This window comes from Camelina sativa, chromosome 12 (assembly GCF_030686135.1).
Source record: "Camelina sativa cultivar CO46 ecotype springtype chromosome 12, ASM3068613v1".
Taxonomy (NCBI): Eukaryota; Viridiplantae; Streptophyta; class Magnoliopsida; order Brassicales; family Brassicaceae; genus Camelina; species Camelina sativa.
In genome coordinates, this window is record NC_141891.1 from 35,168,730 (window position 1) to 35,311,351 (window position 142,622).

Genomic DNA, 142,622 nt, shown 5'->3' on the forward strand with positions numbered 1-142,622 from the left:
ATCGGTAATATAGAACAGGAACAAGAATAGAACCAAGAACAGGAAATAACCGAAAGTGATACATTAATAAGTGATTATGAGCAAGAAGAAGTTGAGAATGACTTAGGCAAGGAGAACAATGTACAAGTCCAGCAAGAAGAAATTGGATATCCACAGCTTCGTCGATCAGTTCGTCAAATAAACCGACCAAGCTATCTTAATGACTACCTTCTTCTTGCTAATACAGAGTGTGAGAAGCTGCTTCTCTTACTCAATGACTAGCCTGTTAACTATCAAGAGGCGAAGGAGTTAACAGTGTGGACAGACGCTTGTGTGGAAGAAATAAAATCGATTAACAAGAACAAGACCTGGTTCTTAGTGGAAAAAACACACGGTGCCAAGATCATTGGTCTTAAATGGATTTTTAAGATCAAAAGGAACACAATTTTGATACACGGGCTAATTAGAGAGATTGAGTATGGTAAAGCTCGGTCGAAGCAATGAAGGATCGGAAGGTCTTGGAGACTAAGGAGAGAGTTGGGTAATACAATTTTGATACACGAGCTAAGATGCTCACTATTAAATCATCTGGAAGTGAAGATTCCGACTTTGACATTGCATATTCGTCACCAGAGCTACCTCAACGATTTGTTTTCTTCTTTTTCTTTTAGGTTCTATGTTGTTTGCCATTTCGTAGAGCGACAAAATCAAACCAAAAGATTGATTAGGCCATTTCCCCTAATGAACCTAACTAATTTTGTTTCCTTTTAAAGTGTGACCGAGGTAAAAAGAGAAAACAAAGTGAAATTCCACCAGAAAATATATAATACTAGCAATTGACCCGCGCTACGCACGGTAGTTAGATTAAGGTGTATTCTAGGTTTTGTTGTATATTATTTTTTTTTGGTTACGTAAAGCCATATTTACTTTTGTTGTATTTGATTTTGGTTGCTATATTTAAGAGTATTTACGTCAAGCCATATTTACGTCGTTCTATATATTGTCTTCGTTTATGTTGTTTATATTTTGGTCTTCTATTTTGTATATTAATGTTTGTTCATAGGAAGTTTTGTGTAGGTTTTAAAATAATGTGTGTTTAATAGCAGTCACCTTAATCGATGTTTCATACTCTGCAGTAGATATTGCAGGAGTAGTACGATGCCAAATTCTTGTTATAGACAAACGGATAAATAACAATAGCAAATACCTATTTTTCTACCGCAAGTGTTCCACATGCAGGAATTGCAACAACAACAACTACTACTACTACTACTAAATCAACTAAATCAACAACTTGTATAGTAAATGTATTTGATATAAATGCGATATTAGTTATAGAATAATAATTAGTTAAAGCAATTGTATTGTGAATTTGGTTCAGAATAATCTTTGGGAAACTTTTGAAGAAACTAATAAGACAATTGAGATAAATACTATTTAACTTTTCTAACATCATTTATTTATTTGTTTTTTCCATAATATTTTTTATTTGGTAAAGTGAGACTGTAATTACTTAATCTAACCACATTTTTTATTTTAACTATTCTATTTTGTTTGCTAAGAAAATCTAAATTATTTACCCAAGTTAAGAAGTATGTAAATGGAAGTAAATAAAACTGTAAGTTATATAATTTAATTGAATTATCTATATTAACATTTTTAAGTACATTTTTTGTTATAACCATTGAGTTATACTTATTGACAAATTTAATCCGTGGTATACCATCTTATGAATTTTATGGATATAATTTTTTCACGGGTTATATCTAAAAAACACTTAATTTACGGGATAAATTTAACCTCAGTGTAAATTTTTAAAAATAATATTATGATTATAATTTTCTCATAGGTTATTTGTTAAAAGCCCTACAATTTTAATTTATTCTAATCATTAAAAATTTAGTTCTGTATAAATGTAATGTTATTATAGATAAATTTAATTATCGATCCATGGTGGCTGCGGTATACTATTGGTCAATTTTTTAATATGACAATGAAAAAATTATTATATATTTTTAAATAATGAACATCAAAAACAATACTAACTAACAAATGCAATTGAAAATTTTTAGGTATTTAATATCGTTTCGCTGTGTATGGCAAAGTTAAAATTCTTTTTAAAAATTATATTTACACTTCTTTTGATATTTCCCTAAATACCTACAGCTATTAACCTAGGTGAATATCCATGCTACGCACAGGCTTATGTATAAAAGAAATTACGGGGGGTGTATTGAACTTGGTATTTTAAGAGATTTTGGAGTATTTTTAAATCTTCTGTTATTTAATTGGTTATTTTTAAAAATCACCTTAAATCCTATATTATTGGATATGAAATTGATAAAAATTATTTATAATCTTCTGTTATTCAATCAATAATTTAGAAATCTCACCTCAAATCTACTGTTATTCAAAAAATCACAATTTTTTTATAAAAAAAACTATTGAATGGGATTCTATGAGACTTTTCTAACATTTTTAGTTAAAAAATATGACTTACAAAATCACACCTTTGAAGGTGAGATTTTGGAAAAAAAAAATTTCTTTTAACAAAATCACACCTCTCTTCACTCTTTCTCTCTCAATTACGAGAGCTCATCTCTTTCTCTCTAAATTACGAGAGGTCGTCTCTTCTCTCTTTCTCTCTTTCAGTTACGTAAGAGCTCATCTCTTCTCTCTTTCCCTTTTTTGTGTGTTTTGATCCGCTGGGTAACACAAAAAAAAAAAAACTCTTTCTTGGATTATCTATAAAACCCAGTAACTAAAGGTACTTTTGATTTTGCAATCAAGGAAACGATTACAATCATGAAAACGCAAAACAAAAAGAACTGCAGATTTTAACATCATGAATTTACTTATGACTGAAATTGAAGTTTGGTTTGAGGTGATGAGAATGCAAATTGCTATTGTGTGGATGTAGATTACATTGGAAGCAACTCATTATGGACCAGTAACTAACAAGCCAACGATATTCTTAGAGATTGGTGAGAGCTCTCTGCTTTGTTCCTTTTGTCTGAATTGAAAAGCTCTATGCTTTCTTGAAAAGCTCTGATTAGTCATTGCTTATTGTTTATATGTAGGTAGTACAGAGGAATACTGGAAGAGAGAAGACGCAGCACAAGTCATGGCTCTTGTAAGTGTAAAAAGTTTGTTACGATAAAGTCGTGGTTCTTGTTACTTTTTGGTTCATGTGGATTATAATACCTCTTTGGGGGTTTAAAGCTTATAGTCAGCATGATGTTTAAGAATAGTGATTAGCAACAATTTTGGTAAATAGTAATCGTGTTTGGTGATTCAGTTAATGTGGGAAGGACTTGGGCTAGGAGGTGGTGAAATTGTTTTTTAACATTAACCAGGTACCCATTTTCACCATGAACCATCTTTACAAACTTCTCTTGATATGATTCAAGAAACCACGGCTTCTTCTGTTGATAACTTCATCTACATATCAAATTTACTTAAACGAAGCTACAAGTAAACAAACCACACCGTTTGAAACACTTCAGTCTTCACCGTCACGGCTTCTCTTACTCAATGACTAGCCTGTTAACTATCAAGAGGCGAAGGAGTTAACAGTGTGGACAGACGCTTGTGTGGAAGAAATAAAATCGATTAACAAGAACAAGACCTGGTTCTTAGTGGAAAAAACACACGGTGCCAAGATCATTGGTCTTAAATGGATTTTTAAGATCAAAAGGAACACAATTTTGATACACGGGCTAATTAGAGAGATTGAGTATGGTAAAGCTCGGTCGAAGCAATGAAGGATCGGAAGGTCTTGGAGACTAAGGAGAGAGTTGGGTAATACAATTTTGATACACGAGCTAAGATGCTCACTATTAAATCATCTGGAAGTGAAGATTCCGACTTTGACATTGCATATTCGTCACCAGAGCTACCTCAACGATTTGTTTTCTTCTTTTTCTTTTAGGTTCTATGTTGTTTGCCATTTCGTAGAGCGACAAAATCAAACCAAAAGATTGATTAGGCCATTTCCCCTAATGAACCTAACTAATTTTGTTTCCTTTTAAAGTGTGACCGAGGTAAAAAGAGAAAACAAAGTGAAATTCCACCAGAAAATATATAATACTAGCAATTGACCCGCGCTACGCACGGTAGTTAGATTAAGGTGTATTCTAGGTTTTGTTGTATATTATTTTTTTTTGGTTACGTAAAGCCATATTTACTTTTGTTGTATTTGATTTTGGTTGCTATATTTAAGAGTATTTACGTCAAGCCATATTTACGTCGTTCTATATATTGTCTTCGTTTATGTTGTTTATATTTTGGTCTTCTATTTTGTATATTAATGTTTGTTCATAGGAAGTTTTGTGTAGGTTTTAAAATAATGTGTGTTTAATAGCAGTCACCTTAATCGATGTTTCATACTCTGCAGTAGATATTGCAGGAGTAGTACGATGCCAAATTCTTGTTATAGACAAACGGATAAATAACAATAGCAAATACCTATTTTTCTACCGCAAGTGTTCCACATGCAGGAATTGCAACAACAACAACTACTACTACTACTACTAAATCAACTAAATCAACAACTTGTATAGTAAATGTATTTGATATAAATGCGATATTAGTTATAGAATAATAATTAGTTAAAGCAATTGTATTGTGAATTTGGTTCAGAATAATCTTTGGGAAACTTTTGAAGAAACTAATAAGACAATTGAGATAAATACTATTTAACTTTTCTAACATCATTTATTTATTTGTTTTTTCCATAATATTTTTTATTTGGTAAAGTGAGACTGTAATTACTTAATCTAACCACATTTTTTATTTTAACTATTCTATTTTGTTTGCTAAGAAAATCTAAATTATTTACCCAAGTTAAGAAGTATGTAAATGGAAGTAAATAAAACTGTAAGTTATATAATTTAATTGAATTATCTATATTAACATTTTTAAGTACATTTTTTGTTATAACCATTGAGTTATACTTATTGACAAATTTAATCCGTGGTATACCATCTTATGAATTTTATGGATATAATTTTTTCACGGGTTATATCTAAAAAACACTTAATTTACGGGATAAATTTAACCTCAGTGTAAATTTTTAAAAATAATATTATGATTATAATTTTCTCATAGGTTATTTGTTAAAAGCCCTACAATTTTAATTTATTCTAATCATTAAAAATTTAGTTCTGTATAAATGTAATGTTATTATAGATAAATTTAATTATCGATCCATGGTGGCTGCGGTATACTATTGGTCAATTTTTTAATATGACAATGAAAAAATTATTATATATTTTTAAATAATGAACATCAAAAACAATACTAACTAACAAATGCAATTGAAAATTTTTAGGTATTTAATATCGTTTCGCTGTGTATGGCAAAGTTAAAATTCTTTTTAAAAATTATATTTACACTTCTTTTGATATTTCCCTAAATACCTACAGCTATTAACCTAGGTGAATATCCATGCTACGCACAGGCTTATGTATAAAAGAAATTACGGGGGGTGTATTGAACTTGGTATTTTAAGAGATTTTGGAGTATTTTTAAATCTTCTGTTATTTAATTGGTTATTTTTAAAAATCACCTTAAATCCTATATTATTGGATATGAAATTGATAAAAATTATTTATAATCTTCTGTTATTCAATCAATAATTTAGAAATCTCACCTCAAATCTACTGTTATTCAAAAAATCACAATTTTTTTATAAAAAAAACTATTGAATGGGATTCTATGAGACTTTTCTAACATTTTTAGTTAAAAAATATGACTTACAAAATCACACCTTTGAAGGTGAGATTTTGGAAAAAAAAAATTTCTTTTAACAAAATCACACCTCTCTTCACTCTTTCTCTCTCAATTACGAGAGCTCATCTCTTTCTCTCTAAATTACGAGAGGTCGTCTCTTCTCTCTTTCTCTCTTTCAGTTACGTAAGAGCTCATCTCTTCTCTCTTTCCCTTTTTTGTGTGTTTTGATCCGCTGGGTAACACAAAAAAAAAAAAACTCTTTCTTGGATTATCTATAAAACCCAGTAACTAAAGGTACTTTTGATTTTGCAATCAAGGAAACGATTACAATCATGAAAACGCAAAACAAAAAGAACTGCAGATTTTAACATCATGAATTTACTTATGACTGAAATTGAAGTTTGGTTTGAGGTGATGAGAATGCAAATTGCTATTGTGTGGATGTAGATTACATTGGAAGCAACTCATTATGGACCAGTAACTAACAAGCCAACGATATTCTTAGAGATTGGTGAGAGCTCTCTGCTTTGTTCCTTTTGTCTGAATTGAAAAGCTCTATGCTTTCTTGAAAAGCTCTGATTAGTCATTGCTTATTGTTTATATGTAGGTAGTACAGAGGAATACTGGAAGAGAGAAGACGCAGCACAAGTCATGGCTCTTGTAAGTGTAAAAAGTTTGTTACGATAAAGTCGTGGTTCTTGTTACTTTTTGGTTCATGTGGATTATAATACCTCTTTGGGGGTTTAAAGCTTATAGTCAGCATGATGTTTAAGAATAGTGATTAGCAACAATTTTGGTAAATAGTAATCGTGTTTGGTGATTCAGTTAATGTGGGAAGGACTTGGGCTAGGAGGTGGTGAAATTGTTTTTTAACATTAACCAGGTACCCATTTTCACCATGAACCATCTTTACAAACTTCTCTTGATATGATTCAAGAAACCACGGCTTCTTCTGTTGATAACTTCATCTACATATCAAATTTACTTAAACGAAGCTACAAGTAAACAAACCACACCGTTTGAAACACTTCAGTCTTCACCGTCACGGCTTGAAGATGATGAAGACGACGATATAACCGAAGAAGATTCAACACCAACATTGTGTCCAATGAAGGATCTGTCTGAAAAGGCATGCTCTGCTCTGGACTCATTCTACTGCTGCTGCTGCATTATATATCGTCAACAATCCTATATGAGAGCTGCAGTTCTTTATATGAGATTAATCTTTTAACGAACCATTAATCAACGACATTCCAAGTTGCTCTTTTTATTTTAAAAAATATCAAAATCACCTAAAATTCAATAATCAAATCTCAACAAATCTCAAAATCCAAATTTCACCAAATCCTAAAATCCCAAATTTAATAACCAAATCTCCTAAAATTACACTCAAATCTCTCAAAATTCAAAAATATTAAAATCCCAGTAAATCTCCTAAAATATCAAGTTCAATACACCCCTACATAATTATTTGTTAAACCTAATTACTAGTAAAAACTGATTATATTGTTACGGGATATTGTTACCAAAAAAATTTGTAGCAACAATTATCCACAAAGAGTAACCAATAGAGACAAAATTTTAGATTATTTATTTTGTATCAAATTAGTGAATATTCGTCGCAAAATAAATACGGAAAGCTACAAACCAACGGTGTAGCTATTTTATTACTAATTTTGTTAGGAACTTTATATGTAGGAAACGGGCTGGCGACGAATATGTCGTATCAGAACTTATCTAGAAGAACTTGTATACAAGTGGGGAATACTGTCTAAGTAAAAAAATTATTTTCTGTGTCTAAGTGTAAAAAAAGGGTGGAAACAAAAAAAGGTATTTTCTCTCCTAGCGGCGGCGAACATTTGATGAGATCCCAAACCCTAAAATTTGTAGAGCTTCTTCTTCCTCCTTACAGGGTTGGACCTGTAACTTTTTGTTCTTTTTCGTCTTCTTCAAGGTTGATCCGTATTTTTCTGTTCTCTTCCTTTCTCAGTATCAACTCTTTACTTTTTTTTAGCTTTCCTTTGTGACCTTTTTCTTAAATTTTATGTCACAGAAGACAATGAGTGAAGGAAAACTGGAATTTTCTCCATAGATCTACGTTTCCCATTGACGTATTGCTCTGTGAGCTTCTTGTTGAAGACGACGAAAAGTAGCGGAAGTGGGACTTTGATGGCTGTGAGAGTTAAAGCTTATGGTTCTTCTTCCGATTCGTCTGCAGATTCATCCACGCCTCTTAATGGCACTCGGGTAAATGGCAATTGAACTTGGAAATCAAAATTGGTTCAGCATTTGATTGATTTGATGTTTACACTGATTTGAATAGATCAATTGGTTTTGAGCAGCAGCACAAAAGCAGGAGAGATATATTATTGGAGTATGTTGAGAATGTGAAGCCTGAGTTCTTGGAGATGTTTGTTAAACTTGCCCCTAAACATGTAACTCTCTCTGGTTCATTCTCTCAACAGACCTAATTTTTTTTTTTTAAGTTATGAGCTTTTTGTTTCTTCTGCGTCTCTTGTCTATGACTATATTTCTCTGTTTTATCTTTTGTTTGTTTCAGAACTATTGTCTCAACTCTCAACATTGAACAAATAGTAATTTATTCCTGTTCTTCTTCCTCACTTGTAATCTTTTCTTTGACCTATATCAATTTCAGATTTTGAAATAGAACAAAGATAAGAAGGACGCTGAGTTTAATGAACGATTCAAGCATAGTGAGTCTCACTATTACCTTTGCACATTTGTATCAGTATTGATTCCATTGTTTCAAGCTGTGATCAGATCTTATGTCAAGAATACCTTTGTAGCGTAGCTTATGAGATATTTAGATTAGTCTTCCTCTATGAATCTACAAAATTTGATTTGGTTTCATCATCCAGCGTTTTGCTGCTGTAGTTATTTAACTGTGTCCTTACAAATGTTTTTGGGTGCAAGAAAGATAACTTACTTCTCTCAAGTCTCAATGCGGTCTGATGTTCTTGATGTTTACTTTATTATGTTTAGTTGTTGGTCAAAGCTGATGGCTTTTATGTGGATGATAGGGCAAGGTCGATTGAAGAGGAGATTCAAAGAGAGATTGATGCAGTCTCTCAACCCTCAGATGGCGCCTCACAAGGAGGTTCCTCAGCCACAGGGTTGACTCAGCTTCAAGAGGATGAGCTGTTCTATAAGGTAACATGATCTCCTATAATATCTGTTTGGATCAGTTTCGAACTTATTCTAAGATTTTAATTTATATTTCTCTTACATATGTATATTGTTCTACAAGTATGAACTGCCATGATTTACTACTTTTGTTTTCTACACTACTTGATAACCTATACATATTTGCTTGTTTGCTCGAGTTACAAGTGGGTGTTTATGAGACACATATTGATGTTTATGAGATCAGATATTAACAACACTTTTTTCATTAGGTGGTACCATCTCAGAATGGGAGGATCTTCGGTCTCGGGGGCAGAAACTACATCCGTGAGCGTGGAGAAAGCTCAGCTTGGAAAGGATCTCTCTTGAACGTCAACTCACATCTCTTCAAGAGCAGCTGGCTAATGTTGTGGAATTTATGAAGCAATATATGCCTAAAGGTGGCTCACACTCTTTCCCATCGGCTCAACCAACTAATGGTATGGGTGCATCACTGACCAGCCCAACTCAAGCCAACAACAGGGACAACCGAGATGCCAACCCTGAAGATGCTGACATCCATCTCAGTCATCCCACTAATGTGCCGGATGAGACTCATGAACCAGAAGACAATGACGGTGACGCATATCACGGTAGTGCCACCATCTGATAAACACTCAATATCACCTTTCTTTAACCCCTCATCGTTTGTTTTAATACTCTGAGCAGAGTATGTATTTTGGTTTATATATCTGCTCTTTAATGTGGTCTAAAACTCTGCTTCCTATTTCGGTTTAAAGCTCTGATCTGTAGTCTTTTGCTTAAAACTCTGCTCTGTAGTCTAATGTATGCTGGTAAAACGCTGTATCACTTCCTGTTACTACTTTTGTATCTTATTTGCACATTTGTTTTCCGTTTATAGTGTAATCAATCAAAACTAATTGTTACAGGAACTGTTTATAGTGTAATCAATCAATCGAAACTCATTGTTACAAACTTCTTGTCCCCATTAGTAACAAGTTAATGACAACCACCATTGAAGCTTGTTGTGAGTATGTAGCCACAACAATTTTTTTCACGTTTTGCAACAAATTGCTACTAATACGTTTGACGGTTTTGTCTCAAACCGGCGTAGATAACTGTATCAGTTAGTAACTGTCTCAAATCTGTAGCAAGTTGATACAATTTGCGATGAATGGGTCAGTTTGTGACGAGTAAATAATTACTAATTTCTTTTGTAGCAAAACTGTAACAAACTATTTTTGGCTACGGAAAACATATTATTGCTACACAATTTTTTGTAACTATACAACAAATTTTTATTAGTGTAAATGTTCTGGTTAAATCATCAATCTTAAGGAATTTATTAGGAATGATTTTTTCTTAACTTCACTTACTCTTTAATTTACTTAAGATAAGCATCTTTCATATCTCTGTAGCTGTTTATTTTCTTGAGTAGAACTCTAGAGTTTGGCGTTGTTTTATATAACAAAATCATATGAAGACTCCTTTCGTCTTTACCACTACGTTTTCTTGAACCAACATTTTACAGTTGTGAATTTTTTTAACTAATCTTTTAATCAATAGTGAAAACTCCCCCTCTCTTCTGAATATATACAGTTCTTTCTCCACCATCGTTCTTTGGCTCCTCTTCTTTTCCTACACACTTGTTTACATACAAACGTTTGAAATAAAATACGTGCATTACCATTTCATATATAATTCCCAGAAGGCCAGAAGGCAACTATAATATCACATCATTCAACATGAGGCCATTCATCAATGTTAAAACATGTTTTTCACCTTGGACCTGCAATAACAAAGAAAAATAAATATCTAGAGCCAGTAGATAAAACAATTATGCACATTACTTCACCTGACCAAGTAGTTTCATAAAGTTTCTTTCACAAGACGATTCAAATATTAGTATGTATATACATTACATATATACTTCTTCTTTTTTTTGACAATCATTACATATATACTTTTTTAGATGAACTTTGATTCCCGTAGAAAGAGAACAAAGGCTCGAAAGTCGAGTTAAATCTCCAAAAGATACTTGTAGGAATATCGTCACATGAATAATGTTCCATAAAGATTTGGCCTCGTTAGCTCTTTCGTTCATATCAAATGCCAATAAGAGGGTATCGTATGTTCCCATTGTAGCGCCTTGCCATATGCTTAACATCCACTTAGCCACCCATATTTTTCACTAAAACAATCAACTCATGACGTCATATTTAGCGAAACTTACACTTGGATATAAGAAGTCGTACTACTATACTTGAATCACACGATGAAATTGGCTTCTCTTAAGAGTTGCAAAGACTTAGCTGCAACAATAATGGGAAAAATATGCCTCCCAATCTACCCCTTTTTTAAGAGTCTCCATACACAGCCTCTTTTTCATTTGGGAGTCCAAAGAGCTGCCAGTTGAGAGTTATACATACAGTTGGTAGTTCACCCTACTGTCCAGACCGAGCAGAGTAGAATCATTCTTCTTCCACACCTTTTATTTCCTTACTGATATATCACAATCAATCGGAACAAACAAAGTCAAAGATTACTCAAGTAAGAGATGGAACCAAACATAATTTAGAACATATCACTTGTAATGATTAGGTGGAGTGTTTTTGTGTGAGCAAATGATTATGTATTTATAGGTATAAGGTACTAAGGAGGATGACAATTACTTTTTAATGGCTATGGTGAAGACGAGAGAGTATGGGTAGCCTATGGTGAGTAGCCCGTTTTCGAAGAACAGTAAATGCCACAATTTAGGTTAAATTAAAGGTCGCAACATAGATCTTTCGACAGCTACAATTTTCTTTTCGCAAACGTTTGGAAGAGAAAGAGTGAGCAGAAACAAAAAAAGTCTTAGTAAAACCATCTGGGCTGAGACTGGTATTACTGTGAAGGGCTGCAGTTTTGTAAGGCCCTATAATGTTTTGTTTTGAAAGGCGAAGTTTTTTTCAAATTATTGACCAGAAAGGCAGTGTCAAATAACGATTCAATTTTTTGAAAAACATCAGCTAAACCAAACAAAACACAGCAATTACAGGACAACTCAAAGGGCAAATTACTTTCTAGAGTTTTTAGGATTCATATGAGGAAATATATTAAAGAGGGGGAATACCTTGACATAAACAATTTTGTGAATTTAGCAGTTGTTGAAGTAGCTGAGTTGGGTGGCTTAATGAGCTCATCATCCTCGTTGCCTAAACTGGCTGGAGAAGGGTCTCTCTTTTTTTTGTTTCCTCATCTCTCCAATCTTAGTTAAATCCAGAGAGTAGTCAGGCAATGTTCCTCCTCTTTTTTGGTCCCAATCACCAAACTGTGGCACTGATAGCGACGGAGTGTTCTTCTGCAAAAACACTAATCCGAAACAAACATATCAAGTAACTATAAAAAGGTTTCATATTTGATTCGTAGACTTAACAAAATGAAATACGTTAAAAAAAACATAGCTATTTACAAAGCGATGCATCATGAGGCATAAAGATGAATACTCAAAGAAACAAAAGCCAAAGTTCTTAACTTGGATAAAATCACAAGATTTGATTAAATCAAACTAATTGAAGCCTTGTCAAGATAGATGAAATTGAAGCCAAACTACATGCATCATCAAACCCAATCAAACAGTTTTTTTTTTGTTTACCAGAAAATAAAAGATGGTGTGTCGGGTCCCCAGTATGTGCTGCTGCTTTGTCGCTGTCATATGCTCCTGCAATTAAAAGTAATGCAGTTGAGGTTCTTCCTCTGACCAAATCCACCCTCTCTTATCAGAAAGTGTTGACAGAACCGATAGAATCATAGAAGACAGAGAGGCTGAGGAGCTACAGCGCCGCTTCATGTATCGGCATCGCTTTAGTCACCGTTGCCACTTCTCTCTCCGCCACTATCTTCACCGTCGCTAAACGGAGCTGCTTCTTCTACCGGTAGCCCTTTCATCTCCGTTCAACGCTTCCCTCTAAGCCGCAGGACAAGGAAACAGTTGCAGGTGGTGTCCATGGCTCCTGAGGAAGAGAAGCTCACTCGTCGCAACCCTCTCAATTTCCATATCGTAATTAGATTTCCTTTTCAAAATTGGCTCTACAGATTCTTAGGGAAAGTCAAAGTTGGCTATTTTTTAATTTAATTCATAGCAGCTGGGCTGATACTGGTTTGCAGTAATGGGCTGCATTAGAATTAAGCCTAAATTTGGTTTTGTTTGTTTTAAAAAGAAATGAGCGTTATTCGTATGGAGAGTACATGTGGGGGTGCTGACGTGGCTGCACCAGAAAAGAGAAAAATGTAACTTTATATATATAGATTCTAGATATATTCTAAACTCTAAATTCTAAACACAAGTTTGCATTATTTGTGTATAATGAATTATCACAATCAGATTTTATGAAAATGTTTATTTTTCTTTGTTAATGATATTTGGTGACTTAAAAAAATCGTCAACAGAATTTGATGTTTTTGTGGATAAGAGATTAGTTAGCGACATAGTAAACATATGTTAGTTGCTCTGTTTCAGATTTTACGACATATTTTAGTTTCATCAAAAACATTTGATGTTTTAAAAGGAGAATGAACAAATTTTGATGTTTTAAATAGTGGGAAAATTAGAAATAAAGGATATTTTTAAAAACCTTTGTCCATCTACACTTTATTTTTGTAAGTTTGGTCATATAGGTTTTAATATGCTTTTTAACCCAGTTTTACCCTCATTTAAAAAAAACCAAAATAAGGAAAATATAAATATATTTCGAAAGTCTAATTATTTCCAAATATAAGAAAAACAAAATAAGAAACCTAAACCTCTAATTGATTGAGAGACTTCTACTATCATCAAAAACCTTTTGTTATCTCTCCACTGTTACCAAGTCGTAAAAAAAAAAACATCGTTGACATCGACGGCCGCGGCGACCAGTGTCCATACACCACAAATAACGTAGATTTGCATCATAAACAGGTAAGTGAAATTTTCATAGAAGGTGGGATAAATGGTAAACAACCGATCACGTTAGGTCATGTAGAATGTCGATTTTTCTGTATTTGTCTACCTTCTAAATAATTTAAGAATACACATTCTAAAATATATTAGAACATATCTAAACAATAAATACAAAATCGTAACCATAAATTAAGATTATTCAAAAAATATTCACTTTCGTTATTTAATTTATTTTCTTTCTATTTTTATTGTATTCTAAGTTTTACAGATTATAAATTCTAAAAAGTCTACAATATATCTTCTACTTCTTTTAGTATACAGGGTAAAACATGGAAAATATATTATGAATTGATGTCGAATGAAGAAAAATGTAGAATATATATTTTAAATTATGTAGAACATACAAAATTCAGGTTATGAAGTTTTTAGAACAAATTTTCCATCTAAACTTCGTAGAACATGTACAAACTGTAGAATGAATAATCTAAATGTTTCAGAACTTGAAAAATCGTAGAAAATCTTTTCTGAACAATTTAGACCAGAAATAATCAATTTACAAACTGACTTTTGAGACCCAAAACATTTTTTTCAAATTTTTTTTTTACAGAGTTGTAGCATCCGCGAACCGAAATCTCGGTTTAGGGATTGCATCGGTCGATGCACAATGTGCATCGGTCGATGCAAGGTTGGTTTTCTGCGGACGAGTTAAGTTAAATGCTGCGTTTTGGGTTAGGAAAACCCTTAACATGAGTTTTGTCTCATTCCACTTGTTTTGGCTGTTTTTGAGAAATAGAAAGAGAGAAAGAGCATTGTGAGAGTTCTTGAGCGTTTTGGGAGATTCTTGGAGGTTTGTGGCGTTTTCTGGTCCTGGTTTGTTATTGTTGATTGTTGATTGTTGGTTGATGGTTAGAGATGTCTCTATTGCTTGTGTGTATAACCCAGTAGATGGGAGGATTGCCTTACTGAGTGTTTATAAAATACTCATGCATTGCAATTTTTGTTTGTGGTGCAAGTAAAGGCAAAGTGTGATCGATGAATCAAGACAATGAAGAGAAGGATGTTCTAGTGGTTCGCTTGGTTGTCTGGCTTCTGTTAGGTTGCTAGAGTGGAGTCCTAGAATGTTGTTTAGGATTGCTGGTTCTCTGGTTTATTTTGTTTGGATCATTAGTTTATGATTGGAATTAATACTGGTTATTACTTTATTGGTTATTGGATTATTGGATATTTATTGGTATTGTTATTTCCGCTGTTGTTTGTGATTGTGGTTAGGTGGCTAGTGGGTATGGGACCACTAGTTGTAGTTTTATTATTATTATTATTATTATTTATTATTATTATTATTTTAAAAGTTGGGTCTTTTCAACAGTTGTATACTAACATGAGTTATCGTTTGTTTTTATGTTTAAACTACTAAAAACTTCACTATATCTATTAGTAGGGGTATTTTTGTCACAATTGATAATCTTCAAAAAAAAGTGTATATGGACAAAGGTTTGGAAAAACCTCCTTTATTTCTAATTTTCTCTTAAATAGTTTTAGGTGTTCGACAAAAAAAACATATAGTTTAAAAAAAAAACTTTGGTTTAGATAACGTTAATAGAAAATTTTATAATTTCAACTCCATTGTAAGCTAGCTCAATAATGAAAAAATTGAAAAAAAAAAGGATCACTAAAAATTTTTTTGTCCATATACACCTTTTTTGAAAATGGTTATTTTTACTTAAAATACCCATACATAAATTTAACAAGTTATAAGAAGTGAAATATAGGAAAATAAGTATATATACAATTATAGAGGTAATATAATTTTTTATAAAAAAAAATTGTATAAGTTATTTATTTGATAGATAAAATTTGATATAATATATTTAGAAAACGTTTTCTATTGTTCTGAAAAAATGGATTTTGTATTCTAACATTTTATACATGTTATACTAATTTCAGAAAAGATGTTTGTTCTAAATAGTTTAGTAGTCCAAAATTCAAAATTCTACAATATTCAGAATATGTATTCTACGGTTTACTCTATGTTCCAAACTTTTTAGTATAAACCTTCTACGATTTACTACAAAAATGTAGAATACAAAATCCGTTTTTTGAATAAGGAAATTAAATATTTAAGATTATGCATACTCTGAAAATTTAAGAGATTAGTAAGTGAATCTTTGAATAAGGAAACTAAATATTTATATAAAATCATAATTGTTTGTTAAGATTATGTTCTACGTTCAGAGATGATGAGTCAACTTTTTTGAATAAGGAGAGATGATGTTCTACTTTTTGAATAAGCTTTTTCTAGATTTCTTTAGCAACTCTATTATTTGGTCAACTTTTGTAATTGTAAGCTAACTCTTTTACCGATTGTATACGCAACATTATAAACTAACATTTTTTCCGCCACTCCCAGCGGATGATAATTAAATTATCTATTAACTACTGACCTGTTCCAACCTGGTTTATTGAAATAAATAAATTAAGCAATTTACTATCGCCTCTTTGTTTATAAATTATTGAAACTAAGACTGCCAACATTTTAAGAGATTCAACCTTGAGAACATCACCACAAACACAGAGTCATGTCAACATCCTCTCAATCGTATCCGATGAGCGGCGGTGACGATCAACACAGTTACATCCATAATTCTTCATACCAAGTATGCGATATAATCTTCATTTGTTACATAGAAAGATATACATATTGTATTATGTTGATTTTGTTATTCCTAGAATGTAACCGTGTCATGTAGTTTTTCTGAGATATATCTTGTGTATATATGCGCACGTGATAATTAACATACATTTGTTATACAGAAAGCAGTTATAGATGGGGTTGAAGAAAAGGCAAGGCAATACATTTTAGAAAAAATCGATCTTCTGTATCTGATGAAACCCGACCATAGTACTTTTACGATTGCAGATTATGGTTGTTCAATCGGTCCTAACACGTTTCATGCTGTTCAAAGTATCATTGATACTGTGAAACTTAAACACATGAAAGAAAGCCAAGAAATTAGTCTTGTTCCTCTCAAGTTCCAAGTTTGCTTCAACGACCAAGCCAACAATGACTTCAACACACTCTTTAGAACTCTACCTCCTTCCTTTGACCAAGAATATTTCTCGGTCGGTGTTCCGGGCTCTTTCTATGGCCGAGTGTTACCGAGGAATAGCATCCACATAGGACACACTTCCTACACGACTCACTGGCTTTCCAAAGTTCCCGAACACGTATGTGACAAGAAATCTCTAGCTTGGAACAAAACTTTCATTCATTGTAACAATTTGATAGAAGAAGTTACCCAGGCTTACAAGGTCCAGTTCACAAAAGATATGAGCGTATTTCTTAAAGCTAGAGCCGAAGAACTTGTGCCTGGAGGATTGATGATCGCCTTAGGAGAATGTTTTCCCGATGATGTGGCCATGTATGAGACATGGTCAGGTATTGTGGTAGACACCATCGGTGATTGTCTCCTTGATATGGCTACATCGGTAAGATAAAAATTTATAAAAGCTTTTTTTTTGTTTTCTTTTTAAAATCCAAAAGCATCATAGATAAATTTTGAAGCCTGGATCATATATTTGGTTTGATGCTTTGCCATATGAGAAACTAGTAATTGACACAGTATTCATCTGTTTTATTTTTATTTTCTCTATTTGCAGGGAGTAACCACCCTGGAAAAGATCGAACTGTTCAGCATGCCCGTATATTTTCCTCAATATAGTGAATTGAAAAGAGCGATTGAGCAAAATGGAAGCTTTACAATTGAGATGATGGAGACTACACGCCATCCATTGGAGGCTATGCAACTAACCAATGACTTCATCACTTCAATGTTTCGAGCCTTTCTCTCAACAATGATAGAAAAACATTTTGGAGATGCTGTGGTCGATGAACTATTCGATCAACTTGCTAAGAAACTCTTGAAGCACCCTATTGATTTTGAAAAGTGTAAGAAAAAAATGGTTTATTATATCATTCTTAAACGAAAATAAACATTGAGATATTCATGCCTTTAATTTGTTATGTTTTCTTCTTTGTAAATTATTATGTATGTTCTTTGTTATATTGTAATAGCATTTATCATACTAGCAATATAAGGAATATGCATAAGTAAACGATTTAGACACCAAATATATATATATATATATATATATTTGTTTGAAACGCTTAATATTATATCTTTGTCCACACCAAATATCCCTTATACTAGGTTTTACCCGTGGTACACCACGGATCTATTATTTTGTTGATTTGATACTGTAACGGTTTAGAGGTGCTTGTAGTCGATGGTGAATTGCATATATATATACTGTTACGGTTGTAGGTAGGGTTTTGTAGAAACTGTTGATTCGCAAGTTGAGAATATACATTTTACGATTTGGTTAGTTATGATTTAAAAATGAATGATATGACATATTCTTATTATGATTCTCAATTGATATTGTTGGATTAATAGTGTAAGTTTAAAGCTAATAAGATCTTACCAAATATGTAATCGTTTATTAAACGCAAATTAGATATTTCCTAAGATGTATTCATCTTGAATTAGTTGCTATATTATAGGGATGTGATTAAGAGGATTTTGATTACATAATTTGTGTTATCAATTTTTTTTGTCAAACTCGGCCCTAAAAATTCGGTATGCAAATTAGATCTTTCCTAAGATACAATGGGCATTAATTGGCATAATTAAGTGCGCTATGGATTAAAAACCGGCCCAAATATTCGGCAATCTTACGGAGGATCCGGATAATTGAATCGGTTATAATTTTAGTTAAAACCCCGACTCGAAGTTGGCAAAAAGTGATGACACCCTATTGTACTCCAAAAATGTATTCCGAGTTCTATATATGGATATACTTGTTTGGTTACAAATATCCTAAGACAATTTTTAAAATATATATCCGTTTATAATAATTCAAATCACATCATATGTTGAAAAAATCTAAAATTTTATTAACTTTATGTATTAAATAGTAATTAAAATAATTAAATATAAGATTAAATAAAAGTGAAAGAAGAATTATATTTTAATATAACATATTGATTTATATTAGATAGATTGATTTTAGGAAATTAATATTATCAAGTAAGGAAATGATTATGTTTGTTTGTAAGGATTGTAGAGAATTTAGTTGGGACTTATTTGGATACAAAGATAAGAGAGGATGACACAAAAATGTACTCCAAAAATGTTAAGATAGATAATTTAAATATAAATTCAAATAAAAATGAAAGGGAATCATATATTTATGTTTGAATAAGGTAGGAAGATTTCCTTATTTTTTTAAATCTTACCTATAATTTTACTAATATTAAAGTCAATGCATTAAATGTAAAAACTTTTCAAAAAATATTTTTGAGCAAAAACTGCTGCAAAAAAACTAGTATAGATATTAACTAGATAAGGACCCGCCCGATGTGCAGGTTTAAAGTTTTATAAATTAAATTAAATTTAACAAAAATATATTAAATTTTTTTTTACGTTATTTATAAATTTTATTTTTGTTATAATACACTGAATTATATCCATTTACAAATTTTTATGGATGTTACCATTAAAAGTGTATTTTTTACACCTAAATATACTCTATGTTACAAATATATCTTTTTGTCACCACCTAGAAAATATCTATATGAACACATTAAGCCAACTATTTTTACTTTCACTTCTGCTTAGTTTTTTAATTACTAAAATTGTTGGCTCAAAAAACATTTTGAATAAAGAATATATTATATAATCTACTAATCAATGATGTATAATCACAATAATGTAACCACCATGGAGAAAACCTCGGCTCCACCCTCATCTCTTATGGACAGAACCTTGCGTCCAACCTCCTCCACCATGGAGAGAACCTTGGCTCCGCCTTTCTCTCTTGGGGAGATAACCTTCCGTCCAACCTCATCCACCTTCCTCCCTTAGGTAGATAATCTTTTGTCCAACCTTCTTCACAATAGAGAGAACCTCGGCTATGCTCTCCTCCTTTGTGGAGAGAACATGTTCACATCTTTTTGCTATCTCAAAATGACTTGTTTCAACAACCAATGAAAGTATAAACATTTTTCTAACGTCCCAAAATCTTTTTGATATGTTAAATTTCTCAATGTATTCGTGGAAATGTCTTTCACACACCATGATGTAGCCACTGTGATGTGACCGAGAGTCGTGAATGCGGAACGAACGGCGCAAACGTCTTCGGACAGAACTCGGCATGCGAGAGTTTCCTCGGACAAGGATGGAGGGTTTGAATCTAGGGAAGATTCAAACAAGGGAAACGAGAATTGGCGAGATTCCAACGAGCCGTTTATGTATACGGTCGTGTAGCCTCTATCTGATCGATCGGATGGAACAGATGCGGTACGGATGCGGAACGACTAAGTATGGTTTTGGTAAGATGCAAAGAATGATGGAAGCAATGAGAGATGGAACGATGGAAAGAGGGTGGATTGAATGACGACACAAGAGGTTTGGCTCTCCTCTTGATACGATCGCTGACAAACGTTGAACCCGGTTCTAGATTTGCTAGGGTTCTTTCCTTTAGGAAATCCCGGATTGACTAATGAAAGGATGGAGACAGTTCAAGAATCTCTCTTGAGAAAAGTTTTATTTACATTCAAGTTTAAGGAGAAACAAAGAGCTAAGAGGAGTTTAAATAGCTAGGGTAAGGAAGGGGCTTAAGGACACACAGACTCATCTTGGTCCGCACATCGTCCCTTTGACGTGCTCTCTTGTAAATAGAACACGTCGCCACCTTTGACTAACAAGCTTAGCCACAAAACACTCTCAACGTTCAAAAGCAAAAGGAATATTCCCAAAGTTCAAATTTAAACCAAAAGATAAGAGAAAGAAGGATAACCGCCTTGGCCTTGACGCGGGAAGCAACTTAGCCTTAGGCGTTGTGAACCAAGCTCCATGCCTCGTTAAAACCTTCTCCGGTAAACCCAATGGGAATAACCCGGAGTAAGGAAAAAGAGTACACTTCCTTGCTTTGGCGACTTTGGTGTCTTCACTCTTGGGTAAGAGTGAAGACCTTTCGGACCGATCCTTCGAGATCTTCATGGGTCGTTGGTCGTGGGACGAGTGATCGGATGAGGAGCTTGTTCCGTTGCTTGGCCGTCTTTGTTGAGTTCCTTGACCGTGTGGTGGCTCCCGGGGGGGTTGCAGGTGCTTTGGCCGCATCGTTGGCTTGCGTCCTGGCTGCCTCTAATGCATCTTGGTCTCGAGCCTTGGTCAGGGTTGGCGTCTCTAGGTCGTCTTGGCCGTCTTGTTTGGGGCTCCTTGAGCTTGCTATGACTCCGGGGAAAGCTATCAATGCCTTGGCCGTGTGCGAAGTAGGCGTTTTGTCCATGTCCGGTGCTTCTTGGTCTGGCGTCTCGGGGTCGCCTTGTGTATCTCAGTTGTCTTGGCCAGGCTCCGTTCCCGCGATCACATCACTTTGTTTCTATAACGCCTCAACCGTTACCTTGCTTAGTGAGGCCATGTCTACTCTCAGTCCATGGGCCCACCTTCCTAAGTGGGTCCAACATCTATTTCCAGCCCGTGGACCCATCTATATTTGATTGCTTTAAAAACTTGTTTACCGACTCTACAAATCAACAAATGATATATTCCTGAGTTTTGTCCTCACTTGCACAGTTTCGACAATCACTTCGAGGAAAGTCACTCATCATGAAGTTTCCTGAGAACCCTTGACCGAAAAATAAGTACATTTTGGTGACATAAGTGGCCAAATTAATTTTTTTAAACTTTTCCGCACATCTGGGTGTCACAGTCTTTGAGCTCATATGGATCTATCAACAACAATTTATTTTTTTCCAATCTATCTAGCTACATTTTTTGTAAGCTTGTGTTTGATTAACCTATTTTATCCATCCATTAGGTTGATGAGCTTCTACTCGTTATCTCCCTTTGAGATTGAATGAATAATGGTAACAATTATGTTTGCAAAAAAAAAAAAAATGTTTATGACCAACCAATCAAGGTTAGAGAAATTAGAAGAAAATTAACTGAGAGGCATAGAAAGATATGAATCAATAGAAAATTATAATTAAAGAAACAATAAAAAATTATAATCATAGTAATATATGGATCCCAAATAATTAAAAGATAAAAATATAAATTAAATAAAACAATCTAAAAATACTACAATAAATTTTAAAATACAGTATTAGAAAAAGAAGAGGCATATATTAATCTTTTTTTTTGGTCAATAAATTAATCTTACCTATTCCCAACTGAAAAAAGATAAAGTAGGAGAAAATTTTTGTTTAGAAAAATAAGAAAAATTTACCTTCCCTAAACCCTAAACCCTAAACTTCTATGTTTATATAGAAGTGAGTATTTACAAAAATTTAGAATTAAAAATTAACTGTATATTTTCCTTAATCATTTTTTCTATTTTTTTGTAGAATTAATAACTAAAAAATAAAAGAAGGAAATAATATTATAATTTCGAATTTTATATATATATATATATTATATCCGTATAATTATTTAAAAAACTTTGCAATTTTTATAATTTTTGTAATTTTTTATAATTATCTTTTTATATTATTAATATGTTTTAAAACAAATATTTTGTTTTTGTTGTAATCAAATTCCTCCTAATAAATATTAACTTTTACACATGTCAAAATCTCAGATTGATAACTTGACACATGTCAAAATCTTGTTAATGACTAACTTTCAAAACCCAACTTTATATAATAAGATAGGGAAATATGTTTTGAGAAACATGGTAATGTGTCTTCGCTAGCTTCAGACAACTTTTAGTAATTTACCCTCATTTATTTATACTATTTACAACTACATGTCATTATATATTTAGCAAAAAAGTTAAGAAAAAAAAACAATGTTATTGAATTTTTTTCACATGTACTATATTTTGTTAACTTGTACTTTAAAAAAATTTAAATCTAACGTCTAATTTATTTAGTAAAAATAGTTATTCATCAAATAATATACTAAATTTTGATCCCAAACACTAAAAAAAGAAGTGAATTTAACAAAAAATCAGCAAATTAAAATACAAATTTGAACAAACTAGTACTCATATCTTTACATTTCCTATAAATCTTATATTACACTTCTTAAAATTTTGAAATTAATTGAATTTGACATTCTAAAGGATTTTAGAGTATTCTTAAAATTCTTTGTTATTCAATTGAGGATTTTTAAAAATCTTCTGAAATCCTAAGTTATTCAACTTAAGATTTATGTAAAATCCTTTAAAATAATATAGAATCTCTTGTTATTCAATCAATAATTTTTAAAACCTACTTGAAATCTCTTTATTATTCAATATATCACAACTTTTTGAAAACTTGCTGATTTTAAGAGATTTTCTTTTGTTTTTTAGTTGAAAAGTATGACAATCAAAATCATACCTATAGAGCTGGAATTTTGAAAGATTTCAAAGATAAAAAAAGACTGAAGATCTTGAAGCCAAAAACCCCCGCCAATCATCAGCCACCTTCTCCACCAGTCTCAGCCTGAGCCGTCAAGTTTTCTGGGTTTGCTGCAGCATCACCAGAGGCAGAGTAAAGGGATAATGAATTCTATTGGTTTGGATCAGTTTCTGGGTTTGAACTCTTGGAGAGTTCGATCAGATTATTATTTGGAGACACAAAAAAAAAGAACATCACTATTGATCCAACTATTGATCAGTTTCTGGGTTTAAGTTTTACATTAACTAAGGATATAACTCAAACTATTGATCTGATTTTCTTTTGGTATTATGTTGTAAAATATTATAAAATCACCCAAAGTTTAATAATCAAATCTCATAAAATCACATTTCATTTTATTTTCTTAAAATAGAAAAACTCTGAAACACAATCAAATCTCCTAAAAACTTACTAAATCTTTCAAAATTCTAAAATATTAAAATCCTACCAAATCTTTAAAACATCAAGTTGAATACCCCCCTCTAAATATTTTTTTTGATGTAATCATTGATCCGACATGTTGTCATAAATAGTAATATTTTATCAATATTTTCTCTACCACATTAAAACTTTTGTCACGTTTAAAGATTTCACGGGTGAAACGTATTCTTACAAGAAATAAATGAAAATTTGAATTAAAATTTACTTAAATTACATATTATGTTTAACAAAAATAAGGATCCATAATTGTATAACTTTACTCATAATAATTTTATTTAAATTGATTTATTCCGCTTATAGTGTTGTTACTTAGTCTTCTTCTTTATGGCTAAACAATCTGTCAATAATCTGGTTTCTATAAGTTCTCGAAACAAATCAAGTCACTATAAATGAAACAAAATAATGTAAAAACATTTTAAACCTATTGAAAGTTGTTAGAGAATCTAATAATTTTCATACATCCCACACATCACTATTTTCAAACAAACAACCTAGCACGTCCTCTAAATGTAGAAAGTGGTGCCACACAATAGCACGAACCCAAGTTGGGAAGATACTACAGTATTTACACACGGAAGACAAATACTATATAAAGGACATTCATTTTCAAGTAAATCATAACAAAAACAAAGAAACCAAAAGAGCAGCGACGAGTATTATGAAATCCTCAAGAATGATGGGGCGAGTGCATTGCATGATTTATGTCGTGGCCTTGAGTGCCATCGCGGCTACAGTCACATCATATCCTTACTCCTCCCCTCAAACCCCGCAATACAATTCACCGGTCCGCAAACCACCTCACTCACCTAAAACGTATTCCCCATACTATTCGGCATCACCACCATCTCCAATACAATACAAAAGAAAAGGCCCTAACTATACGCCACATCCAAAACCATATGTTTACGCCGCTCAACCAACACCACCTTATTACTCTCCTTCTCCTAAAGTAGACTACAAATCTCCACCACCACCATACGTCTACAGCTCCCCACCACCACCTTATTACTCTCCTTCTCCTAAGGTAGAGTACAAGTTTCCACCGCCTCCATACGTCTACAGCTTCCCACCACCACTATATTACTCTCCTTCTCCTAAGGTAGACTACAAATCTCCACCACCCCCATACGTCTACAGCTCCCCACCACCACCATATTACTCTCCTTCTCCAAAGGTAGACTACAAGTCTCCACCACCTCCATACTTCTACAGCTCCCCACCACCACCTTATTACTCTCCTTCTCCTAAGGTAGACTACAAGTCTCCACCACCGCCATACGTCTACAGCTATCCACCACCACCATATTACTCTCCTTCTCCTAAGGTAGACTACAAGTCTCCACCATCGCCATATGTCTACAGCTCGCCACCACTACCATATTACTCTCCTTCTCCAAAGGTGAACTACAAGTCTCCACCACCGCCATACGTCTACAGCTCTTCACCACCACCATATTACTCTCCTTCTCCAAAGGTGTGATCACCACCATTTGGCTAACAAAATAGTTAATATTTTTCTTACCGAGAGGACTTGAACCAGTTTAGCGTTCAAATGCTTTGCACAAAGTTAGCGTTCGACTAAGAGGCCTTATAGCACTCCTATTGGATCCTACAAACGTCATGATTAAACTAGTTTAGTGATTCGCTTGATATGTGTCTTCAACTGGTTTATTTTTGTAATAATTTTAAAATTAAATAAACAATGAGTTAGGATTCTCTTAATTACAAGTAGTATATTTTTTCCCTATTATCAAAAAATAATTTGCCTCGATATACAAACTAACATACTATCCAAGCAGAGCCAAACTATCCAAAGGCTAAGACCGGTTAGTCTCTCCATAATTTTTTTAGTAATAAAAGCATTAAAAATTTATAAAATAATATTTTTTTGTTGTAAAAGTTTCTCAAAACAAGAAATAAAGTTTCTTAAACGTTCTTAACTTTTGTGAAAAACTTTCATAATAAAAAATATTATATTAGATTTTATTACTATTTTTTTAGTTTGAAAAACTTTTGCGAAAAAACCCCGATGCACTTACTCTAACGAAAAATTTGTCCTTTTTCAAATATTACTTCAAATTTCTGAGCTGGACCTTGCATCTACAGAAAGCCAAACCAATATGTTGTCCAAACAGAACCTCACAAGAAAGAAAAATGATATAGCAAGATTGGAAAGCTGCCGAAGGTTATAATCTAGATTGGGTAAATAGAATTAATTAAATCTTGACTATATGATCCTATGTGTGCATAAACTGTGTTTTATAAACTCTTTATATTCCCTTCTATCTAATGTAAAAACAATTATCTATATAATATAGAAAATTCAAATTATTGATACCACTACTTCCATGGATATGATTTTCTAAATAAAAATTATTTGATGAAAAAAAAAAAGCATCCCTCTTTTGGGATTAGAAAACTCTCTGTCAGCCAGAGTCTTATCCAACAACAAAAAAATATCTCTGTCGAAAAAACATCCTCATCCTAAAAGTTTTCCACCAGTTTACACCTTCTTTTTGTATAATCTGGTTTTTTAATACTAGTTCTTACTGTTTCATCAAAATCTCTCCAGCTTATTTCATCAGTTTCTCCTTCCCTCAATCAAATTGCAAGCCTTCAGGTATGTCATCATCGTTAGATAACATGATTAAGGCTATGTCGCTAGAAGAAGCAGATGAGCCATTCAAATTGCCGGATCTGCCTCAGTTCTCATCGAAGGATACAAACTCTATGAGTTTAATGGGTAGGATTCTCAATCCAGTCTGTCAGAATGTCTCGGATATAGTATTGGGCATGCCCAGGAAATGGTTAATCTACAACCGAGTTAGGGGAGTGGCTCTTTCAAAAGATAGATTCCAATTCATCTTCAAATACCAACAAGATTTGGAAAAAAAATCTCACCTTGGGGGTACATACATATAACCAATGGTTACTAGTCATCGATAGATGGGTTGAAACACCTCCGCAAGAGTATCTCCAATCTCTTCTCATCTGGGTTCAAATTCGTAATATACCAGTTAATCATCATACAAGGGAAGCGATCAAGGTATTTGCAGAATTTGCAGGTCCAGTTATCCAAGTCGATTATGATCCATCAATTTCTCAGAATAAGGAATTCGTACGGGCTGAGATTCTCTTCGATGTCACGAAATCACTCCGAAGATCCAAAGGGATAGTCCTTCCTTCGGGCGAAGCTGTTACAATCCTCTATGATTATGAAAGGATTCAGAAGCGTTGTTACTTTTGCCAGCATCTTACGCATGAACGAGAAAACTGTCCCCTGTTTCTTCAAAAGCTTAAAGAATTCACAGGGAAAGATCCACAGAACTTCGTCCATGATAGAGCTACGGTCTTAGCTTCCTTTAACATTCCATCTCTGCATATTCAAGCTGAGACAGTTCAAGCTACTCCAATTGAGAAGATGATCACTCCACCTCTTCCCATGATGTGTTATGATTACACGGATACCCACACTGCAACTCATGGTCAGACTAATCATGGAACTGAAGCTCATCTCATTCCGGAGGTTTATGCTCCTCCTTCTACAAGGGATATTCCAGAACCAGAGCACCTTTATGATGTTCGATTAGACTCATCATACGTCTATGATATACTCAATTCTGAAGCGAGCACGTCTGGAACAACAAAGGCAAATTCTAAATACCGGAAAACATCCTTCAAGCCAGCAAAAAACAAACCAGGTACTCCTATCTCCTACCCTTCAATTAATTTTGAGTTAGCCTTAGATTCAGGAATTAACTTGTTGGGAAAAAGGAAAGGTTTAGCAGAAGACTCTCAAACTCATAAAGTGGCTAAGATCATAAAACAAAAGATGGTCCCAAATGAGGGACCGTCTACAATTTAATGAGTCTACTGAGTTGGAATTGTCAAGGCCTGGGACGGTCTCATGACTTGACAATTCCTCATCTCAGGGAAATGCGTAAAGAACATTTCCCTGAGATTTTTTTTTTGATGGAGACTATGAATAGTAGTAATATGTTGATAGATATACAAGAATGGTTAGGATATGATAGGGTGTTTACTATTAATCCTATAGGAAAGAGTGGAGGTTTAGCTTTACTTTGGAAAAACAGTGTAGATATCACCTTCCTTTTTGTGGATAAATCTTCTAGATCTTCATGTTAAGCTTGATTCTCTAGATTTCTTTGTCTCGTGTGTATATGGGGATCCCTTATTCACTTCTAGACCACTAGTATGGGAAAAGTTAATGCGTATTGGTATCTCAAGAAAAGAAAGCTGGTGTATGCTTGGTGACTTTAATGAAATTTTGAACAATGGAGAGAAGATAGGAGGACCCAGACGAAGTGAATCTTCCTTTTTACCCTTTGCGGAGATGCTCAGAACTTGTGACATGAATGAACTCCCTTCCTATGGTAATGGTTTCACTTGGGGGGGGGGGGGGTAAGAGAAACGACTAGTGGATCCAAAGCAAATCAGATCGTTGTTTTGGCAATAAAAAGTGGTTCCATCTTTTTCCAGCCTCTAACCAGAAATTTTTAGATAAAAGAGGATCAGATCATAGACCTATTCTCGTCAAGCTGGTATCGTCAAACAGCTATTACAGAGGAAAATTTAGATTTGATAAAAGACTTTTAAACAAACCTCTAGTTCGAGAAGCAATCTACTCAGCTTGGTTCATCTTTAGTTCTTCTACACCCCCTTCTGTTTCGGATAGGATACGAAGTTGCAGAAAGACTCTAAGTAACTGGAAAAAGGAAAACCAACTCAATTCCTTGGAGAAGATCAATCAGATTCAAACAGACTTAGAACAGGAACAATCTTCTTCTTTCCCTTCTCTAGGTCATGTCCATGCTCTTAAGAATGAATTGATTTTAGCCTATTGAGAAGAAGAGACTTATTGGAGCCAGCAGAGTAGGGAAAAATGGTTACAGGAGGGAGACTGTAACACAAAGTTTTTTCATGCTTCTGTTCAAGCAAATAGATCAAGAAACAGAATTCATGCTTTAGTGGATGGCAATGGCAATATTCAAAAATCAGAAGCATCTAAAGGAGAGGTTGCCATTACTTACTTCAAGGATCTTTTTCAATCATCTAATCCTAGAAATTTTGATTGGCTATTTCACGACTTTCAACCCAAAGTTACAGATCAGATGAATGAGTTTTTAATCAGTAAAGTGTCTAATGGAGAAATCAAAAAGGCGGTATTCTCAATCAATCCGACTAAGGCTCCGGGAGCTGACGAAATGACAGGTCTGTTCTTTCAACAGTACTGGGATATCATAGGTCCTCAAGTTACAGAAAAAGTTCAGAGTTTTTTTAACACTGGCTCCTTTACCTCATAATGGAATTACACCCAGCTCTGTCTCATTCCTAAAGTCAGGAATTCCACTCAAATGTCAGATCTTAGACAAATTAGTCTATGCTCAGTTTTTTATAAGATCATTTCCAAGATCATAGCTTCAAGACTCCAACCTCTTTTGTCTGATCTAGTATCCCCGACTCAGTCAGCCTTTGTCTCCAAACGTTTAATTTCTGATAACATATCAATTGCTCATGAAATTGTTCATGCTTTGAGAACACATCTGTTAATCTCTTCCGAGTACTTGGCAATAAAATCAGACATGTTTAAAGCCTTTGACATGATGGAATGGACTTACCTTCGGGGGTTGTTATTGGCTTTAGAATTTCATCATAAGTGGGTTCAGTGGATTATGTTTTGTGTTTCTACAGTTACCTATATCGTTCTGCTAAATGATCAGTCTTATGGTATGATATCTCCCCAAAGAGGTTTGAGACAGGGTGATCCTATTTCTCCCTTTCTCTTTGTTTTATGTACCAAAGGACTCACCCATTTATTTAATAGAGCTGAGACTGCTGGGACAGTCTAAGGAATTCAGTTTTCTAATTCTGGGCCATCTATCCACCATCTTCTCTTTGCTGATGATAGTCTTCTTAGTTGTAAAGCTTCCCTTTCCCAGGTTCACCACCTGCAAACTATCCTACGCTCATATGGAGATATGTCAGGAAAAAGGATTAATGTTAACAAATCCGCGATAACTTTTGGCTCTAATGTTGATCAGCACACTCGGAACTCTATCAAATCATTAACTGGCATACATAACGAAGGAGGTGCAGGATCGTACTTAGGTCTACCAAAATGCTTTAGTGGATCAAAGGTAGATATGCTTGACTATATATTTGATAGATTGAAATCAAAACTCTCAGGATGGTTTGAACGTAATCTTTCTTTTGGAGGCAAGGAAATACTTCTGAAAGTCGTTGCACTAGCTCTACCTGTATATGCAATGACCTGTTTTAAGCTTCCGATCACAACTTGTCAAAAACTTACCTCTGCAATGTCTACTTTCTGGTGGAATTCATTGGAACATAAAAAAAGATTCATTGGATAAGCTGGGATAAGTTGTGCTTAGAAAAAGCTCAAGGAGGACTAGACTTTAAGGATCTACAAGCTTTTAATCAGTCACTATTAGCTAAGCAAGCTTGGAGGATTTTACAACACCCTGAATGTTTGTATGCTAGGGTCATGAAAAGCATATATTTTGAGAATAGTCAGATTCTAAAAGCAGCAATGGGATATCGGCCTTCTTATATTCGGAGAAGCGTTCTCCATGGCCGTGACCTTCTAATGCAAGGGATCAAACGAATGATTGGCAATGGCCAGAATACGTTTGTTTGGACTGAATCGTAGATCATAGAAGATGAACGAAGAAGAATTCCTTTAATGAACAATATTTTCATCAATCTAGACCTTAAGGTATCTAACCTCATTAACTTCACCACGAGGAGCTGGAACGAAACTACTTTAGAGGAATTATTTTATCCCAGGGATGTGGATATCATATTAACGCATAAACCAGTGACATCAAAATCAGACTTTTGGAGTTGGATGCATACCAAAAGTGGAGATTACTCAGTCAAAACAGGGTATACTTTAGCAGGACACTTGAATAAACCGGATTCGATCTCTGAAGCTGAAATGAAGCCCTCTACTAATGACTTAAAAACCCAGGTGTGGATACTACATACTTCTTCAAAAATCAAAAACTTCATTTGGAGAGCCTTAAGTGGAGCCTTTGCTGTTGCATAAAGACTAGAAAGTAGAGGAGTCACCACATATATGAGATGTCAATTTTGTGGGCGGGAAAAAGAATCCATTAACCACGTCCTTTTCACTTGCTCTATTGCTAGACAAATATGGGCCTTATCGGAATTCCCAAACCCTGAAAATGGTTTTGATCAGAACTCTGAATTCGCTAATATCTCTTACTTACTCTCTTCAGCTAAGAATCAACAAATCCCTTATTACATTAGAATGAGTTCTCCCTTGATACTTTGGTATCTATGGAAACACAGAAATGACTTCTATTTTGAAGGAAAATCGAAGGATCAAATGGTTTTGGTTCTCAAAATACGAGAGGAAGCAATATTATGGATCAATGCTCAACGACTAGAAACCGATCAAGCTAGTTCTAAAGTCTTTGATAGAGGAAAATTTTCATTGGACTGGATTAGTCCTCCTAAATTCTGGTTGAAATGTATCATAGGAATGGCTTGGAATAAACATACTAATACTGGGGGATTTTCTTAGGTCCTAAGGGATTGGAATGGCAAGGTCAGATTGTATAGTCGACGCTCATTCTCTAATATTACAAGCTTGATAGAAGCTATATTTCAGAGTATTATGTGGGCAATTGATAGCATGATTTCTCATAAGATACATCAGGTGATCTTCTCTTCTGAAGCTTTTGAAATGATCAATGCAGTCATATGTCCTCAAGAATGGCCTTCTTTCCAATTTTATGCATCTGAAATTAGAAGATGACTCTGTTTCATAAATGAGTGGAAACTGGAAAATGCAAGTTCACATTCTAACCAAGGCGTTACCTGTATAGCCCAAAGTGTGATTCAAAAACGTTTTTTCCAATCGTATGTATCTGTTGGATCTCCAAGATGGCTTAACTCTCTATTCCTTGTGGAAGAATGGAATAATATCTAGATTTGACTTGGGTTGACAGGTCTGACCTTCTGCTAATTTTTAATGCTTCCGAAGAGGTTTGATAGACGGTTTTTTGTCTCTTCTCAATTTTTTATCTTTCAGTAAGTTGACTTTCTTTTTTCTTCCTTATCCCCCCCCCTTTTATCTTACCTCGCTTCCTTCAACCTTTTGTTTCTACTGCAGTGATATTTTTCCTTGAACCTGCAGTTCGGATAAATATGTAGTAAAACTATGAATTATTATATATTCCCTTCTCTCTCTTCATATTACTTCCTCATATAAATAACCCTTTTACTACTGTCAAACCACAACGTTTTTTCTTCCTGGAGAGACTAAATGGAGAAAGACCTATGGGAAGAAATTCAGCATCTAGCGCTAGGGATAGACGATCCAGAACTCTTAATACCAAGCTCAGACTATGAAGAAGTAGTAGCAAGCAACATGTTAAGCTTGATTGCCAGGCTACTTAACCCCGTAGACCAAAACTTGTTTGAAGTAGCGGCAAATCTTCCTACTATCTGGGGACTAGCATCTTCGGTTCATGGCAGAGTTCTTGATGACCGCTTCATTCAGTTCTGTTTCCAGTCTGAAAGCGATCTGACATTAGTGTTACGACGTGAACCATGGAGCTTCAACCACTGGTTTGTCGCCTTACAAAGATGGGATGATTTAGCACGCTTGGACTTCTTAACCTCCCTAGATCTCTTGGTTCAAATCAGGGGACTACCCCTATCTTTTGTTTCTGCCAAAACTATCCATAGGATAGCGAGATCTTTAGGGGAAATTGTGCAGATGGACTTTGAAGACTCTGTTACCAATCAAGTCTCCTTCATCAGAGTGAAAATCAGAGTCTCTATAACTGACTGTTTCAGGTTTTTCAGAAGGGCGAGGTTTCAATCGGGTGACAGAGCTATGCTTGGTTTCTAGTATGAGAAGATGGAAAAAATTTGTACCAACTGTTGCAGGATCATGCACTCGACCTGTAGGTGTCCTTTTGAACCGATGAATCATAATCCTTTCAATAATCAAGTTAACTCGGTCCACCAACGGAGAAATGAAGGAATAGAGGATTCAGATTCAGCCCCTATCTCACAACAATCAAGTCATGTTGCCCAAGTACCGGTTTTGAATCCGGAGAACCAGGAACCAATTCCCAAACAGCGATCAGGTCCTTACTTTGCTCTCGCTTTTCCTTATTTTGATTTTTCCGGAAAAGATGAATCTATAGGATCAAATCTCGAGGGTGAATCTCCTCCCAAGATGCAGTCTAAGTTTGAAGCTGGCGAATGCTCAAAGAGAAGACTGGAAGTTAATCCCAAAAAGGAACTCCCTCTGAAGAAAAGAAACAGTATATCAGACAAAGACAAAGAACTCCTCCCATATCTCCAATCAGCTCATCCACCTCGATCACTTACTCATTCTGTCAAAGTTAACTTTTTGGTGTGAATATCTCTTACTCAGAATAAGCATGATGGCCTTTGGTTTAATAAATTAGTTCCACAGTGTGAAGTTGGATGAGAACTACTAGACTCAGAATCTTTAGTCTCCTTTTGTTTTCAAAGAAAATGTCATCTCAACTCCTGTAATTTTTTGGTGTATCTTAAGCTTTAATTACTGTACGTTTCAGGTAGTTTTAAGTTTCAGTATGATGACCATGTAATGTTGTATTTTGAACTCAGCTAGGCTGATATCACCCTGAGATCCTTTTTCTTGGGTTTTAATAAAACGTTCCCTTTGTGTAAAAAAAAAAATATACTTTATTTCTGCTATTGAACCTAAATTATCATAAAATCAACCAATAATTAGATCAAAGAAAGAAAACACCGACTCATCATCCCCGTAAAGAGACAAACGAATGCAAACAAATATAGCACACAAATGTGGACATCTATTTGTACACAAGTCCGTTGCATATGGGAACATCTTCATTTAAATCTTGAAACACATTAAATATCCTGTTCGAAACTACTTTAAAGTAAAAGTAAATTATTAAATAACGTTAACTAACTCTTTTTCTTTTGTGACTAATAAAAAATAATCCAGTCTTTCTGTTTCTATTGCTCGAGGTCACAATAATATCATTTACCCTTTCCTTAACATTTTAATAATCTTTCCTTAAGTTAGTGGAATGTTTGTAATTTTTGTGTGTTTTGGGATATTATTTTTAAACAATACATATATTTGTTTTTTTTTCTTTGGAGAATTGTCCATATAATTGTGTGTATATATTTATTTTTTATAATATAAGGTTGTAAAATGATGACGTTAGCTCAGAAAGAAGATAAAAAGCGGCATTATCCTAACATGTTATAGAACATGGGTTTGATCAGAGAACCTAACGTACCAATCTTCAGGAAGGTTCGTGTTTGGTTTCGTATACAGAGAATTTGAAGTGTAAAGATACATTCCCCTCATGCTATAATGTAAAACTAAAATGGCCTCACCCTCATTATGGTCACACCCATTTAATTAGTTATTGATATATAACATAGGTAATGTTATTTTTTTCACAAGGGTGTAGTGTTATGAGGCGAAAGAAACATCAACTTTTTTAAATTAATTTTCTCAACTACCGTTGTATTGGTGAACCTATTTAATCGAGCCATTAAGAGAAGACAACACATAAACAAATAGAAAGAAACAAAAAAAATCACATAAAAGAACAATTATTCTTTTCGAATCGTGTCGGATATAGCTTTAAATGTTAGAACATAAGCTGTCCTTACAGCAATAAAATAATAGTAAAAACATACGAGCAGCCTTATTATTCCCACCACATGCACATATATACATAAGAGTCGTATTCCTAGCAAATGCACAACTACAGCTCTAAGAAACAAACATCTCTCCCTCGCTCTCTCTCTCTCCCTCTCTTTCTCTCATCAATATTAGGGTTCTTGAGTTCTTGATGGAGAAGGAAGAATGCAGCAGTAGTGAATCCGGTTGGACGACTTATATTTCGTCACCAATTGAAGTAGATGAAGAGGAGGTCGTGGACCAGGACTATCAAGAAGTGTATAACATCTATAACTACTTCAGCAAAGGCGAAACTGAAGAAGAGAGGAACAAAGATAGCGATGATTCAATGGCCTCAGACGCTTCGTCTGGACCAAATTATCATCAGCGCTATCACCAAAAGAACAAGGCGTTGGATTTGAAGAACGGGAAAAATGAAGGTAATAATACTAAGAGTAAAAATGATGATAAAAAAACTAGTAACTCATACAGGAAAAAAGAGAAGAAAAAGAGAGAAAATAAGAGTACCTATAGAATGAAATGATTGAACATTGTATATTTATGTTATAATATGTAATTAGTGTTTGTATATTGGGATATATTATTATTTCCTATTTTATTTGAGGTTTTTTGATGCCTCAAGGATAGGAAGGTGATTCATTTATTTTTTTAAAGTATGTGGGATGTGTGTTGATTGATTAATGTCTATATTGTTGTTCATGATAATGATACTTATTCTTTAATTTGTGAATCAATGTTTCTCAAAGAGAGAAACTCTCCGGTTTGTTGATCAACATCACTCTGTATTTTACTAATTAAATATCTAAAAGATTTTAGCCCATTGTAGATTCAGAAATGTTATTGATTTTTTACTTTGTAAACTATTTTGTTTCGACTTGGTTACCTTACCAATACGATTTGCATTAGACTTAATTTACGTGCATGTTCATACGAAAAATAATTAAGATTCAATAAAACGAAAAAAATCTTAACCATACACCACTTCGAAGTTCAAGATTTAAGTTTATGAACTCAATTTCAACTAGAAGATCATTATCGACAAATACTATTAAATAGACAATGAGCGACACTCAAAGATAGTAATTGATAATTATGATGATATTGATTAATGATGATGATGATGATGATGATGATGATGATGATGATGGCGACCTGTTAAAATGCAGTCATGAATTATATGTACAAATGATAAGAAAAGAGAAGGCATGTGTAGTGAGGTGTGTTTCCAGAGACAAGTTTCAATTATTGTCATATTGGGGCTTTATGTGTTTTGCCCAAAACTCTCTGAAAATCTTGTGATGATATGAATAGTTTTTGGGTGTAAAGAGAAAATGGATCCACCGCATACACATGCAACCAACATGGGAACTCTTCCTCACAAATTCAATATTTAATAATTATCATATAAAATATTTCACAAATTGAAGCAAAAAAATAATATGTTTTTTTTTTCTGTTTTTTTTTTTTTGTCTAGATGCCAGAAATTATATGCTTCCCCAATCATTATTTGGTAATCCGAATAATCCAAGTACTTCCGGATTAAGAAATTATTGTGCTTGTTGTGTGAGGAATTTTAATTTTTAAATAGTACGTTTTAAGTTCGCATGCATATTTTCTTTGCCTCAGTATTAGTATATATTACATACACTTTACAGAAGATATTACTTAGGAGAAATCTGAATCTACAGCTAATGTTTAAAGAGATTTCGTTCATATTTTTCAAAAAATATATGCAACTTCTTGATCACAAATGAGTGCTGATTTCCTTTCCAATGAGGAAACCAATATTTGGTTATGCTTTTAGAGAACTAAAACTTGGGCCTAAGTTAATTAAATAAATTACTATTAGGCTTAGGATTAGATAAATATATATAATTCTTAAAAATTTGTGTAACAGAGATGAGAAGAAAAACAGATATATGCATGTCAAACTTTATTCTTTAGAATGTTCGGAGATATAGATCTGTCACTTAAAGTCTAGCTGGATTTTTTGTGTGTGTAACTTTTTGAGTTAAATCTAGAGATTTAACTCTGGTTTTTGCATTCTAAAATATTGGTTTTAGCACGGATTTTCGCGTCTAGCGAATTCGATATTTTACAACAGTACATGTCTTGTGTGGTTTGTTTGGGAAATCCGAAATCCTACAATGAGTTTTCCTTTTTTCTTCTTTAAACTAAAATTTTGCAAAGGTGTTCTAGACTCGTTTGTTTAAGTTTTTTATGGTAGAGAAATAATTTGGTGATCGGAATACTAATGAAATTAGGATAGTTTAGAAATACTGTACTTATTTTAAAATCTTGTGGTGATTTTTGTATTGAAGGTTTCTCGTTGCATCATTGTGCGTTGTTTTCTAACATAAATCAAGCTTTCTGCACAAACGTGAACCATTAAAAAAATGGGAAAATTTGACAGAACTGTCAAGAAACCTTAGTTTGAGTTAGAATTGGTTTTCTTATTGATCGTAATACACAGGCTGTGCCTTATATACATGTCAATAGCTCTACCCTTGACCTAATTACAAAGGTATGGATATGGACTAAGATATATACGAAGTCCATATAGCCCAATACCCTCCCTCACGCTGGAACATGGAGATTACAAACACCCAGCTTGCCAAGAAACGCTTCAAACTCCTTTTGTCCTAAAGCTTTAGTCAAAATATCGGACAGTTGAGATGTAGTGTGGACATGTTTGGTTGCGATGACCCCTCGGATAATTTTGTCACAAATGAAATGAACGTCATTACCAATATGTTTCGTCCAAGCGTGATAAACTGGGTTTGCAGTAAGCTGAATAGCAGACAAACTGTCGGAGTGTAGAGTGATAGGTGTGGAGCAGTCAATACCAAACAGAGGCAGAAGTTGTTTTAACCAAAGAATTCCACTTACGGTGTCGGCCATAGCTCTGTATTCGGCTTCAATAGAAGAGCGAGACACCCGATCTTGCTTTTTAGTTTTCCAAGAGATAGGAGAACCCCCAAGTTGGATAAACCAACCAGTGAGAGAACGTTGAGTTGAGGGACATTTAGACCAATCTGCATCTCACCACGCTGAGAGTGTTAAGGCCGTATTTGCACGAAGAAGTATACCTTGTCCGGGACTGTTTTAGAGATATTGGACCACTCGTAGAGCAGCCTCCCAATGATCAGTCTTCGGAGCTTTCATGTATTGAGATAAAACGTGAATAACATATGACAACTCAGGTAAATAAGACGACCTACTAAGAGTCTATTACGAGATGGTTCAAGAAGAAGATCCCCTTTGGCGTATGCAAGCTTATGGTTTTGCTCAAGTGGAAAATAGACTGGTTTGACACCAAAAAAACCAGTTTTGGCAATGATCGCAAGGGCGTATTTTTGTTGACATAAGTAGATACCTAGCTTCCGGACTGCGGGCAATTTCGATACCAAGAAAATAACGAGATATACCAAGATCTTTCATATGAAAACAAGTGTGCAGATACTCCTTGAACAAGTGAATAAGCCGAAAAGTGCTCCCAGTTATGATCAAATCATCGACATATACCAAAACATGTAACCGAGAATCACCATTCGCAAGAGTAAAGAGAGATTGATCAGTCTCATTCTTTTCGAAACCATAGTCCAAGAGAGACGACGCAAGCTTGGCAAACCAACACCGCGGTGCCTGTTTAAGACCATAGAGAGATTTGTGAAGTCGAAGAACCTTGTTTTTATTTTCGGTTCGAAAACCCGGAGGAAGCTGCATATAGACTTCCTCATCAAGATCGACATGTAGGAAGGCATTGTGGACGTCCATTTGGTGAACTTCCCAATCCAAAGAGGCGGCCTGTTGAAGAAAGGTTCAAACGGTTACCATTTTTGCAACAGGAGCAAAGGTTTCGTTGTATTCGACACCCTCTGTTTGATAATTACCGAGAATGACCAAACGTGCTTTATGACGTTCTAAAGAACCATCAGCATTATACTTTAAACGAAACACCCATTTGCAGCCTAAGGCTTTCTTCCCTGCAGGAAGATCACCTACAGTCCATGTACCACTGTTCTCAAGAGAAACAATTTCATCCATGACAGCAAAGTGCCAGTTCTCATCTTCAATGGCGTCTTTGTAGTGCTTGGGTTCAACACCAGTTGTAATAATAAGTAAAAACTTCTGATATTTGTCGGAGAACTGACTACTAGAGATGTAATGATTGATAGGATATGGTGTGGCAGACGGATAAGGAGCATGGAGAAGAGTAGTGACATAATCATCCAATTTGGTGGGTGGTTTCTTTTTCCGGAAATCAAACCAACGCTGTTCAGGCTCCGGGTCAGCTGGTGGGTGGTTTCTTTTGGGTCAGCTTCCTCTTCCAAAGTGGTGGGTGGTTTCTTTTGCACATCAAGAAGGCGAGAAGTATCCTAAGTGTGCGAAGTCAATCTGCGCGGACGGTAAACCGGTAGATCAAACACAAGCAAAATAATTTGAAAAAGTTCTTTATTGATTCAAGAAATAGCTCGACAATTGTTTACAAGAATTTCTAATTTCCAACGTTCCACGTAGGAAAAAGCTAGTGGTTTCTTAATAGTAGCCGATTCTAGGGTTCTTAAATGCCAAAAAGAGTTAGATACTTCTCGCCTTCTTGATGTGCAAAAGAAACCACCCACCAAAAAGAGGAAGAGGAAGAGAAAAAGGAAAAGAATTTCCATTATGCTAAGGTTTTAGATTCTTTTCTCTTTTAATTAAGTTTATATTTTAAGTATATGTTTGATGATTAAAACCAAGTTTAACTGGAATTTGGTTTCTGAATCTTGATGTGTAGTGGTTTTGGATTCTTCTCTGGTCATCAGCACGATTTTGAGATGATAAACTCTATCTCATAAATCGTCAATAATTCAACCTCAAAAATCTGTCTGATTCATCTCTCCGATCAAGTAAGCTCGATTGTTTTCTTTCTAATCTGAATCGATTTGTGTAAGATGCTCTTCTGATGGGTTCTCTAGTTTAAAATGTTTTTTTTTTTTTGGATTCATGATATGATCTTTAACCTTTTATTTGTATGTGAACCCAGGATGTATTCAATCAGGGAATCATCAAGGCGATGTAGGAGTACGAAGCAAGAGTACTTGGTATATCTTGAACCTCTGCTAAGGTTAACACAAATAGTTGGTTTGATGATCTGAATCGTATTTTTTGTTATGATGACCTTGTGTTTTCTACAAAGTTGATTCTTTGAAAGGGGATATCTGGATATTGTACAAGCAGCTCATTATAGACACAACACAACACAACAGTTTCGTAGTGAGCTAGAACAAATAACAGAGTTCTCAAATCAAGGTATCATCGATCAGACGATCACATGCTCTCTCAATTTGAAAGTCAGAACTGGAATGTGCTAAGTTAATTAACTTACAGGTGAATGTGTGTGATCTGGGATGGACTCCTTAGACTAAGCAGGCGACTTAATCACTGATTCACAGGTAGATTAATCTCATACACTCATCGTATGTTATAGACTTGACTCCTAGGTTTGGTTGGTATACTTAAGTTTGGTCTCACTTTTCATAAGTTTGGTCGGGTGCTTCTTACCTATCATAAGTACATTTGCCTAGTCCCTTTGGTTGATCATTTAGGTTCTGATTAATTAAATTTGGAGTAAAGTTGCAGGTTTGGTTTGTTCAAGTTATCGATTGCATGTTTTATTTAAGTAATAGTAGAATTTGGTTATATAAGTTGTCTGTTTTGATTCTAATGTATAATGGTTAGTAATTATCACTTAACGCATGCAGAAAGACGGTACATAGAGCAGAAACAGAGATTGGACGTGCGGAAGCTAGCTACATAAGAAAAGAAGTCTCACAGTAACATGTGTAAGGAGGGTTTGGGCATGAGAAAATGAACAAGAGTGAAGATTCGTAGGGAGGTATGTGAGAACCAATTCAATGTTGCTAAAAATTAATAAAGTATTGTTTCTAAAAATTAATAAAGTTTCTTTCTTGGTATTGTTCCTAGAAATTGGACTGAGTTTTGAATGGAATTGGTCCATGTCTGCAAAATGTCGAGCTCCCAAAGGTTAGTCTCCTGCAACTTGGATGAGTTTCACCCCATAGTATTCTTATTTCTGTAACTTTCATCACATGTTATGTTTGGTTCTAACTGGTGTAAGTGATTTTTTGGTAGATATTCAAAACTTACCTTTCTCACTCACTTCAGCTTGTGCTGTGTGGAATGATGCAGGTCAAGGCATTATTCAAATGAAGCATACCACCGATCACACATCTTTCAGTGCAACCCTAACTGGTGAAAGTGAATTTTTGGTAGATATTCAAAACTTACCTTTCTCACTCACTTCAGCTTGTGCTGTGTGGAATGAATGCAGGTGAAGGCATTGTCTCTAGGAGCCATGGGTTGCACTGGAAGATGTGTGATCGGTGCTATGCTTCATTTGAATACTCATTTTTTTGTATATTCTCTTTCATCAGATTTTATTTTTTTGTATTCTTTTTTCTAACTAACAGTAGCAAGAATCAAGGTTTGATGACATCTTAAATGTGTTTCTAACATGAATCAGTACATCATTTGTTTCTATTAAGATCTTAGTTGTTGGGTAAGTTGAGGTAGAAAAAAGAACTTGCTCCATATTTAAAAATTTTGGGTAAAAAACCAATGATCAGAAACCTGTGTGTTTCTCAGGTTGTGAAGGGTCTGGGAGAGACCTTGGTTGGAGCATATCCAGGACGAGCAATGAGCTTCATCACCAAAAAAACTTACATTGAGTCTCAAACAGTAAGAAACAAAAAGATTGTATTTATCTCTTAAGTTTCAGTTATAAATGAATAGAATTTTAACAAAGTGAGTTTTTTTAAATTACTTTGTTGTAAATTTTGGGTTGTACAGATGATTCTCTACCCAATTAAGAGGATAGCTCTGTATTCTAAACCCCCAATCATATTCGGGTCAGACTCAAACAATGAGGATCTCGAGGGAAACGTAGGGGCTGGACTTTACGACAGGTTTGTTTATGTGTGTTTCTCTGTTTTCAGTCTTTTTCGGAACTCAAAAGCTGAAAAGGGTGTAATTGCTGCAGTGTGATAATGGATGAAGCGGAGGAAGTGGTGGTGGATTACTCAAGCATCACCCTTAGTAGTGGACAAAGACAAAGCCTTTCAAATGCGCCTGTTCTCAACAGAAGCTGGAAATGTGATAGAGACGCTCTATGGTTCTCCTCAAGACATGGAAGGTGTTGTCAAAGGTGGCCATATTTACATCGTCCAAGCTAGACCCCAAGTTTAAGCTATATCTTGCTATTTCTGCGTCCCATTCCCTAAGTTTTCAAACACATCTTATAATTACACTCCTGATACAAACATTGATTCATAATAAATCAGTATGTTGAAAAATCACGATTGTGTGGGGTTGTATGTAATGTAATCTTTAAAACGAATTGACTCAATACTGTTTATTTTCAAACAGGTATATGTCTTACGGCTATTTTATTAATTATTCAATTTTTTAATCTTGAAAATTAATTTTAGAAACAATTATGGGATTTTGAAGATTTTGTAGTTAAGGAAATATATAATAATTTATTCTTACACACAATTTTTTCATATATTATGGGAATCAAGAATCAAAGAATTTTCTTTTGACTAACAAACATTAATTAGATATTTTCAACCATATATTCTGAAAAATATAGATATGGCTAGTTTCAACATTTAAATATAAAATATAAATATTTCTAAAATAAATATTTTGATACACATGACAAAATCACAGGCTGTGTTTGGTTATTATAGATGGATCACAAAAAATCGTATATTTTCAAATTTAATTATGCTCGATACGGGTTGCGATATTCACATATATACCAAAATATTGACAAAACACTCATTTATTGACTAAACACTCAAATGAGTGGCCAACTAACTTTTATAGAAAAATTCTAACAATATCTAATTAATTTTTCTATATTCTAAACTGTTTCTACATGAAAAAATATCACAACGAACAGTCTACCGAGATAGTACTTGAAGACATTAAAAGTTCCAGTGGTTAATGAGTCGTTGTGTATTGTGTTGCCTATACACAAATATCTAATATTATATATATATATATATATCCCTCCTATTAATCCAAAACACAAATATAAAACAAACATTACTTTTATAGATATTTATAAGGGTATGCCATTGAAGGTAAGTCAAATTAATTCATCTGCGTGAAAGGTTAAAATGGAATCACTGAAATCGGATAATTTGACCCAATTACATGTTATAACTTATAAGCCCAGCCATGCCTTTTTATTTTGAGCAAAACATATCAGTCGTTGGTTTTCTAAGTTTATGTAAAGAGACATCAAACCTAATATTTTTTTTTCCTGCCTTTGTTCTAAGGATTAAAACTGAAAGAATGATTCGAGAATTCCATAGAACTCTAGGAATTTTTTTTTATGGTGCGAAGCTGTTGTAAAAAAAAGGTTAACTATGTTACATGTAAAGAACTACTTTGCGAAGTGTATTTTGAGAATTTTGAGTATTTTTAAAAATATTCTGAGAGCTTTTAGAATTTAGAATTTCAACTAACTATATAAATTAAACATTCAAATAGAGAATACATGTATTTCGTCTAAATTTCTTAGCCAAAATTTATTAATAACATTATTATATGGGTAATTGTTTAAAAGAGAACGGTTATGACATAAAATTTCTAACGGGATGGTTCGAGACATGACGGAATGGGATGGCACCGAACGAGATTTAATACCCCGTAACAAAATTACTTTAACATTTTCAACAAACACACAGACTATGCTTGATTATTGAAACAGATTTATTTGTGTGGTGAATGATGATGATGATGCAATGGTAAGGTATGAATGGAATGATGGATGTGTGTTTCAATTCCCCTTATGCTATTGCAGTACAAGAGGTATCAATCCTAAATGAGTGTTTGTGAACAGTTAAGATATGCATATGAATCTAAGTTAAGACAAATGTAAAGATTGTTTGTCACTAACAATCCTAAGATGAAAATGTAAAATGCAGAAAGTAAACTACAAGAACTAAGAACTAAATGCAAATGAAACAGGATGATTATAACAGTAATGATGCAAGAACAGAAATAGAAACTTCTACTAATGAACTAATGAAAGACTAGTAATGAACATGACACTAAGTAAATGCAACAGAAATGCAACTAGAATGAAACAGGAATGAAACAAGACAATCACAAATCATGAAACACAAAGTTCTGGGGATGAACTCGAGCAGCACTCGACCGAGTGTAGGTCGAGTGAGTGGTCGAGCTAGACAAATTCGGAAAAACAGAGCAATGCAATAAAAACAGAGTAATGCTAAACTAAATCAAACTACAAGCAAGCAACAGGATTAAGACTGTAAATTCAATAAACAAAGAGGGTCCTGAGGATGGATTCATGGGATGAACTAATCATTGTGGTTGTCTAACTTGGTCAACAAATCTCAAGGAAACTTTGAGCTAACCTCTAGACATATAAATCTAAGACAAGTTTCTCCCACTCTCATGGTCAAGAAACAATCAAGCCTATGCATCTTCTAGACTTGTTTTCACACAGTAAAGAATCTACACAAGCAGGCATTAAGCAATACATCTCAAACCAAACAAGACCTCTAATCTCTTAGCAAGCCTAATGGTAAGCTCTAGATCTAGCCTTATCTATGCTTCCTAAACATTGGTGTGATGCTAAGAAGCTTGAAATCAGACTCTACCCTCTCAGATATAGAATCAGCATTAAGATCATCTACCCTAGAAGAGATCTACAACAATCAAACTTGACCAAATCACACAAACTACAAGATCAATCCATCCTAACCCATCCTCAAGATCCTAAGCAAACTACTCACAACAATACATGATGAACAAAGTCAAAAACCCAGAAAATATTGAAACTTGCATTATTAGAAAGATTAAACAAAGATCTTCAATATTGATGAAAGGATGAAACTCAAATTCTCAATATCTTGAAAGTTATAGAAACAACAAAATATAGGAATCTAGTCTTCTCTCTTAAGGAAGTACAAGATCTTAAAAATAAAAATGCAAAAGGAATAAAGCTAAAAAAGGTAAAAACTAGGTTTAAGGAATATCTAAAAAGCTGCTCTCTTTGGTGGCTGCAGGTACAAGGCCTTATATAGGTGAGGAGGTGGGAAGCCCTAAAAATAGAAAAAGTCAAAGTAGTCAACGGCTCGGTCAACTCGACCCTGTCTTGGTCGAGTCCATGGTCGAGCTGGCTTCTCTCATGCACACTCCACTCGGTCGAGTCCATCTACCCACTCGGTCGAGTGCTTTGTTGAGCTGGACTCTGGACCTTGGTTCTTCAGCCTTAACTCTCTTGCTTTCCCTTCAAGATTGCTTCACTTCTCCTCATGATTGTTTCCATGCTCCTTAAGCTTCAAAATCACCTGTTTATGCATGAAAAGATGCAAATGCAATGCAACTAAACTCTAATGCATGATTTGGCCTAAAGCTACACAATAATGATGAAAATGGCTAGCAAAAGATGCAAAAGATGTGAATAAACTAAGGGAAAACATGGTAAAATATATGAACATCAACACCCCCAAACTTAGTCTTTGCTTGCCCTCAAGCAAATAAACATGACATAAGAAGGAAAGTGAGGTTTGAAAGTGGGATCTCAGCTCCTAAAGCTTGCAAATAGACCATCTAGAATCAATGTCCAAGTTACTAATACTATGATGCAAGTTGAATGAGCTGGAGTTAAAAGTTTTAGACAAGCATTTCATAACCTTTATTGATTTGAGCCTAAGACATCCACATGCATTCAAATCAACCATTTCCTTTAACATTCATTAATCAAGAACATGAATCAATTCTATGCAATGCTTAAACTCATTTGGCTTGGTAATAAAGGGTTTTGAGACAAAGATGGTCTCTTTTTAGAGTAGGGCTTGTCAACATCAAGGTTCTCTCATGAAAATGGATTGAGCTTTAGAAGAATGCTAAAGGTAAGAACACCTAGACACATACAAGAATAAAACCTTGTCTACCTAAAGGCACCCTAAGTGTTTATCCTAGCAATCTAAACCCAAATGATCCTAGTGCTACCCTTTAACTTCTTCTTTTCTCTTTAACCTTTTTTTCTTTTGGTTTTCAAGTCTTAGGAGAGGTTTCTTAATTGATCTTTCTAGTGGAATGGGAATTTTTTTCTTATTGCTATGGTTCTCTTTTCTTCTTATTCTTAAGACATATAAGCTTTTTGCTAAACTTCACTCTGCTTTCTTTTCTTTTCTTTAACTAGAACCATCTTAGATAACAATTTTTACTTCCCATCCTTTCACTAGACTTTAGCTTTTGCTTAAACACATTCCCCTCCTAAAGACTCTACCCTTTTTCTTTCTCTTTTCTTTCTTTTCTTTCCAAAACAACCAAGTCCCAAACCCAACAAGTGAACCACCTAGTCCTATCTAGTTTGAAAAATACAAACTAGAACTACACAAGGTCTTACTCTTGTCAGTTCAAACCTAACACTTTCTACCAAGCTCAATCCCAAAAATAGGCCTCACACACTCAAGAATAAACAAGGCTTGAAAGAAGGTTTGGTATGGGGGTAGGGAAACTGATTTAAAAGTGAAATCAGCTACTTGGATCAACAAGAGTGGCAAAAGGAGAAAGATGATCCAAATATGTATATGGTATCCATGAGTTTAAAGCAATGCACAAGTTGATAATTAACAGTCAATATTAGGTTCTTATAGATAGGAAATGGCATCAAATCATAACATGCTTCAATTTAGACCAAATGCAATGCAGGAATTCAAGGCTTGGTTCAATCTTATGCTTCTAACTACTCAACTAGCATCAAAGTACTATTAAATTGGGCATTGATCCTAGTCTAGTGAATTAAGCAAGCTAACAAGGAAATACTCATCATAGATCCCTAATGCAAATATTATGCAATTCTACATGAAACATGCTAAACAAAATCCTAATATTCAATGCAAACTACATGAACACTCTTTTTTTTTATGAAGATTTTTTCAAAATTTTTCAAATTTTTATGGTTTTTCTATGCCTTAGATGCTTATGCAAGTGCTAACATGATTATGCTAAAAATTTGAAATAAGAAAACAAAACACAGCATCAAATGCTATCTCAAACCCTCCCCCAAACTTAGATCACACAGTCCCTTGTGTGAAAGAAATTTGTTTGAGGATTCAAGATTTAAAACAAAACACAACATATGAAATGCTATGGTATATACAATGGTAAGGTGATAATGTTACCTCAAGGATTGGAGAAGAAGCTGTCCACATCCTCCTGCATACTATCAAAGGTGTAGCTGGGGTCCTGCTGGTGACTGGAGGAAGGTGATTGGGGCAGCTCGACAATGCCAATCGACCGTGACTCGGTCGAGTGCATGTCCGAGTAGGGGGGTCGCGCTAGACCGCGAGTCTCCATATCTTGAGTCTGGTACTGCTGGTACTGATGGTATAGTGCTGGATCCATAAAGTATTGGGGTGGGATGGGAGGGTAACCTAGATAGCCTGGATAAACAGCTGGAGGTGGGAAGCCAAATGGTGGTCTAGGCTGGAACTCGGTCGAGTGGCTCCAAGGTGCTCGGTCGAGTGGGTGCTCGAGTGACCCGGTCGAGTGCCTCGAAAACTGTTGTTCTCGGGTACTTGAGCTCCTCTTCCTCTGATTTGGCTCATACATTGAAGCCCTAGCTGGTTCCACAGGGTTTACAACTCTTGAAAGTGCTCTAGTTGAGCCACTCCTCCTCAAAGGGCTTGATGGAGTTGGTGAAGAGTTTCCACTCTTCAAGTCAGCAACTTCCTTCTTCAGGCCTCTAATGGACTTAGCCATGTTGGTCACCTTCTTCTTGAGCTTGTCAAACCTCTTCCCATGCCATTTGTTCCACTTTTGCAGCAATGTCAACCTCTTGCTATGCTTTCTCACTCCTCTACTATCCCTTGGATTGGGCTCATAGTCCTCAAAGTAGAACTGCTCCTCTCCATCACCCATCTCTACATCTCCAGCTGCATCAACTCTAGGCTGTGCTACTCTATCAAATAAGTACTCATCAGCTGGCCAAAAATCAATGTTGGCTCCTTCTTGAATGGTAGTGAGCTCTTTGTTTGGTAGGACCACTTGTTTCTTCCCAACTGTTGGCAGCTCAAAGTTAAAGATATGGTTTCCTTGATGCATCTCCTTGGCTAGGATGAGTGTAGAGGTTAGGTAGCTGGAATCAATCCATCTTGGTGAGACCCCTTCTCCTCTAAGTGGAATATTAGCAGCTTGAAGAATTGGAGTAATGATGCCTCCAATGGTAAGTGCTCCTCTTGAACCCTTGTTCTCAAGCTTGCCTACCCAACTTCTCAAATATATCATATGGTCTATCAGCACCATTGCAAGATCAGTCTCCACAGTGCTACCAAGGATGATGGTTCCATTCCTTGCTTGAAGAAGAACTCCATTGAGAGCCAAGTCAATCATCTTTAGTTCTCTCTCATTGATGTTTCCAGTTTCCTTCCTAGCAAAGAAGGTGTAGGCAAGAGCTTTGTGGTAGTACCTCAAGACTGGGCTCCTAATCCTTGAGCTCTTGGAGTTGGAGGATGAGTAGAGCTTGTTGTCCCCAATGGTTTCCCACACAGCATACAGTTCTTATCTTGGAACCATCAAGCTCCTATTGCTCCCAACCTCAAAACCAAACACATCAGCCAGCTTCTTCATTGAGAGCTCATGTTTCTTCCCTTTGATTGTGAAAGAAATGTGACCAGCTCCTACTACAGCATCCTTCCTCACATATGTGTGCAGCTTGACAGTGGCTAGGAACTCACAGCTTTTCTCTCTATAGCCCTCCATACAAAGCCCCATGAACTTGGTAAGGCTGCTCTTCTCAAAGAGACACTCCACATCTTCATCAATGGCAAGCTTCTCCATGGTCTCCTTATGTGGATATCTGGTTCCCAAGAACTCCATCCTCATGAAAGCATCATAAAGCTGCTTCTTTGACAATCCACAAGACTCAGCTTCTCCATCATCCATCAGTTCTTCTTCCTCACTTTCTTCTTCCTCACTCTCACTTTCACTCTCCTCTTGTTCAACCTCAACAGCTGGCCTCTTTCCTTTGGCCCTTGCTCTCCTCATAAACTCACTGAGTGTTGGCTCCCTTTCCTCCTCTGATTCAGTTCTCTCAGGATCTTCCTCAACAGCTGGGTTTCTGGAACTCGCATGCTGGCTCGGTCGGTCACTCGGACGGCCACTCGGTCGAGTGCATGCTCGAGTGGGACGTCGAGTGGACCTTCCAGCATCCTCTCTTGATTCTAAATCAACATCATGAAGACCCTTAGAGCTCGCAGCTGCTTGCTTGGACTTCTTAGTGATCTTGGAAGACATTTTTGAATAAAAACTGAGAGGAATAAACTCAAAGCTTAAAGTTAATAGGTTAGTGACCCAAAAACTAGAAAGAACTAAGCCTTGAGCAAAAGATGAACTTGAGAGAGACTTTAAAGCTTGAATTTAGATATTTTGAGCAAATGAGAGAGTGTGAGAGGTATGATCTCGTGCTAGGAGTATATAAAGAAGCTAAGGGGACAAGGAGACAAGGGTGGAGCGTCCATACCATTCAAATTTGAAATGGGAATCTTTGACCTGCTTTTTGGCTACCACTCGACCCCACACTCGACTAGCACGTGGTCGAGCTCCTTGACCAATTTTGAAAATTCAAAATTTTTCTTCCTTTTCTCCCTCCACTCGATCGTTCTAAAAGCTTTGGAAACCAAATGGGCCTTAATCCTTACCCAGCTCGATCGAGTACCTCTCTTGGCCTGGTCGAGTGGGCTTGCAAACCTCCTTGCCCAAGTCCAAATCTCTTATTACCCAACTACATTCTTAATAAAAAGCCTGTCCAACAAAAACATAAAAGAAAACACATCAAAATTACTAAGAAATTAAAGCATATTTACAATGGATACCTTAAGGACTTCCTCCCTAGTGAGCTTGTTTAAAGTCACTAAGTTTGACTTTGATTTCCTTCTTAGACTTGATCTAGATACCAAGGAGGTGATGAAATCCTCCCTGGAACCTCTTGGTCACTGTGAAGTTGATCCTTGATCACCTCACCCTTAGCACACAAACCATATTTCTTCTTGATTTTGAGCCTTGGTCTTGCTTTCCTCAAAGACCTCTTGTTCAGCTTTACTTGAAGATCCTCAACCATACTAGTCAACTCTTGAACTGACCTCTTAAGCTTTTCCACATAATCCTCTTGAAGTGGGAGCTCAGCTTTTGGAGTTGCCTTATCACTTAACCCTTCTTGACCACCTTTGTCCTTGATAGTAAAAGGCTGGTCATCAATGGTGGGAAGGTTGGTTGGATTGTAGATATTGAACTTCATAACTGTATCTTCAGCAATGTTCAAGGTCACAAGACCTTCCTTGACATCAATAACTGCTCCAACAGTAGCTAAGAATGGCCTCCCTAGTAAGATTGGATCTTCAGGCTCCTTGTCCATCTCTATCACCACAAAGTCATTATGAACCCTTGCCTTCCTTATCTTGAGTGGGACATTCTCCAACCTTCCAACTACCTCTCTATTTGTCCCATCAGCTAGGCACACATGGAGTTTAGTAGATTTGAAGTCAGTTCTCCCAAGCTTTTGAGCTATGGAATATGGCATGACACTTGTTGAAGCTCCCAAATCACAAAGGCATTGATTGTAGTGGAGGTAACTGATTGTGCAAGGCAAGTAGAATGACCCTGGATCCTTAAGCTTTATTGGAATGATCACTCCTCCAAGGTTCTCAAGATCCTTCTCATCTTGAGCTTCAGCCTTCTTCTTTGACAAGTCAAGCAAGAAATTTTTATAGAGAGGATATGGTTCATACTGTTCCAAGGCAGGTCCTCTCTCCTCTTCCTGGTAAGCAATGGTGATTTCTTGTATAGCCAACACTTCTTCTTTTTTCTCAACCACAGCTTCTTCCTTCAAAACCCTTTCTTCCTCTTGTTGCTTAGCCAACATTGCTTTTTTCTCAATGATTTCCCTTAATTCCTTAATTTTCTGTGCTTTGAAACGCCCAGGAAAAGGTAGTGGAGGCTTGTAGGCAGGAGGAATGTACTTGGCAGGTTTGTCAGCCTCGAACTGTCCAGCTCGATCGACCACTCGAGCATGCACTCGGTCGAGTGGCTGCTCGAGTCCATGGTCGAGCTCATGTGCAAGCTCCAATTGCTTGTTACAAACATTACTTGGGGCTTCAGTAACTAATGAATTCCCCCAAACTTGAACTGCACTGTCCTCAGTGGCTTCTTCCTCATGAACTTGAATGGCTTTGGCTGTGAACTCCCTTGGATTTTGGACAGCTTTTCCAGGGAGTTGGTTGGGTTTTGGAGCTGAAGAAGAGGCTATGTTACTCTCCATATACTTAACTCTGGAATTCAGACCCTCAAACTTCATATTCAGATCATTGTATTGAGATGTGAGCCTTTGGTTTAGCTCAGCAAACTGTTTGGCTTCCTCTATCTTCCCTTGTGTTTGACCAATCAACAGCTGTTGTACCATGGCTCTAAGGTCTTGTTCCTGGCCTTGGTTAGTCTGAAACCCTGGTGGGGGACACAACTGGGGCTGGAACACCTGTTGCTGTTGTTTGGGGACATAGTTTTGGTGCTATTGAGGCTGTTGAGGAGGGTAGACTTGATCTTGTGGGTTGGCCACATTTGTGCTCCTATAGGACAGATTATTGTTCCTAAACCCTCCTTGGTTATAACCCTTGAAGCCTCCTTGGTTTTGCATATAGCATAACTCAGCAAACTTATTCTCCCCCTCTTGAACTGGAAGCTCCTCTTCACTAACAAAGTGAATAGACTTTTGCTGACTTAGCAAGATCCTATCAAGCTTTTCATTCACCATTTTCAGATCCTTCTTGTACTTGTCTTCTTGATCAGTTGAGGATGACCTTATGGTTCTGTCATAGTCCTCATTGTAGTTCCCATCAGACTGTGCAAGGTTCTCCACTAACTCCCAGCCTTCTTCCACATTCTTATTGAGGAAGTTTCCATTGGAGGCTGTGTCAAGAAGCATTCTGAACTTGGGAAGCACTCCTCTATACAATGTGCTCAACAAAGACTCCACACTGAAACCATGGTGAGGACACTGAGTTTGGTACCCTTTAAACCTCTCCCAAGCTTCACAAAAGCTTTCATTACTCCTTTGAGCAAATCCAGAGATCTCATTCCTTAGTCTTGCTGTCCTAGCATTGGAGAAAAACTTGGCCAAGAAAGCCTTCTTGCATGCATCCTAAGTGGGGATTGCACCAGTAGGGAGAGTCTTTTCCCATAAATGAGCCTTGTCCCCAAGTGAGAAAGGGAACAACCTCAGCTTGAAACCATCTTCACTTACTCCATTGATCTTGGTAAGACCACAGATTCTATCAAACTCATCAAGATGATCTAGTGGATCCTCCATAGGCAATCCATGGAATTTATTTACCTGAATCATTGAAATCAATCCACTCTTGATCTCAAAGTTGTTGTTGGCAACAGTTGGTGGCACAATGCCAGCTCTTTGGTTGTGAGTGTTGGGTGCATCTCTAGCACCAATGTTCCTTGGTCTCTGAACCTGATCCTGTTGATCCATAGCTACTATAACCTCTTGTTGGTGCTGAACAACTCTCCTTTGCTTAGCTCCTAAACTCTTGGTCTTTTTGTTGATGTTGTCAATAGGCCTAAGAAGATTGTCCTTTCCTTTAGACCTTGAGTGCATTAACAGACACAAACGATTTTTGCTAGGCAAGCGACTGAGCACAGGCTCAAGTAGGAGGTCAAGTCGATTGGAAAATGATGGTTATAGAGATCCGGCTTCTGGCTCGAGCAGGTGCTCGATCACGACTCGGTCGAGTGGTGGTCGAGTGACTGGTCGAGTGGTACCTGAAATGGAACTTCAACCCAGAAACAGAAGATTCAAGCACAGCAACCTCACAAGTGTATAAACGAACTTAATCTTAGACTAATATGGATCCTAAATGTCACAAAACACACTCAAATGGGCAACAGCGCCAAATTGAAACAGGTTTATTTGTGTGGTGAATGATGATGATGATGCAATGGTAAGGTATGAATGGAATGATGGATGGGTGTTTCAATTCCCCTTATGCTATTGCAGTACAAGAGGTATCAATCCTAAATGAGTGTTTGTGAACAGTTAAGATATGCATATGAATCTAAGTTAAGATAAATGTAAAGATTGTTTGTCACTAACAATCCTAAGATGAAAATGTAAAATGCAGAAAGTAAACTACAAGAACTAAGAACTAAATGCAAATGAAACAGGATGATTATAACAGTAATGATGCAAGAACAGAAATACAAACTTCTACTAATGAACTAATGAAAGACTAGTAATGAACATGACACTAAGTAAATGCAACAGAAATGCAACTAGAATGAAACAGGAATGAAACAAGACAATCACAAATCATGAAACACAAAGTTCTAGGGATGAACTCGAGCAGCACTCGACCGAGTGTAGGTCGAGTGAGTGGTCGAGCTAGACAAATTCGGAAAAACAGAGCAATGCAATAAAAACAGAGTAATGCTAAACCAAATCAAACTACAAGCAAGCAACAGGATTAAGACTGTAAATTCAATAAACAAAGAGGGTCCTGAGGATGGATTCATGGGATGAACTAATCATTGTGGTTGTCTAACTTGGTCAACAAATCTCAAGGAAACTTTGAGCTAACCTCTAGACATATAAATCTAAGACAAGTTTCTCCCACTCTCATGGTCAAGAAACAATCAAGCCTATGCATCTTCTAGACTTGTTCTCACACAGTAAAGAATCTACACAAGCAGGCATTAAGCAATACATCTCAAACCAAACAAGACCTCTAATCTCTTAGCAAGCCTAATGGTAAGCTCTAGATCTAGCCTTATCTATGCTTCCTAAACATTGGTGTGATGCTAAGAAGCTTGAAATCAGACTCTACCCTCTCAGATATAGAATCAGCATTAAGATCATCTACCCTAGAAGAGATCTACAACAATCAAGCTTGACCAAATCACACAAACCACAAGATCAATCCATCCTAACCCATCCTCAAGATCCTAAGCAAACTACTCACAACAATACATGATGAACAAAGTCAAAAACCCAGAAAATATTGAAACTTGCATTATTAGAAAGATTAAACAAAGATCTTCAATATTGATGAAAGGATGAAACTCAAATTCTCAATATCTTGAAAGTTATAGAACCAACAAAATATAGGAATCTAGTCTTCTCTCTTAAGGAAGTACAAGATCTTAAAAATAAAAATGTAAAAGGAATAAAGCTAAAAAAGGTAAAAACTAGGTTTAAGGAATATCTAAAAAGCTGCTCTCTTTGGTGGCTGCAGGTACAAGGCCTTATATAGGTGAGGAGGTGGGAAGCCCTAAAAATAGAAAAAGTCAAAGTAGTCAACGGCTCGGTCAACTCGACCCTGTCTTGGTCGAGTCCATGGTCGAGCTGGCTTCTCTCGTGCACACTCCACTCGGTCGAGTCCATCTACCCACTCGATCGAGTGCTTTGTCGAGCTGGACTCTGGACCTTGGTTCTTCAGCCTTAACTCTCTTGCTTTCCCTTCAAGATTGCTTCACTTCTCCTCAGGATTGTTTCCATGCTCCTTAAGCTTCAAAATCACTTGTTTATGCATGAAAAGATGCAAATGCAATGCAACTAAACTCTAATGCATGATTTGGCCTAAAGCTACACAATAATGATGAAAATGGCTAGCAAAAGATGCAAAAGATGTGAATAAACTAAGGGAAAACATGGTAAAATATATGAACATCAATTATTAAGGATGTATTGCAAAAAATTGTATATTTTCCAGCTGATGATGATGATGATCATGTTTATTTTTGGTACGGGTTGCAGTATTCGAAATATACACCAAAATTTTAACAACACCATAAAAGAGTGGCTAACTAATTTTTATGGAAAATACTAATATTATACAATTAAAGTTTTATTACCTAAACGAGTTTATTATTTGACTGAATATATGTTTTACAGTGTTTTTGAAGTAATTTAATTTACTACTTAAGTACATATACTTAAAGAAATAATAATTGAATTTTGAGAAAAATTCATGTATATTTATGGTATTAAGACAAGAAATAGTCTGTGTAAACTGAAACAAGTAATTCAAATAGTGAAAACAATATATTGAACAACTTTTTTAAAAAAAAGAGAAAGAAATTTTAGATAAAAGTATAAAATCAAAAAAAATATTGGTAGAAAAATTCAAGTGTCAAGCTTTCACTAATTTGGATAAGAATTTACTATGCGACAGTTAATTAACCACTTTGGAACGGGCACTTTGAAATTTTGGGATTTTTGAAAACAGTTATATACTTTTTTTAAACTATAATTATTTGGATAGTTTCAACTAACTAACAAAAATATATTCAACGAGAAATTTGGTATCCCATCTAATTTCTTACCCATCTCTTTTAATAAACATTGTCTAATGGATAATTATATAAAAAAGAACAAAGAGAAAAAATAACCGGATGGATATGGGACGAGACGAGACAATGGGATGAGACTAGACGAGACGAGAGAAGATGGGTTGGAACATGTGGAGATAGGACGGGACGGGACGTACATTCCCGTTCTAAAGTAAATATAATTCTTAGTCTTACGAATTTAAAATTTATATGAAATATTTGTTCCGTGCTATAGCACGGGTTACTACCTAGTCTTCAGAATAAAATGTCTTCAAATTCAAAAATAAAAAAAGAAAAAATATTTCATACATTTAGACAATAATATCCTAAGTTTAAAGACACCAAAACTTATTTAAGTAATAATTTTCTTCGTTTACCATTATTTTTTTTAACTTTAAGACATCTTTTCTGAAAGATGAGGAATGGAGATGGTCTTACAATTTCTGTGTGAAATCTTAAAGAGCCATCAGCAATAGTGATTTTTATCACTATATCTTAAAATTAATATAATCCTACTTGGTGCACAAAAAAAAAAATATAATCTTTCTTTATGACTGGTAATAAATCTTTCTTAGACCATTAAGTATATATATATATATATATATATATATATATATATATATATATATATATATATATATATAAAGAGGGCTCTATTCTACTAAATTATGTTTTAGTGGCCTCTATATCAAAATCAAATAGTAAAGAATTCCTTAAATATTAGTTAAGATCTCTTTTTTACATTATTTAAGGTCCTTTTAAAGACGATATGGGATTCTAACATTTCCAAAGACACAACCAATCATCGAACGAAAACAAAGCGAGGAAAAGAAAGAAACAAACATACTTGTCTCAACTATAGAGGTTACTTTAGTACATATATAGGCTACAGAGACTACTTTAGCACACACACGCACAACCCTATATATAGGCTAAGATTGTGATGTAATTTTATACAAGAACTAAAGTGAAAAAGAAAAGAAAAAAGTTTGATCGATGATTGTGAGAGATGATGGGACCAAACTGTTATATATTATTTTAACTTACCAAAAAAAAAATTTTATGTCATCTGTTCCTGTCTTGACTATAAAGTGCTGTGTTATTGATTTGTTTTTCCAACTTTTTAGGTGGTTTGGGAAAGCTGTGTCTCTATTTCTTTCTTTGGCTGTTTCAGTCGTAAGTGTCTCTTTCAGTCTTCCACTTACGTGATTTTAGTGGTTAAGCTCTTTTGTTTTCTTGGCCCGTAAGTTTCTCGCCCACACGAATTGGGAGAAAAGTCATTTGTTTTCTTGACTGAAAAGTGTAAAGGGTCTCTCTATTACGTAAGATTGTTTTTGTTTGTCTTGTTGTATAGTAGAGAAGTAATCTTGATGATATTTGAGTCTATGATTCACGTGTCCTAGTTTTAAGGTTTACTTATGGTCTTATGCTGCTGAACAGATTAACCAATAATTAATACAATAATACTGTTAGGTAGCTTAGAAAGAAAAAAAAAACATTACTTCTTAATTATATCTCAACCCCATGCAGTACCAATACAAGGTACTAAAATACTACATATCAAGCTCTTCATGATAGCTTTAGGCAATTTGCTTTATGTATATATAATCAGACTTTTTGTGTTTCACACACAAGCTACATCAGATTAATAAGTACACAACCATTTTTTTTTCTTTTTTTTCAAATAAATTTACACATCAAATAGTGTTTTCTTGTTAGCTATGGTACACTCTCTCATCCCTTTGTTGCCTATCATAGTGTATCTTAATCTCCCTACTCTCCAAACCATTTAAAATAGGCTCGGAAAATTATCCGGGATCCAAGATCCATTCCGTATCAAAACCAATCTGATGATCAGATTCTGATCTTAGTTTATCTCAAACAAACTTACAATTCTTTATCCAAAATAAGAAAACTCATAAGTTCAGCAAATTTAGAAAAAAACGCAGACGTACGTAAAAATGACTAATTTACTAATATATGGTCTCAATTTGAGACAGATCGCTCGCTGGATACATTTATAGTTACATACTAGAGCGTAGAGCCACTAAAACATCATCTACGCAACGTCGTCTCTAAAACAAGAAAAAGGACTCTGAATCTGAAGCTGCATATCACTTATTACGTGCTTAAGCTCAGAGGTTTCCTCTTTGAGCTGAGCATTCTCTTCAATAACCTTTTCGTGAGACTCCAAGACGCGGTTAAGCTTATGAAGCAACTGATGATTCTCATTCCTAAGCCACAACACCTGTGACCAAAGGTCATCCACTTGTCTTTGCTTCCTCATACGAGATCTCCTTGCCGATTCTCTGTTCGATACCTTCCTTCTTTGCTTCCTCTCATTGACTATATCGCTATGATTCTCTTCTGCTTCATCTGAGGTCGAGTTGCTCAAACTCATGAACTGTGGGGAGTTGACACTAGTTTGGAAGGTGTAGAAAGGATTGGGGTTTTGTCCTTCGACGCAAAATGGCGAGGATGTAGGGAAATGGGAAAGGTACGAAGGTGGGCAACCATGGAGGCTGAAAATGTTCATGGATGGTTGCATTATCGGCGACTGCTTGGGACGCAAGGTTAGGGTTTTCTTTCTTAGATGATTAGAGAGAAGAAAGATAGTAGGACTTGCGAGTTGTGTGATGAATGTTTGATGTGTGTGTGTGTGTGTTGAGAATAGGTGGTTCATATAGACTAGTAGGGGACAGTGTGGACCATTGTTTCTTCATTTGGGTCAAACCAATAGAAAAGCATCTAACAATCATGCAACTAAAATGCGTATCTTTTTTAACAATAAAAACTAAAATGCGTATCTTTATATAATTAATGAAAAAAAATATATATTAGAAGACAAAAAAAGATTGTTAACTTTAAGTTTTAGAAGAAAAAAAATGCAAAGAGGGAAAAACAAGATTATTAGAACATAACATTATATATATTAGATCAATTATTATACTAGACCAAACAATTTTTTTTTTTATCTTACAAATTAATTGTGGTAAAATAAAATGGAAAATTATATAAGAAGAAATAAACAAATTCGAAAACTACTGCAATTTAATCTTAGAAATAAATGGTAAAAATGTTAAAGTATAAAAATATTTTTTGTAGAAAATAAATTAAAGTGTACCAAACAATTTTTTTATTTGGCAAATAAAAGTAAAAATTGTTTGCCGGAAAAAAAAAGGAAGAAACAAAAAACCCTTCCAATATTTTATTTTTCACCTACAAAATTATTGATTACGATCAATTAAGATTTCAAAGAAATGGTAACAGAAAGAAAAACAAAAAAAGAAATACTTTTACTTTAGAAAAAAAGAAAGAAAGAGAGTAAATATTAGATCAATCTTGAATTAATAATTCCTATTTAAGAAAAAAAGAAGAAGAAGTAAAAATTAGATCAAAATATCAAGAAAATTGGCAAAACATTTCTTGACCTTACAAATAAAAATGATTTTTTTCTTTTCCAAAACGTATTAAAACATTAAATTTTCGTTCAAAATGTATATATTGTTACAAAAGTCAAGACTTTACGTATGGAAGTGAAAATGGAGCCCAATTGTTATTATAACTCACAGTAATATTTGTTTCAATTTTTATCTATAAATACCAATGTATTCGTTCATATGAAATACATGTTATTACGAATGCAAGAGAACGCATGTAAATTCCTCTCCTTCTCCTACTCTTCTCATTACATATATATAGATATATATTACAAAATTCATCATATATTTATTACTTAAATAAAACACGTTATCAGCACGATCACTCTGCCAAGTTCACGACCACTTTATCAAGATGATATTTATTATTACAGGAGCGCGGCTCTGCCGATTATTACAGGAGCGCGGCTCTGCCGCCCCATGGCATTTTAATGCATAATGATTTATTTACTGCTTTGATTTATTTTTCTATTATGGATGACTTTAGTCACCATAATTTAATTATAGTTTTTATGGATGACTTTATTCACCATAACATATTTATTGCTTTTATTTATGATTTAATTTACTACTTTAAGTGTTTAACATGGATGATTAAAAGTCACCATATTTTATTTATTGTTCTAATTTATTACTTTAACATGGATGATTAAAAGTCACCATCTTTTATTTATTGTTCTAATTTATTGATTTAAACATGGATGATTTAAATCACCATAATTTACTTACTGTTTTTTTATTGCTTTAATTTATCATGGATGATTTAATCACCATATAATTATCATTTTATTATTTTTATAAAAGGAGGCTCTGCCACCTAAATATATATACATATATATAATTTTATACTTTTAACTAATACATATTATTGTAGATCAATTATATGAAAATTTTCTTAGAAAATAATTTGATTTATTATTTTAAGTCTCAACGGTCATAAGTGAAAAAAATTAGATAAATTTTAACTTTTCTCACTTTTCAAACGGCTACTTAAACGGCTAATGAACAGTGAAATTAATCTATATATACACTCATTTTTACTCATCTATTTCACTCAAATTTTTCATCTCTTTCAAAAATCTTCCTAAGAAATTAATTAGTTTTACTAGGAAAAATGATTCATCCATTCTTAGTTTTTGTAATAGGTTTTATAATTGTTGCTATTTACGGTTTACTCTTTGGAGAGTTTTCTCCCGAAGAATTTTTGATGGTTCTTATTTTATTTTTTTATGTAATTGTGTTTCTTGTAATTGCGCTACTTATGCAAGCACCTCCTATGTTTTAAAATTAAAATAAATGAAATCTCTAATTATGTTTTTATGATTTTATTTTATAGAAAGAAAGAAAAACAAAATGGCAAACATCGAGAAGCTCCAATTCCCGGCCTTAGATATCACTGGAGCTAACTTCATATCTTGGACTACCAATGTCGAATTACATCTACAGTCTTATGGGATAACTGAAACCATAAAAGATAATAATAAATCGACGGACCAAGAAAAGGCAAAATCGGTGATCTTTCTTAGAAGACACCTTGATGAAAATGTCATATATGATTATGCACACATGAGAGATTCCAAAGAGTTGTGGAAGTCTCTGAAGGATCGATTTGATCATCAAAGGGACATAACTCTCCCACTTGCTCGGGATGAATGGCAAAGTCTAAGATTCCAAGACTTTGACAAGGTGATGAATTACAATTCAGCCATGTTGGGAATTGCCGCTAAGCTAAGATATTGTGGTGAAACCATCACTGAATCTCAGATGCTTGAGAAAACGTACACCACGTTTCACAAGAATCACATCACTCTGCAGCAACAATATAGGTTGCGTGGATACACCAAATTCTCAGATTTGATTGTGGCGCTCTTAATAGCTGAAAAGAATAATGAGCTCCTCATCAAGAATCACATGTCTCGACCCACCGGATCAAAAGCATTTCCTGAGGTTAATGCATTGGATGTTAAAAATCTGGTGAGAGAAAATAGAGCTTTTCGAGGACGCGGTCGTCGAAACTATCGCGGACGCGGGAGAAGTTATAACCCTCAAAGTAGGAAGTCATACCAATAGATTCGCTCTGAACAGAGTCCGAAAGGAAAAGAAATCCAAGCAAACACCACCCAGAAACGTGAGAGTGCTTGTTTCAGATGTGGCACTAAGGGACATTGGTCTCAGGTATGCCGAACCCCTGCACATCTTTGTGCTCTGTACAAAGAATCCGCTAAGGGAAAAGGAAAGGAAGTGAACCTTGCGGAACATTCTGAGGGTACAACCCACCTTGAGGCTGCTGACTTCGCAAATGATCCTGATGAGGATGTCCTTGCAGAAAACTGAAATGCTTGTCTTATGAAACTCGAATTTCCGACAATTATGCCATAAATAAGTCGATGTTTGTTTGAAATTTCCCATATTTGTGTGCTTCTATTACCTATCTTGTATAATTATTGTGTGCTTTATGAATAAATTTGTTTTCAATTTCTATTAACCGATTATATTTATTTCACACAGAACCAAATGGATCACATTACAAGTGGAACATTATCTAAGACAAATCATGGAGACATTTGCATACCAGATAGTGGAACAACGCACACTATTCTGAAACATAAAAAATATTTCTCCGATCTGAAATCAACAAAGGTTATTGTTAATACAATATCAGGTCCCACCGACTTAATTGAAGGGACTGGTAAAGCAAATTTTGCATTACCTAACGGGACCAAGTTTTCAATAAACAATGCATTATTTTCTCCAAATTCAAAGAGGAATTTGTTGAGTTTTAAAGACATATACCTTCAGGGATATGACACTCAGTCTGCAACTGAGAATGGAAAGAAGTTCATGTACATTACTTCTGAAAAATCGGGGAAAATACATGTATTGGAAAAATTACCAAGACTCCCGTCGGGTTTGCACCATACATACATAAATTCAATAGAATCACACCTTGTGATCAAAAGAAATCAAAATGATTTCACATTGTGGCATGATCGCCTTGGTCACCCAGGCACCACAATGATGCGAAAAATTATAGAGAGCTCACATGGACATTCACTGAAACCCCAAGAGATTTATCAGGGGAATAAAATGACATGTGTTGCATGTTCTCTAGGAAAACTGATTATAAGGCCATCGCCAACCAAAATCGATAAAGAATTACCAAAGTTTCTTGAACGAATTCAAGGTGACATTTGTGGACCTATACACCCACCATGTGGACCATTCTATTATTTCATGGTAATGATAGACGCGTCTAGTATATGGTCACATGTTTGTTTGTTATCATCTCGAAATATGGCATTTGCGAGATTTCTGACTCAGATAATCAAACTAAGAGCTCAGTTTCCTGATTATCCAATTAAAGGAGTTAGATTAGATAACGCTGGTGAATTCACGTCCCAAGCATTCAATGATTATTGTATGGTAACAGGGATCAATGTTGAACACCCTGTTGCCCATGTGCATACACAAAATGGATTGGCAGAATCTTTAATTAAACGTCTGCAATTAATTGCAAGACCATTGATCATGAGATCAAAACTACCAACCTCAATATGGGGACATGCTATTTTGCATGCTGAATCACTTATACGCATAAGGCCAAGTGCATATCATAATTATTCTCCACTACAATTAGCATTTGGTCGAGAACCAAATATTTCTCATCTAAAAATATTTGGTTGTGCGGTATATATACCGATTGCACCCCCACAACGTACTAAAATGGGACCACAGAGAAGGTTGGGAATATATGTTGGTTGTGACTCTCCGTCAATTATACGATACCTAGAACCTCAAACTGGTGACGTATTTACTGCACGTTTTGCAGATTGTCATTTTGATGAAAAAGAATTTCCGGTTCTAGGGGGAGAAAATAAAAAGATGGAAAAGGATATCAAATGGTGTGTACCATCGCTGTTACACCTTGATCCTCCCACAAAGCAGTCAGAACTAGAAGTTCGACGAATTATGCATTTACAGAGTATAGCCAATCAACTACCTGATGCATTTGTAGATATCAAGACGGTAACTAAATCACATATACCAGCAGCAAATGCTCCTGCTAGAATTGAAATCGCACAAGAACATGGGAAAATTGATGAAACACATGAGTCTAAAATACGCTTAAAGCGTGGTAGACCAATTGGTGCGAAGGATAAAAATCCTAGAAAAAGAAAGGAAGTTGAAAAACATGACGCTCCCAAAATGACAGAAAATATTATGGAAAAAACGAATCATGATTCTTCCACCAATATAGAGCAACATGAATCTGAAGAAAATCATGAGATTTCTATCAACTATATTTATAGTGGAAAGATATGGAATCGAAAGAAAATGGATGATGTTTTTTCCTATCTTGTTTCAAAGGAAATAAATGAAGAAATCGAAGATCCAGAACCAAGGTCAGTATATGAATGTCAAAAGAGACATGACTGGATAAAATGGAAAGATGCAATACAAGTAGAACTTGATTCTCTTAATAAAAGAAATGTATTCGGATCAATTGTGGCCACACCTAAGGGTGTAAAACCTGTTGGTTATAAATGGGTTTTCGTCCGAAAACGTAATGAAGAAAATGAGATAACAAGGTACAAAGCTCGTCTTGTGGCCCAAGGTTTTTCTCAAAGACCTGGGATTGATTACGAGGAAACATATTCTCCCGTTATGGATGCTATCACATTTAGATTTTTAATGAGTCTAGCAGCTGATAAAAATCTAGAGATGCGTCTCATGGATGTTGTAACGGCATATTTATATGGATCATTAGATAGTGATATCTATATGAAAATTCCTGATGGATTTAATATGCCTAAAACGTTAACTTCTAAACCAAAAGAATTATGTGCAATAAAATTACAAAGATCATTATATGGTTTAAAGCAATCTGGGCGTATGTGGTATAATCGTCTTAGTGAGCACTTAACTAAAGAAGGATATGTGAATAATCCTCTATGCCCTTGTGTTTTTATCAAGAGAACAATATCCGGATTTGTAATTATCGCGGTCTATGTTGATGATCTAAATATCATTGGAACTCAAGAGGAAATACAGAAAGCAACAAACTATTTAAAAGGAGAGTTTGAGATGAAAGATCTCGGACAAACAAAGTTTTGTCTTGGTTTACAAATTGAACATTCTCATAAGGGAATATTTGTACACCAATCCACATACACTAAAAGAGTTTTAAAACGCTTTCATATGGATAAAGCAAATCCACTCAGTACACCAATGGTCGTTAGATCACTTAATATTGAAAAGGATCCCTTCCGACCACATGAAAGAAATGAGGAGATACTTGGTCCTGAAGTACCGTATCTAAGTGCAATTGGAGCACTAATGTACCTTGCAAATTGCACTCGACCTGATATATCATTTGCAGTTAACCTTTTGGCAAGGTCCAGCTCATCTCCTACACAAAGACATTGGAATGGGATAAAACATGTCTTTCGTTATCTTCAAGGGACTATTGATTTAGGATTATTTTATCCTAAAGACTCAAAGGGTCAAATGGTGGGTTTTGCAGATGCAGGATATTTATCAGATCCACACAAAGCTCGATCACAAACTGGATATGTTTTTATTGTTGGGGGCACCGCTATATCTTGGCGTTCTCAAAAACAGAGTTTAGTAGCTACTTCCTCAAATCATGCTGAAATCATCGCACTCCATGAGGCAAGTAAAGAGTGTGTATGGCTTAGGTCAATAAGTCAACACATTATATCAAGTAGTGGGATCAACGTAAATATAGAGCCAACTATCTTATATGAAGATAATGCTGCATGTGTTGCTCAGACTAAAGAAGGATATATCAAAAGCGATAGAACTAAACACATCCCTCCAAAGTACTTCTTATATACCCAAGAGCTTGAGAAGAATAAGGTACTTGAAATAAGATATGTTAGGTCTTCTGACAATGCAGCAGATCTTTTCACAAAGTCATTACCTACTTCAATATTCAGAAAACATGTCCATAACATTGGGATGCGTCATCAACGGAACCTCTGAAGTGTTACACTAAGTCATTCGAGGGGGAGCAGGTGTGATTGTACTCTTTTACCTTACTATAGTTTTTCTCAACAAGTTTCCTAGAAAGGTTTTTAACGAGGCAGTGAAACACATCAAAAGGACAAATGACAATGGACTCCAAGGGGGAGTGTTACAAAAGTCAAGACTTTACGTATGGAAGTGAAAATGGAGCCCAATTGTCATTATAACTCACAGTCATATTTGTCTCAATTTTTATCTATAAATACCAATGTATTCGTTCATATAAAATACACATTATTACGAATGCAAGAGAACGCATGTAAATTCCTCTCCTTCTCCTACTCTTCTCATTATATATATATAGATATATATTACAAAATTCATCATATATTTATTATTTAAATAAAACATATATTTTAATATTTTTGCTTCAGCGCCAACAAACAAACACAAAAACTCTAATTTCCCTCTCTTCCCTTCTCACCTCCCATTCTCTCTGCATCTTCCTCTTCTCCCCCAATTCGCAACAACCAATTCTCAAAATCTTCATCTTCTTCTCCATTGTCTCGAGAACTAGGGTTTTATACATTTACCCAAACCCCATTCTTCTCTTTCGTTCGTTCGTCATTCCGATCATCTTCCGAATTCACAACAACAACATCTGAAGAAGAAGATCTCAAGAAACAATCCAATTTCGCAAATCTAGGTTTCCAGTTTCTTACTTCTCTATCTTCGATTTGTTGAATCTGTTGAGAAATCGAACTTATTCGTTATCTAATTCAAGATTGCGATCATTGATTTCAGGAAAAAAAAAACAAAAATGAGCCGTGCTATTATACGAAGTTTTAACCTACCGTTGCTGCAAGAATCATCAGAGAGCGACGATGTAGAAGAAGGAGGAAGTGGAGAATTCAACGGAGCTTCGTTTACTGGTGCGGTGTTCAATCTCGCTACGACGATCATCGGTGCTGGTATCATGGCTCTTCCCGCCACGATGAAGATCCTCGGACTTATTCCTGGAATCGCGATGATCGTTCTCATGGCTTTCTTGACCGATGCTTCGATCGAGTTCTTGCTTAGGTTTAGTAACGTTGGGGATCAGAGATCTTACAGTGGCGTGATGGATGATTCTTTTGGCAAGCCTGGGAGAGTTATGTTGCAAGTTGCGATTCTCGTTAGCAACATTGGTGTTCTGATCGTCTATATGATCATCATTGGTACTTTTACTTTGAATATTTGGTTTTTAGATATTAGGGATTGGATCTAGTTTTTATAACTCTGGTTTATGCTTTGGATGTGAAGGTGATGTTTTGGCTGGGAAAGAAGAATATGGAATCCACCATGCTGGTATGCTTGAAGGATGGTTTGGTATCAATTGGTGGAACAGGAGAACTTTTGTTCTTCTCATTACTACTCTCACTGTGTTTGCTCCATTGACTTGCTTCAAGCGTATTCGTAAGTATTCTTCGGTTACAGAGAATTTGTGGTAAAGGTGTTGATATAATGGACATTGGTGTGAGTCTAATGGCTTTGTGTTTCCTTGCAGATTCTTTGAGGATCACATCTGCTATATCAGTTGCTCTGGCTGTTGTCTTTCTTCTCATCACTGCGGGGATTACTATCATAAAGCTGTTTACTGATGGTTTGATGATGCCAAGACTTCTACCTAATGTCACTGACTTGTCCTCGTTCTGGAGACTCTTCACGGTTGTTCCCGTGCTTGTCAATGCGTACATTTGTCATTATAATGGTATGTGGAGATGCTTCTTTGTTGTTAAGTTTTCATTTGGAGAATCAAACAAGAACTGATCATGTTTTCGACTGGTTTTTGTTTCAGTTCATAGCATACAGAACGAGCTTGAAGACCCCACTCGGATCAAACCTGTTGTTCGATCAGCTCTTGCGATGTGTTCTTCTGTTTACGTGATGACGAGCTTATTCGGATACCTCTTATTTGGTGATGGTACACTCGATGATGTTCTTGCAAACTTTGACACAGATCTTGGAATCCCTTTTGGTTTGATTCTAAATGATGCAGTGAGGTTCAGCTATGCAGCTCATCTCATGCTTGTGTTCCCTGTTGTCTTCTATCCTCTGCGGGTTAACATCGACGGCCTCTTTTTCCCTGCTGCTCCACCACTTACTTCCTCCGAGTCTGATCTGAGGTTTGGCTCTATCACTGCTGGTCTCATTGCTGTAATCTTCTTGGGAGCAAACTTCATTCCAAGCATTTGGGATGCTTTCCAATTCACTGGAGCAACTGCTTCTGTCTGCATCGGTTTCATATTCCCTGCTGCTGTTATCCTAAAGTAAGATCCATTGATTCATAAGCTAAGATAGATAGGTTTTGGAACCTAATGGATCACTATTTGAATGGATATTTTCTTGTCTTTGTCTTTTCAGGGATCGTCATAACCAAGCAACAAGACGGGACAAGACTATAGCCATTTTCATGATCGTCCTTGCGGTTTTCTCCAATGCAATCGCCATTTACAGTGACGCCTACGCCTTGTTCAAGAAGAACACATACATATTTCCAATATGAAAAGCAGAGGATATAAGTTTTGTTTCTTCTCTCACTCACTCTATGTGAAACCATATATGAAGAGAGTTACTGGTGTGATACGATGTGTTTTTAGGATATTTTGAACTACATGAGATTAGTTGTAGAATCTCTGTATATAGAGAGACAAAGGGATCAGTTTTTTACTTCTATTCTTTTACACTGAAGAATTGTAAATACTTGCACATTAAAGGATGTTCAGCTTTAACACCATCTTAAGATGCGCTACACGAGAAAATTTTGGTACACTGATGACTTCGAATATAAGAAAGACTTGAGAACAGAGAGAGAGAGTCCCATAAAACAATATCCCAAGTAAAATATTGTACAATGTCATTGTGAATGTTAAGAATACAATAAAGAGTAACAAGTGTCTATTTTGAGTCATCGCACAGCTCCAAAAACAGAGTTATAAAGAAAGAGCCTGAGACAGAGGCTAAAGAAGAAGAAGAACTAGAGAAATGAAGAAAGTGTTGACTATTTCCATCTCTCTGTTCTTTGCTCAATTGCTGGAATCAGCCTGAGAAGGAAAGCATGGCCTCCACACAGTTTCTTTGCCAATATCCATTAATGCTATACCTTTTCTTGTCAGTTCCTCCCTAATCTGATCACTTTTCTCAAAATCTTTATTCTTTCGTGCCGTTATCCTTTCTTCTATTAACTGTGAAATATCTTCTTCTCCCAATTCTGCTCTTATCAGTGTTTTTAGTTTCATTTCTTTCAACACCTCGGCATAGGTCAGAGTAGTGAGCAAACCAAGTACATCAAGAACTTCCCTTGCTGCTTTCTCAATCTCGACGAGTGACACAAGCATCGACAGTCGCTGTTTCTTCTGCATTTTCTGAAAAATTGGAAATAACAGACAACTTTGGTATGCATAGTTGCGAAGGCAAGGATGCACAGATAAAGAAAAAGACAAGAGGCAAGAACCTTGAGCTTGCTGAGTGATGCGTTGATGAATTTCAATGCATCTTGGTAAGCACCCGTAAGTATATGAGCGGTATTCAAATCGTCTAACATCTTTGCTTCGAATTCACCCTTCAGCTTCTTAATGATGTCTTTGGCTTCTGGAGTCTGTTCAGCCTTTCCACCATCTTCAGACATTAATTCTCGATATGGTGTCAGACCTTCATCAAGATCTTGTAAAGTCTGATAAAAACAGATCAAATCGTTAAAGTCAGAACTGAATGACATTTTGTCTCACTTTTAATTTTATATTCTCATATTGCAACTGAAGAGAAGCTGATCAAATTGTTGGATAATTAAAAAAAAAAAATCTGAATCACTGCACCTGGTAAACATAGTATAAACCTTCTGATGCATGCTCTAGCTGTGACTCTGAGAAGTTCAGAGGAGACCGGTACTGTGCACTCATCAAGAAGTGCCGCAAAGCCAACGGATGGTAGCTATCTGTCATCTACACAGATTGGAACAAAATATGAAAAACTGTCAATAATTCTGCGTTTAGCCACAGGAACACATCCAAAGAGAAAATCAAATATTATAGTAGGAACAGATAAGAAACATACTTCTCTAATCGTTCTAAAGTTTTTCTTTGATTTTGCCATCTTCTCGTTATTAATGGTGACATGCCCATTATGCATCCAGATGTTTACACCACTATCTTCACATGCAGCACATGTCTGGGCAATCTCATTTTCATGATGCGGAAATTTCAGATCTGCACCACCTCCATGAATGTCAAATTTCGGAGACAGATAATGAGCACTCATTGCACTGCACTCGATGTGCCATCCTGGTCTTCCTGGACCCCAAGGGCTCTCCCAACTTGGCTCATCAGGTTTTGCAGCCTGCATAGATTTATGTTCACTTCATCAGAAACAGTAACCCTCAAATTGCTGATACAAAGATGTAAGTTGAAAAATATATTGATTTTCGAACCTTCCATAGTGCAAAATCAGCAGGGTTACGCTTTCTCGAATCAACAGCAACACGCTCACCAGCTCTTGTATGTTCCAACATTTGCCCAGATAATTTCCCATAGTTGGGTGATTTGTCAACTGAAAAGAACACATCGCCTTCCACTACATACCCACAATCTTTCTCAATGATCTGAAACAGGCCAGCAGCATATGGAGGATCATACAAACTACTTATACATCCAACTTATCACAATCTTTCAACCAACAACATTTAAGGAGACCAAAGAAGAAAAGAATGAAGAATGCGAGTTCTCTTATCAAGCCAACATACCTTTTCAATCATCTTTATTATGTGGTCCATATGGTCGCTGACACGAGGCTGGTGGGTGGGAAGGAGGCACTGGAGAGCACCCATATCTACCAAATATTCCTCGCAAAATTGATTACTCAATGCTAACGGTTCCATACCACGCTCATTAGCACGATTGATGATCTGCAGAGATCCCAAAATTCAGATTCTAAAACATAATATGAACCCTAAACATAAGAGAACAGCAAATGAAAAAGAGACTAGTAGCTTTCATTCGTTCACTAAACAAGAAGAACCTTGGTTCAAAGCCATACCTTGTCATCAACATCTGTGAAATTGCGTACAAAATTAACTTCATAACCCAAATGCTTCAAGTATCTGCATATGCCATAACCAATCAAAATTACTGATAATTAAATGCCAAATCCACCAGTAACATTCCTTAATCCAAATATTCTTATCTTCAAATCTAAGTTATGCGATCGAGTTTAACAACTGCGTAACCCCAAATTTGACCTTATCGAATCTAGCATATTCGACTCACCAAAACCTTACTGCAACTAATTTCTTATAGGGGAAGAAGAGACGAGACCTGTAAAGAACATCGAAGGAAACGGCGGCGCGAGCATGTCCGATATGGCTGAAATCGTAAGCAGTGATACCACAGACATACAATCCGATTTTGCCGGGAGTGATCGGAATCAGCACTTCCTTCTGCTGCGTCATTGTGTTGTAGAGCTTCAATTCCATTTTCTCCGCCTCCATATCTCGCAATCACCACACCACAACCACAGCTCCACGGCGAAGTAAACAAATTTGATAAAACCCTTTTTTTCTTATCTTTTTTTTTTTTTTTTTTTTTTTGGTAACTTTATTTTCTTCTTCTGTTACTTTATTTTTCGTTTCTGAACAGTTACTCTCTCTGTAGGTCGGGCCCAACCCATCTAGTTTATAAAAGCCCATATTCAAATCCGGATTTGAACCCGGTACCCGACCCGAGCTACAACACTTGCCGCCTCGTTGATCTCTTTCTAATCTTCGGCCAAGTTTCTGAATCCTTCCCCATCTGCAACCACGACTACATCGCCGATGGATCCTCCTCCGCCGCGAAACCCTAGCCATGATTCTGAACCTGAACCGAACACCACGTCGATATCTCAGAGCGACGAATCTGCAACCGTAACGGAAGTCGCGTCGATGAACCCTCCACCTCCCAGAAACCCTAACCAACCTGATTTGAAGACAACGGAAGTAGTAGAACCCAAGCTAATTGAAGAATCTGCCTCTGTAGACGCGAATAAGCCAGTTCGTGCTCGAACCGTGAAGCAGAGTCCTGTCCCCTACACTATTCCGGAGTGGAGTGGCCCTCCCTGCCACCAATTTCAGCTTGAAGTTCTCAAGGAAGGCGCCATTGTCGACAAATTAAACGTGTAAGTAAGCTTTTTTATCGCATTCTGAAGATTTAGGCTTTTGATTTCGCTGGAGTAGTAAAGTGTTTGAATGGTTCTAGTTTAGGTTGAGATTGAATTAGGAAGGAAAAGGTTGTAATTCGTATGTTTTTTTTTTCTCTTTGCAGCTATGACAAAGGAGCTTACTTGTTTGGACGTGATGGTATCTGTGATTTTGCTCTTGAGCATCCCTCAATTTCACGGTTTCATGCAGGTGATTATTTATCTTACTGCTCATTTCAAGGTCTTACTGTTTTCAATTTTGGATTACGTTTCAAGGTCTTATTGTTTTGGTAATGATTTTGCCAGTTATTCAGTACAAGAGAAGTGGAGCTGCGTATATATTTGATCTTGGCAGTACGCATGGAACGACTGTTAATAAGAATAAGGTGTTATATCTGTGGCTTCAATATTATTATTCTTTTGATTGAGCTTTGATTAGCTGGCTTATAGTGTTTTTCTATCGGTGTTGTATGATTTTTGCAGGTGGATAAAAAGGTTTTTGTGGATTTGCATGTTGGTGATGTTATTCGCTTTGGCGGGTTAGTATATATTTCTGTTAAGCTCATGATGATTACCTTGGTCGGTTCTGCTTTGATTTTCCTGAGCTCTTTTCTTTGTTTTTAATGTAGTTCGACTCGATTATATATTTTTCAAGGACCCTCGGACTTAATGCCACCAGTAAGATACACATTTCACTTTACACAATCTAATTTTTGGTTTGGAATATTTTTTGGCATCGAGCCTTAGTTATTTGATGTCTTTTTAATTTACTTGTGGTTTGGATTTTTAGGAGAAAGACTTACAATTATTCAGAGAAGCAAAGATGAGAATGGAAATGTCAGAAAGAGAAGCTTCACTGCGACGAGCAAGACAGCAAGCATCCATAGCTGATGGTGTTTCATGGGGCATGGGGGAAGATGCTATTGAAGAAGAAGAGGTAATAATGACTATTGTATCTGTTAGTGGTTGTGGACTTTAGTGTCTCAATCTTTCTGACTGACCTTGTTTCTTCTATAATTTGGACAAAGGATGATGTTGAGGAAATTACGTGGCAAACATATACCGGGGAACTCACTCCAAAGCAAGAAAAAACTAAGGAGAAAGTACTGAAACGGTTGGAGAAGGTTAGTTTTTTTCGTTCTCATTGACTTTTTCCTATGCAAAATCATATATTTTCTGATGCTTCTTAATGACCTGAGTCTCTTGGATTCTCATTATAGTTTATAGACTGTTCCAACTTTCTTTTATTCATAATATAGACTACTCCCACTTTGCATCACTTAAGAGGGATGTTTACTTCTGTGTAGATTGGCCATATGAAGAAGGAAGTAGCAGCTATTCGAGCCAAAGACATTTCCCAGGGTGGATTGACACAAGGACAACAAACGCAGATTGCCAGGAATGATCAGAGAACAGCTGAGGTAACCGTTTTGTTAATATGAAGTGTCCTTACGACAATGTTTTACTTTTGGTTGCAAAATCTCATTTGACTCTCCATTTCTATTAAATGTATGATAGCTTCTGGAAGAACTTGAGAGCTTGGAAGAGACTCTGAATGACAGCATCCGAGAAAGTTTGGGTGCGAAAACAGGGAGAAAACCCCACGGAAAGAAGAAAGGAGCGGTGGTAGATGAGGAAGACTTGTCGAGGTAATCTTTCTTCTGTCTCAGCTATTTTTCTCTAGGGGATCTTGTGGTATGCTTACCTGTGTTTCAATCAAAGGCTGTTTCAAGTGTTCGACCTCTAATTTTACATCTTCATGTAAACTAGTTTGTGTCTGTTGTGTTGTGATTCTCATACTATTATGTTCGTTTCAGTGATGAAGATGACTTCTATGATCGGACCAAGAAGAAACCATCAACACAGAAAGGCAGCGAAAACCAAACTGTAGAAACTGTTGATTCACTTCTAGATAAGAGAGACAATGTCTTAAAAGAAATAGAAGAAAAGAATGAACAACTTTCAACAGAGAAGAATAAGATGGAGATAGAGAAAGTCACAGAGGTTGCATCTGGAGACTCCCTTGATGCCCTTGATGCATTCATGACCGGCCTATCTACAACGCTTGGTAATTTACTTATTCTTTTGTGTCTTTTAATCTATATTTGCGTTTTAGTTCACATTTAGGAAAAAATTGTGAATGATCTGAAAGAATTTTCCTTTTATTGGTGTCAGTGCAAGATAAAACCGCCCAGATCCAGCAAGAGTTGTCTACTCTTGAGTCAGAATTAAGCAGAATCTTGTACCTTCTAAAGATTGCTGACCCAACTGGAGAAGAGGTTAAGAAAAGGGAGTTGAAATCACAAGAACCAAAAATGATGAAATCTGAAAAACCTCCTGTAGAAAAGAAAAGTCTACCTTTGAAACCAGCTGATACTGTTGAGCATAAGGAGAAAGAAGTGAGCAAAGATTTATTGGACTCAGACAATAAGCCGGAAGCAGAAAAGAAAACAAGTGAACCAGCTGAAGAGAAGAAGACCGCTGTGTACGTTCCATCAAAACCCCAATGGCTCGGTTCCGCTGCAAATAAAGCCACAATAGAAGAGAAAAAAACTGAGACTGTAACTACTACTACTGATAGCGCAGATGATGCTGATGGGTTTGTTGACTATAAAGATAGGAAGAAGATTCCTTTAACCACCACCACTGGAATTGAAGGTGCAACAGGATTGATAATAAGAAAACGTAAGCAAGAAGACAAGATTCAAGAAGAAGATGATAAGTCAAAGGAAAAGCAAGCAGAGGTCATGGCACAGGACGCGGTTGCTCTCTTATTGAAGCATTCTGTAGGACATCATGTAAACGAAGAAGACGAAGAACTCAGTAAACAGGACGAAACTAAGCAAGGAAGTGGCAATAGTAGAAAGAAGAAGAAGAAGACGGCTAAAAAAGTAGTTGGTCCTGATAAACCAGAGTATCTGAATGAAAGCAAAGATTATGATGATTCATGGGTACCTCCTGCAGGTAAAGTAAAACAATGTTTAAAAATACATTATGCATTTTAAATCAAATCCAGTTTTAGGAAATGAGTATATGGCTAATGAGTAATGCAATAACTTGAAATGTGCAGGACAATCTGGTGATGGACGAACATCTCTGAATGACCGATTGGGATATTGATCGAGTCCCCGGAGCAAACTATGGGATTGAGGGGAGGTTGAAGTGGCTTTAACATCTGTTAGTTTTACATCACCCGTCTGGTTATTTCTTGGTCAAACACTGTAAATTCATACTAAATCCAGAGCTTCCCTGATTGAATTTTTTAAAATGAAATTTTACGTGCGACTTAAGAACTCGTAAATAGTAATATTTTATAACAGGGTGTGCCATTATATAATGCTTACGTCTTTCTTTCTCTCTCTCTCAAAAGTCAAAAGTGAATAAGCCTTTACCATTTATTCATAGAGCTTATCCAAACACAGAGTTTTCTCCTATGGAATCTTCTCGAACTTGGAGATACAGCGTCTTCCCAAGCTTCCATGGGCAAGATGTTCGTAAGACTTTTCTGTCCCATTTACGCCGACAGTTTAACTCAAAAGGGATTACGATGTTTGATGATCAAGATATCGAGAGAAGCCAGACCATAGCCCCTGCTCTCATAGAAGCGATTAAAGAATCGAGGATATCTATCGTGGTTCTCTCAAAGAACTATGCTTCCTCAAGTTGGTGCTTGAATGAATTGGTGGAGATATTGAAGTGCAAAAATTTAGTGATGCCAATCTTCTACCAAGTTGATCCATCCCATGTTCGGAAACAGATAGGAGATTTTGGGAGGGCTTTCAAAAAAAGTTGTGCAAGTACCACAAAGGAGGAGAAGCAGAGATGGATTCAAGCTTTAATCGATGTGAGCAACATAGCTGGAGAACACTTGCTAAACTGGTTTGTTTTCTTTAGATCGATTAGTTTGTTTGCTTTACACATCACATAATTACATGCCTATCTGATATTTTTGTTTTCTCTCTTGTTAGGGAAAATGAAGCATTTATGATTGAAAAGATAGCCAAAGATATTTCAGAGAAACTAAACGCTACACCGTCTAGGGATTTTGATGGGATGGTGGGACTTAAAGATCACGTAAAGGAACTAAGATCTCTGCTAGACCTAGACTGTGATGAAGTGATGATGGTAGGAATATGTGGCCCTGCAGGAATTGGTAAGACTACCATTGCCCGGGCTTTACACAGCCAACTCTCAAGCAATTTTCAGCTAAGTTGTTTTATGAAGAATATTAGGGGAAGTCTAAATCTTGGGCTTGACGAGTATGGTCGGAAGTTGCGTTTACAAAAACGACTTCTTTCAAAGATCCTGAACCAAAAGGGTATGAAGATAAAGCATTTAGGCGCAATAAGAGATAGGTTACATGACCAAAAAGTTCTTATCGTTCTCGATGATGTGAATGATCTTGTACAGTTGTATGCTTTGGCTGATCAGACCACGTGGTTTGGTCCTGGAAGTAGGATTATCGTGACAACAGAAGACAAAGATCTTTTGCAGCAACATGGAATAAACAATGTCTACCATGTGGATTTTCCATCTAGAGAAGCAGCTCTTGAGATCTTTTGCAGATGTGCTTTTAAACAAAGCTATCCACCTGTTGGGCTTCTAAAGCTTGCAGCAAGTGTAACAGAGCTCTGTGGTAATCTTCCACTGGGTCTTAGTGTCATAGGTTCATCTTTACTCGGAAAAAATGAGGATGAGTGGAAAGTTGTAATGCATAGACTAGAAACTAGTCTTGATCAAGATATCGAGGCAGTACTTAGAGTCGGGTACGAGAGCTTACATGTGGAAGACAAAGCTTTATTTGTCCGCATTGCAGTTTTCTTCAACTATAAAGAACGTCATCTTGTGACGGCCATGCTTCTTGACTGTAACTTGGATGTTGAATATGGGTTGAACACCCTCACCAAGAAATCGCTCATACATATATCTAGGAATGAGCAAATAGTGATGCATAAGCTACTACAACAAGTGGGTAGACATGCCATTCAAAGACAAGAACCTTGGAATCGCGACATCTTGATAGATGCTAAAGAGATATGCGACGTCCTTGAAAATGATAGAGTAAGTCCTCCACGATCTAAACCTAATCATATGGTGAAGGTGAACCGATCATATTGTACTAACAGTTTCTTACATTTGGAATATTTTTCAGGGTACCCAAATTGTGTCAGGGATATCATTTGATATATCCATAATTGGCACAGTGTCTTTAAGTCAGATGCCTTTTAAAAGAATGTGTAATCTCCAATTCCTCAGTGTCTTTAAGACAGGATATGATGGAAAAGACAGAGTGCACATACCAGAGAATATGGAGTTTCCACCTCGTCTAAGGTTACTACAGTGGAAGGCATATCCGGGGAAAAGTCTTTCTCCGAAATTTAATCTGGAATATCTTGTTGAACTTGATATGGAGTGTAGCCAGCTCGAGAAGCTATGGCAAGGAACTCAGGTTAGTTATCATAACTATACTAATCTTGATAGGAGACAAGGCAACTCATTTCAGAGATCAGTTTGTAAAACCTTAGTTTAACTACATTATATATCTGTTCTGATGTTCCTCCTCTACCATCTGGTTTGCATTCAGCCTCTAGCAAATCTCAAGAAGATGTCGTTGTTAAATTCATGGTATCTAAAGGAACTTCCGGATCTTTCAAATGCTACAAATCTCGAATTATTGGATCTGAGAGCTTGCGAGAATTTGGTAGAGCTCCCGTCCTCTTTTTCTAGTCTGCATAAACTAAAGTATTTGGATATGAGTGGATGTAGAAGGCTACAAGTTGTTCCACTTCACATCAACTTGAGATGTCTCGAATTGGTCAACATGAATGGGTGCTCACGGTTAAAAAGCTTTCCAGATATTTCTACAAACATCACTTCAGTCGACATATCATACACAGCTGTGGTAGAACTACCTGAAACAGTTAGAAGGTGGTCTCACCTTCGTAGTCTCCAAATGTACAAAAGTAGAAACCTCAAGGCAGTAACACATGTCCCCATAAACCTAACATATCTAGACCTGAGCGAGACTGGAATTGAGAAGATTCCAGATGACATCAAAGCTGTTCATGGGTTACAATCTTTATTTCTAAGTGGCTGCAGAAAACTCGCATCACTGCCAGAGCTTCCTGGTTCGCTCACATACCTATCAGCAAACGAGTGTGAATCACTTGAAAGCGTATCTTGCTCTTTTGGGCAAAGCACTCCATACGTTGAACTCTGTTTCACCAACTGCTTCAAACTAAACCAAGAAGCACGAAGAAGGATTATTCAACAATCATTTCCTTATGGGTGGGCATCCTTACCTGGAAGAGAGTTGCCCACTGAGATAGATCACCAATCTACAGGATCTTCCATCACCATTCCTCTGGAGGGAAAGAATCCTTTCTCTGCCATCTTAGGATTTAAGGTCTTCCTCGTGATTTCACCTAACTATGATGCTGAAGAATCTAGAAATTTCACCTTATTCTGTCGTCGCATAGGTGGCCCCATTGATGCAACACCTGTTTATATTATCCCCAAACCTCGAGCGGAACATCTGGTTATGTTTCACTTTGACTTGCTTAACCAAGAGAAATATCTTGAAGTTGGTAACGAGATACGGTTTGAATTCAGCAACATTTCCAACGCCTATGAGATTATTGAGTGTGGTGTCCGATTTTATACAGATGAAGAAGGTAGAAGCAGTGACGGGCGAAATGATTATGAGATAGACCAAGTGTATGAAGATGACTGGAGCTATGAGATTGGACCTGGTGAAGCGTCTGAATACCCTGAGAACAATGGAAATATCGATAGACTAATCTGTGACTCAGGGGAAGACAATATCGAAGGCAACAAACATATAGACTGTTGGAGTTGGCTCGTCCTCTGTTTTGATGTCTCACATATCGTGACAACCATTGGAAGTTTAGTTTGGGGAGGAAGCTGAGATAGAAGCCAGAAGGGGAATAACATACGGGAGAAGTCGACCAAATTTGCAAGTGAGGAAAGATCTAAGTCACTTGTTGTGTTTTTGTCAATCTGATACGTGATAAGCACGCGATTGTGACGGACATACGAAATATAGGTATTTTATGTGCTCATTTTCATTACTGTTGCGATAAACTATGACTCAAATGTGTCGGATGATTTAGCGCATGATTTGATTATTGTTTCATCTACATGATATCAGATAGGATGTAGTTGGGGAGTGAATGATACTGTAAAAGCAGCTGCACTTTATATGTTTACAGTACTGTTTCTCATGGAATAAGCTTATATTGTCTGTCGTTCTGAGATTATAGCAGCTTTTAATAATGTGTTGTGTGTGGTTTGTATGTGTAATATTAGAGGTAGCTTTTAGTTTTCCCCGCTTTAGTGTGAGTATTTGTTTGTGCTTTGGTAAAAACCCTATACCAAAATGATTATAATCTCATCTCTGAAAAATAATTTACCAATCTACGTACTAACTATTTTGGCCATATATATTAAACTTATGAACCGGTTCATAAAAGGAAAAAAAAACTGTAAGGTTCTTTTCGGTCAATGTGATTAATGTAGGGGTAAAAATGATAAGGAAAAACAACAACAACACATATCAGAGCAGAGATCAAAAGTGATTAAAGTAGGCTATAAAATTCATCCTTCAGAGTCCCAAATCCTATGTACTAGATTGCTTGATCATGGACTATTGATATGCTGAATGATTTAGAATTTATGTATGAATAAGAATTTTATGAAAATATATCGGAATTCACCAATGTAAAGAGCGCTAGTTCTTAATCTCCTATGTACCACGTTCTTATTTACTGATGTCTATTTTGCTGTCAAACAAACAAGGAAATGGAAGAAGAAACTAAATGAGAGAGAGAGAGAGAAGAGAGAGAGAGAGTTTTATTCATTCTCCAAGTAACTCAGGGTACAATAACATTTAGAATATATAAGTCCGGTTTAACAGCATTATGATATAAGAAATATCTCAGCATATGAAAGTACAACCGCACATATTGGATTTATCTCCGAGACAAACACCCTCCCCTCTGTACTTCATAAAACAAAAGTGTTGGCATTCTTGATAAGTGCATGGCTTGCTAAGTTCCACCTCCTCAATACATTTTTTGATATCGAATCCCTCTACATTTGGCAAAGCCAACAAAGCTAAAAACAGCACACAAAAGGCATAATATTTTAGAAAAGCTTCGAAATGCTTTTTGAGTATATAAAATAAACGAAAAAATAATATTATAGTTGAAAATTATTAGTTCAGAGGAATCAAACCTACAGTTCTACATATATAAGATGGTATACAATTGCAAAATTTAGATGCAATAGCATAACTAATCATCTATCTAATCTAATCCATCAAGTCACAATTAATCATTTTATTATTTTCGTATACTCTTAAGAGAGATGACCAAATCATAGTAAAAAATTCTCTTTTCTTTCCTCTGTTTTTCTTAACACTCATTCTCACTTCCTCTATTCACCCGCCAATAACCCCATCTATATGTGTTTCAGTAATTTCTCTAAAGAGACTGAAAAAACAATTCTACACTGCTTAATTGAATCTGGAAGAATCAATTTCAAGAATTAATGTATGCGTTTTATAACATGTTCACTGATATATAAGTCATCCGAATTTATACCTGAGAGGACTAACATGGAGATGAGCAAATACGAACACGATGGTTTGGCCATTACTTGTGAAAAATGAGAGGATATTTGTTAATCAAACACTTATTGTTGGATAGATTAGAGTCATAGAGAAGTAACGTTTTTATAGATTATCAGTGACAAGAGAAACATAGATCAAAACTTTTTTTAGGAAGCATATTTAAAACAAATGTGAAGATTTTGACCAACACATAAACAAATATAAATAGAGTCAAAAGTAATAAATTTAAAAGATTCTTCTAACAAAGACTAATCATCATATACTAGGAAATATATCGTCCTTAAAACATGGGTCAACATTCATAATTTTTATTTTTTTAGTTTTTTCAAGTACAAATTAGTTTTCATTTGAATAGATTAGATTTATTTTACTTTTCTAGATTTTTTTATATATAATCTGTCAGCGTTTTTATTTTTTAATTAATTATATTTTGGATTACTAAAGAACTAATCATCAGATATTATTAATTTCGGTACTCAGATACTAAAATATCTTTTTTAAAGACAGTTGCCGGGATATTATTAATTGTCGTAGATGGAGACCTATTACCTTGCATAGTGAAGGACAGTTGGAAGCACTGACAATAAGTTTCAGTAACACAAGGAGGATCCATAGATAATGTTTCAGATCTTGTGTTTACTTTTGCAGGAGTGGAGTCAGAGGCCAAATCTGAGCTCGTTACCTACCACATTGAAGGGAGAAATTAAAGTGTAAGGAGCAGCCAATATGTATTTAAGATCTTGTTCTGATATTTAGAATCTTATGATTAAGTGAACTCTCACATTGAAGGGAGAAATTAAAGTGTAAGGAGCAGCCAATATGTATTTAAGATCTTGTTCTGATATTTAGAATCTTATGATTAAGTGAACTCTCACGACAAAAGTTTTTATTGAAGAGACAAAACGGGAAGCTTTTATTGAAGTGTTTCAAGAACTAAGTACATTTTCAGAAGCTCCAATGCAAACAATACAGCAAAAAGCTAGACTCAGCCCAATTTCAAAACTGTACACCTAAAAACTAGTTTTCTATTCAGCCTCTTCATCAGTAAGGTTCAGCCAATCAAACTCATTCTTTGGCAGCTCTTTCTCCTCTTCTTTCACTCCTCTCTCGACAATCTCGTTGATTCTCCACAACACAATCTTACTCTCCCATTTCATGCCTTTGATCGCATAGAGTCTCCAAAGCAGACCCTTAAGGAACTTGTATTGGCACGTACTGTACCATTCCAATTGTTTAGTCACAATCCTCTCCACATCTCTAAAAGCTCTCCTCACAAGTCCAACTTCCATATCTCTTTCCACAAGCTTTCTCACTGACTCTATCATATTATGTGCAATCTCCCTAACGGACTTAGCTCGACTTGAGATCTCTATCAAGTGAATTGCTGCACAGAAGGCACCTGTAAACGTCAAAACCCAACAACTGTTATCTACCAACAACTCTGTTGGTGAGTCTTCTAGCCTTTTGATTATCTCTGGGAAAAGTTTTTCTATCATAGGAATCACAAAGTCGTCTTCAACAAGTGCCATTGTTAAGCACTGAAATATGTAAACCGCTCTCTGAAACACTGTTGTACTCGATGCAATATAATCACGTAGCTCATAGCATGTCTCATCTTGGTACATCAACATCTCATACGCAACGTGGTTCACCACCTCACCTAGGACTTTAAACATTCTGTCGGAGATTCTTTCCAAGTTTAAGCAAGACATGACCACTGGTTTGATTTGTCTCATCTCTGCAATGTCTATTAGCACCTTCTTTGAAGTGTGATCAGATAGTAAGACATTGAGCCGTCTGATTGCTATCTCTCTAGACCTATCTTCAAGATCAGTGGAAGCAAAGATCTTTCCGACTTGTAGTGAAGTTAAAGTCTTCAAATAGTCATTCCAGCCTCGGTCAAACTCTTCTCTAGGACTCTTAAGATCACTACTATGTGGTTTAGTAACCAACGTTTTGATCTTCCTCACAATCTCATTGGTTTGTGTTCCAACTACTTCTTCGATCTCCATCATTGAAGCCAACACAAAATGGCACTGTTCCTCATTGTAATGATACAGATTCATCTCTCGTGAGAAGAACCTCTCGAAATCTTCAAGCCCTCGTACCAAAAAATGTCCCTTCCCCTTGTTCACCAACTCAGTTGCTGAATTCACAACATAGGAAAGCTGAGGCCCCATTAACTTCCTTATTTCCTTGAACTTCATACATGTATTCGTAAGCTGAATCCACATTTTAACAAGAGTTTGTAAAGCCAAGCTCCAATCTTCGACTCTATAAGGATGAAGAAAGACATTATCAGCTTTATGTAAAATCGTCTGCGAAAACAGAGCGATGAACTCTTCGTAGACCGGTGGCAAATCGATGAAGACGTGAAAAGCCTTGGAAGGCTCTTGGCTATTGGCTAGCGAGGAGATACAATCACCGAGCTCGTCCCATTTTCCATTATGCAACAGCACAACATTGTAAGCTAAGAAGTAAACGATTCTTCTGAGGATCTTGATTTCAGATTCTTTGGTTTCTTGACTTGTCAAGCAAGAAATCACAACAGGCTTGATTTCGTAAAGAGCGTCGAGAGAGAGTTTGTAGTTGCGGTTTCTGAGATCGGTGAGGGTTTCGTAGAGTTGATAGATGGATCTGAATCTGGTGAATCCATTAGAAGAACACTGGAAGACCTGAAGAAGCTTGAGGGTTAAGCAATCTGGGAAATAAGAGACGAAGAAATCGTAAAGAGCACGAGCTGTTTTGTATTCCTCGGAGTCTTGACGCATAAAGAGATGATCGACGACCATCGCTAACTCTTCGTGGCTTTGACTCACAAGAATCTCTCTCGCTTTCCACTGAAGACTCAAAGATTCCGCCATTGCACTCTCTTCGTCCTCTCAGGATCTTTCTTCTGCAAGATTTGTTTGTTAGGTTTTGCGACTTATTTTAAACCAAAATGAAGATAAATCGCAAAAGTAGTTACTTTAGTTACGTTGACTCAAGATAAATTGCAATATTTTTCATTTTTATTTATTTTATTAAAAACTAGGTTATGAGCCCTGCAATATCGCCGGGAAACTCATTTCCAACAAACAAGATTACTGCAAATTTTGAATTACATTAATACTTTGTAATCGTGAATTTAAATGCTTAGAAGATTATCCAAACTCTACCAGGTGTTTACGTTACATTGTAAATATTTTTTCAGATTTCAGCGATTGTTAAAACGTTATAAAAACACTGATCTTTTGTAACATTTTTGATGATGGTAAAAAAACATTTGTATATGAAAAATATAGAACAAATAGTTCTAATAAAGAGATGCGACAATCAAAATTATTTTTTTGAAGAAAAACCCATAATTCTATTGTTAATCAATAAATGTCAATAAAATATGGAGAATTTTCAAAATTGGGCATTTAAAAAAATACTGGTTTACTTATATCACTTTTCAAAAATACTCTTATATTGTCCATTTTCAAAAATATTTTTTTTCTTTGTATAAAATGACTATATTTCTAAACCTTGAATTCCAAATACTAAACCATACCCCCTCAAAACTATATTCGAAATGTAAAATATAGAAACCAAACCTTATAAAAAAAAAAAAATTAACATATTGTAATTATGTAAAAAAGGTAAAAAAATGAAAATATTAAAGAACGAGTATTTTTGAAAAGAATATCTCAAAAGAGACATTTCTAACAAATTCTAATATGCGGTTCTCGGAAATATTTTTAAAAATGCAGTCCCCAAAATTATATTTTTTTGGATTTCAATTATCACAAAAAATGATAATAAAACAGGCTAAAATTGCACTGATATCAAATAAAGTTGGTTATTTGATTGAAGTGAAGAAGAGAATGCAATCAAAATCATTAATGAAGACATAACAATGGACATTAAGTTCAACGTAAAAATTAATGTTACCTATACAAACTACAGATGATTAATGATTCTATGAAAGAGAATGAAATTATGAAGATATTCATTCAATTGTGGAACTCTTTTGTAAAAAACAATAGGTAACATTAATTTTTACGTTGAACTTAACGACCATTGTTATGTTTTGATTAATGGTTTTGGATAAGAACTTTTTTGGCCAGATAGAAATTATAAATTATGTTGCAGGGTTCTTGCAGAGGCTCATATTCCTTAAGCATGTGAAGAATTTTCAAAATTATGCAAGAAAGAGTTGCACGATAACTTAAAACTCGACATGTAAGTATTATCACTCCAAAATTCTATAAATACACTAATATATATATATATATATATATATATATATATACTTTTTATAGATATATGTTGGTGTATTTAAAGAATTTTGAAGTGATAATACTTAAATCTCGAGTTTTGAGTTATCTTGCAACTCTTTTTTGTATAATTTTGAAAATTCTATACATGTCCAAGGAATATGAGCATCTGCCAGAAACCCTGCGATATAATTTATAATTTTGATTTGACCAAAAAAAAATCTTATCAAAAACCATTAATCAAGACATAACAGTGGACATTAAGGTCCATGTAAAAATTAATGTTACCTATTGTTTTCACAAAAGAGTTCCACAATTGAATGACTCCATAATTTCATTCTTCTTCATAGAATCATCAATCATCTGCAGTTTTTACAAAACTTCAAAAGTCACTAGCGAGTGTCTTTCATATATCATTTTTGTTTTTGTCAATGTTCTTGAATATCCAATGCTTCAGACATTAACAATAACAAAAAGTATAAACATTGATGATATAGATGTTTGATAACAATGAACATAATAAGTGTGTATCGTTTTCTTTAGGAGAAAAATATAAGTATTTAAAATTTTGTATAAAAGGGGGGGAGGGGGAGGAGAATCTCCTAATAGAGGGAAGAAATAAAATGGGAGAAAAATCCCCTAATAAGAGAAATCAATAAAATGAGAAAAAAGATTTGGTAAATAAAAAAGTAGAAAGTAATATCCTAATAAAGGAAGAAATAGAATGGAAAAAAATCTCATAATAAAAGGAAGAAATATATTGGAAAAAGAAAACCCAAATAAAAGAGAGAAATAAAATGGAAGAAAATTCTCCTAATAAGAGGAATCAATAAAATGAGAAAAAGATTTGATAAAAAAAAGTAGAAAGTAATATCATAATAAAGGAAGAAGAATGGAAAAAAATCTCATAATAAAAGGAAAAAAAAATGGAAAAAGAAAACCCAAATATAAGAGAAAAAAATGGGAAAAAATCCCCTAAAAAAGAGGATTCAATCAAATGAGGAAAAATGTTTGATAAGAAAAAATAGAAAGTAATATCCTAACAAAAGAAGAAAAAAAATGAAAAAAAATCTCATAATAAAAAAGAATAAAATGGAAAAAAAAACCCAAATAAAAGAGAAAAATAAAATAGGAAAAAAATCCCTAATGAAAGACTAGCCAGCCCACTAGAGATCACTAAATAAGATTTTTACGACCGTCCCGACCTACGGATATCACCTCTACAACTACAGCTTCCACGACTAAAAAGTCCATTCATTTATATCATCTATTTTATCTTTGGAGCTTGTTTGATCAATGACACTTAGGGGTGTCAATCGGGCTGGCCCGGCCCGGCCCGGCCCGAAACCCGTAAAGCCCACATATGTTTACGCCCGGCCCGGCCCGGCCCGAAATATTTCCGAGTCTATATTTTAAAGCCCGAACCCGGCCCAATATATAATTCATATAAAATATCATTAATAAAAAATTTAAAGTATTAAGTATGGTTATTAAGTAAATATGAAAACTATGATTAGAGTTTAAAACTTTATTTACAATAAATTCTTAATAAATATTATAATCAAACAAAAATGTTAACAAAAAAGTACAAATATATTTGTGAAAGGGCTTTTCGGGCTAGCCCGAACCCGATCAGATTAAGGCCAGAAAACCCTATAGCCCAAACGGGCTGAGCCTGAAAGGCCCGATTTTTTCTGGACATATATATTGAAGCCCGAGCCCTGTGTTTTTCAGAGCCGGGCCGGGCCAGCCCACGGCCTTTGGCCCTAATTGACATGCCTAATGACACTACATCACATTTGATCAATGACACTAAATTAATAAGTCTGTCGCATATTCAAATTAAAAACAGGCTTCCCAAATTCCACACTTTATTATCCAATATTTCCCTAGCACATATATACTCCCTCCGTTTCAAAATATAAGATGTTTTGGAGAAATTTTTTGTTTCATAATATAAGATGCTTTCAAATTTCAATGCAACTTTTAGATTAGTTTAGTATTTTATATTATGCAGTATTGTTTCTGATTGGTTGAACTTATTAAAAGTAAAGACTTCTTAATATGCGTGCTTTGCTTAAAACATCCTATATTTTGAAACGGAGGGAGTATAAATTTAGGTGATCGGTATCATGAAAACAACCACGTTAATTACTAAACTCAGCAAGTTTAATCACAACTTGACGAGCATTATCACTCTTAGGATCCTTCAAATGAAAAACATGGCTTTCATCTTTAGTCACCATGACCTCAACTTCACCATCCCATCCACTCTTCTTCAGCTTGGCCGCGTAACACAAACCTTGTCTCACTAACTGATCACAATGACCTGTCCACAGCCTAACTCTGATAAATCAGAGTCTTCTGATCCAACCACATTGATCAACGGATCATCAACTCCGTCTTTACTATTCGGACTCACGATTCCCCAACTTCTTTCAATCTTTTGGCTTCTTATTCCCCAACTCATCTATTGGAGTCTTCCCCCAAAAATACGGATGAATCGCAAAGTCTCTCTTTCTTCGCTCGGATCGTGAGATGATGAGCTATGTTCCCACCGGCGCTATCTCCGGCGAGAAACACTTTGTTGAAATCGCCGTGTTTGTTTATCCAAGTTTCCGACCCGGATCCGGTTATATGATGAGTGAAGACCCATTTGAGAGAATCCCATGAATCTTCGTACGGGATCGGAATCGGGAACTCTGGTGCGCGGCGGTAATCGACTGAGATCGCTAAGCAATTGGCGGCGGCAACGGTGGAGGTGAGGAAACTGTGGTAAGTCGGAGAAAAAGCTGTTTCTATGATGAAACCACCACCGTGGAAGTAGATGAGGATTGGGATCTTTGTATCGGAGACTTTATCCGGGAGGTAGACGCGGGCGGAGAGGTTTTTCTCCGGCGAGTAGACGACGTCTTTGGAGACGACGCCGTTCTGTGGGGTAAGTGACGGTGGGAGTGGGACGGTTGTTTCACCTGTGAAACGCTCGATGCGACCATTCTTGTAGACTCGATAAAACGGAGATTTGTCGAACGCGATTTCCGAATGCATTGTTGATGATTGGATTTAGGTATGGAGAGATGAGTGAAGATGGTGAAAAGAGTGGTGTTGTTACTGTTAGTGGGGGTTATTAGTTTAAGATTTGAAAAGAGTTTTAAAGACTTTAAATGTTATGTAGAATCTGTTGTTATTAGATCAAGATTTTGTTAAACTCTGTTAAAATTTAGTGTTATTAGTTTGTGATTTGTAAAAAGTCATTTAAAATCTTAACAAATCTGAGTTATTGGATTCAGACTTTTATAAAATCATTAAAAATTTTGTGTTATTCAATTAAAACAAAAGAGTCTAGGATTGTTAATGAGTTCAATTATTATGTTATTGGTTCATGATTTTAGACACTTTTTTTACAAAATAAAGTTATGGAAAGTATCATAAAAATACAGGGATTGTTTGGAGAACTTTACAAGATTTTAGAAAACTAATCAACAAAACTCTTTAGCAATCTTTAACAATCTTTCACTTATTCATTTTTAATGATTTTGTTGAACTCTTCAAAAATCTTCATAAATCTCAAACCAATACCACCCTAATATCTGAACGAGAGTGTTTTGGTTTTTTCCGGTCTGTTCGGTTCAATTTTGTCCAGTTTGAAATCGAATTTTGATCCGGTTCTGGATATCAAGTTAAAAACTAAAAATATAATTGATAATTAAATGAGTACAATTTAATTCATGTTAGTAATATAGATGTCGAGCTTAGATCGTGTATTGTGTTGTGCGCAGGCTCGGTTAAAGTGGCCGGAGGCAGTGGTGACCCACTTACCGTTTCTAGCATCTGATCATACTCCTCTGCGTCTTCAGTTATGCCCTGAAGTAAGTCGGGATCCTCGTCGACGTCCTTTCAGGTTTGAGGCTGCCTGGTTAGTGCATGCGGGGTTTAAGGAGTTGTTAGTGTCATCTTGGAGGAGAGACATGACAACTCCGGAGGCTTTAAATGCTTTGCGGGTTGCTTTGAGGAAATGGAATAAAGAAGTCTTTGGGGATGTGAACAGGAGGAAAGAGGAATTGTTGGTTGAGATTCAGCGTGTGCAAGATGAGTTAGATCACCATCAATCTGATGGGTTGCTTCAGCGAGAGGATGCCCTGCTGAAGGATATGGACCAGGTACTAGAAAATGAGGAGACTATCTGGTTTCAAAAGTCTCGGGAGAAGTGGATCACTAAGGGAGATAGGAACACTCAATATTTCCACATGTCTACGGTGATCAGGAGGCGGAGGAATCGCATTGATAGTTTGAAGGGTGATGATGGTAGATGGATATCGGATCAGCAGGAATTATAGGGTCTGGCTATGAGCTATTATCAGAGACTCTACTCTATGCAAGACCTTGAGGTGGTGGTTGAAAGACTACCGCGACAAGGGTTCCAAAGATTAATAGCAGGGGAACAACGTGAACTTTGTAAATCGGTAGTCTTGCAGGAAGTTGTAGCTGCTTTAAAGAGTATGGGACAATTCAAAGCACCGGGTCCAGACGGCTTTCAGCCAGGATTCTATCAGCAGTGTTGGGAGGTGGTTAGCGACTCAGTGACACAGTTTGTGCTAAGTTTCTTTGAATCAGGGGAGCTCCCACCAGGAATGAATGATGCGCTACTGGTATTGATTCCGAAGGTGGAGAAGCCAGAGAGAATTACACAATTTAGACCAATCAGTTTGTGTAATGTTCTGTTTAAGATTATTACCAAAGTGATGGTGTTGCGATTGAAAGGGTTAATGACTAAGCTGATCGGTCCAGCCCAAGCAAGTTTTATACCTGGGAGATTGAGTATTGACAATATAGTAGTGGTGCAGGAGGCAGTACACTCTATGACGCGGAAGAAAGGGCGAAAGGGGTGGATGTTGCTTAAGTTGGATTTGGAGAAAGCTTATGACCGCATCCGTTGGGACTTTCTCGAAGACACTCTTAGAGCTGCCGGTTTGTCGGATGAGTGGGTTCGATGGATTCTACAGTGTGTGACGGGTCCTACAATGCATGTTCTTTGGAATGGGGAAAAAACAGAGGGTTTTAAAGCGTCTAGAGGGTTGAGGCAGGGGGATCCCTTATCCCCGTATCTATTTGTGTTATGTCTTGAGCGGTTGTGTCACCAAATAGATAGAGCGACGGCTACAAAGGAGTGGAAACCCATTCGGCTCTCGCAAGGTGGCCCTCTCTTGTCGCATGTGTGCTTCGCGGATGATCTGATCTTGTTTGCGGAAGCTTCAGTCGCACAAATCCGTGTGATACGTCGTGTTTTGGAGAAGTTCTGTCTTGCTTCAGGGCAGAAGGTCAGTCTTGAGAAGTCTAAAATCTTCTTCTCTGCGAATGTATCCCGCGAGATGAGTAGAAACATTAGTGCTGCGAGTGGGATCAGCTCAACCACAGACTTAGGCAAGTATTTGGGAATGCCTATTTTGTAGAAGAGGATGAACAAGGATACGTTTAATGAGGTTTTGGCTCAGGTTTCCGCTAAGCTGGCTTGGTGGAAAAGCCAGTGTCTAAGTTTTGCTGGCAGAATGACACTTACGAAAGCAGTATTAATGTCTATTCCAATTCACACAATGAGTGTTATTGCCTTGCCTAAGTCGTTATTAAATGAGTTGGAGAAAGTTTCTCGATCGTTTCTTTGGGGAAGCACACGGGAGAAGAAGAAACAACATCTGCTTGCCTGGGATCGTGTCTGTGCACCAAAGTCTGAGGGTGGTCTTGCTATACGACGGTCACGGGAGATGAATCTCGCGCTGTTGGCAAAGGTGGGTTGGCGTTTAATGCATGACACGGAGAGTCTATGGGCCCGAGTGTTGAGGAGCAAGTACAAAGTTGGAGGGTTTCGCCATTTGAACTGGTTGATCCCGAAGAGTACATGGTCTTCAACTTGGAGGAGTGTGGGACTAAGCCTGCGGGAGGTTGTCCTGTTGGGACAGAGTTGGGTGGTTGGTGATGGGCGAGAAGTTCGATTTTGGAGGGATAGGTGGCTCCTTCAAAAGCCGCTAATGGAATATTTAGTGTCCGCGCTTCCGGCAGAACGAAGAGATGAGTGTGTTCAGGATTTGTGGATTTATGGTGGCGGTTGGCGCCTAGATCGAATTGCTCCCTTTGTTTCGGAAGACGTGTGCCTAAAACTGTGCTCCGTGGTTCTTGATGGTGTTACCGGGGCTCGGGATAGAATCTCGTGGGGAGAGACGACTGATGGGGAGTTTACTGTTACATCAGCCTATAACATGCTCGTCCGTTCTGAGTATGAGGGGGTTAACATGGGTTCATTCTGGTCGCGGGTGTGGAGTGTTGTGGTTCCGCAGAGGATCCGAACTTTTTTGTGGTTAGTGGGTAATCAGGCTGTTATGACTAACGCAGAACGCTTTAGGCGCCATCTTTGTGATTCAGCAATTTGTGTGGTGTGCAAAGGAGGAATGGAGGATATTATACATATCTTGAGGGATTGCCCGGCAATGGAGGGGGTCTGGCGTAGGTTGGTGCCTGCGAGGAATCATGCAAGGTTCTTTACGCAGTCACTGCTTGAGTGGTTATATGCGAACTTATATGGGGAGTCTCGGGTTTTTGGTCTGCCATGGTCGACATTATTTGGAGTAGCAGTCTGGTGGGGGTGGAAATGGAGATGTGGTAATGTGTTTGGTACAAATGGTAGGTGTCGAGATAGGGTTCAATTTCTTAAGGACTTAGCTAAGGAGGTTGATGAGGCTAACTCGACTTTAAGGAACCAGAGAGTTGGTACTGATCGAGTGGAACGTATGGTTGCCTGGGTTGCTCCACGGGGTGGTTGGTTGAAATTTAACACAGACGGTGCATCACGGGGAAACCCGGGACTGGCCGCGGCTGGGGGAGTTTTGCGGGATGAGAATGGTAGGTGGATTTGGGGTTTTGCTTTGAACATTGGGATATGTTCAGCCACCTTAGCGGAGTTGTGAGGCGTGTATTATGGTTTGTGGATTGCCTGGTCAAGGCGGATCAGACGGCTGGAGTTGGAAGTGGATTCTAAAGTGGTGGTGGATTTTCTTGAAACAGGGATTAGCGAGGCTCATCCCCTGTCGTTCCTGGTACGTTTGTGCCATGGCTTGCTCTCACGGGACTGGTCTGTCCGCGTTGTTCACACTTATAGGGAGGCTAATCGTCTTACTGACGGATTAGCAAACTATGCCTTTTCTTTGCAGTTGGGTTTTCATTCGTTTGATTCTGTACCGAGTGGTGTTGATTCAATTCTTTCGGACGATGTCCGAGGGGTTGCAACTCCTCGTCGAATTTGTATTTGAAGTTTAAAGTTGAATAAATAAAGGGGCATTGCCCCTCTCCCTTACCAAAAAAAAAAAGTAATATAGATGTCGAACTTGAAAATAAACGATGATGACTTTTACAGTTTTACTAAATGAATTTCGATATATAATTGGTTTACTGTGGTTCGCATAGGTTGGAACGACGACGTCGGTTTTACTTTTTGGTTTTCTTTGGTTCGACGAACCTAACATTTACCGGTTCTATTAAACTTTGCAATTTTTTTGTCTGGTTTGGAGTAAAATTGGATCCAGGTTTGGACTAAAAATTATACAGTCCACGATTTATATTAACATTTTAAATATATATATGAGTTCTATCCTATTATATTTAATTTCACAATTAATCTTTTGAAATTCTAACAAAATAAAAAAAAATGGGTAAATTTTAACAATAAACCTTAATTGATATACACCAAAATCGCAATGACTGATTATTGTTAAAATATTTTTACAATTCAGTTTGTGCTTTCCTTTTAAATTAAAAGATTTAAATGTTTTAGTGAAAAAAAAATTGTTATCTTTTTGGTAAGATTTTTCTGCCAAAAAAAAAACAAATAATCATCCGATTGCATTACAAGACTTGATTCTAACGGCTAAATATGGATGTTATCATTTCATTTTATATAAAAATCAAAATTTGTACAAATATGGCAAGATAATTTCGACTTTGAATTGCAGTTGGAAATTTTGGAGAATATTCACTCACACAGTCACACTCATAAAAACATGAGCATATTATTAAAATATTTTATAGCTAATTTTAACATGAGCATATTATTAAGATATTTTATAGCTAATTTTTCTTTATTACTCAGCCATTTAAAGAATATACATATTTAAAAAATATTGTATACTTGCTCCCCAATATTTTTTCTACTCACTAAAAGAAAATCCTATATTTAGTGCACTATAAATATTTTTCATTTAGTGCATCTAATCTCACTAAACACGATAAACACATCTTCTACATCACAAAAGCAAACCTAGAGTAACTGCTTGAGCATAAATTATAGTGTGAAACCGCGGTAACTAATCTAAATGCTAGGTAATGATATTTTTTATAAATTCATTATTATTTTAGACATTGATTTCATTTGCTTCGGTTACTAATGAGTTTTTCTTTTTTAACTGAAGGTACATGTTTTTGTTACTTGGAGAAATCTTAAGAAGAATTGCAGGACTGTGTACCGAACCACAGTTTTATTATAAAAATATATTCAAATAACGTATAATCCTTTCAAATTAAACTCACACAAGCTCATAACAAATATTCTATATTAATTATTACAAAAAAACACTAAAATATGTATAACGTTGTAGCATCAATACTAAAAGTCAAAGAAAACTCTTTCTACTATTTGTAAAAAAATAAAGAAAAATTATATACAAAATAGTTGTCTTTGTTAAATCTTAGTATAAAATAAACTAAAAGCTGCAATGATTAGTCAAAGATACGAATTATTGGTATATCTTTAAATTTAAAATAATGTGCTTTAATGAATAATTTAGAGGGTAAAGAATGACGATGAATTATTTTGATACATTATCAAACAATAAAAAATCTGTCTCAAAACAAAAAGTTTAATTTTTTTTTTTTTACAAAGAGGACAAATATATAAATTTCAAAAGATGTGAATTTTTGAATAAGCACAATAGTTAACAAAAATACATTTTTAAAATGAACAGATGCAACTTTTAGAAAAGATGCAACCCTTAGTTTTAAAAAAAATCATTTTATAAAAGGTTGCGACAAAAAATGCAGCCGTTAATTGGTTAATAATTAAAATTTTGAAAATTATTCCGTATGTATCAATTATACCATAGGTTGAATGGATGGTTTGTTAATTAAAATAAAGGTTAAAATGGTTTATAAAATAAACCAAAGTTACATTGATTCATCAAAAATCAAGAATTAGTGGTAGTTCTTGAAATTTAAATAATGTATCTTAATGATTAATCTCGAGAGTAAAGAATGATAATGAAATTATTTAGATTCAATATAAAGCAAAACAATTTGTATAAAAAAAAGTTTAACAAAGAAGTTAAATATATAAATTTCATAAGATGTGAATTTTAAAATACAATTGTTTGTAAAAACTACATATTTATAATTAACAAATGGATTTTTAAGAAGCTCAACTACTGAATTTTTTTTTTTGAAATAAATTTTATTTTATGAAAGTATACAACGAAAAGATACAACTATTAGACTATGTGTTTTGCTGATATCTAAAAGATTTTTCCATAAATTAAATAATAATAAAATACAAGAAAAGAAAAAAATGGTTTTGCTGGACAAGTGGTAAATTGTTAATGGTTGCATTTTTTTATAATTTAATTTTTAAATAAATAATAATATTATATTAAAATTCTTAACATATTATAGTAAGAGACTCTTATAATTTCTAGCTACGCACATACTCTAAGTGGCATTTATTCATATTTCAACGAAACAGTGACTATTCTGTTTTTGTTTTTGTTTTTTTTTTTTTTTTTTTTTATCAAGCAACAGTGACTATTATGTTATAATGAAAAAACAAAACAATAATTTAAGAAACGACATGTACCGTTTTAAGCACCAGTTCCCAAGCCCCCGACACGTTCCAAAAACCGTTGGCACTCCTCCGTGATTCTGCAAAGTGACTCGTGCGCCAAACCACCAGCGTCAATGTTCAGCGACATCTCCGCCGTCTCTTTCAACTTCTTCACTTTCCCTCTCATCTCCTTACCTTCCTCCTCAGCCATGACCTTCCTCACCAACGCCTCAATCTTCAACCTAGAAATCGCCTCCTTTGAATAGTCCACTCTAACGGCGATTCCCAGTTCATCTCTGAGCAACACCACATTCATATTCTGCTCGGCGAAAAGCGGCCATGCTATCATCGGAACGCCGCCAAGGACGCTTTCCAACGTCGAGCTCCAACCACAATGGGTTAAAAACCCACCAACGGCCCGATGGGCCAGGACTTCAGCTTGCGGTGCCCATGATGGGATCAAGAAACCTCTATCGCAAGTACAAGTCACGAACCCTTCTGGTAGATACTCTGGCGTGTGGTCTTTGGTACCGCCGCCACTACCCGAGATATACTCACTGTAAGAGGAGTCGTCAACCGGCGGTCGAACCACCCATACGAACCTTTGCTGGTGATAAGCCTCTTCAGGTGTATATCAGAAAGAAGAGCAGAGATGATGGAGCACGTGCGGACTTGGAGGGAGACACGTGCGCTTGAGATCGAGTTGTATATAAAGAGAATTGTTAAAAAATAGAGGATTTATGTTGTTTGTTGTGAGGAAACGAGACATATGAGTCTTCGTTGGGAGAGGTTAACTTCTAGCTGCGTCTAGAGTCCTCTGTTTCAGTCAGTTAGGAATTGTAACGAACATTCTTTTACAGATTAATAAAAAGAGCGTTTCATTCTTAACAAATGGTGCGTTCGTGATCGAGATCAAAGCTATCGCAGAAAATTAGGGTTACAATTTGGGGCTTTTGCGAAGAATCAAGAATCGAAGATGTCGTCGATTAGGCTGTCTCCTGTGAGAGAACTATCGGAAGAAGAACAACACGATGCGTCGTTAGCGGATGTTTACGATCAATTGGGCGAGGTGCGGAGCTTTGGAGGCAAGATGAAGGATCGAATTGAAACGATGAATTCGCAAATGGAGTCAAAGATTGAGTCCTTGGGGAACTGATGTTCATATAATTTACCTTGTTTTCTCTTAGTTTATTCACATCTTTTGCATCTTTTTCTATCCATTTAGGCCATTATTGTGTAGCTTTAGCACTAATCATGCATTAGGGTTTAGTTGCATTGCATTTGCATCTTTTCATGCATAAACAGGTGATTTTGGAGCTCAAGGAGCATGGAAGCAATGGAGAAGAGATGTGAAGCAATCTTGAGGAGGAAACAAGGGAGTTAAGGCTGAAACAACAAGGTCCGAAGTCCAACTCGACCGCACACTCGACCAGACACTCGACCGTGTGGAGATTGCACGTGAGAAGCCAGCTCGACCCCTAGCTCGACCGAGCACAGGTCGAGTTGACCGAGCCGTTGACTGCTTTGACTTTTTCTATTTTTAGGGCTTCCACTTTCCCACTATATAAGACCTTGTACCTGCAGCCACCAAAGTGTCCAGCTTTTTAGATATTCCCAAAAACCTAGTTTTTACTTTTTTTAGCATTATTCCTTTTGCATTTTATTAGATTTTGTACTTGTTTAAGAAAACTCTTAGATTCTTCAATAATGTTGGTTCAATAACTTTCTTAATATTGAGAATTTGAGTTTCATCCTTTGATTAATATTGAAGATCTCAGTTTTATCTTTCTAATAATGCAAGTTTCAATATTTTCTGGGTTTTTGATTTGTTTATCATGTCTTGTTGTGAGTAGTCTTCTTAGGATCTTGAGGATGGGTTAGGAAGGATTGATCTTGTGGTTTATGTGATTTGGTCAAGCTTGATTGTTGTAGATTTCTTCTAGGCTAGATGTTCTTAAGGTTGATCTTGAACTGAGAGGTTAGGATCTGATTTCAAGCTCCTTAGCATCACACCAATGTTTAAGAAGCATAGATAAGGCTAGATCTAGAGCTTACCATTAGGCTTGCTAAGAGATTAGAGGTCTTGATTGGTTTGAGATGTATTGCTTAATGCCTGCTTGTGTAGATTCTTTACTGTGTGAGAACAAGTCTAGAATTGCATAGGTTTGATTGTTTCTTGACCATGAGAGTGGGAGAAACTTGTCTTAGATTTATATGTCTAGAGGTTAGCTCAAAGTTTGCTTGAGATTTGTTGACCAAGTTAGATAACCACAATGATTAGTTCTTCCCATGAATCCATCCTCAGGAACCTTCTTTGTTTATTGATTTTAAAGTCTTAATCTTGTAGCTTGCTTGTTGTTTGATTGGTTTTAGTGTTGCTCTGTTTTTGTTGTGTTGTTCTGTTTCCCGGAAGAAGAATTGATGGATGATGGAGAAGCTGAGTCTTGTGGGCTGTCAAAGAGGCAGATTTATGATGCTTTCATGAGGATGGAGTTCTTGGGAACTAGGTATCCTCACAAGGAGACCATGGAGAAGCTTGCCATTGATGAGGATGTGGAATACCTCTTTGAGAAAAGCAATCTCACCAAGTTCATGGGGCTGTGCATGGAAGGCTACAAGGAGGAAAGCTGTGAGTTCCTAGCTACTGTCAAGCTAAACACATATGCAAGGAAGAGTGCTGAACATGGAGCTGGTCACATCTCTTTCACTATCAAAGGGAAGAAGCATGAGCTTTCAATGAAAGAGGTAGCAAATGTGTTTGGTTTTGAGGTTGGGAGCAATAGGAGTTTGATGGTTCCAAGAGATGAGTTGTATGCTGTGTGGGAAACCATTGGAGATGACAAGTACTACTCATCCTCCAACTCCAAGAGCTCTAGGATAAGAAGCCCAGTCCTAAGGTACTTCCACAAAGCTCTTGCAAATACATTCTTTGCAAGGAAGGAAACTGGGAACATCAATGAGGGAGAGCTAAAGATGATTGACTTGGCTCTTAACGGAGTGATCTTTCAAGCAAGGAATGGTACCATCATCCTTGGGAGCACAGTGGAGACTGACTTAGGAATGGTGCTCATTGACCACATGACCCAATTGAGAAGTTGGGTAGGAAAGTTGGAGACCAAAGGGTCAAGAGGAGCACTTACCATTGGAGGCATCATCACTCCAATCCTTCAAGCTGCTAGAGTTCAACTTAGAGGAGAGAGGGTCTCACCAAGATGGATTGACTCAAGCTACCTCACTTCTACTCTCATCCTAGCCAAGGAGAAGCATCAAGGGAACCACATATTCAACTTTGAGCTTCCAACACTTGGGAAAAAACAATTCATATTGCCTAACCAAGAGCTCACCACCATTCAAGAAGGAGCCAACATTGATTTTTGGCCAGCTGAGGAGCATTGGTTTGATGGAGTGATTCAACATAGAGTTGAGGAAGCTAGGAATGCACAAGTAGCTGATGGAGAGGAGCAATTCTACTTTGAAGATTATGAGCCCAACCCAAGAGATAGTAGAGGAGTGAGGGAGAATGCCAAGAGGTTAACTCTTTTGCAAAAATGGGGTAAGTGGCATGGAAAGAGATTTGATAAGCTGAAGAAAAAGGTGACCAACATGGCTAAGTCTATCAAAGGCTTGAAGAAGGAGATTGCTGAGCTAAAGAGTGGAAACTCATATCCTAGCCAACATTCAAGTCCTTTGAGGAGAAGTAGCTCAACTAGAGCACTTTCAAGGGTTGCGTATCCTGTGGAACCAGTTAGGGCTTCAATGTATGAGCCAAGTCTGAGGAAGAGGAGCTCAAGTACCCGCGAACATCAGTTTTCGAGGCACTCGACCGGGTCACTCGAGCACCCACTCGACCGAGCACCTCCGACGCACTCGGCCGAGCACCTTCCCAGATCACCCTATGGCTTCCCACCTCCAGCTGCTTATCCAGGTTATCCATTATACCCTCCCATCCCACCTCAATACTACATGGATCCAGCTCTTCACCAGCAGTTCTGCCAGCAGCAAGCCCATCATTTGGACAACCGCGGTCCAGCTCAACCCCCCCACTCGGACACGTACTCGACCGAGTCAAGATCGATCGGAGTCATCGAGCTGCCCCAAAGTCCTTCTCCAAACCACCAGCCTGACCCCAACTACTCCTATGACAGCATGCAGATGGATGTGGACAACTACTTCCACAATCCCTAAGGTACCACTATCACCTTACCATTGTTTATACCATTGCATTTCATATTGTGTTTTGTGTTGTGTTTAAATCTTGAATCCTCTCACAACTTTTTCACACAAGGGACTGTGTGATTTAAGTTTGGGGGAGGGTTTGAGATAGCATTTGATGTTGTGTTTTGTGTTCTTATTTCAAATTTTTATCATCATCATGTTAGCACTTGCATTAGCATCTAAGGCATAGAAAAACCATAAAAATTTGAAAAATTTTGAAAAAATCTTCATAAAAAAGAGTGTTCATGTAGTTTGCATTGCATATTAGGATCTTGTTTAGCATGTTTCATGTAGAATTGTATAATATTTGCATTAGGGATCTATGATGAGTAATCCCTTGTTAGCTAGCCTATTCACTAGACTAGGATCAATGCCCAAGTTATTAGTACTTTGATGCTAGTTGAGTAGTAGGAAGCATAAGATTGAACCAAGCTTGAATTCTTGCATTGCATTTGGTCTAAGTTGAAGCATGTTGTGATTTGAAACCATTTCCTATTTTATAAGAACCTAATATTGACTTTTAATTATCAATATGTGCATTGTTTTAAACTCATGGATACCATATACATACTTGTATCATCTTTCTCCTTTTTACCACTCTTGTTGATCCAAGTAGCTGATTAAATCATTAAGATCAGTTCCCCTACCCCTAAACCAAACCTTCTTTCAAGCCTTGTTGATTCTTGAGTGTGTGAGGCCTATTTTTGGGATTGAACTTGGTAGAAAGTGTTAGGTTTGAACTGACAAGAGTAAGTCCTTGTGTAGTTCTAGTTTGCATTTTTCAAACTAGATAGGACTAGGTGTTTCACTTGTTGGGTTTGAGACTTGGCTGTTATGAAAAAGAAAAGAAAGAAAAGAGAAAGAAAAAGGGTAGAGTCTTTAAGAGGAGATTGTGTTTAAGCAAAGTCTAGTGAAAGGATGGGAAGTAAAGTGTTGATTAAGATGGTTCTAGTTAAGAAAAAGAAAAGAAAGAAAAGAAAAGTTTAGCAAAATGCTTTTATGTCTTAAGAATAAGAAGAAAAGAGAACCATAGCAATAAGAAAGAATCCCCCATTCCACAAGAAAGATCAAATAAGAAACATCTCCTAAGACTTGAAAACCAAAAGAGAAAAGGGTTAAAGAGAAAAGAAGAAGCAAAGGGTAGCACTAGGATCATTTGGGTTTAGATTGCTAGGATAAACACTTTGGGTACCTTTGGGTAGACAAGGTTTTATTCTTGTATGAGTTTAGGTGTTCTTACCTTTAGCATTCTTCTAAAGCTCAATCCATTTTCATGAGAGAACCTTGATATTGATAAGCCCCACTCTAAACAGAGACCATCATTGTCTCAAAACCCTTTATTACCAAGCCAAATGAGTCTAAGCATTGCATAGAGTTGATTCATGTTCTTGTTTAATGAATGTTAAAGGAAATGGTTGATTTGAATGCATGTGGATAACTAAGGTTCAAATCAATAAAGGTTGTGCTATGCTTGTCTAAAGTCCTTAAATTCCAGCTCATTCAACTTGCATCATAGTACTAGTAACTTGGACATTGATTCTAGATGGTCTATTTGCAAGGTTAAGGAGCTGAGATCCCAATTTCAAACCTCACTTACCTTCTTATGTCTTTGATTATTTGCTTGAGGGCAAGCAAAGACTAAGTTTGGGGGTGTTGATGTTCATATAATTTACCTTGTTTTCCCTTAATTTATTCACATCTTTTGCATCTTTTTCTATCCATTTAGGCCATTATTGTGTAGCTTTAGCACTAATCATGCATTAGGGCTTAGTTGCATTGCATTTGCATCTTTTCATGCATAAACAGGTGATTTTGGAGCTCAAGGAGCATGGAAGCAATGGAGAAGAGATGTGAAGCAATCTTGAGGAGGAAACAAGGGAGTTAAGGCTGAAACAACAAGGTCCGGAGTCCAACTCGACCGCACACTCGACCAGACACTCGACCGTGTGCTGAGGAGGACTCGACCGAGTGGAGATTGCACGTGAGAAGCCAGCTCGACCCCTAGCTCGACCGAGCACAGGTCGAGTTGACCGAGCCGTTGACTGCTTTGACTTTTTCTATTTTTAGGGCTTCCACTTCCCCACTATATAAGACCTTGTACCTGCAGCCACCAAAGTGTCCAGCTTTTTAGATATTCCCAAAAACCTAGTTTTTACTTTTTTTAGTATTATTCCTTTTGCATTTTATTAGATTTTGTACTTGTTTAAGAAAACTCTTAGATTCTTCAATATTGTTGGTTCAATAACTTTCTTAATATTGAGAATTTGAGTTTCATCCTTTGATTAATATTGAAGATCTCAGTTTTATCTTTCTAATAATGCAAGTTTCAATATTTTCTGGGTTTTTGATTTGTTTCATCATCTCTTGTTGTGAGTAGTCTTCTTAGGATCTTGAGGATGGGTTAGGAAGGATTGATCTTGTGGTTTATGTGATTTGGTCAAGCTTGATTGTTGTAGATCTCTTCTAGGCTAGATGTTCTTAAGGCTGATCTTGAACTGAGAGGTTAGGATCTGATTTCAAGCTCCTTAGCATCACACCAATGTTTAAGAAGCATAGATAAGGCTAGATCTAGAGCTTACCATTAGGCTTGCTAAGAGATTAGAGGTCTTGTTTGGTTTGAGATGTATTGCTTAATGCCTGCTTGTGTAGATTCTTTACTGTGTGAGAACAAGTCTAGAATTGCATAGGTTTGATTGTTTCTTGACCATGAGAGTGGGAGAAACTTGTCTTAGATTTATATGTCTAGAGGTTAGCTCAAAGTTTGCTTGAGATTTGTTGACCAAGTTAGATAACCACAATGATTAGTTCTTCCCATAAATCCATCCTCAGGAACCTTCTTTGTTTATTGATTTTAAAGTCTTAATCTTGTAGCTTGCTTGTTGTTTGATTGGTTTTAGTGTTGCTCTGTTTTTGTTGTGTTGCTCTGTTTCCCGGAAGAAGAATTGATGGATGATGGAGAAGCTGAGTCTTGTGGGCTGTCAAAGAGGCAGATTTATGATGCTTTCATGAGGATGGAGTTCTTGGGAACTAGGTATCCTCACAAGGAGACCATGGAGAAGCTTGCCATTGATGAGGATGTGGAATACCTCTTTGAGAAGAGCAATCTCACCAAGTTCATGGGGCTGTGCATGGAAGGCTACAAGGAGGAAAGCTGTGAGTTCCTAGCTACTGTCAAGCTGCACACATATGCAAGGAAGAGTGCTGAACATGAAGCTGGTCACATCTCTTTCACTATCAAAGGGAAGAAGCATGAGCTTTCAATGAAAGAGGTAGCAAATGTGTTTGGTTTTGAGGTTGGGAGCAATAGGAGTTTGATGGTTCCAAGAGATGAGTTGTATGCTGTGTGGGAAATCATTGGAGATGACAAGTACTACTCATCCTCCAACTCCAAGAGCTCTAGGATAAGAAGCCCAGTCCTAAGGTACTTCCACAAAGCTCTTGCAAATACATTCTTTGCAAGGAAGGAAACTGGGAACATCAATGAGGGAGAGCTAAAGATGATTGACTTTGCTCTTAATGGAGTGATCTTTCAAGCAAGGAATGGTACCATCATCCTTGGGAGCACAGTGGAGACTGACTTAGGAATGGTGCTCATTGACCACATGACCCAATTGAGAAGTTGGGTAGGAAAGTTGGAGACCAAAGGGTCAAGAGGAGCGCTTACCATTGGAGGCATCATCACTCCAATCCTTCAAGCTGCTAGAGTTCAACTTAGAGAAGAGAGGGTCTCACCAAGATGGATTGACTCAAGCTACCTCACTTCTACTCTCATCCTAGCCAAGGAGAAGCATCAAGGGAACCACATATTCAACTTTGAGCTTCCAACACTTGGGAAAAAGCAATTCATATTGCCTAACCAAGAGCTCACCACCATTCAAGAAGGAGCCAACATTGATTTTTGGCCAGCTGAGGAGCATTGGTTTGATGGAGTGATTCAACATAGAGTTGAGGAAGCTAGGAATGTACAAGTAGCTGATGGAGAGGAGCAATTCTACTTTGAAGATTATGAGCCCAACCCAAGAGATAGTAGAGGAGTGAGGGAGAATGCCAAGAGGTTAACTCTTTTGCAAAAATGGGGTAAGTGGCATGGAAAGAGATTTGATAAGCTGAAGAAGAAGGTGACCAACATGGCTAAGTCTATCAAAGGCTTGAAGAAGGAGATTGCTGAGCTAAAGAGTGGAAACTCATCTCCTAGCCAACATTCAAGCCCTTTGAGGAGAAGTAGCTCAACTAGAGCACTTTCAAGGGTTGCGAATCCTGTGGAACCAGCTAGGGCTTCAATGTATGAGCCAAGTCTGAGGAAGAGGAGCTCAAGTACCCGCGAACATCAGTTTTCGAGGCACTCGACCGGGTCACTCGAGCACCCACTCGACCGAGCACCTCTGACGCACTCGGCCGAGCACCTTCCCAGATCACCCTATGGCTTCCCACCTCCAGCTGCTTATCCAGGTTATCCATTATACCCTCCCATCCCACCTCAATACTACATGGATCCAGCTCTCTACCAGCAGTTCTGCCAGCAGCAAGCCCATCATTTGGACAACCGCGGTCCAGCTCGACCCCCCCACTCGGACACGTACTCGACCGAGTCAAGATCGATCGGAGTCATCGAGCTGCCCTAAAGTCCTTCTCCAAGCCACCAGCCTGACCCCAACTACTCCTATGACAGCATGCAGATGGATGTGGACAACTACTTCCACAATCCCTAAGGTACCACTATCACCTTACCATTGTTTATACCATTGCATTTCATATTGTGTTTTGTGTTGTGTTTAAATCTTGAATCCTCTCACAACTTTTTCACACAAGGGACTGTGTGATTTAAGTTTGGGGGAGGGTTTGAGATAGCATTTGATGTTGTGTTTTGTGTTCTTATTTCAATTTTTTATCATCATCATGTTAGCACTTGCATTAGCATCTAAGACATAGAAAAACCATAAAAATTTGAAAACTTTGGAAAAAATCTTCATAAAAAAGAGTGTTCATGTAGTTTGCATTGCATATTAGGATCTTGTTTAGCATGTTTCATGTAGAATTGTATAATATTTGCATTAGGGATCTATGATGAGTAATTCCTTGGTAGCTAGCCTATTCACTAGACTAGGATCAATGCCCAAGTTATTAGTACTTTGATGCTAGTTGAGTTGTAGGAAGCATAAGATTGAACCAAGCTTGAATTCTTGCATTGCATTTGGTCTAAGTTGAAGCATGTTGTGATTTGAAACCATTTCCTATTTTATAAGAACCTAATATTGACTTTTAATTATTAATATGTGCATTGTTTTAAACTCATGGATACCATATACATACTTGTATCATCTTTCTCCTTTTTACCACTCTTGTTGATCCAAGTAGCTGATTAAATCATTAAGATCAGTTCCCCTACCCCTAAACCAAACCTTCTTTCAAGCCTTGTTGATTCTTGAGTGTGTGAGGCCTATTTTTGGGATTGAGCTTGGTAGAAAGTGTTAGGTTTGATCTGACAAGAGTAAGACCTTGTGTAGTTCTAGTTTGCATTTTTCAAACTAGATAGGACTAGGTGTTTCACTTGTTGGGTTTGGGACTTGGCTGTTATGAAAAAGAAAAGAAAGAAAAGAGAAAGAAAAAGGGTAGAGTCTTTAAGAGGAGATTGTGTTTAAGCAAAGTCTAGTGAAAGGATGGGAAGTAAAGTGTTGATTAAGATGGTTCTAGTTAAGAAAAAGAAAAGAAAGAAAATAAAAGTTTAGCAAAATGCTTTTATGTCTTAAGAATAAGAAGAAAAGAGAACCATAGCAATAAGAAAGAATCCCCCATTCCACTAGAAAGATCAAATAAGAAACATCTCCTAAGACTTGAAAACCAAAAGAGAAAAGGGTTAAAGAGAAAAGAAGAAGCAAAGGGTAGCACTATGATCATTTGGGTTTAGATTGCTAGGATAAACACTTTGGGTACCTTTGGGTAGACAAGGTTTTATTCTTGTATGAGTTTAGGTGTTCTTACCTTTAGCATTCTTCTAAAGCTCAATCCATTTTCATGAGAGAACCTTGATATTGATAAGCCCCACTCTAAACAGAGACCATCATTGTCTCAAAACCCTTTATTACCAAGCCAAATGAGTCTAAGCATTGCATAGAGTTGATTCATGTTCTTGTTTAATGAATGTTAAAGGAAATGGTTGATTTGAATGCATGTGGATAACTAAGGCTCAAATCAATAAAGGTTGTGATATGCTTGTCTAAAGTCTTTAAATTCCAGCTCATTCAACTTGCATCATAGTACTAGTAACTTGGACATTGATTCTAGATGGTCTATTTGCAAGCTTAAGGAGCTGAGATCCCACTTTCAAACCTCACTTACCTTCTTATGTCTTTGATTATTTGCTTGAGGGCAAGCAAAGACTAAGTTTGGGGGTGTTGATGTTCATATAATTTACCTTGTTTTCCCTTAGTTTATTCACATCTTTTGCATCTTTTTCTATCCATTTAGGCCATTATTGTGTAGCTTTAGCACTAATCATGCATTAGGGCTTAGTTGCATTGCATTTGCATCTTTTCATGCATAAACAGGTGATTTTGGAGCTCAAGGAGCATGGAAGCAATGGAGAAGAGATGTGAAGCAATCTTGAGGAGGAAACAAGGGAGTTAAGGCTGAAACAACAAGGTCCGGAGTCCAACTCGACCGCACACTCGACCAGACACTCGACCGTGTGCTGAGGAGGACTCGACCGAGTGGAGATTGCACGTGAGAAGCCAGCTCGACCCCTAGCTCGACCGAGCACAGGTCGAGTTGACCGAGCCGTTGACTGCTTTGACTTTTTCTATTTTTAGGGCTTCCACTTCCCCACTATATAAGACCTTGTACCTGCAGCCACCAAAGTGTCCAGCTTTTTAGATATTCCCAAAAATCTAGTTTTTACTTTTTTTAGCATTATTCCTTTTGCATTTTATTAGATTTTGTACTTGTTTAAGAAATCTCTTAGATTCTTCAATAATGTTGGTTCAATAACTTTCTTAATATTGAGAATTTGAGTTTCATCCTTTGATTAATATTGAAGATCTCAGTTTTATCTTTCTAATAATGCAAGTTTCAATATTTTCTGGGTTTTTGATTTGTTTCATCATGTCTTGTTGTGAGTAGTCTTCTTAGGATCTTAAGGATGGATTAGGAAGGATTGATCTTGTGGTTTATGTGATTTGGTCAAGCTTGATTGTTGTAGATCTCTTCTAGGCTAGATGTTCTTAAGGCTGATCTTGAACTGAGAGGTTAGGATCTGATTTCAAGCTCCTTAGCATCACACCAATGTTTAAGAAGCATAGATAAGACTAGATCTAGAGCTTACCATTAGGCTTGCTAAGAGATTAGAGGTCTTGTTTGGTTTGAGATGTATTGCTTAATGCTTGCTTGTGTAGATTCTTTACTGTGTGAGAACAAGTCTAGAATTGCATAGGTTTGATTGTTTCTTGACCATGAGAGTGGGAGAAACTTGTCTTAGATTTATATGTCTAGAGGTTAGCTCAAAGTTTGCTTGAGATTTGTTGACCAAGTTAGATAACCACAATGATTAGTTCTTCCCATGAATCCATCCTCAGGAACCTTCTTTGTTTATTGATTTTAAAGTCTTAATCTTGTAGCTTGCTTGTTGTTTGATTGGTTTTAGTGTTGCTCTGTTTTTGTTGTGTTGCTCTGTTTCCCGGATTTAGCAAACTCGACCTCCCACTCAACCTACACTAGGTCGAGTGCTTGCTCGAGTTCATCCCCAGAACTTGTGTTTATGATTTGTGATTGTCTTGTTTCATTCCTGTTTCATTCCAGTTGCATACATTTAGTTTTCAGTTCATTAATTGTCTTGCATTAGTTCATTAGTAGTAGTTTCTATTTCTGTTCTTGCTTCATTACAGTTTCAATCATTCAGTTTCATTTGCATTTAGTTCTTGGTTCCTGTAGTTTACTTTCTGCATCTTTACATTTCCATCTTAGGATTGTTAGTGACAAACAATCATTACATTTGTCTTAACTTAGATTCATATGCACATCTTTTCTTTTCACAAACACTCATTTAGGATTGATACCTCTTGTACTACAATAGCATAAGGGGAATTGAAACACCCATCCATCATTCCATTCATATATCATCATTGCATACATCCACAATCATTCACCAAACAAATAAACATTGTTTCAGGAACGAATTGAGAATTCGCGATCAGAAACTGGAGGATCTTGGAAGGAAACTGGATCTAGTCTTGAATTCTCTACCCGGAGTTGAGACGGTTTGTGAAGTAGGCGGTTCGAGTCATTTGATACCATCGCGATTACAAGGGAATCAAAACCAGGTACGTTCTTTATCCTCGGAACCATGCCATAGCAACATTAGGCCAGGGTTGCGTGAGAACTTGGTAAGAAATGTAGAGATGGCTGTGTTTGATGGAGCTGGAGTTTATGGATGGATCGCGAGAGTTGAGAGGTTCTTTCGCCTAGGTGGCTATAACGACGAAGAGAAGCTTGCTTTGGTGTCAGTGGGCCTTAGCGGTGAAGCTCTAAGCTGGTATAATTGGGTAGTTAACACAAGGCAGTTCGACAGTTGGACTCAATTCAAGTCAGCTTTGATGTTGCGTTTTGGGAATTTGAAGATAAGAGGACCTAGCCAAAGCTTGTTTTGCATTCAGCAAACAGGGTCAATAGCGGAGTACATTCAGAGGTTCGAAGATTTATCTTCGCAAGTAACAGGCTTGGATGAGCAGAAACTCGAAGGTATATTCCTCAATGGTTTAACACCGGAAATGCAGGAGCTTGTACACATGCAAAGCCACGCAACTTACCAGAAATGGTAGCAGAGGCTAGAGCGATGCAGTCGAGTATAATGCGAAGGGTGGTCAAGAAGGAACTGATGCTAGCCAATAAAGAGAATGTCGGATCTGATTACAAGGGGAACTCATTTTACAACAATAACACCTGGAAGACGAAAACACTTGTAACAGAACCAGTACAAAGCGTGGAAAAGCAAACAAGCAGAGTAGAGCAAAGACCAAGAAGGAATAACACGAATGCAGAGCTAGACGAGAAAAGAAGGAAAGGACTATGTTTCAAATGCGATGGACCTTGGTCCAAGGAGCATAAATGTCCGAACAAGGAGTTGAGAGTGATGTCCATTTTCAATGGATTTGAAGTAGAAGTGTTAGATGATAACAGAGAGATGGAAGTGAGGGTAGAACCAGTGGGGGAATGTATGGCATTGTCTTTCCAGTCTTTCAGAGGAGTTTCGGGACCCTCAACCACTAAAGTGAGAGGATCAGTGGGTAGGGAAAGCATCGTCATCATGTTGGACAGTGGAGCTACACACAACTACATATCTCCTACTGCAGCTACAAAGTTGAAGCTGAAGTGTAGAGAAAACCCAAACCTGAATGTGACGTTGGGAACAGGCATCTTGGTTAATGGATTGGGTGTTTGTGAGAAGGTTACTTTTTCGGTGCAGAATTTGGAGTTTACGTCTGACTTTATTGTCCTGGAGTTAGGACAAATTGATGTCATTTTGGGCGTTTATTGGCCTAGAACTCTTGGCGATTGTAGAGTGAATTGGGAGAAGAACGAGATGTCGTTTATTCACAATGGACAGATGGTATCTATTAGAGGAGAATCCGATTTACTCATCTCTAAGATGTCACTTAAATCTTTAACAAGTGAATACAGGATTCATAAGAAAGGCGTGGAAGTTGAACTGTATTCTCAACAGTTAAAGCAATCGGACATACCTTAACTCGATACCAGGATTGAAGAGGTATTAAACAGTTTTGTGAAGGTGTTTGAGGTACCCTCGGGATTACCTCCCTTAAGGGGCAGAGAGCATTCAATCATCTTGTTACCAGGGCATAACACTATCAGTGTAAGGCCTTATAGATACCCACATGCACAGAAGGAGATCATGGAGAAAATGGTTAAAGAGATGCTTGATTCTGGGATTATCAGACCAAGTCACAGTCCCTTCTCAAGCCCAGTTTTGTTAGTAAAGAAGAAGGACAACAGTTGGAGGTTCTGCATTGACTATCGTGCTTTGAACAGAGTGACAAAACCGGATAAATTTCCAATCCCCATGATAGATCAACTTCTGGATGAGCTTAATGGTTCTATGGTGTTCTCTAAGTTGGACCTGCGAGCAGGCTATCATCAGATCAGGATGAGAGAGCAAGACATCGAGAAGACTGCTTTTAGGACACATGATGGACAGTATGAATTTCTCGTGATGCCCTTCGGTCTCACCAATGCACCGGCAACTTTTCAGTCACTGATGAATGAGATTTTCAGACCATTTTTAAGGAAATTTGTGCTAGTCTTTTTTGATGACATATTGGTATACAGCACATCCATTGAGGAACATCAGAAGCATTTGATGGTGGTAATGAGAATCTTAGAAGAGAACACTCTATTCGCAAACAAGAAAAAATGTTCTTTTGGTCAGCCTCAGATCGAGTATTTGGGACATATCATTTCGCGAGATGGGGTGTCAACTGATCCAGTCAAGACTCAAGCCATGACAAGATGGGTCACTCCTAAATCAGTTAAAGAATTAAGAGGTTTTTTGGGGTTGACATGATATTATAGGCGTTTTATCAGAGGTTATGGGATACTAGCCAAGCCTTTGACAGATTTATTAAGAAAGGACAGTTTCCAGTGGAGTACAGAAGCACAAAATGCCTTTGACAAACTTAAACTCGCTATGTCGAGAGCACCAATGTTATCCTTGCCAGATTTTGAAGAAACCTTTGTGGTCGAAGCAGATGCTTCAGGCTTCGGGTTAGGGGCAATGTTAATGCAGAATAAGAAGCCAATTGCGTACTTTAGTCACGAATTAACTGCAAAAGAACAATTGAAGCCGGTTTATGAGAGAGAGTTGATGGCGATTGTCTTATCAGTACAGAAGTGGAAACATTACCTTTTTGGAAGGCATTTCATAGTTCACACAGATCAGAAGAGTTTGAAATTCTTGTTAGAGCAGAGAGAAGTCACTATGGATTATCAAAAATGGCTTGTTAAGCTCCTCAACTATGACTTCGAGATTCTTTATAAGCCTGGTGTCGAGAATAAAGCAGCAGACGGTCTATCGCGAATGACTCAACCACAAGGTGTGCTGACTTCTCACCTGTTAATGGCCTTAACGGTTCCTACTGCTCTACAACTCTTAGACATATACGAAGATATTGATAAGGATGAGAAGATTCAAAAGGAAATTCAGGAATGTTTGGCTGTTCCGAATAAATACAAGAAATACTCGGTGAGAGATGGTAGACTGTGGTTTAAAAACAGACTGGTTATCCCAAAGAATTCGAGTTCAATCCCATTGATCTTGGAAGAGTGTCATGGTGGAGTAATGGGAGGACACTCAGGAGTTTTAAAGACAGTTAAAAGGATACAACAATCCTTTCATTGGGATGGCTTATTCGCAGACACTCAGAGGTTTGTATCAGAATGTGAGATTTGTCAACGACACAAGTATTCCACTCTCGCACCTGCAGGCTTACTTCAACCTCTACTAGTACCACAGATGGTGTGGGAAGACATAACGATGGATTTCGTAGAGGGTTTACCTACTTCTCAAGGAAGGAATGTCATTATGGTGATCGTGGATAGACTGAGTAAATACAGTCATTTCTTGAGTTTGAAGCATCCATTCGAAGCTGCAGATGTAGCCAAGTTATTCATCAAAGAAGTGGTCAAGCTCCATGGGTATCCAGCTTCAATAGTCTCTGACCGTGGTAGTACATTTTAAGTGCATTCTGGAAAGAGTGTTTCAAAATCTCAGGCACTAAACTCAAGTATAGCACAGCTTTTCACCCTCAAACGGATGGGCAGACAGAAGTGTTGAATCGAAGCTTGGAAACTTATCTCAGATGTTTGGCATCGGCTCACCGTAAAACTTGGCATCAATATCTGTCTTGGGCTGAGTTGTGGTACAACTCATCGTATCACACTTCTCTGAAGACATCACCGTTTCGTGTCATGTATGGGAGGGACCCTCCAGCGATTGTAAGGTTTGAGGAGAACTCAACTAAAATTGTGGAGTTAGAGCGGATGATGAAGGAACTCAACTAAAATTGCTCAGATTAAGAGACATCTAATTCATGCGCAACAGTTAATGAAGAACAATGCAGACAAGCACCGTAGAGACGTCGAGTATGAGGTGGGAACATGGGTGTTCTTGAAGTTGAGACCTTACAGGCAACAATCAGTGACCAAACGGGCTTGCCAGAAGTTAGCTGCTAAGTACTTTGGCCCATATGAGATCATGGAACGAATCGGGAAGGCGGCTTATCGTCTAAAACTTCCAGACGGATCGAAGATTCACCCTGTCTTCCATGTGTCTCAAATTAAAAAATTGCTAGGTGAACGCCATCAGATTATTCCATTGCCTGACTCGTTGAATGAAGATGAAGAGTTGGTATTAGAGCCTGAAGAAGTGTTGGAGACAAGGTACAATGTTAATGGCGTGTTGGAAGCGTTGGTTCGTTGGAAGGGTTTGCCGGAACAAGAAAATTCGTGGGAAGTTTGCAAAGGAGCTTAAGAAGCAATTCCCTACTCTGGCGCTTGAGGACAAGCTTCATTTCAGAAAGAAGAACAGAGATGATGGAGCACGTGCGGACTTGGAGGGAGACACGTGCGCTTGAGATCGAGTTGTATATAAAGAGAATTGTTAAAAAATAGAGGATTTATGTTGTTTGTTGTGAGGAAACGAGACATATGAGTCTTCGTTGGGAGAGGTTAACTTCTAGCTGCGTCTAGAGTCCTCTGTTTCAGTCAGTTAGGAATTGTAACGAACATTCTTTTACAGATTAATAAAAAGAGCGTTTCATTCTTAACAGCTGGCTATGATCGAGTCCCCACGCCAATTCGGTTAACTGACTAGCTGTAAGAGAACCACCACTCCCGAAGGAGATATAAAGAACCGACTCATCTGGCTGTTCGTTTAACCAATCAAAAACCGGATGTTCGTTCTTAGATGATTTTATCGGTATGCATAACGGTCCAACCGGATAAACTGGTACACGAGCGACCCGACCCAAAAGTTTTGGGTCTTGAAGAGATTTCAATGATTTGGGCTCCATCTCTTCCCATGTATTCACCAAAATTCCATCAGCCTTTGGGTAAGCCAGATAGTGACGGACCAAATCCCGGGACACCGGTTCGTCAAGAACCAAATATGAATCCATAGTATCTTCAAATCTAACCGGTTCACACCCCGGTACAGCGAGCGGGCTTCTTTGCACTGCGTGGTCTTCTTTGATATCTTTGTCCAATGTTGAATAATACATGGAAACTCCGAGGAAACGCGCGTTGGAAGCGAAAAACACATAAGCCAACATGTTTAGTTCCGCTGCGAGACATAATGCATCTGTACCGAACAAGTCGACGATCAGAGCCGTTGGCTTTTGATGCATGGCAGCGATCTTGGATCGGAGGGCAGGAACGGCTTCACGCATAATGACTCCGATCTTGGTCACCAAACGGTCTTCCGGGTTCACTAAACCAGAAATGTCCGGCGAAGGAAGATTGACGAGGTCCACACCGGTTGAGTTTAGAAACTTTGACTGAACGGAGGCTGCGTCAGTTTCGAGGACGAAGACGGTGACTTTAAACCCGTGGTTCGCGGAGAGACGCTTAGCTAGCTCCATCACCGGCATGACGTGGCCCATTCCGGGACTGGCAAACATGGCGGCATGTGGTTTTCTGATATGCATCACTTGTTCTTCAGTTGGCTTTTTGTTTTATTTTCGAGAGGATTTTTTTTGTAATTGATGGGTTTCTAATTTTCTTTGGTCGTTGCATATGCATTACTCACTAATTTATAGCCTGTTTCTATCATTACTAGAAGTATATAACGTGCAAAATTAAAATGTTGGCTTATGGTCTTCTCAAAAAAAAAGAAGCCAAATTTGTTTTATAAAATATATTAATTTAAAGATTAAACTGTATATCAAATAATTTTATAATCAAATTAACCGTATATCAAATAATTTTATAATCAAATTAAAATGTAGGTAAGATATCTATTTTTTTTTTTTTCATTATAAAAAGCAAAAGTGAGAAAATAGAAAGTTGAAGAAATTCCTCACTCTAAAACATGCAAAAGTGAAATATCTTCATCTAAATACTGTAAATAAAAGAACTACGAAAATTTAACTAATTGCATGTCAAAATCTTTTATCTAGTAAATTTTGTTGTAAGTCTAGTTATCAAAAGAGGAAGAAAAAAATTTATGGTTAGTCAATTTATACATAAATGTTGCCACAGGCAGAACCGTACATTTGGGTGAGGACCATAGGGCCATAGGCTGTGGAAAGGTATTCTTACAGATATGTCCTTTTCGTGATTACATTTACGAATATGCCATTTTCCTATAAAAAAAACTTTGGATTTATCATTTTTGAATACTTAATGTCTATATTTATATTTTTTTATGGATAAAATACATATTTTATGAAAAAAATATTAAACTCTAAGGACAAATATAATTGAACCAACTAAACCTAACATAAGAAGTTAAACGCATGTTTAATCTTATTTTTGTAACCGAAAAAATGACAAATCCATAACAATATAGACAAAATGGCAAAACCATCATGCCATCACGAAAAGTGGTAAATTAATATTTGACTAGTATTTCTACCAATGCAGGCACGGAAATTTAATTTAAAATATTTTCTCTTAATATAAATTTTTGAGCTCAAATATATTTATAAAAACTTTTGAGTATAAATCTATATAAACACTAAACTTACTTTACTAAGTGATATATAACATATATATAGTTAAAGATAATATTTTTATTATATCTATTTGCACGGGATTTTAGTTTAAAATTTTTATCATAAGAATCATTGAATATAAATATAATAATTTGAAGTTTAAAAGATAAATATATATAAGTGCCATACTTATTTTACTAATCTATATATATATATAACATATATTGTTTAGTGTTACAATAATATTTTCCTAACAAATTAACAATATATCACGTGGTAACAATATATGATTTAAGAACTTTACTGGAACAATAAACAATACTGTTGATAATCTTTTGACATTTTATCCCTAGAAGAGTTCATTCCATATTCATATCCCATAAAAATATCTTTTTAAAATTTTTAATGTCGAATGTCGATCGTTGACCTAATTATAGAGATTATTTGAACATATTTATATCCTACATTAAATGCAAATATACAAAGTTTTATGAATATTTTTAGTGCTATGTCGCTACAACGGGGTTGTCCAAATGCATCACCTGCTATAATAGAATTTCCGACCAAGTCAAGAATGCTTAGATGGTGAAACGGTTAAATCCAACAATGAATATCTATTCACTAATCCAAGTTACATATTATTTTTAGATGTTAAATTTGTGATGCAACCTCAACTTTGTCTTCTCAAAGAAATATGGTGTACTTTAAATATATTGTTTCTGCCAATATTTTGGTTAAAAACATTTGATAAAATTGATGAAATCTCAAACTTGTTTTATTTTTGTTTTTATAATGTTACAGAATTGTAGCTCTAGTCGATAATATGCCTTCTGAGATATGCTATACAAATCACATGTCACTTTTTGTAACGGCTTAAATATTATTTTTCTAATATTTTTTGACCATTGATTTTGTTTTTCTAATATTATTTTTCTAATATTTTTTGACCATTGATTTTGTTTTTTAGATGGATTAGGTTTTCAAGATTCTTTTTTCTATTTTTCTAAAAAAAGTGTGACCATTACAATATCTTCGTTTTAGATCAAAACTTTTAAGTTGAGTTGAGTAATTAATCTTTTATTTTTCTTTAAATGAAATTTCATAAGAAATCTTTGTAGTATATGTTTCTTAGAAACTAATGTTTCACTACAATTTTATTTTTATGTTTATAATTTTATAAATATAATTACATAAATAGTTTATTTACTCCAACATGCATTAAAATCTTACTCCTATTATAAAATTTATTAACCCATTCTAAATTTGGAATATGATCATTTTTTGGATAAAATTTGAATAATAACAGTATGACTAAAATAAATTCATAGTATTATCTTTCCTATTTTAAAATGTTCATTTATTTGAATTAATTGATTTTTATATAGTTCTTAGGTATAGTTCTTAGAGTAGCATTTTTAGGTATGTATGATTAAACTTCGGGACATTTTTAAAAATATCTTTTTTCAATGGTACTTTTCAAAATATTTTGTTAGGTGGTCTATTTTCCGAAATAACCTTTTTAATATACAAAATAACTAAAATTTAAATCCTAAATCTTAAATACTAAAAATTTTATCTTCTTAAAACTATATACTACATGTAAAATAGAGAATACAAACTTAAAAAAAAAAAAATTATTTAACATATTGAAATTGAGATAAAAAAAGTCAAACATGAAAATGTTTTAAAAATGAGTATTTTTGAAAAAAGATATCTAAAAAATGTATTTCTAACAAATTCTCTTGAACTTCTCTATTATTACATTAGTGGAAACAAAATTAAGGAAAAAAACGCAAAAATGGCAGTTTGGTCATTTTAAATTGTGCATGCTGATTATGGGTTGACCCGAACTATTGATATTCAGATCATGTATCATCATCGACAATACATCGACGCACGAACCTTCAGATCGTGGTCGAAGTGAGATTTTCTTTTTTCACAATTCGGTAGATCAGATCTCCATAACAAGATCTTTATATAGTGCTTTTGTTTTTAATATCTATAAAGAGGAGAATCCTTGTTACGATGATTTTTATGGAGAGATACGTGAAGTTGAAGTGACCGAGTATGAAAATGTTTTTCGTATGTTTTTGTTTTTGTGGCTTAACTAGAGAAGATTTACATATGAGCTACAAGACTAATAAACAAGATGAGGGAATCTACGTGTTTAGCTCAAGGACGAAATTTATGATCAAAGTCGAGTGGGATTTTCTCATGCGTATGTTACTTTCTTTTGTGGAGATGTCAATGAAATTTAGCAACGTGCAAGTCAGGAAGATCCTTCTTGTTACACATGCCTTGTTGTATTGGTTATCTCTATTCTATTCATGTGGTTAATGGCAGGTGCAACTCTGGTTTCTCAACATAAATAGGACAAGAAGTGAAGGTTGTAGTCTACAGATCAGAAGGTTAATGTGGAATTAACCAAGTGTCTGAAACACTCTGGTTGAAACAGAGAGTTTCTGGAAGCTTGAAACGACCTTTTTTTTTTTTTTTTTTTTTTTTTTTTTTTTTTTTAATAAATAACAATAATAAATATAATATAATAAATAGAACTACAACTAGTGGTCCCATACCCACTAGCCACCTAACCACAATCACAAACATCAGCGGAAATAACAACACCAACATAATATCCAATAATACTTCAAATAAAACCAATAACCATAATCATCAACAATAATCAATCCAAACAACAAGAAACAAGGAACCAACAACCTAGCAATGTTTCTAATGACCCAACTCTAGCAACCTAGCAATGCCAGACAACATCCAATCGAATCCCTAGAACATCCTCCTCTTCATTGCCTTGATTCCACGATCACACTTTGCCTTTACCTGCACCACAAACACAAATTGAGATGCATGAGTATTTGATAAACACTCAGTGAGGCAATCCTCCCATCTACTGGGCTATACACACAAGCAACAATGATTCCAAAGTTCCAAGACAAGCAACAAACAAACACACAAACCAGGAAATCAAACATCGACTAACTGGAAGGGAGGTGTTGACCGACACCAACCTAGTGTCGATCGACACTGGCTCAGTGGTGTCGACCGACACTACCCCACAGTGTCGATCGATGCCCAATTTTCTGGTGTCGACCGACACCAAGTGGTATCGATCGACACTCCCTATGCAACTGCGATCCGCACGAAAACGAGAGTCGAATCTCACTTCCGAAACTCCTCCAAATCGCCCAATACTCACGACCCAAGCCCTAAACCTCCGTAGGAACCTGTTTCAACCAATCCCAAGCAAGAAAACACACAAACAAGCAAGAACAAGCAAGAACAAAGGAATCAAAGGCTTAGATAAGCTATGGTCATGCACTCACCTTCTAAAATGAAAATGAACCGTTAACTATCAAATCCCTCCGGTGAAAAGCTATTCCTAGGCGTCACGAAGCTTCCCACAAAAATTCAGCACGATCAGATCTCAGATGAAACCGCAATCGATCCCGAAACTCCCGCAGGTCTCAATCCGCGACTGAGAAGAAACGCCCCACGAAACTGTCGATATCTCCTAGAATATTAACCCAAAATCACTTCTGTAAAAAGGAGAGTGTACGAAAATCTCTTAGCTACAACCCTACCAAAACTCAATACCTTTCAAAACGATTTGAGTATACAGATCTTCCTTCTCCCAAACCCTGACGATTCTGTTCCTTTTTGCTTTGAACACAAAAATCAAGTTTTACTCTTCCTTCTCCTCTTTCTCTTTGTTTTCAGCGGCTAGGCAACAACAAAACACGACCTAGGTCATTCTCCCACTTAAATATCACGGTTTAATGGTTTTACCTAAACCAAATCGGTCCAAATCGATTAAAAACTCAATCTGGTCGAACCAGAAAATCAGTGGTGTCGACCGACACCCCCTTGGTGTCGATCGACACCCTCACCCAAAACACTCAAATTGGTTTGCGGGTGTTACAATTCTCCCCCACCAAACTGGATTCGTCCTCGAATCTCGAACAACCATCAGCCAAGGACTCCCGTGCAACCGTCTCCACGGCCCGCACTCCTCCGACTGATCTACAGAAGGTCACCTCTAGGCGATAGACTCACGCTCCAGGCGTCATTTGCTCTTGACTTTTTGGACTTTCCTTTACTCATAGGCCTAAACCTTGAGTTTTATTGGCTCCTCATCAGACCTAAGTCTGCATGCCAAATGTTGGCTCCTCATCAGGCCGAAGCCCGCATGCCATAATATATAAGGAAAATCCAAACTCGTCTCTCGGGTTGCCACCCTACAGCGCGCCCCCGGATCGTCATCCCAAGTCGATATACCAACCATACCTCCGAGCCACAAAGTCTCTGAATATGGCAGTACTAGGAGAACCTAAGTCCCCCAAGAGTCGCGAGCAAACGATTCTGAACACGTCTGAGTCCTATCCCTATCCAGGTTTCCTTCCCGTGGCTCGCGTAAAACATCTCAATGTCTTACCAACCACATATCCCCCCACCGGGATACCCCATGACCGCACAAGGATCATATATACGCCACAAGGGCCGCCACAAAGGCCAACAAAAATGTCCTCACGAGGACCGCCACCAAGGCCAAACAAAATGTCCTAAAAAGGACCGCCACCAAGGCCACTCGTCCCCAAAGGACCGTCACAAAGACCGTCTGTCCCGAAGGACCGTCACAAAGACCATCTGTCCCGAAGGACCGTCACAAAGACCATCTGTCCCGAAGGACCGTCACAAAGACCATCTGTCCCGAAGGACCGTCACAAGGACCATCTGTCCCGAAGGACCGTCACAAAGACCATCTGTCCCGAAGGACCGTCACAAAGACCATCTGTCCCGAAGGACCGTCACAAAGACCATCTGTCCCGAAGGACCGTCACAAAGACCATCTGTCCCGAAGGACCGTCACAAAGACCATCTGTCCCGAAGGACCGTCACAAGGACCATCTGTCCCGAAGGACCGTCACAAAGACCATCTGTCCCGAAGGACCGTCACAAAGACCATCTGTCCCGAAGGACCGTCACAAAGACCATCTGTCCCGAAGGACCGTCACAAAGACACTCTGGCTAAACAGCCCGCCACAAAGGCCAACAAATGGCTAAAAGCCCGCCACAAAGGCCACACAATTGGCTAAAAGCCCGCCACAAAGGCCATACAATGTCTAACAATACCGCCACACACAGGCACTCTGACTCAAAAGTCCGCCACAAAGGCACAAAAGCCCCTCCCAAGGCTTCCCACCGCTAAAATGGACAAAATTCTGACTCCCGCAAAACTTTCCATATTTAACACTTTCCATTTTTTGGAAACTCCTCTTCACAACCCTGCCTCACGGAAACTTTGTACCCCAAACACCACCTCATCTTGTTACTGAGTCGCACAACCAACCACCCCAAGCGACCGAGTAACAAGAGAGATGGGCTGGAATACTCCATTCCCGCTCCAGCCACGGATTACAGATGGGACCAGGCTAAACAAGCTCAAGTCGCGGCTTGCTTCTCATACCACTTCTTGAACCTTGCCTTCATCTTTGCCTCAGGCTCCCAAGTCTGTTCCTCAACACCATCACAGTCCCACAGGACTCTCATCAAAGGAATCTTCTTCTTCCGAAGTTCCTTGATCCTCCTCTCGAGAACCCTCACTGGTCTCGCCTCCAAAGTTATGTTAGGCTGAAGATCCTCAGGAATCTTAGCCAACACCTCCTCTCCCTCACGGAGACACTTCCGCAACATAGACACATGGAAAACCTTATGGAATGCACGCATCACCTCAGGTAACTCCAATCTATATGCCACTGGTCCAACCCGCTCAATCACCCTGAATGGACCCATATACCTCGGACTCAACTTAGTCTCTGACAATGACCTGTTCGGACCCCGCAACATGGCCATCTTGAGGTATACTCTGTCTCCCACCTGAAACTCAAGATCTCTCCTCCTCCTATCTGCATAACTCCTCTGCCTATCCTGAGCCTCCTTCATGTTCAGCTTTAGAACCCGAATCTTCTCTGAGGTCTCCTGAACAAAACTAGCACCAAACATGCTCCTCTCCCCCACCTGAGTCCAGCATAATGGTGTACGACATGGCCTCCCATACAAAGCCTCATAAGGAGCCATCTTAATACTCGCCTGATAGCTGTTGTTGTAAGCAAACTCTACCAGGTTCAGGTGATCTGCCCAATGGCCACCCCAATCCAACACACACATCCTCAGCAAATCCTCCAGCGTCTGGATCGTCCTCTCTGACTGTCCATCAGTCTGGGGATGATAAGCTGTACTCGTATGCACCTTAGTGCCCATCTCTGCCTGAAACGCCTTCCAGAACACCGAAGTGAACTTGGAATCCCTATCAGACACAATGCTCGCTGGCACCCCATGCAACCTGACTATCTCCCTCACATACTTCTTAGCCAAGACCGCTGCTCCATCAGTCTTCTTAATGGCCAGAAAATGTGCTGACTTGGTCAACCGGTCCACAATGACCCAAATAGCATCAAAGGTCCGTGACACTGGCAATCCCACCACAAAATCCATAGTGATCATATCCCACTTCCACTCAGGAATGGGTAAACTCTTCAGTAACCCGCCAGGAACCTGATGCTCAGCCTTCACTAGCTGACACACATCACACCTCGAAACCCAACTAGCTACATCCTTCTTCATCCCGACCCAATGATAGTACCTCTTGAGATCACGGTACATCTTAGTCGCTCCTGGATGAATGGACAACTTGCTCGCATGAGCCTCTCTCAGAATCTCCTGTCTCAACTCCTCATCCTTGGGCACACAAACCCGACCGTGCACTAAGATAGTACCATTATCTGAGACCTGATACTCTGAATCCACATCCTTAGAGGCATTCACCAGCCCCAAATCCTTCTACTGAGCCAACCGCACTCTACTCAGAAGATCTGCTCTATCTACTGCTTCCAAACCCAACGGTTTCTGTGAAACAGCACATAAGCTCAACGCACTGATCTCCCCTACCAGAGACTCCATCTCCTGCTCCTGAGCCGAAGCTACCCTCTTCCGACTCAGAGCATCTGCAACAGTGTTAGCCTTTCCAGGATGATAGGCTATCTCCAAATCATAATCTGCCACAAGCTCCATCCACCGCCTCTGTCTCAAATTCAGCTCAGGCTGAGTGAATATATACTTCAGGCTCTTATGATATGTAAACACCTGTACCTTTGCACCATAAAGATAAGACCTCCAAATCTTCAGGGCAAAAACTACCGCACCCATCTCCAAATCATGAGTAGGATAGTTGCCTTCATGCACCCGCAACTGCCGCGAAGCATAAGCAATCACCTTCCCATGCTGCATCAGAACACAACCCAACCCAACTCTAGATGCATCTGTATAAACCACATAGGGTTCTCCCTGCTCAGGCAAAGCCAACACTGGCGCAGTAGTCAACATCTCCTTCAGGCTTGCAAAGCCTTCCTCACACTCTTCTGACCAGACAAAAGGAACATCCTTCCCTGTCAACTTAGTCATAGGACGTGCTCTGCTTGCAAACCCCTGCACAAATCTCCTGTAGTACCCTGCCAATCCAAGGAAGCTCCTGATCTCTGTGGCATTCTGCGGTCTAGGCCAATCTCTGATAGCCTGAATCTTCTCTGGATCTACAGAAACCCCCTCTGCAGAAACAATGTGACCCAGAAAGCCCATCTCACGCTGCCAAAAACTACACTTGCTCAACTTGGCAAACAACTTCTGCTCCCGCAGCTTCTCCATAACTGCCCTCAAATGCACTGCATGCTCCTCAGGACTCTTAGAATAGACCAGGATATCGTCGATGAAAATGATGACAGATACATCCAGAAACTCCTGAAACACACTGTTCATCAATCTCATAAACGCTGCTGGCGCGTTAGTCAATCCGAAGGGCATCACCACAAACTCATAGTGCCCATATCTCGTCCTGAAAGCAGTCTTCCTCACATCTGCCTCATCTATCGGTATCTGATGATAACCCGACGCCAGATCTACCTTGGAGAACCAAGTAGCACCCCTCAACTGATCCAACAACTCATCGATCCTAGGAAGAGGATACTTGTTCTTCACAGTGACCCGGTTCAAACCCCGATAATCAATACACAACCGGAAACTCCCATCCTTCTTCTTCACAAACAACACCGGCGCTCCCCACGGTGATACACTAGATCGTATGAATCTCTTGCTCCATAAATCCTCTAGTTACTTCTTCAGCTCAACTAAACCAACACTCAATTATGCCGACATCAACTCGCCCCCACCTGAATATCAACCCTCTTGTTCCTCCAAAAACCTCTAGTAACTTGCCAGTTAGGGAATCTTCCACAAGTTAGCTTATTCCAAAGATAGCTTTCCGCTTGGCAATTCTCCACAGCAAATCATCAATACGAACGTAATAAAACAAACAAGTACCATACGCTCGCATATTCTGATTCACCGCTTCAAATACTTTGCAGGCCGCTAACTCAAGCCACTTGACTTATTCCCTCCAACAAGCTTACCAAAACTTTGAATCTAGCAACCCTGTCCATCTCCAATGAACTTCATCCAACATCGTTGCAACGATTAGTTTATCCTGCCATGAAGGCTTTCCGTGAACTTATGTATCTGGCAAACATGCCTCTCCTGAATCAATCCTGCTGTAACTCCCCTTCCCGGGACTCCGGCACCACTGGCCTCACAATCCTGGCAAAACAGCCACACATTCATAACCGCTCTGGTTCATAAAACCCTGGCCCAACGGCCAACATAATCCTAAAATCCAAGATTAAACCACCGTAAATCTCTCGAGGTCTACATTCAATCGTTATGTTTATACTCACGTCCTAGGAATTGCTTGCTCCCAACTCTTCCACTCTTAGGTCGAAACCTTCGAGTCATACCGATCTCACTCTCAGACCAGCGTCTTCGAGTTATACCGTCTCACTCTTGGACCACAATCCTCAAGATCTCGGTATCAGGGGAACCACTCATCCCCTCAGGAGAACAACATCCCCTCTGCCACTCTCGGAGCCCTCAGCCCCTCGAGCTATCGGTATTCAGGGGAATCACCATCCCTTCAGGAGCAACAATCCTTAACGACTATAAACATCTCTCGACACAACTACCTCCTGTGATCCGAGTATAACATTGCAATGTTACACCTGCCCACTCAACTTATAATATCCAACTGGATTAACCACCAAGCAGAGAAATATCTGCTCCAACTGCATATGTCCACATATCCGCCTCTCTAGGCCCGATACCTCTTGAGAATAATCTCATACCGGTCATCTACAACCGCTCCATCCTCTTAACGTAAGTTGGAAAGTCCTCAACATCCGCAGCCCTCGACTGCACCCCGCCACATGTGGCACAACTGGAGCCTACACTGGTACCCCTCTCGGTAACCGCTCCAACAGCACGCCAACAGATCCGCCAAGCGATCATCTCGACCCTGGGCTCCACCTGCTGCAACCCCACACCTGGGTTCCCAGCACCCCCGGCACGCTCACCGGCTAATCCCCTCCGGTCCCTCCTGATACGCTTGCGACCCTCTGACGTACCTCCTCGTGGAACTCTGGACTACACACTCGCTGGCCTCGGGACCCGCCCGACAATGACCACGACCACGTCCCTGTCCACGACCAACAACTCAAACACCTTAACCACTGATCTTCCAAGAACAGAGGCTAACAAGCAGAAAACAAATCAATACCACACAAAGAAACATAACAATAACTCACCGTGGAATCTCATTGAAGGCTCGAAGAGGATGTTCTAGGACTCCATGCCACACACAATTGACTAACTCACATAATCAATCAAGACATGCAATCCCAAACATCGCAACAGAAACCTAGTGAACCCAAACCTAGAACCGTAAGGGCTCTGATACCAAAATGAAACGACCGACCTTTTTTAATAAATAACAATAATAAATATAATATAATAAATAGAACTACAACTAGTGGTCCCATACCCACTAGCCACCTAACCACAATCACAAACATCAGCGGAAATAACAACACCAACATAATATCCAATAATACTTCAAATAAAACCAATAACCATAATCATCAACAATAATCAATCCAAACAACAAGAAACAAGGAACCAGCAACCTAGCAATGTTTCTAATGACCCAACTCTAGCAACCTAGCAATGCCAGACAACATCCAATCGAATCCCTAGAACATCCTCCTCTTCATTGCCTTGATTCCACGATCACACTTTGCCTTTACCTGCACCACAAACACAAATTGAGATGCATGAGTATTTGATAAACACTCAGTGAGGCAATCCTCCCATCTACTGGGCTATACACACAAGCAACAATGATTCCAAAGTTCCAAGACAAGCAACAAACAAACACACAAACCAGGAAATCAAACATCGACTAACTGGAAGCGAGGTGTCGACCGACACCAGCCTAGTGTCGATCGACACTGGCTCAGTGGTGTCGACCGACACTACCCCACAGTGTCGATCGATGCCCAATTTTCTGGTGTCGACCGACACCAAGTGGTATCGATCGACACTCCCTATGCAACTGCGATCCGCACGAAAACGAGAGTCGAATCTCACTTCCGAAACTCCTCCAAATCGCCCAATACTCACGACCCAAGCCCTAAACCTCCGTAGGAACCTGTTTCAACCAATCCCAAGCAAGAAAACACACAAACAAGCAAGAACAAGCAAGAACAAAGGAATCAAAGGCTTAGATAAGCCATGGTCATGCACTCACCTTCTAAAATGAAAATGAACCGTTAACTATCAAATCCCTCGGTGAAAAGCTATTCCTAGGCGTCACGAAGCTTCCCACAAAAATTCAGCACGATCAGATCTCAGATGAAACCGCAATCGATCCCGAAACTCCCGCAGGTCTCAATCCGCGACTGAGAAGAAACGCCCCACGAAACTGTCGATGTCTCCTAGAATATTAACCCAAAATCACTTCTGTAAAAAGGAGAGTGTACGAAAATCTCTTAGCTACAACCCTACCAAAACTCAATACCTTTCAAAACGATTTGAGTATACAGATCTTCCTTCTCCCAAACCCTGACGATTCTGTTCCTTTTTGCTTTGAACACCAAAATCAAGTTTTACTCTTCCTTCTCCTCTTTCTCTTTGTTTTCAGCAGCTAGGCAACAACAAAACACGACCTAGGTTATTCTCCCACTTAAATATCACGGTTTAATGGTTTTACCTAAACCAAATCGGTCCAAATCGATTAAAAACTCAATCTGGTCGAACCAGAAAATCAGTGGTGTCGACCGACACCCCCTTGGTGTCGATCGACACCCTCACCCAAAACACTCAAATTGGTTTGCGGGTGTTACAAAGCTGGTTTGGCTTGTGAACCGGTTGGTTCAATTGAGTCCGGTTTAGACTCAATCATCCGCTAAAGGGTCGACAGGCTTAGTTCTCTCGTTGGTTACACGCTGGCACGTGTGTAGGGTTGTTAGACGACTTATGAGTGTCTAAGTTCATCTTCTTCAATCTCATCGGTTCATTGTAGAGCGTGAGAGAGAAAAGTTGTATAGAGAGAGAGAGAGTTCTGAGCGATTGTAACTGACAAAGTATAAGCTCGAGTTTAGAGCTGAGTATAGTGGATTACGGTGTACCGACACCGGCGAGACGTAGGGCTTCACATTGAAGCCTGTACTCGTTAAATCTCTTGTGTCGATTCGTTCCTTTCTTTGTTCTTTTTTTGCTTTCTATTCAATTCTTGTTTGTTTTAATCACAAGTTCTTAGATTAGGTTTCCCAAATTGGTATCAGAGCCAAGTTATGGCTAAGGCGAATCAAGATTTAAGATGAGTGCGAAATTGGAAGTTGCTCTCTCTTAGGGCCAAGAATTTGAAGAGTGACTTTACCAGAACATGAGAAGGAAACTTGTTCATCCAAATTACAACCAGTTCTATTCTCTACATGGTATATTCATATTCTGTATATTTTCCCAATACAACTATATACCATGATTTTAAGAATGAATTTAATTAGATTTTATGATTAAATAATGATTATGACAACATAATATTGGAATGATTGGGAAAAAAGTCAATTACAAAATTTAGTAAATTTTACTTTCAGGAAAACCATATGTGCCAAGCAAAAACTTCCTCTTATTCTTTTTGCTATGTAATAACTTTTCTTTATATGTGATAGTTAATGATATTTTAAATTTTTATTAATACTGATTCAAACCCGTCCTACCATATAACTTCGTCCCATAATATTTTAGTTTTTTTTTATAATGTAAAACTGTAAATGTTCATAATATTAAATTTATTATATTTGACTTAACTAAATGGTTCGACTAAAGACACAAATTTAACTGGATACAAATTTTTAAATTTGGGTGCTTGTTAAAGTTTTATGTTCATTATGATTATTATCATTCATTTTTATAATACAATAATGTTTTAAAGTGCATATTTGTTTCATCTTGATAAAATAGTTTGTTTTCTTTTATTTATATAAAAACTAAATTGGAAATTGATGTAAATTACATGAAGCAAAAAAAAACAAACAAGATGGAAAATGAACTCAAAATTAAATTTAAGAGATTTTAAAAGATAAAGAAACAGAAAACCATTATGAGAAATAAACAGTAAAAAAATTACAAAACCCTTGGGAGAGAACTAACAGAAAAAAAAAATTATGAAGACTTCTTATTTTGGCTTCACTTGGAAATAAATTAAAAGGGACTGAAAAATAAATTATAATAGGGAGGGATCGAACTCACGTTCATTTGAGAATAGATTAACCAATTAAGCTACAGCTTTTTCCCTTCCTCATAACAAAGACGTTTTGGCTTGCAACTATAGTTTTTAATATTTTACTGGGGATCAAGTGACCCTTCCTCATAACAAAGACGTTTTTACTTGGAATGAAACTTAAAATAAAAATTAAAATCCAGAGAGACAATTGTAAGCAGAGACTTTATGAGAGAAAGATACCAAAATTGAAGAAGTTGGGATTGTGAAAGAAAAAGAAAAAGAAAAATTCATTAAAAAGTGACTTTTAAGAGAATCAGAGAATAACACGATATATATATATATATATATATATCTATATATATAAAGTTACCTTTCCTCACTCCTCATACTGCCACATCAGCAACTCATTCTTTTTATTTGGGTCTAATCCTAAACACTAATCCACTATGTAGCTTCTAATCCATTCATTCATAACACTTTAAAAGCCTATATTAAACTCAAATGTTTTAAATAAATGAATATTTTAAAATAGTAAAAATAATACTATTGATTTATTTTAGTAATAATATTATTATTCAAATTTTAACTAAAAATGATCATATTCCAAAATTTAGAATGAGTTACTAAGTTTTAGAATATAAGTAAGATTTTAATACATGTGGAGTAAAAAACAATTTATGTAATTGTATTTATAAAATTCTAAACATAAAAATAAAATTGAAGTGAAATATTAGTTTCTAAGAAACAATTTCACTTATAGAAAAATAAAAGATTAATTATTTAACTCAACTTAAAAGTTTTGATCTAAAACAAAGATATTGTAAGAGTCACAATTTTTTTTTTGGGAAAAACTATGAAAAAGAATCTTGAAAAATTAATCCATCTAAAAAAACACAAAATCAATGGTCACAATATATAGAGAAAATGATATGTAAGTCGTTATTAAAAAGTGACATGTATAGTATATCTCAGAATGCATATTATCAACCGGAGCTAAAATTCTATAACATGATAAATAAAAATATATATAAAATATGCTTGAGATTTTATCAATTTATGATCAAATGCTTTTAACCAAAAACATTGCCAGAAATAACATATTACTAAAGTACACCATGTTTTTTTTAATAGACGAAGCTGAGGTTGCATCACAAAATTAACATATGAAAATAACATATGAAGGGTTTTAGACATATATGTAACTTGGATTAGTGAACGGATGTCGGGTTTAATCATTTCACCATTTACGCATTCTTGACTTGGTCGGAAATTCTATTATGACAGGCGATGCACTTGGATAACTCCGTTGTAGTGACATAACAGTAAAAGTGTTCATCAAACTTTGTATATTTGCATTTAATGTGGGATATCGATATATTTAAATGATTTCTATAATTAGGTCAATGATCGATCTTCGGTGTTAGAAATTTTAAAATGATGTTTTCATTGGATATAAATATGAAATGTACTCATCGAGGGAGATTCTTTAAATCATTTTTTGTTACTACGTTATATATTATTGATTTACCAGAAAACATTACTGCGACACTAGACAATATATATATATATATATATATTATATATATATATATTAGTAAAATAAGTATGACTTTTATTTGGATTTATCTTTTAAACTTTAAATTACTAATTATATTTTTATTCAATGATTTTTATTCCTAAAAAATTTAAACTAAAATCCCTCCCAAATAAATATAACAAATAAACATTATCTTCAATAATATATATGTTGTATGTTACTTAGTAAAATAAGTTTAGTGTTTATATAGATTTATACTCAAAAATTTCAATAAATATATTTGAGCTCAAAAATTTATATTGATAAAAAATATTTTAAATTAAAATCCCGCGCGTGCGCGGGTTCAAATTCTAGTATATATATATAAGCAAGATGTTAGTCTGGAGGAGTGTCCCTTCTTTTAACCAGACAAAATAAAATCCAAAGACTTTTCAATTTCCGACATGAGTTTCGTAGAAGACAACAAACTTAACTATCCCTGAATTTGAGAGACAGTCGCGCGTATTCTAAAATTATTTTACTCGACGTTTGGAGTTTGGTCCATCATTATCTGCTGTCCATGCATGTGAGGCTTTTTTTCGTTCTTGTCGGCAGCCCTGAGGCTTATTGAAATGTCCCATCCTATAGCTAAAAACACTTATGCAAATCAATCCATTTTCATGATAGAGATCATATGCTAATCAAGTGATAATCAACAATTTCCAAAGGTAACCACAAGACAAACATGCATTAAGAACAAGTCTAAATACCACTAAATACCTTAATCATCAATTTCCATTGGCTAGGAATGCAAAGCTCTTGATTAGTTTGGATCAAACATCTTATGGGCATAAAAATCCTAATATCTAGATTCAAGCTTGATCAAGGCTATCTAGCATTATTAACACTAATCAAGATAGGAAACACATAAATAAAGTCTTAGACATCAAAGATCAATCATCTATCTCCCTAATCTACCTAGCCCAAAGTTCTAATGATCTACTCACTCATCATCATTATCACACAAAGGAAAGAGTTTGGTCTTTGTGAAATCATAATAAAAGATTGTAGATGAAAGGATTTGAAGAAGAAATTGCTATTAAAAACTTAGAAGTACTCAATCATTCAACAAACCAAAAGTAAACAAGCTTAAGAACCCTAAAAAGCTGCTGAACAAAAGATAAGATAAAAGATCATTTTCCCCTTAATAGGGTTAATGTATTTATAGGAAAATAAAAGGGAGCCGGGTCAACCCAGTTCAAACCGGGTCAAACCCGGGTCAAGGATAAAACAAGTGTGGAGACTGGCAGCTACGGGATGGTCTTGGCCGATTGGTGAGACCGCGTGGTTCCATCGGTCATCACTTGGCCGCGGGAGGTGGCCGCGTGTGGCTCCTGATCTTGACGTCGAGGAGTGGCATCAGGCAGGGTTTGGCCGATGGGAGGTGGCCGATGGCTTCACGCGAGCAAGGTTTGGCCGCGGGAGGTGGCCGCGTGTGGCTCCTAATCTTGACATCCAGGAGTGGTGTAAGACCCCGACCCTAAAAACCCATATCCGGACGTACCGGCCGATAAAATTTTTCTTAGGGCCTATGAATTTCTACTTGTTTGTTCGACAATACTTAACAACAATAATGTATAGCAGGCGATATAACTTCAAAATACGCATTTATTAAATCCGAGATTCAATTAACCTTAACGAAACAATCTTAAATCCATGCATGACAATAACAAAATCCTTAGGAATTTAAACGTAATAATAAAGCTACCCAAGCCACCATCCTCTTCCTCCCTTGCCTCCGTCACACGAGCTGGTCAGCCACTATAATCCTGATCATTGGACCTTTCCTTTCCTGCGTCCATTAAAAGGAGGCGTAAGCAAACAATGTTTGCTTAGTGGAGCGGTCATCCCGTCTCACTAGGCTCAGTTCAACGATCTCAATCTAACACAGGGTATATTCCAATCAAGTCACGCAAGTCAAACAATTCACATCGGATAGTTGCCTAAGTCGTTTAGACCAACCACCATTCATATTGCAATAGAACACATTAACCATCACTCAAGACAAGGAATTAACGAGATTAAATAAACCACAGGTCAAGAGAATCAACCATGGAACTCGGCCACAGTCACGCACTCACCTTCGGTATCGACCTAGGGTATTGAACTCTCGGTTCCTATGCCCAAATCTGATCCCCGCTTCTACACGGACAGATCAACACCGTTAATGAAACGACCGACCTTTTTTTTTAATAATAAATAATAAATAATATATATATAAATAAACTACAACTAGTGGTCCCATACCCACTACCTAACCACATTCACAATCAACAGCGGAATAACAAACCAATACATATCCAATAAACCAATAACCAATAAAATAATAACCAGTAATAATTCCAATCAAAAACTAATGATCCAAACAGCATAAATCAAATAACCAGCAATCCTAAACAATATTCTAGGACTCAACTCTAGCAACCTAACAGAAGCCAGACAACCAAGCGAACCACTAGAACATCCTCCTCTTCAACGCCTTGATTCCACGATCACACTTTGCCTTTACCTGCACCACAAACACATATTGAGATGCATGAGTTTTTGATAAACACTCATTCAGGCAATCCTCCCATCTACTGGGCTATACACACAAGCAACAATGATTCCAATGTTCCAAAACAAACAACAAACAAACACACAAACCAGGAAATCGAACATCGTCTCGCTGGAAGGGAGGTGTCGACCGACACCAGCCTAGTGTCAACCGACACTGGCTCAACGGTGTCGACCGACACTACCCCACAGTGTCGATCGATGCCCAATTTGCTGGTGTCGACCGACACCAAGTGGTATCGATCGACACTCCCTCTGCAACTGCGATCCGCGCGAAGTCGAGAGTCGAATCTTGCTCCCAAACTCCTCCAAATCGTCCAATACTCGAAACCCAAGCCTTATACATCCGTAGGAACCTGTAACAACCAATCCCAGCAAGAAAAACACACAAACAAGCAACAAGCAAGCAAGAACAAGGGAATCAAAGGCTTAGATTAGCCATGGTCATGCACTCACTTCTTTGCCAGAAGTTTCTGACCAACAATGGACGAATCCACACTCCCAGCAAGCTTCCCACGCGTTCCTAGCCTTGAATCCTCACTCCCACAGCAAGATCTCACCCACAAAGCCTTGAAATCTCACAAAAACTCCCAAAAACTCAAGAACGATGTTTTTTCCTCTTTCTCTTTGTTTTCAGCGGCTGGACAACCACAAAACACGACCTAGGTCGTTCCCCCACTTAAATATCACGGTTTAATGGTTCTCCTCAAACCAAACCGACCAAAAAAATCGATAATTAAATCAAACCGGTCGTACTGGAAAACAATCGGTGTCGATCGACACCCTCACCAATTTACCAAAAATTGGTTTGCGGGTGTTACAATTCTCGCCCACCAATCTAGATTCATCCTCGAATCTCGATCAACCATCAGCCAAGGACTCCCGTGCAACCATCTCCACGGCCCGTACTCCTCCGACTGATCTACAGAAGGTCACCTCTAGGCGATAGACTCGCGCTCCAGGCGTCATTTGCTCTCGATTTTTGGACTTTCTTTTACTCGTAGGCCTAAACCTTGAGTTTTATTGGCTCCTCATCAGACCTAAGTCTGCATGCCAAATGTTGGCTCCTCATCGGGCCTAAACCCGCATGCCATAATATATAAGGAAAAATCCAACTTGTCTCTCGGGTCGTCACCCTACAGCGCGCCTCCAGACCATCGTCTGAAGTCGATATACCAACCATACTCCCAAGCCACAAAGTCTCTGAATATGGCAGTACTAGGAGAACCTAAATCCTCCAAGAGCCGCAAGCAAACGATTATGAACACGTCTGAGTCCTATCCCTATCCAGGTTTCCTTCCCGTGGCTCGCGTAAAACATCACAATGTCCTACCAACCACATATCCCCTCACGGGAATACCTCATGACCACACAAGGATCATATACATGCCACAAGGGCCAAACAAATGTCCTAAAGAGGACCGCCACCAAGACCAAACAAATATCCTAAAGAGGACCGCCACCAAGGCCAAACAAATGTCCTAAAGAGGACCGCCTAAACAGGCACTCTGGCTAAACAGCCCGCCACAAAGGCCATCTGTCCCGAAGGACCATCTGTCCCGAAAGACCGTCTGTCCCGAAGGACCATCAGGCCCGAAGGACCGTCTGTCCCGAAGGACCATCAGTCCCGAAGGACCATCTATTCCGAAGGACCGTCTATCCCGAAGGACCATCAGTCCCGAAGAACCGTCTGTCCCAAAGGACCGCCTAAACAGGCACTCTAGCTAAACAGCCTACCACAAAGGTCACACAATAACAAAAGAATACTGCCACACATGGCACATTGACTCGAAAGTCCGCCACTAAGGCCACACAAGCCCCTCCAAGGCTCTCCACCACTAAAATGGACAAATTCTAACTCCCGTAAAACTTTCCATATTTAGCACTTTCCATCTTTGGAAACTTTCCACTTTTGGAAACTCCTATTCCAGGAAACTTTTCTCCAAAAACCCGCCTCACGGAAACTTTGTACCCCGAACACCACCTCATCTTGTTACTGAGTCGCATAACCAACCACCCCAAGCGACCGAGTAACAAGAGAGATGGGCTGGAATACACCATTCCTGCTCCAGCCACGAATTACAGATGGAACCAGGCTAAACAAGCTCAAGTTGCGGCTTGCTTCTCATACCAGTTCTTGAACCTTGCTTTCATCTTTGCCTCAGGCTCCCAAGTCTGCTCCTCAACACCATCACAGTCCCACAGGACTCTCATCAAAGGAATCTTCTTCTTCCGAAGTTCCTTGATCCTCCTCTCGAGAACCCTCACATGTCTCGCCTCCAAAGTCATGTTAGGCTGAAGATCCTCAGGAATCTTAGCCAACACCTGCTCACCCTCACGGAGACACTTCCGCAACATAGACACATGGAAAACCTTATGGAATGCACGCATAACCTCGGGTAACTCCAGTCTATATGCCACAGGTCCAACCCGCTCAATCACTCTGAATGAACCCATATACCTCGGACTCAACTTAGTCTCTGACAATGACCTATTCGGACCCCGCATCATGGTACACTCTATCTCCTACCTGAAACTCAAGATCTCTCCTCCTCCTATCAGCATAACTCCTCTGTCTATCCAGAGCCTCCTTCATGTTCAGCTTGAGAACCTGAATCTTCTCTGAGGTCTCCTGAACAAAACTAGCACCAAACATGCTCCTCTCCCCCACCTGAGTCCAGCATAATGGTTTACGACATGGTCTCCCATACAAGGCCTCATAAGGAGCCATCTTAATACTCGCCTGATAACTGTTGTTGTAAGCAAACTCTACCAGATTCAGGTGATCTGCCCAATGGCCACCCCAATCCAATACACACATCCTCAGCAAATCCTCCAACGTCTGGATCGTCCTCTCAGACTGCCCATCTGTCTGGGGATGATAAGCTGTACTCATATGCACCTTAGTGCCCATCTCTGCCTGAAATGCCTTCCAGAACACCGAAGTGAACTTAGAATCCGTATCAGACACAATGCTCGCTGGCACCCCATGCAATCTAACTATCTCTCTCACATACTTCTTAGCCAAGACCGCTGCTCCATCAGTCTTCTTAATGGCCAGAAAATGTGCTGACTTAGTCAACCGGTCCACAATGACCCAAATAGCATCAAAGGTCCGTCACACTGGCAATCCTACCACAAAATCCATGGTGATCATATCCCACTTCCACTCAGGAATGGGTAAACTCTTCAGTAAACCGCCAGGAACCTGATGCTCAGCCTTCACTAGCTGACACACATCACACATCAAAACCCAACTAGCTACATCCTTCTTCATCCCGACCCAATGATAGTACCTCTTGAGATCACGGTACATCTTAGTCGCTCCTGGATGAATGGACAACTTGCTCGCATGAGCCTCTCTCAGAATCTCCTGTCTCAACTCCTCATCCTTGGGCACACAAACCCGACCATGCACCAAGATAGTACCATTATCTGAAACCTGATACTCTGAATCCACATCCTTGGACGCATTCACCAGCCCCAAATCCTTCTCCTGAGCCAACCACACCCTACTCAGAAGATCTACTCTATCTGCTGCTTCCAAACCCAACGGTTCCTGTGAAACAGCGCTCAAGCTCAGAGTACTGATCTCTCCTACCAGAGACTCCATCTCCTGCTCCTGAGCCGAAGCTACCCTCTTCCGACTCAGAGCATCTGTAACCGTATTAGCCTTACCAGGATAATAGGCTATCTCCAAATCATAATCCGCCACAAGCTCCATCCACCGCCTCTGTCTCAAATTCAGCTCAGGCTGAGTGAATATATACTTCAGGCTCTTATGATCTGTAAACACCTGTACCTTTGCACCATAAAGATAAGATCTCCAAATCTTCAGGGCAAAAACTACAGCACCCATCTCCAAATCATGAGTAGGATAGTTGCCTTCATGCACTCGTAACTGCCGCGAAGCATAGGCAATCACCTTCCCATGCTGCATCAGAACACACCCCAAACCAACTCTAGATGCATCTGTAGGGTTCTCCCTACTCAAGCAAAGCCAACACTGGCGTAGTAGTCAACATCTCCTTCAGGCTTGCAAAGCCTTCCTCATACTCTTCTGACCAGACAAAATGAACATCCTTCCCTGTCAACTTAGTCATAGGACGTGCTCTGCTTGCAAACCCCTGCACAAATCTCCTGTAGTATCCTGTCAACCCAAGAAAACTCTTGATCTCTGTGGCAATCTGCGGTCTAGGCCAATCTCTGATAGCCTGAATCTTCTCTGGATCTACAGAAACCCCCTCTGCAGAAACAATGTGACCCAGAAAGCCCATCTCACGCTGCCAAAAACTACACTTGTTCAACTTGGCAAACAACTTCTGCTCCCGCAGCTTCTCCATAACTGCCCTCAAATGCACTGCATGCTCCTCAGGACTCTTAGAATAAACCAGGATATCGTGGATGAAAATGATGACAGACACATCCAGAAACTCCTGAAACACGCTGTTCATCAATCTCATAAACGCTGTTGGCGCGTTGGTCAACCCGAAAGGCATCACCACAAAGTCATAATGCCCATACCTAGTCCTGAAAGCAGTCTTCCTCACATCTGCCTCATCTATCGGTATCTGAAGATAACCCGACGCCAGATCTACCTTAGAGAACCAAGTAGCACCCCTCAATTGATCCAACAACTCATCGATCCTAGGAAGAGGGTACTTGTTCTTCACAGTAACCCGGTTCAAACCCCGATAATCAATGCACAACCTGAAACTCCCGTCCTTCTTCTTCACAAACAACACTGGTGCTCCCCACGGTGATACACTAGGACGGATGAATCCCTTACTCAATAAATCCTCTAGCTGCTTCTTCAGCTCTGCCAGTTCAATGGATAACGGCATTGTCCCCGGTTCCAGTTCAATGGTAAAAGGATCCGACCGAGATGGTGGTAATCCCTGCAAAGACTGAAAGACATCCTCAAACTCCTCCACTACCGGAATACCGCTAACCGTTGACTTCTCCACTGACCCTGGCATAGATATAGTAACCAGATAAGCCTCACGGCCCTTCTCGATCATCTTCCCAGCCTGAATGTCTGAGATCACGAGACTCCCCGAAGTCGGTCTAATACCCTGAAAAATCAACTTCCCTCCTGAACGCTCAAACTCCACTCTACCCCGATGGCAATCCAAATGCACCCTATGCCGATGCAACCAATCCATCCCGAGAATAACATCATATAACTCCACTGGACTGATAAGCAAATCCGCTGGCCACGACTCTCCTGCGATCTGAATATCAATTCCTCTGGCCCGTCCAATCACTCTCAGGAACTCACCTCCCGCAACCCTGACAACTCCTGCACGCTCTCCAGGATCCCCGCTGATCCCCGCATACTCTGCACACTCCGGGGTAATGAAGCTATGAGAAGCTCCAGAATCAAACATAACATGGGACTTAAACCCGCCCACCAACAAGGTTCCTACACAAACCTTATGTGTTGAGAACCTACCACTTTATCACAGGAAAAAATAAAATCTGAACCTACTAAAAAAATCACAAAGCTTAAGTACTAGAAATTATACCTATGATCGCCCCGGCACTAGTTCCACCAGTCCCTGCTGTCGGAGCACTCCTCTTGGGACAGCTAGCAATCTTATGATCCTTGCTCCCACACTTGAAGCAACTCGCACCACTCTGCATCTGCATAGCCTCCCACTTCCTCTTGGTTCCCTGTGCAGACCTACCGCCCCTGCTGGAGCCACCCTGCTGCTGAGCCTTACCAGGCTGAACTGCTAGAGCTACCGCCACTGACTGTGCCCGGATATCCTCCTCAATCTCTGCTGCAGTCTCAACAAGCTCTGCACGCGTAGCATAACTCCGCCCTCTACAGTGAACTCTCAAATCATCACGTAGAGCCCTCAAAAACCTCCTGATCTGAGCCTCCTCAGGCTCCATAGCCCGACCCCCATAACAAAGAAGTCGACTGAACTCCAAGTCCAGCTCCCGCACTGACCGCGTCCCCTGAGATAACTGAAGGAACTGCACCTCCAACCGGTCCAATGCCTCTCTAGGAAAATACTTGCGGTTGAACTCCAAGACGAAGTCAGCCCAAGTCATCTCCCTCTGCACCCTTCTAGCAGCCACTGATCTCCACCATATCTGAGCATCACCAACCAAATGATGGACCCCTATGTCCACCCAAAACTCCTCAGGGCATCTCAGAGTATGGAAGTTACGTTCCACACTAACCCTCCATGCATCCGCCGCAGTAGGATCTACACCTCCTGAAAACTGCTCGGTACGAATACGGCCCATCTCTGCCAGCATGCTGAGATAACAAGAATAGACTCCCACATCTGCAGCCACTGGCTGCGGCTCCTCCGCCACCACTGGTGGCACTACCTCAGCCTGCGCCGGTACCACAGGTGGTAACCGCGCTAACACCTCTGCTAGCATAGCCGCAACGTTAGTACCAGGGACTCCACCCGCTGGGGCTCCCACACCCGGGACCCTAGCATCACCGGCCACTGGAGCATCAACACCGCCCCCTCCTGCCACACTCACGGAATCCCCCGGAACACCCTGCGACTCGCCAACACCCTCAGCTGTCACACTCTGGTCCTCGGTCTCACTAACCACTGGGACTCTGCCCCTACCACGACCACGTCCGCGTCCACGACCACGACCACGACCAGCAACAGCACCATCTCTAGCCATCTGCACTACCATGAACAGAAGACTAAGAAAACAATTACTATTTAACACAGAAATATAAACTCACCGTGGAATCACACAGTCGGCTCGAAGAGGATGTTCTAGGACTCCATGCCACACACAATTGACTAACTCACATAATCAATCAACACATGCAATCCCAAACATCACAACAGAAACCTAGTGAACCCAAACCTAGAACCGTAAGGGCTCTGATACCAAAATGAAACGACCGACCTTTTTTTTTTAATAATAAATAATATATATATATATATAAATAAACTACAACTAGTGGTCCCATATCCACTAGCCACCTAACCACATTCACAATCAACAGCAGAATAACAAACCAATACATATCCAATAAACCAATAACCAATAAAATAATAACCAGTAATAATTCCAATCACAAACTAATTATCCAAACATCATAAATCAAATAACTAGCAATCCTAAACAATGTTCTAGGACTCAACTCTAGCAACCTAACAGAAGCCAGACAACCAAGCGAACCACTAGAACATCTTCCTCTTCAACGCCTTGATTCCACGATCACACTTTGCCTTTACCTGCACCACAAACACATATTGAGATGCATGAGTATTTGATAAACACTCAGTGAGTCAATCCTCCCATCTACTGGGCTATACACACAAGCACCAATGATTCCAATGTTCCAAAACAAACAACAAACAAACACGCAAACCAGAAAATATCGTCTCGCTGGAAGGGAGGTGTCGACCGACACCAGCCTAGTGTCGACCGACACTGGCTCAACGATGTCGACCGACACTACCCCACAGTGTCGATCGATGCCCAATTTGCTGGTGTCGACCGACACCAAGTGGTATCGATCGACACTCCCTCTGTAACTGTGATCCGCGCGAAGTCGAGAGTCGAATCTCGCTCCCAAACTCCTCCAAATCGTCCAATACTCGAAACCCAAGACTTATACATCCGTAGGAACCTGTAACAACCAATCCCAGCAAGAAAAACACACAAACAAGCAACAAGCAAGCAAGAACAAGGGAATCAAAGGCTTAGATTAGCCATGGTCATGCACTCACTTATTTGCAGGAAGTTTCTGACCAACAATGGACGAATCCACACTCCTAGCAAGCTTCCCACACGTTCCTAGCCTTGAATCCTCACTCCCACAGCAAGATCTCACTCACAAAGCCTTGAAATCTCACAAAAACTCCCAAAAACTCAAGAACGATGTTTTCTCCTCTTTCTCTTTGTTTTCAGCGGCTGGACAACCACAAAACACGACCTAGGTCGTTCCCCCACTTAAATATCACGGTTTAATGGTTCTCCTCAAACCAAACCGACCAAAAAAATCGATAATTAAATCGAACCGGTCGAACCTGAAAACAATCGGTGTCGATCGACATCCTCACCAATTTACCAAAATTGGTTTGCGGGTGTTACAGTTAATATCCGATGTATATCCCATAACCATCGACGGATCAAGGTGGAAGGATACTTACCGTTCCTTTCTCGAATTACACCTTAGGATCTCGGTTTAGCTCCTGTGGAAACTCTCTCTTTCTCTCTTGCTGCGGCTCTCGGATGTGAATGCGAAACTAGAGAATTTCTTAAGGGTTTTATCCCTTATATAGGGTCGACTAAAACGCCCTAAGTTGCCTTAGAACGATAAGCTCTACCGTCCCCTAACTTCCCTTATTTCTCGCATCTATCCTTATCCGATCACCTTGCCTTTTCCGCGAGTTTCCATTTCTCTCGGGTTTCCTTTCCCGTAAGACTGCTTAAATCTTCGCAACATTACCGAGTCCATGGACCATCCATCGGCCCATAGTCTAATCGATCCATCCTCGCCCATCGGCCTGATCCATCGTTCGCCGATGCAATCATTTCCGGATAGTCCACTTCACTACCACTATCACTTCACTATCACTACACTATCAATATCACTTTACTATCACCATCACTAGGACTTTCATTCCTACTTCTACTCGGACTGTCCCTCGGACTTAGTACCAAAACCTCTCATCTCTTTAAACAGCAAATTACAGGCCTGCATCGTCTGAACCGAAGATACCTGTTCTTCAATTCAAACGTCTGTTCACTACTTCGAACTCTCCATTTTCGTCCAATCCCCTTAACTTATCAAGTTCTATCGTCGGACTCTACCGTCGCTGATTTCCGCATTTTCTCGGCATTTCTCGATACCAAGTATCGACATTTCTCGACATTCCTCGATACCAAGTATCGTCATTTCTCGATACCAAGTATCGGCATTTCTCGGCACTCCTCGATAGCAAGTATTGGCATTTCTCGGTACTGACTCTCGGTCACTCTCGATACGGACTCTTAGTAATCCTCCAAACGAACTCTCGGTAATCCTCGATATAGACTCTCGGTAATCCTTGATACGGACTTTTGGTAATCCTTGATACAGACTCTCGGTAATCCTAGATACAAACTCTCGGTAATCCTCGATACGGACTCTTGGTAATACTCGATACAGACTCTCGGTAATCCTCGATACAGACTCTCGGTAATCCTCGATACTAACTCTCGGCAATTATCGATTCTGCCTCTACCGAGGTTCCAGGTCGTTACATTTCTCCCCTACTTAGGACTGATTTGTCCTCGAATCTTTGGTATCCTTACGAGGGATTTCTCTCTTATCGAACCACTTCTTGAAATTTACTTTCATCACTTCCTGCGGTTCCCAAGTCGTCTCCTCTATTCCTTCACAATCCCATACAACTTGAATCAACTTTGTCTTCTTTTTCTTATGCAGACCTCTCATTCTCCCGTCTCGTGATGCACTTCCTTAGCATCAACACATGAAACACCGGATGAAAAGCTGACACAGCCGGAGGTAGTTCCAACTTATAAGCCGTCAGACCAATCCTTGCCAGGATTCGATACGGTCCCATGTACCGTGGTGTCAACTTAGTGTTAAATGCTACCCGATCCTTATCCTTATAGGTTACGGTTTTGAGATAAACCATATCCCCAACCTGAAATTCCAACTCTCTTTGGCGCTTATCCGCATAACTTTTCTGCCGATCCTGGGCTTCTTTCATTTTCAACTTCATGATTTTAATCTTTTCGGTCGTCTCGTCCACAAAATCTCAACCATACACGCTCCGCTCCCCTACTTGTGTCCAACACAAGGGCGTTTGGCAAGTTCGACCGTATAAAGCCTCGTACAGTGACATACCTATACTCGCGTGGAAGCTATTATTGTAGGCGAACTCCGCTAATGGTAGATGCCTTACCCAATTTTCTCCCCAATCCAGCACACTTGCTCGCAACAGATCTTCAAGCGTCCGTATTGTGCGCTCGGACTGTCCGTCCGTTTGCGGATGGTTGGCCGTACTCATATCCATTCGCGTCCCAAAATGCTTTTGTAAGGCCTTCCATAACCCTGAAGTAAATTTCGAGTCTCTGTCTGATACTATTCTCGCTGGAACGCCATGCAACCGTACTATCTCTTGTACGTACACCTCGGCCAGTTTCTCGGCCTTGTCCTTTTTGTTGATGGCCAAGAAATGAGCCGATTTAGTTAGTCGGTCGACGACAACCCATATGGCGTCCTTCTTGTCACACGGTGGCAGGCTCGTGACAAAGTCCATGGTTATCATGTCCCATTTCCACTCGGGTATCGGTAAGCTCTACAATAAACCGCCCGGGACCTGATTTTCTGTCTTAACTCGCTGACATGTCGGACTGGCTGCGACCCATTCTGCCACGTCTCTCTTCATGCCCGACCAATGATAGTACCTTTTCAAGTCTCGATACATTTAGGTGGATCCGGGATGAATCGCTAATTGGGACTGATGTGCCTCCTTAAGGATTTCGATACGCAAATGCTGATCTAAAGGAACACACACTCGACCCTTAACCAAAATAGTACCGTTATTCGCGGTCTCATACTCGGTTCCATCCACCTTGGACAACCGTATCAACTCTACATCTTTCTCATGTGCTATCCGTACCCTCGTTAGCAAGTCTGCTTGGTTCGTGGCCCCAAGACCTAGCGGTTCCAGCTGTTCTATCAATGCATTCAACCGTAAAATTCTGATCATTGCAACCAATTTTTCCGCGTCTCTCTCGGCATTAATGGCCAACCCTCTTCTACTTAAGGCGTCCGCCACTAAATTGGCCTTATCCGGATGGTAATTGATCTCCAAGTCATAATCCGCGACTAGTTCCATCCACCCTCGCTGTCGTAGGTTCAGTTCCGACTGAGTAAAGATGTACTGTAGGCTTTTGTGGTCCGTGTATATTTGCACCTTCCCACCGTACAAGTAGGGCCTCCAAATCTTTAGTGCAAATACTACGGCCGCCATCTCCAAGTCATGGGTTGGATAATTTGCTTCGTGCTTCCTCAGTTGTCTAGAGGCATAAGCGATTACCTTCCCGTTCTGCATGAGTAGACATCCTAATCCTCGACCAGACGCGTCCGTGTATACTACATATGGCTCATCCGGTTCTGGTAGTGCCATCACAGGTGCACTAGTCAACATATCCTTAAGCCTTGAGAAACTCTGCTCGCATTCAGCCGACCATACATATGGTTCGTCCTTCCTCGTCAGGTTGGTCAGCGGCTGCGCCATACTTGCGAAACCCTTCACGAGTCGTCGGTAGTATCCAGCCAGTCCTAGGAAGCTTCTTATCTCCGAGGCGTTCCGCGGTCTAGGCCACTCCGCTATGGACCGAATCTTTTCCTGATCCACGGACACTGTCTTGTCCGATACTAGATGTCCTAAGAACCCGATCTCTCATTTCCAGAAGCTGCACTTGATTAGCTTGGCGAATAGCTTCTGCTCCTTTAACCTTTCCACTTTCCTCAAATGTGCGGCATGCTCTTCTTTACTCTTCGAGTAAACCAAAATGTCGTCTATGAACAAAATCACAAACTCGTCCAAGTACTCTCGGAACACATTGTTCATGAGCTTCATGAACGCTGCCGGGGCGTTGGTTAACCCAAACGGCATGACCATAAATTCATAATGACCGTACCTTGTTCTAAAGACTGTCTTCCGAATGTCTGACTCTTCTATCAGAATTTGATGATATCCCGAAGCCAAATCGATCTTCGAGAAATATGTGGCTCCCCGGAGTTGATCTATCAACTCGTCAATCCTCGGCAAGGGATACCGATTCTTCACTGTCACTTTGTTCAATCTCCGGTAATCGATGCAATGTCGGAAAGTACCGTCCTTCTTCTTTACAAAGAGCACTGGTGCGTCCTATGGTGAGCTACTCGGTCTCCCAACTGTTTCTTTAATTCGGCCATCTCCGCCGGTGCCATTTGGTACGGAGCTCTTGATATCGGAGCCGTACCAGGTTCCAGTTTGATAGTGAACGGGTCTGACCGTGCTGGTGGTAATCCGGACAGGGGTCCGAACACACTCTCATATTCACGTACCACCGGTATCTCCTGCAGTCCTGTACCCGTACCCACTTCCTCTATCATGATCAAAGCCAAATATTCATCGCATCCATTACTAATCAACTGTTCAGCCTGCACCGCCGAGACTAACAGATATCCCGACAATGGCCTGATGCCCTGATATCCTACCATTCCCTTGGCAGTCTCTAACACTACTCGCCCGCGGTAGCAGTCCAAGTGGGCCATGTGTTTGCTTAGCCAATCCATGCCTATTATCACATCGTGTGCCTTCACTCGACATATGACCAAGTCTGCCGGCATGTCCATACCACACACCATGACCGAGATGTTATGTACTACTCCGTATGTCATCATCACTTGGCCGCCTGCTGCTTGTACTAAACCAAAATGATCTCCGGGTTCCTTCCGGAAACCGCCTTTCCCAATCATATTTGGACTCACAAAACAATGCGTAGCCCCAGTGTCAAACATCACATGTGTTTCCACACCGCCCATAAGTAATGTCCCTACACAACTGTTCTTGCTAAGAACCTAACCACACAAAGCACACACACACACACACACACACACACACACACAATATTCACGCAAAATTTCACTAAGGTGAGTATCCAAACTTACCAGTGATCTGCCATGAAGTGCTCGCTTTGACATGCCCGTCCGCGATCGAGTACACCCTAGGCATAATCGCCGGCTGTTTCGGCGGTGGTGGCAATGGCAGCACCTCGCTGGCCCGTTTCTGCCCTTGCGTTCCCAACTGCGGACAGTTTGGCCGGATGTGTCCCGCCTGCCCACATTGGTAGCACACTCGTGTGTCACTTCCCTTGTTCGGACAATTGCTGGCCATGTGGTCCTTCCCACTGCAAGCAAGACAAGTACCGAGTAACCGTTGGCACTGTCCCGAATGCCTCTTGCGGCACGTCGGACACACACGCACACTGCCCGAAGCCTTACCCGTAGGTTTCCAACTCCCAGTCTGCTTATTCCCAGTTCCCGATTTGGTTTTCACCATCGGCGCCTGTTGCACCGCAGTTCCTCTGGAAGGTTGCTGAGCTTCCTCGGCCAGTCCGTCCACCAACATGGCCGCCTTTTCAACCAGCTTGGCAAGACTCCTGAAGTTCCAAATCATGCATCGATTGCGGACATCCACTCTCATGCCTCGCAAGAACCGACGAATCTGCACTTGCTCATCCACCATCTCATTACCACCGTACCTCTTGAGTCGGTTGAACTCGGTCTCATACTCTCGCATGGTCCGGTTCTATTACCTCAAATCCAAGAATTCTGACTCAAGATGGTCAATAGCTTCCTGCGGAAAGTACTTCGCAAGAAACATACCGCAAAAAGTCTCCCATGAGCAATTCGGGTTGGCCATACGGCTCACCATGCCTGTCCACCATGCATGGACTTCCCCGGATAGGTAGTGGGTAGCGATGTCCTTCCGATACTCCAGCGGACAACGCACAGAGTCGAAGTTCCTCTCGAGGCGACTTCTCCATTCATCAGCCTCGGTAGGATTTGCTCCACCACTAAAGTACTGCGTACCCAACTTTAGCATGTGGTCCATGATAGGCC

At 37.9% G+C, this 142,622-nt stretch overlaps 12 protein-coding genes, 4 long non-coding RNA genes, 1 other non-coding gene and 6 pseudogenes across 33 annotated transcripts; 13 read left to right on the forward strand and 10 right to left on the reverse strand.

Annotated features, from left to right (window-relative positions):
- The first annotated feature begins 7,367 nt into the window (after window positions 1-7,367).
- LOC104732960 (uncharacterized) lies at window positions 7,368-9,788 on the forward strand. Of its 11 annotated transcripts, none has more exons than XR_759011.3 (6): window positions 7,368-7,666; window positions 7,766-7,959; window positions 8,036-8,147; window positions 8,369-8,426; window positions 8,754-8,883; window positions 9,129-9,788. It is a non-coding gene; the product is annotated as an uncharacterized LOC104732960 (long non-coding RNA). The 11 variants fall into 11 exon arrangements; XR_759012.3 differs by having other exon boundaries at window positions 7,416-7,666; window positions 7,769-7,959; XR_015575227.1 differs by having other exon boundaries at window positions 7,471-7,666; window positions 7,769-7,959; window positions 8,058-8,147.
- Window positions 9,789-10,683: 895 nt separating this feature from the next.
- On the reverse strand, window positions 10,684-12,961 carry LOC109127882 (uncharacterized). 4 transcript variants are annotated; one of them, XR_015574101.1, is made up of 4 exons: window positions 12,676-12,961; window positions 12,494-12,559; window positions 11,972-12,210; window positions 10,684-11,358 (listed from the first exon to the last, which is right to left on the reverse strand). It is a non-coding gene; the product is annotated as an uncharacterized LOC109127882 (long non-coding RNA). The 4 variants fall into 4 exon arrangements; XR_015574102.1 differs by having other exon boundaries at window positions 12,638-12,772; XR_002034468.2 differs by lacking the exon at window positions 12,676-12,961 and having other exon boundaries at window positions 12,494-12,630.
- Window positions 12,962-16,275: 3,314 nt separating this feature from the next.
- Window positions 16,276-17,890, forward strand: LOC104732959 (putative S-adenosylmethionine-dependent methyltransferase At5g38780). Of its 2 annotated transcripts, XM_087479526.1 has the most exons (4): window positions 16,293-16,431; window positions 16,589-17,002; window positions 17,078-17,263; window positions 17,435-17,890. In XM_087479526.1, exons 1-4 carry the CDS (start codon window positions 16,354-16,356, stop codon window positions 17,765-17,767), a joined length of 1,011 nt encoding a protein of 336 aa, XP_087335652.1. In that variant the 5' UTR covers window positions 16,293-16,353; the 3' UTR covers window positions 17,768-17,890. The 2 variants fall into 2 exon arrangements, with proteins under 2 accessions (XP_010450865.1, XP_087335652.1); XM_010452563.2 differs by having other exon boundaries at window positions 16,276-16,431; window positions 16,589-17,263.
- A 6,399-nt stretch (window positions 17,891-24,289) lies between these two features.
- Window positions 24,290-25,388, forward strand: LOC104732958 (uncharacterized). Its single transcript, XM_010452562.3, has one exon. It carries the CDS (start codon window positions 24,325-24,327, stop codon window positions 25,144-25,146), a length of 822 nt encoding a protein of 273 aa, XP_010450864.2. The 5' UTR covers window positions 24,290-24,324; the 3' UTR covers window positions 25,147-25,388.
- A 762-nt stretch (window positions 25,389-26,150) lies between these two features.
- On the forward strand, window positions 26,151-32,813 carry LOC147933094 (uncharacterized; annotated as a pseudogene). The gene is made up of 2 exons (XR_015575598.1): window positions 26,151-27,367; window positions 32,538-32,813. The product of XR_015575598.1 is annotated as an uncharacterized LOC147933094 (transcript).
- A 1,654-nt stretch (window positions 32,814-34,467) lies between these two features.
- On the forward strand, window positions 34,468-35,152 carry LOC104732957 (protein SOB FIVE-LIKE 4-like). Its single transcript, XM_010452561.3, has one exon. The coding sequence runs from the start codon at window positions 34,574-34,576 to the stop codon at window positions 34,943-34,945; it is 372 nt and encodes a 123-aa protein (XP_010450863.2). The 5' UTR covers window positions 34,468-34,573; the 3' UTR covers window positions 34,946-35,152.
- A 3,787-nt stretch (window positions 35,153-38,939) lies between these two features.
- Window positions 38,940-39,574, forward strand: LOC104732955 (uncharacterized). The gene is made up of 3 exons (XR_759009.3): window positions 38,940-39,098; window positions 39,203-39,314; window positions 39,452-39,574. It is a non-coding gene; the product is annotated as an uncharacterized LOC104732955 (long non-coding RNA).
- An 850-nt stretch (window positions 39,575-40,424) lies between these two features.
- Window positions 40,425-41,890, forward strand: LOC104732954 (alpha-glucan water dikinase 2-like; annotated as a pseudogene). Its single transcript, XR_015573733.1, has 6 exons — window positions 40,425-40,452; window positions 40,561-40,697; window positions 40,760-40,843; window positions 41,074-41,166; window positions 41,278-41,393; window positions 41,468-41,890. The product of XR_015573733.1 is annotated as an alpha-glucan water dikinase 2-like (transcript).
- A 9,622-nt stretch (window positions 41,891-51,512) lies between these two features.
- Window positions 51,513-51,619, forward strand: LOC147933095 (small nucleolar RNA R71). The gene has a single exon (XR_015576712.1). It is a non-coding gene; the product is annotated as a small nucleolar RNA R71 (small nucleolar RNA).
- Window positions 51,620-56,819: 5,200 nt separating this feature from the next.
- On the reverse strand, window positions 56,820-57,516 carry LOC104773617 (basic leucine zipper 43). Its single transcript, XM_010498265.2, has one exon. It carries the CDS (start codon window positions 57,413-57,415, stop codon window positions 56,927-56,929), a length of 489 nt encoding a protein of 162 aa, XP_010496567.1. The 5' UTR covers window positions 57,416-57,516; the 3' UTR covers window positions 56,820-56,926.
- A 2,144-nt stretch (window positions 57,517-59,660) lies between these two features.
- On the forward strand, window positions 59,661-60,736 carry LOC147933096 (uncharacterized; annotated as a pseudogene).
- Window positions 60,737-64,727: 3,991 nt separating this feature from the next.
- Window positions 64,728-67,071, forward strand: LOC104773618 (amino acid transporter AVT6B). Its single transcript, XM_010498266.3, has 6 exons — window positions 64,728-65,001; window positions 65,100-65,512; window positions 65,598-65,750; window positions 65,842-66,045; window positions 66,133-66,604; window positions 66,699-67,071. Exons 2-6 carry the CDS (start codon window positions 65,116-65,118, stop codon window positions 66,838-66,840), a joined length of 1,368 nt encoding a protein of 455 aa, XP_010496568.1. The 5' UTR covers window positions 64,728-65,001; window positions 65,100-65,115; the 3' UTR covers window positions 66,841-67,071.
- Window positions 67,072-67,132: 61 nt separating this feature from the next.
- LOC104773619 (cysteine--tRNA ligase 2, cytoplasmic) lies at window positions 67,133-69,974 on the reverse strand. The gene is made up of 8 exons (XM_087478196.1): window positions 69,644-69,974; window positions 69,366-69,429; window positions 69,073-69,234; window positions 68,761-68,931; window positions 68,388-68,669; window positions 68,150-68,275; window positions 67,789-68,007; window positions 67,133-67,699 (listed from the first exon to the last, which is right to left on the reverse strand). Exons 1-8 carry the CDS (start codon window positions 69,814-69,816, stop codon window positions 67,361-67,363), a joined length of 1,536 nt encoding a protein of 511 aa, XP_087334322.1. The 5' UTR covers window positions 69,817-69,974; the 3' UTR covers window positions 67,133-67,360.
- Window positions 69,975-69,979: 5 nt separating this feature from the next.
- LOC104773621 (uncharacterized) lies at window positions 69,980-73,839 on the forward strand. Its single transcript, XM_010498271.2, has 12 exons — window positions 69,980-70,481; window positions 70,628-70,713; window positions 70,809-70,888; window positions 70,986-71,041; window positions 71,132-71,180; window positions 71,293-71,439; window positions 71,531-71,626; window positions 71,810-71,923; window positions 72,021-72,151; window positions 72,320-72,570; window positions 72,678-73,466; window positions 73,573-73,839. Exons 1-12 carry the CDS (start codon window positions 70,141-70,143, stop codon window positions 73,620-73,622), a joined length of 2,190 nt encoding a protein of 729 aa, XP_010496573.1. The 5' UTR covers window positions 69,980-70,140; the 3' UTR covers window positions 73,623-73,839.
- Window positions 73,840-73,873: 34 nt separating this feature from the next.
- LOC104773620 (Disease resistance protein (TIR-NBS-LRR class)) lies at window positions 73,874-77,798 on the forward strand. The gene is made up of 4 exons (XM_010498269.2): window positions 73,874-74,381; window positions 74,471-75,563; window positions 75,655-75,951; window positions 76,087-77,798. The coding sequence occupies exons 1-4, from the start codon at window positions 73,936-73,938 to the stop codon at window positions 77,428-77,430; spliced, it is 3,180 nt and encodes a 1,059-aa protein (XP_010496571.2). The 5' UTR covers window positions 73,874-73,935; the 3' UTR covers window positions 77,431-77,798.
- A 556-nt stretch (window positions 77,799-78,354) lies between these two features.
- Window positions 78,355-79,272, reverse strand: LOC104773622 (defensin-like protein 163). Its single transcript, XM_087477555.1, has 2 exons — window positions 79,127-79,272; window positions 78,355-78,638 (listed from the first exon to the last, which is right to left on the reverse strand). Exons 1-2 carry the CDS (start codon window positions 79,176-79,178, stop codon window positions 78,460-78,462), a joined length of 231 nt encoding a protein of 76 aa, XP_087333681.1. The 5' UTR covers window positions 79,179-79,272; the 3' UTR covers window positions 78,355-78,459.
- Window positions 79,273-80,038: 766 nt separating this feature from the next.
- LOC104773623 (uncharacterized) lies at window positions 80,039-82,055 on the reverse strand. Its single transcript, XM_087477554.1, has one exon. It carries the CDS (start codon window positions 82,017-82,019, stop codon window positions 80,181-80,183), a length of 1,839 nt encoding a protein of 612 aa, XP_087333680.1. The 5' UTR covers window positions 82,020-82,055; the 3' UTR covers window positions 80,039-80,180.
- Window positions 82,056-85,543: 3,488 nt separating this feature from the next.
- On the reverse strand, window positions 85,544-86,444 carry LOC104773624 (putative carboxylesterase 7 pseudogene; annotated as a pseudogene).
- A 695-nt stretch (window positions 86,445-87,139) lies between these two features.
- LOC147933097 (uncharacterized) lies at window positions 87,140-87,733 on the forward strand. Its single transcript, XM_087477293.1, has one exon. The coding sequence runs from the start codon at window positions 87,140-87,142 to the stop codon at window positions 87,731-87,733; it is 594 nt and encodes a 197-aa protein (XP_087333419.1).
- Window positions 87,734-93,286: 5,553 nt separating this feature from the next.
- LOC104773626 (UDP-glycosyltransferase 72E3 pseudogene) lies at window positions 93,287-94,018 on the reverse strand (annotated as a pseudogene).
- Window positions 94,019-110,267: 16,249 nt separating this feature from the next.
- On the reverse strand, window positions 110,268-111,146 carry LOC104773627 (UDP-glycosyltransferase 72E3 pseudogene; annotated as a pseudogene).
- Window positions 111,147-114,830: 3,684 nt separating this feature from the next.
- Window positions 114,831-115,928, reverse strand: LOC147933098 (uncharacterized). The gene is made up of 3 exons (XR_015574172.1): window positions 115,794-115,928; window positions 115,523-115,710; window positions 114,831-115,019 (listed from the first exon to the last, which is right to left on the reverse strand). It is a non-coding gene; the product is annotated as an uncharacterized LOC147933098 (long non-coding RNA).
- Window positions 115,929-140,861: 24,933 nt separating this feature from the next.
- Window positions 140,862-141,542, reverse strand: LOC109128034 (uncharacterized). Its single transcript, XM_019233708.2, has one exon. The coding sequence runs from the start codon at window positions 141,540-141,542 to the stop codon at window positions 140,862-140,864; it is 681 nt and encodes a 226-aa protein (XP_019089253.2).
- Between the last annotated feature and the right edge of the window lie 1,080 nt (window positions 141,543-142,622).

Coding starts and splice junctions, on each gene's coding strand:
- LOC104732959 (XM_010452563.2), top strand. CDS start 16,354: ATGTCAACATCCTCTCAATCGTATCCGATGAGCGGCGGTGACGATCAA. Junction 16,432..16,588: donor TCCATAATTCTTCATACCAA/GTATGCGATATA, acceptor TTTGTTATACAG/AAAGCAGTTATAGATGGGGT. Junction 17,264..17,434: donor TCCTTGATATGGCTACATCG/GTAAGATAAAAA, acceptor CTCTATTTGCAG/GGAGTAACCACCCTGGAAAA.
- LOC104732958 (XM_010452562.3), top strand. CDS start 24,325: ATGAAATCCTCAAGAATGATGGGGCGAGTGCATTGCATGATTTATGTC.
- LOC104732957 (XM_010452561.3), top strand. CDS start 34,574: ATGGAGAAGGAAGAATGCAGCAGTAGTGAATCCGGTTGGACGACTTAT.
- LOC104773617 (XM_010498265.2), bottom strand. CDS start 57,415: ATGCAACCATCCATGAACATTTTCAGCCTCCATGGTTGCCCACCTTCG.
- LOC104773618 (XM_010498266.3), top strand. CDS start 65,116: ATGAGCCGTGCTATTATACGAAGTTTTAACCTACCGTTGCTGCAAGAA. Junction 65,751..65,841: donor GACTTGCTTCAAGCGTATTC/GTAAGTATTCTT, acceptor GTTTCCTTGCAG/ATTCTTTGAGGATCACATCT. Junction 66,046..66,132: donor GTACATTTGTCATTATAATG/GTATGTGGAGAT, acceptor TTTTTGTTTCAG/TTCATAGCATACAGAACGAG.
- LOC104773619 (XM_087478196.1), bottom strand. CDS start 69,816: ATGGAGGCGGAGAAAATGGAATTGAAGCTCTACAACACAATGACGCAG. Junction 68,008..68,149: donor GTTTATACTATGTTTACCAG/GTGCAGTGATTC, acceptor TGTTTTTATCAG/ACTTTACAAGATCTTGATGA. Junction 67,700..67,788: donor CATCACTCAGCAAGCTCAAG/GTTCTTGCCTCT, acceptor CCAATTTTTCAG/AAAATGCAGAAGAAACAGCG.
- LOC104773621 (XM_010498271.2), top strand. CDS start 70,141: ATGGATCCTCCTCCGCCGCGAAACCCTAGCCATGATTCTGAACCTGAA. Junction 70,714..70,808: donor AATTTCACGGTTTCATGCAG/GTGATTATTTAT, acceptor TGATTTTGCCAG/TTATTCAGTACAAGAGAAGT. Junction 72,571..72,677: donor CGGCCTATCTACAACGCTTG/GTAATTTACTTA, acceptor TATTGGTGTCAG/TGCAAGATAAAACCGCCCAG.
- LOC104773620 (XM_010498269.2), top strand. CDS start 73,936: ATGGAATCTTCTCGAACTTGGAGATACAGCGTCTTCCCAAGCTTCCAT. Junction 74,382..74,470: donor GGAGAACACTTGCTAAACTG/GTTTGTTTTCTT, acceptor CTCTCTTGTTAG/GGAAAATGAAGCATTTATGA. Junction 75,952..76,086: donor AGCTATGGCAAGGAACTCAG/GTTAGTTATCAT, acceptor GTTTGCATTCAG/CCTCTAGCAAATCTCAAGAA.
- LOC104773622 (XM_087477555.1), bottom strand. CDS start 79,178: ATGGCCAAACCATCGTGTTCGTATTTGCTCATCTCCATGTTAGTCCTC. Junction 78,639..79,126: donor CTCCATGTTAGTCCTCTCAG/GTATAAATTCGG, acceptor TGCTGTTTTTAG/CTTTGTTGGCTTTGCCAAAT.
- LOC104773623 (XM_087477554.1), bottom strand. CDS start 82,019: ATGGCGGAATCTTTGAGTCTTCAGTGGAAAGCGAGAGAGATTCTTGTG.
- LOC147933097 (XM_087477293.1), top strand. CDS start 87,140: ATGTCGAGCTTAGATCGTGTATTGTGTTGTGCGCAGGCTCGGTTAAAG.
- LOC109128034 (XM_019233708.2), bottom strand. CDS start 141,542: ATGGGCGGTGTGGAAACACATGTGATGTTTGACACTGGGGCTACGCAT.